General features: G+C 39.5%; 14 protein-coding genes across 20 annotated transcripts; 8 read left to right on the plus strand and 6 right to left on the minus strand.

The window, feature by feature from the left end:
- The first annotated feature begins 12,953 nt into the window (after nucleotides 1–12,953).
- LOC102705211 (auxin response factor 1) lies at nucleotides 12,954–17,282 on the plus strand. Of its 2 annotated transcripts, XM_040523955.1 has the most exons (15): nucleotides 12,955–13,184; nucleotides 13,287–13,402; nucleotides 13,507–13,605; nucleotides 13,715–13,771; nucleotides 14,090–14,245; nucleotides 14,324–14,408; nucleotides 14,549–14,639; nucleotides 14,755–14,919; nucleotides 15,002–15,121; nucleotides 15,232–15,304; nucleotides 15,377–15,542; nucleotides 15,626–15,789; nucleotides 15,877–16,275; nucleotides 16,502–16,680; nucleotides 16,765–17,273. In XM_040523955.1, exons 1-15 carry the CDS (start codon nucleotides 13,175–13,177, stop codon nucleotides 16,886–16,888), a joined length of 2,004 nt encoding a protein of 667 aa, XP_040379889.1. In that variant the 5' UTR covers nucleotides 12,955–13,174; the 3' UTR covers nucleotides 16,889–17,273. The 2 variants fall into 2 exon arrangements, with proteins under 2 accessions (XP_006645691.1, XP_040379889.1); XM_006645628.3 differs by having other exon boundaries at nucleotides 12,954–13,184; nucleotides 15,626–16,275; nucleotides 16,765–17,282.
- Nucleotides 17,283–21,898: 4,616 nt separating this feature from the next.
- Nucleotides 21,899–25,428, plus strand: LOC102708840 (probable protein ABIL3). The gene is made up of 9 exons (XM_006643905.3): nucleotides 21,899–22,401; nucleotides 23,217–23,299; nucleotides 23,396–23,546; nucleotides 23,710–23,809; nucleotides 23,892–23,987; nucleotides 24,071–24,104; nucleotides 24,226–24,347; nucleotides 24,477–24,568; nucleotides 24,747–25,428. Exons 1-9 carry the CDS (start codon nucleotides 22,282–22,284, stop codon nucleotides 24,897–24,899), a joined length of 951 nt encoding a protein of 316 aa, XP_006643968.1. The 5' UTR covers nucleotides 21,899–22,281; the 3' UTR covers nucleotides 24,900–25,428.
- A 12,369-nt stretch (nucleotides 25,429–37,797) lies between these two features.
- On the plus strand, nucleotides 37,798–43,793 carry LOC102709117 (protein NLP3). The gene is made up of 5 exons (XM_006643906.3): nucleotides 37,798–38,195; nucleotides 39,329–39,885; nucleotides 40,070–40,117; nucleotides 40,207–41,161; nucleotides 42,613–43,793. The coding sequence occupies exons 1-5, from the start codon at nucleotides 37,877–37,879 to the stop codon at nucleotides 43,578–43,580; spliced, it is 2,847 nt and encodes a 948-aa protein (XP_006643969.3). The 5' UTR covers nucleotides 37,798–37,876; the 3' UTR covers nucleotides 43,581–43,793.
- Nucleotides 43,794–44,447: 654 nt separating this feature from the next.
- LOC102705488 (beta-amylase 3, chloroplastic-like) lies at nucleotides 44,448–48,679 on the minus strand. Its single transcript, XM_015843114.2, has 4 exons — nucleotides 48,039–48,679; nucleotides 46,072–46,282; nucleotides 45,867–45,983; nucleotides 44,448–45,356 (listed from the first exon to the last, which is right to left on the minus strand). The coding sequence occupies exons 1-4, from the start codon at nucleotides 48,590–48,592 to the stop codon at nucleotides 44,565–44,567; spliced, it is 1,674 nt and encodes a 557-aa protein (XP_015698600.2). The 5' UTR covers nucleotides 48,593–48,679; the 3' UTR covers nucleotides 44,448–44,564.
- Nucleotides 48,680–54,776: 6,097 nt separating this feature from the next.
- LOC102709406 (CASP-like protein 1C1-1) lies at nucleotides 54,777–55,664 on the plus strand. The gene is made up of 3 exons (XM_040520082.1): nucleotides 54,777–54,937; nucleotides 55,082–55,190; nucleotides 55,278–55,664. The coding sequence occupies exons 1-3, from the start codon at nucleotides 54,777–54,779 to the stop codon at nucleotides 55,494–55,496; spliced, it is 489 nt and encodes a 162-aa protein (XP_040376016.1). The 3' UTR covers nucleotides 55,497–55,664.
- Nucleotides 55,665–57,240: 1,576 nt separating this feature from the next.
- Nucleotides 57,241–60,331, minus strand: LOC102709685 (probable 2-carboxy-D-arabinitol-1-phosphatase). Its single transcript, XM_006643908.3, has 7 exons — nucleotides 60,104–60,331; nucleotides 59,315–59,526; nucleotides 58,600–58,719; nucleotides 58,411–58,510; nucleotides 58,184–58,323; nucleotides 58,020–58,099; nucleotides 57,241–57,873 (listed from the first exon to the last, which is right to left on the minus strand). The coding sequence occupies exons 1-7, from the start codon at nucleotides 60,222–60,224 to the stop codon at nucleotides 57,747–57,749; spliced, it is 900 nt and encodes a 299-aa protein (XP_006643971.1). The 5' UTR covers nucleotides 60,225–60,331; the 3' UTR covers nucleotides 57,241–57,746.
- A 4,270-nt stretch (nucleotides 60,332–64,601) lies between these two features.
- Nucleotides 64,602–68,626, minus strand: LOC102705773 (isoflavone reductase homolog IRL-like). Its single transcript, XM_040519877.1, has 5 exons — nucleotides 68,405–68,626; nucleotides 68,164–68,307; nucleotides 65,549–65,792; nucleotides 65,264–65,467; nucleotides 64,602–65,112 (listed from the first exon to the last, which is right to left on the minus strand). Exons 1-5 carry the CDS (start codon nucleotides 68,624–68,626, stop codon nucleotides 64,943–64,945), a joined length of 984 nt encoding a protein of 327 aa, XP_040375811.1. The 3' UTR covers nucleotides 64,602–64,942.
- Nucleotides 68,627–77,646: 9,020 nt separating this feature from the next.
- On the minus strand, nucleotides 77,647–80,625 carry LOC121053308. 4 transcript variants are annotated; one of them, XR_005810995.1, is made up of 3 exons: nucleotides 79,979–80,625; nucleotides 78,129–78,375; nucleotides 77,647–78,039 (listed from the first exon to the last, which is right to left on the minus strand). XR_005810995.1 is itself a non-coding variant. In XM_040520093.1 (2 exons), exon 1 carries the CDS (start codon nucleotides 80,384–80,386, stop codon nucleotides 80,015–80,017), a length of 372 nt encoding a protein of 123 aa, XP_040376027.1. In that variant the 5' UTR covers nucleotides 80,387–80,618; the 3' UTR covers nucleotides 77,647–78,039; nucleotides 79,979–80,014. The 4 variants fall into 4 exon arrangements, 1 of the variants encoding a protein (XP_040376027.1); XR_005810996.1 differs by lacking the exon at nucleotides 78,129–78,375 and having other exon boundaries at nucleotides 77,647–77,850; nucleotides 77,982–78,039; nucleotides 79,979–80,619; XR_005810994.1 differs by lacking the exon at nucleotides 78,129–78,375 and having other exon boundaries at nucleotides 77,647–77,887; nucleotides 77,982–78,039; nucleotides 79,979–80,619.
- A 5,285-nt stretch (nucleotides 80,626–85,910) lies between these two features.
- Nucleotides 85,911–88,835, plus strand: LOC102710443 (D-amino-acid transaminase, chloroplastic-like). 2 transcript variants are annotated; one of them, XM_040520143.1, is made up of 5 exons: nucleotides 85,911–86,254; nucleotides 86,424–86,461; nucleotides 86,683–86,742; nucleotides 87,664–88,513; nucleotides 88,644–88,835. In XM_040520143.1, exons 1-5 carry the CDS (start codon nucleotides 86,236–86,238, stop codon nucleotides 88,733–88,735), a joined length of 1,059 nt encoding a protein of 352 aa, XP_040376077.1. In that variant the 5' UTR covers nucleotides 85,911–86,235; the 3' UTR covers nucleotides 88,736–88,835. The 2 variants fall into 2 exon arrangements, with proteins under 2 accessions (XP_040376077.1, XP_006643973.2); XM_006643910.3 differs by lacking the exon at nucleotides 86,683–86,742 and having other exon boundaries at nucleotides 85,913–86,254.
- Nucleotides 88,836–90,682: 1,847 nt separating this feature from the next.
- LOC102710736 (uncharacterized protein At4g28440-like) lies at nucleotides 90,683–93,316 on the plus strand. The gene is made up of 2 exons (XM_006643911.2): nucleotides 90,683–91,047; nucleotides 92,868–93,316. The coding sequence occupies exons 1-2, from the start codon at nucleotides 90,813–90,815 to the stop codon at nucleotides 93,053–93,055; spliced, it is 423 nt and encodes a 140-aa protein (XP_006643974.2). The 5' UTR covers nucleotides 90,683–90,812; the 3' UTR covers nucleotides 93,056–93,316.
- Nucleotides 93,317–93,408: 92 nt separating this feature from the next.
- Nucleotides 93,409–97,551, plus strand: LOC102706060 (probable metal-nicotianamine transporter YSL1). The gene is made up of 5 exons (XM_040526013.1): nucleotides 93,409–94,013; nucleotides 95,056–95,219; nucleotides 95,330–95,427; nucleotides 95,940–96,261; nucleotides 96,337–97,551. The coding sequence occupies exons 1-5, from the start codon at nucleotides 93,668–93,670 to the stop codon at nucleotides 97,477–97,479; spliced, it is 2,073 nt and encodes a 690-aa protein (XP_040381947.1). The 5' UTR covers nucleotides 93,409–93,667; the 3' UTR covers nucleotides 97,480–97,551.
- A 923-nt stretch (nucleotides 97,552–98,474) lies between these two features.
- Nucleotides 98,475–111,160, minus strand: LOC102706342 (probable transcription factor GLK2). 2 transcript variants are annotated; one of them, XM_040523395.1, is made up of 6 exons: nucleotides 110,092–111,160; nucleotides 109,031–109,171; nucleotides 100,631–101,071; nucleotides 100,350–100,430; nucleotides 99,878–99,997; nucleotides 98,475–99,139 (listed from the first exon to the last, which is right to left on the minus strand). In XM_040523395.1, exons 1-6 carry the CDS (start codon nucleotides 110,683–110,685, stop codon nucleotides 98,972–98,974), a joined length of 1,545 nt encoding a protein of 514 aa, XP_040379329.1. In that variant the 5' UTR covers nucleotides 110,686–111,160; the 3' UTR covers nucleotides 98,475–98,971. The 2 variants fall into 2 exon arrangements, with proteins under 2 accessions (XP_040379329.1, XP_040379328.1); XM_040523394.1 differs by having other exon boundaries at nucleotides 110,086–111,157.
- Nucleotides 111,161–130,347: 19,187 nt separating this feature from the next.
- Nucleotides 130,348–137,195, plus strand: LOC102711021 (dnaJ homolog subfamily B member 1-like). The gene is made up of 4 exons (XM_006643912.3): nucleotides 130,348–130,805; nucleotides 131,632–132,056; nucleotides 134,330–135,042; nucleotides 136,701–137,195. The coding sequence occupies exons 1-3, from the start codon at nucleotides 130,641–130,643 to the stop codon at nucleotides 134,766–134,768; spliced, it is 1,029 nt and encodes a 342-aa protein (XP_006643975.1). The 5' UTR covers nucleotides 130,348–130,640; the 3' UTR covers nucleotides 134,769–135,042; nucleotides 136,701–137,195.
- LOC102711472 (triose phosphate/phosphate translocator TPT, chloroplastic) lies at nucleotides 136,089–140,271 on the minus strand. Its single transcript, XM_006643913.3, has 12 exons — nucleotides 139,906–140,271; nucleotides 139,409–139,477; nucleotides 139,220–139,285; nucleotides 139,004–139,082; nucleotides 138,523–138,643; nucleotides 138,340–138,435; nucleotides 138,000–138,112; nucleotides 137,805–137,882; nucleotides 137,597–137,713; nucleotides 137,291–137,390; nucleotides 137,094–137,194; nucleotides 136,089–136,441 (listed from the first exon to the last, which is right to left on the minus strand). The coding sequence occupies exons 1-12, from the start codon at nucleotides 140,196–140,198 to the stop codon at nucleotides 136,427–136,429; spliced, it is 1,248 nt and encodes a 415-aa protein (XP_006643976.3). The 5' UTR covers nucleotides 140,199–140,271; the 3' UTR covers nucleotides 136,089–136,426.
- Nucleotides 140,272–140,531: the final 260 nt, after the last annotated feature.

The raw sequence follows: 140,531 nt of genomic DNA on the forward strand, positions 1-140,531 counted from the left end.
AGATCGGTCCTTATGCAAAAAGTATTTAAAAACTAGACTATAAAAAAACATTAACTAAAAATAAGTCGTACACTCAACGCCAAAGCTTTTGGCACTGAAATGCTGCTGAGACTAGGCATAATAGCGCTAGTGTCATTGGCACTGACGGGCTGCCAACGTGGCAACCACGCCAGCCAAACCAACCGACGTGGCAAAGCTTAGTGCTATTTTGGTTGGAGCTGAGGTTGGTATCCTCGGCTCCATTTCTGCACCAAAGACACTAGTGCTAGTGCTGAGTGTGCGACCTATTTTTAGTTAAAGTTTTTTATACGGTCTAACTTTTAAATATTTTTTTGCAAAAGGACCACTTTGTAAAAAATAGAAGTCTCTAAGTAAATTATTGATATAAGGCTATTTTTATTTATGTAGTAATTAATGATGATAAAATTGAAATGCCAACCATGCTAATTAAGAAGGCACGAAACAAAAATGATGATTTTTGTACCACGACAGAAACGAGAATGTACATATTAATTTATAGCCACAAAAATAGAATGTTTCTTTCTTTCTTTCTTTTTTGCAAATGCATTTATTCCAAACTTTTAGAGTCATATGTAATAACAGAATAGTACTGGAATTGGCAACGATTTCCATAAGTAAACTAATAGTGAAAAGTACAGTATCAAATTACTGCGGCGCCGCAGCCGTAAGATTGCCGGCAGCAGCTAGAAAAGTTCAGATTGAGTTTAGCAGACATTATTAGTGGGAGTCCAAACGAGAGATTAGCCTATGATTGCCTCTATCCATGTGCCTTGTCATTCTTTATTAACCCAGATGCGCCTAGCCTTTTTTGCATGAATTTGCTGTATGATCCAGCATGCGTGTTACCTTTTACAGGTTCCCTCTCATTATGTAAGGCGTTTTTGTTTTGTAGAAAAATCAAATTTATTTGGATTAATTTGACTTAAAGTTATAGGTGTTTACATTTTCAATAAATATATTTAAATTAGAAGAAGTTTGATTTTAGATAAAACCAGTAGACATTATGTATATAGTACAACCAGTCATGGGTAGGGCCTAGAGTTCAACCAACACTTGGACAAGCCTAATAGAGACTAGTAGATGCACATTCACCTAGTAATTTATACTTGATCCATGCAATATATAAACTGGTTTTGCACCATCAAATCCATAAATAAACACTTTTTTATCAAAGCAATCTATATAAAATTTTTGCCATATCCCATAATTTGTAATGTGTGTTTGAGACCATGCATTCCACCGTACATAGCTTTTGGTTCCCACATGGAGGTATGTGCTTGAGTAGCATACCCGTTTGTGTGAGAGAGATATCTATAGAGGGGGGCCACAATAAAAAGGGTGGTGAAAAAGTTGCATATGCACAACCCTAGCACTACACATCTACTGCTACGACTCTGTTATTTAAACGGGTTAACCAATTTAGATTTGCTCGTTTTTCGTGTGCATGCTTTTTAAACTGTTAAACGGTATGTATTTTGTAAAATTTTATATAAAAAAGTTAATTTCAAAAATCATATAAATCTATTTTTTATTTTTTATAACTAATAATTAATTAATCATATACTTAATATGTTACTGTGTTTTTCTTTCCAGTTATATAACCCACGGAAGAATAGGGCCTACTAGTCTGCTTAACCCATGCATGCAGAGAAAGCTATACCTATATATCTGATTTTAATTAGTAATCTGCAAGATTGATCATTGATTCCATAATATTAAACTAATCACACCTTCGAATTTCGTATCTAGGCATCCTTTTACAGGCTTGCATGCATGATGAGTGTATATATGTATGCTTAATGGGCTCTCACTAGAGTCACTACGAATATTCCCCACCCAGCAACAATCAGTGAATAGTATTTTTATTTTTATGTATGATACTGTTGACTTTTAGGATTATGTTTGACCATTCGTCTTATTCAAAATTTATATCTAAATATATAAAATTATAATGCATACTTAAAATTCCTATAATAATAAATCATATTATAACAAAATAATTAATAATTATATAATTTTTTTGAATAAAACGAATGGTCAAACGTGGACATAAGAGTCAACGGCGTCATATAAAAAAAATATAGAGAAAGTACGTAACAAAGCAAGAGAGATCACTAATGACAGGTAAAGAGAAAAAAAGACTATTATTGGATATTTATTAAGTAATTAAAGTACGAGGTGGCTGCAGATGATTGATCGCTCTTGCTGCAGTAGTAGAGGGCAGCTGGCATTGCAATATATATATATATATATATTTTGTTTTATTTTTTTTGTATGTCGAGATGAGAATGAATGTCGTGTCCTGGTAGATAATATTATATGGATTTCTCTCAAGTATTATATTGACGATCGTGCATGGTATTTGTTCAATTGGTGTACTGCATCCATTATCCAAAATGGTATTTAATTTATTTCTTGAAATATAATGCTACGTGACAAAGGCGAGCAAATTTAGTTGGTGACAGCATTCAATTAATATTGGTAAGCCAAGGGCAATCCCCAGGTCTTTTGGAGTAATTATTATATTTGTCGAATTTTTGTAATCTCAAATTGCTCAATTGGAATTCGACACATACACACTTTGGACCATCCTGGAAGTAACCTGCTATAAAATTTGTGTTATTTTAATAATAATATAGCTCTTTTTATAGCTAGGTGTAAAGATGTCCTGTAAATGGTGGGAGTTAGAACCAATAGCTTACAGGTTGGGATAAAGTGGAGAATTTGCAATGCATGGTTGGTTATTGGCACTCACATTCTCACCCTCAATATTTTGGATTTAATAGAAGGTTGATTTTCTATATGCTCACTCCGTTTCAAAAATAAAGTATGCTTTCTACACAGTAACGTTATACTTTGGCTGTTAAATTTCTTTTGTAATATATTATCAACGGCTATAAAATTGGCATCATATGGAAATATTTTCAAACATGGATCTAATGATTAGTTAAAATTTTCAAATGTTGTTTTGCATAAAACAATATCGCTTTATATTGGATTCAATATATGTCGTTTTAGACAGGTAAAAAAAACTAAGAAAACAATAAACGACTTAGTTGCCCTTCAGTGTATTGCAATGAAAAGTATGAATCGCTTTCTTTAAGACATGCTCCCTCCGTGTTTGACTTTTTTGGTTGCAACGTTTGACCATTCGTTTTATTCAAAAATTTAGTACAAATATAAAAAATAACAAGTCGTGCTTAAAGTACTTTTGATAATAAAGTAAGTCACAAGCAAAATATTTCTATAATTTTCTAAATAAGACAAATGATAAAATATTAAAAGCAAAAAATCAAACATCGGAGGGAGTATCATTTATTTACGAGGGGGCAAATAACAGGAATAGTTGAAAAATTGCATAGAAGCCCCAAAAGGAGTTATATATAGTAAAAGGTTAAAAAGCCGCCTAAAATGATTTATATTTAGGATCATATATGGAGTATTTTAGAATGGAGAGGCATATATACAAGTTTAATAATCAATTATTTTTAATTGCTAGTAAACAGTATGAATAAGCATAAACATAAGCCAAATGATTGGGGGTAATTAGTTCTTTTTAATTGTATTTTTCCAAAAATAAATTATTATGTTACGGCAAATCGATCTTGAAAAAACTCATACCACTAGAGATCATCTACATAGACGCGATAATTGCTAGAAAAATGTGCTGAGATAACTTTAGCCAATACTCTCATCTTTGTTGGACTACTTTTCTCATTATTGATCATGAATTATGCTGGACATACCTTTTAAGCTCCAAAACGGTGTGTTTTGTGTTAAAAGAATTACATATAAAAGTTCTTTATGTCATTTATAAAGTAATTTTTAAACATTTTTTAGTTAATTAAGGTATTTACCCTCAAATAGCTATCACTAAATTACATAACCTATACAGCATTACAAATCTCATGAGAAAAGAACACTATCCATATATCTCGGTAAATGTTAGATTAAGGAATTCACCCAGGATCTCAAGTACCAATTAATTGGTGACACCTTCAAGACGGGAAACACAGCTAAGACCAATACTACCTCCATCCCGAAATAATGTCATTTTTCAGTTCTTAGATACAATGTTTTGACTCTTCATCTTATTTGAAATTTTTTTGCGATTAATATTTTTATTATTATCAGATGATAAAATATAAATAGTACTTTATGCGTGACTAATTGTTTTAAAGTTTTTTTACAAATTTTTAAATAAGATGAATGATCAAATTATTAAAAAAATCAAAAAATAAAGTTATCATGAAACGGACGTGCAGTCACTTTCTTGAGGCAAAAATATTAATATACTTCCGCCCTTTTCTTACTGTGAGCGCATGCAACTAGCAGCTAGCTAGCGAAGCTGACACATGGAGATTCCAGATAAAACTTTGCACTTGAGCTCCTTTAATTTGGAATCTTCTCTTAAAAAACCCCCGCATTTTTCTTACATCCATCAGAAGAAGATCGCCAGTTGTTTATGTGATGTCCGGCTCTTAATTTTTTTTGCTTTTTCAAAAGTTAAAACTGCACACATGTGTATGTTAGAAGTATGCATATTAGACGGTAGAAACAAGCTTATGACTCCATCAGAATTTAAATTCTAATGTCCACAAATATACGATTTTATGTACCTTTGTTTCCTGCAAATGCCAGTATTATAATTTCGTTGCCCAACAAAAAACAATAGAGTTGTCTTTTCAAACTCTAGGAAATGACCATGAATCTGAGCAACACTACGTCTAGATTTATTGTACTAGAAGATATCACATCCCTTTATCTATTTGGATTTTATGAGATGGATGGAGTAAGTAGGACGTGTCCCAAAATTTTTATATTTTTTTCAATCTAATGCAACATACATATATATAACACATCAAGTTAGGGAATGCACTCCAAATATGCAAATATTATGTCTTACTGCTGCTCAATGTCGAGTATAGTCGACCCAAATAAATGTCGACGAATTAACTGCTAACGAATTAATGATCGTTCACTATTGGTTAATTATGTGATTAACCGCGCTCATCCACATTATTACAGTATTATTACTATTAGCTCCAGCATTCGATCATTTTTGCATGGTGTTTTAATTAATTAGTAACACTGTAACAGAAGTTTCAAGTGCAAATAATAATAAAAAATCAGTAACTGAACTACTGAAGTTTTCAAGACTTATTGTAAAAAAAAAGAGAGATCGAGAGGTTAATTGCTTTTGCATGGAGAAGTACCTCTACGTACGTTTGCCCTAATACTGGCGTACACATACGGATATATATATATATATATATATATATATATATATATATATATATATATATATATATATATATATATATATATATATATATATATATATATATATGAAAATTAGATCCTATTACTAGGTGTGTAGCTACTCTCTGCACGTCCATAATGAAAAATATTTTTATAACTGTTTCTGCTCCCACCCAACATAAAGTATAGACACTATTAAATCTCAAGTGAAATATAGAGGTGTTTCTGCACCTTAGACGTAAAGGGAGTAGCTACACCTGGTAATAGGATAAAGGCTTATATATATATATATATGTATATATGCATGTGTATGTATGTATATATATATATATATATATATATATATATATATATATATATATATATATATATATATATATATATATATATGTGTGTGTGTGTGTGTATATATGCATGTATATATACACACGGCTGAAGAGATAACACCTGGTGTACAGATATACGTATTCCTGTACACACACAACACAAGACTCGCATGTATATGTTTTTGTGTATAGGAGTTGAGTGCACGAACACGCGGTCGGAGCACAAAAATGTCGTGAGTGCAATGGTCTTCTTCTAAGGAAAAAATAAAATAAAGGGTCCAAATCCTGGAAAAAAGGGAAACCGATTTCCAAAAAGAAAAAAGAAAAAAACTTTAACCGTTGTTGAACTGACCTGTCAATGGGATAAAAAAATAATTATAATAACAGAAATAACCGGAACTCGATTTCCGTCTAAAAGGTGGAGTAAAAAAGGCGAAGTACGTTTCTGTCAGAAAAAAACAGGGTGCAGTTTTACGTATTCACCCACCATGTTTTATCTTTTCATGGATAAGTCAATTTTTGTTTGTCCCAAAATCACCTGCTACTTTACCATAATTCATTTTAATCTCTGGAGCTATGTTGTATGGAGCATTGGCATGGCCGATGCAAATCTTTCCAATCATGAGATAAAATTATACTACCTCTGTCCCTAAATGTTTGACGTCGTTGACTTTTTTATGCAAGTTTGACTATTCGTCTTATTAAAAAAATTTCAAAATTATTAATTATTTTTATATCATTTTATTTATTGTTAAGTATAATTTTATGCGTATATATAGCTTTACATATTTTTTTTAAAAAAAATAAATAAGACGAATGATAAAACATATATAAAAAAGTTAACGGCGTCAAACATTTATGGATGGAGGGAGTATGTAGCACGTGATTACGTTGGATCATCACATCTCTCTGGTTTGCTGGTTTATTCCTCTCCAGGCATTGCAGAAGGACTACCTCAACATTCACAGGATAGGCGAGCACCATCATCCATATTTACAGAGTTAAGATACCTAGACCTACATGTCTATCTGCAATATGTAGATGATCCCATTTGTATTCACATTGTTGTCTACACTAGCACTACATACACCGAAGGTTGATGGGGGTCGTGTGCTCCGATTTCCCCCCAATGATACCCATTGTGGCCCTATCAAATCAACATCTGGATTTTAACGGCATACATTAGCAAATATATATGGTGCTATCTCTCTAGGATGCATGGTAAACTACTATCATAATTTACATTTTAATCTGACTAGGAAAATACACGTCCATTGTGACACGAAAGCGAAAGCTACTCTAAGCTAAAATCAAATTATTTATTTCTCAATATAATTTATATTTAATTTGGCATGTCTCTGTAGCTTGTAAAAGACTCCCAAAATGAGCTTGGTGTGGCCTCTCTTGGTGGCTTTGGACCTAAACTGCGGACATTTTTACGATACCTTCTTATAGTAAAATTTAAATCTATCTATAAGCATTTTAAATATTATTTAAAACTTTGATAAGATATATTTTTTCGATAAGATATATTTTGTAGTTCATATATTTTAATATAATATATTACACATAAATTTATCATAATGTTATATATTTTAGTTTTAATTGAATCAATGTAACTAACGGCTCAGTGAAGGGGTACATTAAAAAAATCCCAAACAGCGGAAACAGTGACGATGATGCAGCTTCTTGTGATCGGTTGCATGCCGGATTATACATTTACCCACCAAGAATTATCTTATATTTCACAATAAAATATGTATCACACACATTTTAAAAATAATAACAATAACATATGGAAAACCTTAAATTCTACACAAATTAGTTTAAGCTACCAAATGTGTATACCGCACATTATTCCTTTCTCCTTTTTATATGGTGTTCGCACTGCACATTTTTCACCACGAAAATATTTAAGGCTGACATCAGACAGTGTGTATGCTGCACAATACACCTGCATAGAAACCACACACATTTCCAAATATCACACAAGCTACATATACACCCCTATCTTTTCACTATCTTTTCACTTCCGTTTATGCTTATAAACCAAAATTTAAGTTTTTAATCTTAAATTTGAAATTTGAAGTCGATTTTGGGTTTTTTTCACCAGAGTTATTTTTCAGACTTAGCTTTTAGATTACAAAGAGTACGTTCATGGAAATTTTATTCATAATTTTTTTTAAATATGTTGTTTGGTGAAAAAGTTAAACATCACTCTGATACTCTACAGGGCATTATTGGGTTCAGATTGGGTAGCTGATTGGTGGGCCATAACTTAGCTACTAGCATCCAGTAGTGTTGGTTTGACCGGCCTAGATGGCCATGGGAAGCAGCAGATCGAGAGATCGCACGGCCCCCACGGGTATCATCTGCACGTGTAGCATGTAATCCTTTGTGTCCTTTTCACCATGCATCTTAGCTTCAATCCCTCGTGCATGCGTGTCAGTGTGGCATGGCAAGCTATGGGAGTTGCTGTTTGGATCAGAGATTTTTTTAGTATCTTGTCACATCGGATGTTTAGATGTTAATTAGAAGTATTAAATATAGACTGATAATAAAAATAATTGTATAAATAAATGCTATTTTATTAGATAAATTATTAAAGCCTAATTAAGCTATAATTAGCAAATGTTTACTGTAACATTACATCCGCTAATTATGGACTAATTAGGCTCAATAGATTCGTCTCACGAAATAGTCCAGAGTATGAGGTGGGTTTTATTAATAGTCTATATTTAATACTTTTAATTAGTGTCTAAACATTTGATGTGACAGGGACTTTAAAAAAAAGCTGAGAGGAACCAAACACCCCCTTAGCTGCTGTTCATGTGATTGATTTGTGAGTGACATGATCAAAGTTTCTTGGAGGAGTTTTAGAAGAAAAAGGTACTACGCAGCTTGGAGGGGAAAAAAATGTCATGGCTGCCTGGTCGCTGGCCTGGGTTTATGTTTAGGGCAGGGAGAAGAAACTGTGTTTTTCTCTCTGTGGATCTAATTTCATTTCGTTTTCATATACGTGTGATTACTTTATAAAGATTTCTTTTGTGTTAATGTGAATTTTGGAGATGAAGATATTTTAGTGTTTTTCATCAAAAGTTCATCGTTAAAATCTCCCCTAGTTTTCTTTGACGAAAACAATTGTCATCGACAACCATCATCTTCTCTAGGAATTTGATCAACCATCCATATTTCGAAATGCAACATGCTACCACTATCTAAATATTGTGTGTGTTATGGCCCTATCAGAGCATCTCCATCTCTACTGCAACCGTTTCACCATAGAATTGAAGGAAGTTTGGAACACTTGTAATTAATTTTCTGTTTTTTTTATAATAATTCAACTTTTACAAATGAACTTACTGCCAATTATTTTGTGCGGTTGAGTATTACACTGACCAAAGGTGATGCAACAAATATGACATAACAATTAAATTTTAAAGAACTAGCTATTTATTATGCGGCCACCTAAAATTCGTCACTATGACTAGTTGGGTCAAAGACTTGACCACTCTATCATCAAAGGTTTGATCAGCCATATGTAGCAATAAATTCTCGCTTACGATATTGGTGAAATGATTATTTCATAAATAGGTTAGACCTCCACTCGATCTTCTCATGTAATCAACTCACCAATAGCCGTATCTCTCTATCCGAGGACATGGCCCAACCAGAGCAATCTATATACGAGGATGGTTTCTAATATGGAAAAATAGGGGCTCAACTGTGCTGGAAGGATCAAGAACACCAACATATGATGTCTAATCATGATAGGGATGATTAATTGATGTTTTTAGAATGGAAGATGAACTCACTTTGATTAGAGAACTTGAACACTAGTCATAACATCCATTATTTTGCAAGTTGAGGATTGCACCAACCTTTAACAACAAATATATAAACGGTAATTAGTTTTAAAGATAAAGCTATTTGGGTGATTGCCACAAAAAATGTCATTGATAACACAAATAAGGTCAATAGTTTCACTAAAATGCTAAAATTTCCCTACTATAGAGAAAAAGCAAAGTCACTTATGACAATATTGAAATCATCATCTATATATGATTTTGATTAAACATGACAACTTTCACATGATGATCTTAGAAAGAGATTATAAGACTATGCTAGCTAGCCCTATCTCGATAATGGATCGTACCGCTACCAAAGCATTCTTATCTCTACCACAACCATTTCTACATGGAAGAAAGGGAACCTGGAACACAAGTTAACCCTTTTAACTTTATTGGAGGAAAAGTGTGTTTTGTTGTTGGGACAATGATTCATTTTTTTATCAGAGAACTTGCACAAATGCTATACTATGCATTATTTTGCAGCTGGATGATTGCATCGACCAAAGCCGTAGCAACAAATACGATGCATGATAATTGAATGTTAAGTATAGAGCTATTTCATATGTGGCCACCTAAAGTATGTCACAATAATAAGTGGGGTCAAAGATTTAATTACCATATCTCCAATAATAAATTATGACTTATAACACTGGTGAAATCATCGTCTATTAGTTATACTGGTGAAATCATCTCTAGTAAGGGAATAGAAAGTGTAACAACATAAGGATGGTTACTAAACTTTGCTATTATGATAGTTTGGTTTGTACGAAAGAACTTGCACAAATGCTATAATATCTACTATTTCACGGGTGGAATTTCATTGACCAAATCATAGAAACAAATATGGCATAATAATTACATTTTAAAGTTGGAGCTATTTAGTCTGCATCTACCTAAATACGTCATGATAACATGTCCAGTAAAAAAAATTGATCACTCACATCTCTAAACAATAAATTCTCGCTTACAACATTGGTGAAATCATCATCCCATTAGTTGGACTTTTATCGGGTAGGTCAACCTCCACACGGTGTCCTCACATAGGCATGCTATCACTAGCCTGCCCCTATCTCTCTAAGGCAAGAATCAGCCCTACCGAAGTGCCCCATCTCTAAACAACCATTTATCTAGCGAGAGAAGAGATAAGTGTAGCAACACTAGGGATAACTTCTAATTTTTTTCTTGGGATGATGGTTTTGCTTTTACCAAAAGAAAAACTTAGATAAATCACTGACCAAAGTGATAGCCACAAATATAGCTAATAATAAATATATCTTAGAGAGATGGAGCTATTTAATATTAAGCTTTCAAAAATACATCATGATAACAGGTTGAGTGAAAGATCTTATCACTCCATCTCCTGCACTAAATTCTGACTTATAGCACCGGTGGAATCATAATCTCATTAGTTGGATTTCGATCGAATAGGTCAACCACTACACAATGTTCTTACGTAGGCATGCTATCACTAAGCTACCCCTATCTCTAAGGTAGGAAATGGCTCTATAGGAGCATCTCATGTCACAACCATTTCTCTAGAGAGGGAAAAGAAAGTGTATCAATTCCCACAACTATTTCTCAGGCAAGGAATGAGAAAAGTGTAGCAACATCAAGGATGGCTTCTACTTTTTTGTTGGGACAAAGGTTGGGTTTTTACTAAAATACGCGACAAATGCTACACTATCTGATTACTGCACAATCCCTAAACTTGTTCGTTTGTGTCATCTAGTTACTCATACTCGCAAAATGCAAATCTAGATCACATAAGTTGTTAAAGTGTCTTTTTAGTTCCTATTGCCATGAACCATTCGGGATCATAGCGCTGACGTGTCATCATCACTAAATCTACACTGAGGCTGCATTCTTTATCCCATCTTACCAACTTATATTGTCTCATTTTCTGCGTGCACACTTTTGAATCTGCATAATAAAATTATATAGTAAAGTTGGCTTAAAAATTATATCAATCCATTTTCAAGTTTTTTTATAGTTAATTAATTAATTAATCATATATTAATTTGTTGCTTTGTTTTTTTTGCATTGGTTCCCTATCCAATTGTCGAACGTGACCTGATTGGCAATTGAGGTACACTTAGGAAATTTCGCTTTTCCTTTTTTTTTCTTCATTTCTTTCTTAGTTCTCCTATCATATTTGCCATTTCTTTTCTTTTTTTTCTCTTATTCCACGGTAGCTACCACTATTGAGGTCTCCATGGGTGTCACCGTACACTCACACACATGAGGTGAGAGGAAGGGGATGATGATGAGTGACTTCTCTGCTTCGTTGTTGCCTCCACGAGAGGGGAACCATGCTCGATGTTGTCGATAGCCTCAGGAGGTTCCGTTGGTGTGGAGGAGAATGTCATGCGATATCTGGTCCTAAAAACACCGTGGTGCAGATGGCAAAGGCCATAGGGTGTGGTGATCACTGCCACACGTTCCTACTCCATTTTTCCTCCTCTTCCCATGCTCCATAGTGCAACGCTCCCTTGTGTTCCTCCTTCGCCCCCCATGCCACAGCTACCCTTGTGTTTCCCTTGCTCAATGATGTTCCCTAGATTTGGATGGAGGAGCTTGAGGCGGAGGTTGGAGCATCGGTGGTGGTGCATTGGAGCGCCTCTTTACCGAGCTTGTCCTTGATCACCCATACTGAGATCACCCCTGCCTACGGATCCTTAGGCTCTAGCCTCTAGCCCTTAATCATTATTGTCAAATTAGCATCTGGTAGCCACCACTAAGCTCATATCCAGTCATTGTCGTTGAGCTATCTAACAACCATGGATCCTCAAGTGCTCACACCGGTTGCCATTGACCCCCCTCAGCAACAGGTTATGAGATATAGATATGCATTTTAAGAGTATAGAGGCATAAATGATACATTCGAACAAGTTTACGGACTGACCATGTACTTTAATCCGTCTACTATTTTGTTGATAGGCAATTACGCTAACCAAATCCATAGCAGAGATGGCTATTGTCTACCTAAAATGTGTCATGATAACATGTTGGTCAAATGTTTGGTGACTCTATTGGGCGGTGGAAGTTTTGATCACTCCATCTCTAGCAATAAATGTGCATTTACGCCATTGGTGAAATCCTTATCTCATTACATTGCATTTTATTCGAATAAGTTATCCGCCACACGATATTCTCATGCGGGTGTGCTCGGAACATCCCATCTCTCTACACAGCCACCATTTCTCTCGCTACAGAGACACCCACAAACAGCTCTCACAGGTATGGTTTTCTAATTCATAAAAGGTACAGGGACTCTATCGTGAACAAAGACGCAAGAGAAGAGGAGGAGAAAAGTGTGAGGAGGGGGAGAGAAATAGAAAGAAAGCCAAGGGGGTGAGGGGGCAAGAGTGTTAAAGCCATAAAGCGCAGCACCCCCTGTAACGGCGGCGTTATGCGTCCATCCTTCCTCGTCTTCTGCCTCGTCGCCTCCCCTCCCCGCCTCGCCACCACCGCGGCTTTCTTTAATGGGGTGAGCCTAACAAACACCCCTGACACGGGAGAGCACCACCCGGTGACCAGACCTGCGACCAGACCAGCCAAGACCACCTCCTCCGCCTCCACCTCCACCTCTCTCCTCACTCTCCTCCTCCTCTTCCTCTCTCTCTCTCTCTCTCTGTGTGTGTGTCTGTCTGTCTCTCTTCACTTCGCTCGCTCGCTGCTTGCGCGCCGGCCGCCGGCAACGACCTCGTCGTCGCCATGTCGCAAGGTGAGGCGAGGCGGGTGTTCTTGTTTTCCGTGGGGTGGTGATGGGGAGGAGTAGAGCGGGGCGTTTTTTATTTCTCAAGTTTTTGTTGCGCGCGGCATGCAGGAGAAGGGGACTCGGACCTGTCCGCGGAGCTGTGGCGCGCCTGCGCGGGGCCGCTCGTGGAGGTGCCGCAGCGGGACGAGAGGGTGTTCTACTTCCTCCAGGGCCACCTCGAGCAGGTGCGTCTGCCTCTCCGGCCGCCGAATTCTCTTGCCGTTTTCCATTCGCGGGTTGATGATGACCTCCTTCCTTCCTCGCCGGCTGGCTGGCTGTGTGCGTGCAGCTGCAAGAGCCGACGGACCCGGCGCTGCTGGCGGAGCAAATCAAGATGTTCCAGGTGCCCTACAAGATCCTCTGCAAGGTCGTCAACGTCGAGCTCAAGGTACGTGATTCTCTGGCGGGCAAAGAAGAAGAAGAAGAGGAGAAAGGTTTCGCCTTTGGTGCTTTGGCCCGTAATTCTCTTGCGTTTCCTTGTTGGTTTATGGCTGCAGGCCGAGACGGAAACGGACGAGGTGTTCGCGCAGATTACCCTGCTGCCGGACCCGGATGTGAGTGGTGACCACCACCGTTTTGTTTTCTTGTCGCCTTATCAGTCTCCTCGGATGGTTTTGGAATGTACTTTGTGCGCTCCGTTCTGCAATCGTGGGCATCCTTTTGGGTTCCCCCTGAATTTTGATTCTGCCTTTTCAAGTCCTCAAATTTTTCACATCTTTTCAACTGTGTCTTTTTTACTGAAAGTAGTTTACCCTGACGCATACTTGCAACACATTTGGGTAGTGTTGCTATGTTGAATTGGCCCGAAGAAAGGTTGCGATTTTGTGTTTAGTGTGCAAAAGGGAGTGATTTGGGGCTCTGTTGTTTTTCAGCAAGAGAATCTGCCAACATTACCTGACCCGCCGCTGACGGCGCACCGGAGGCCTGTGGTGCACTCCTTCTGCAAGATCCTGACTCCGTCCGACACCAGCACCCATGGTGGATTCTCCGTGCTCCGACGGCATGCCAACGAGTGCCTCCCGCCACTGGTATGCGCAATTCTCATGGTTTTGGTAAATAGTATGTTCTGGTTATGTAAAAATCTTATCTTGTTCGTTGTTAATCAGGATATGTCCATGGCGACACCGACTCAGGAGCTCATCACGAAGGACCTTCATCGATCTGAGTGGAGGTTTAAGCACATCTATAGGGGTATGCAGTGTTTAGTTGTTAATTCTCTTAGTTATCTTCTCTCAGCTGTTCTCTGATCATTTGACCACTGTACTATGAGTAAAATTGTACTGGCTTTATGTGCATGCTGGCGCTTATTCATGCAATTCTTGGCTGTCTAGGCCAACCCCGTAGGCATCTTCTGACAACCGGATGGAGCACATTTGTGACATCAAAGAAGCTGATTTCTGGTGATGCGTTTGTCTACTTAAGGTTAGATCTCCACTTATCTACAGTGCTTATGTTACGCTTCAGTCACGGACAAGTTTATGCAGATGCTCATAAAATGCATGTATTAGAAGGAATCATGTATATTTTGTTTCTGTAGGAGTGAGACAGGAGAGCAGCATGTTGGAGTGAGGCGTCTTGTACAGAAACAAAGCACGATGCCGGCATCTGTTATATCAAGCCAAAGCATGCATCTTGGTGTGCTTGCGAGTGCATCACATGCTATCAAGACTAATTCCATTTTCCTAGTATACTACAGACCAAGGTTGGGCCATTTCTACCATCATTTTTTATGATACAACTGTAATTATTCTAGGCTAATTACCTTGCTGGTTGTTTATTTTAAGGTTAAGCCAAAGCCAATATATTGTCAGTGTGAATAAGTACCTTGCAGCTAGTAAGATTGGATTTAATGTGGGCATGAGGTTTAAGATGAGTTTTGAAGGGGAAGACGTCCCAGTTAAAAAGTAATGGTTTAGCCTCTGGTCTTATTTGTTTCTCTTTCAATTTCTTCTTGATATGTTGCATCATGGCGTATTCAAATGGTTGTTGTAACTTTATCTTAAAAAACCTGTAGGTTTTCTGGAACTATAGTTGGTGAAGGTGATCTTTCCCCGCAGTGGTCAGGTTCCGAGTGGAAGTCCTTGAAGGTAAGATCAATTCATTCTCTGTAGTTTGTTTTCTTTTCTTAAAAAATGCTGATTACCATGTTCTCGGTGTAGGTCCAATGGGACGAAGTTACAAATGTTAATGGCCCTGAGAGGGTTTCCCCTTGGGAAATTGAAATATGTGATGCCACTGCACCTGCCATCAATGTACCCCTTCAATCGTCAACGAAAAACAAGCGGCTTAGGGAGCCAAGTGAAACTGTTGATCTTCAATCACTGGGTACAACATTCAATTTTTTTACATAACTCAACTTACCAATAGATGAATTATGTGCCTCTTAATTCTTTTGTCTTCGGTTGCAGAACCAGCTCAAGAATTTTGGCTGTCTGGAATGCCACAACAGCATGAGAAGACAGGTATTGGTTCCAGTGAACCTAATTGTATCTCTGGACATCAAGTTGTTTGGCCAGGCGAGCATCCAGGATATGGTGCTGTGAGTAGTAGTTCAGTTTGTCAGAATCCGCTGGTACTTGAAAGTTGGTTGAAGGATTTCAATTCTTCAAGCAAGGGTGTTTCCCCTACCTTGTCAGAGATTTCTCAGAAACTTTTTCAGGTTACCAGCAATGAAGCAAGAGTTGCTACTTGGCCTACCCGTTCTGCTCATCAAGCTGAGGAGCCTACTTCAAAGTTGTCTCTGAACACTGCTGTCTGTGGTTACCGAACTGAAGAAGTTGCTCCAAATGCATCCAAAGTTGTCGAAGGGAAAAAGGAACCTAGCATGTTTCGTCTGTTTGGTGTAGATTTGATGAAATGTACCAGCGTATCTACTACTACTGACAGTGACAAGTCAAGTGTGGGGGCAGGAGAAACTTCAACGAAAGGTACTGGTTCTCACGAAGACTCTGGTCAGCTGTCAGCATTCTCAAAGGTGACAAAAGATCATATTGCTGTCGATGAAAGCCCCCGAGAGATCCAAAGCCACCAGAATTACACTGGAAGAACTCGTATAAAGGTATAGATTGTATATCTTGTCTTATCTTTTGCTTCTTAAACTGTAGAGCAATTTTACGGTCCAACAAAAAGTACCTCGAGGTATTGGTACCTCGCGGTACCATATCGTTTCTGATCGTTGGATCTAACAACGCACATCCTACTCAGCTAGATCCAATGGTGAGAAATGATTTGGTTGTTGGACCGGAGCAAATCTCTAAACTGTAACTGACTTGATTTTGTACTAGGTTCAAATGCATGGAAATGCTGTGGGTAGAGCTGTGGATCTAGCTAATCTAGATGGATATGGACAACTGATGAACGAGCTGGAGGAACTGTTCAATATAAAGGACCTCAAACAAAAATGGAAGGTGGCTTTCACTGATGATGAGGGCGACACAATGGAAGTTGGAGACGATCCTTGGCTGTAAGCTTCTGCGTTTTCATGAAAGCGTGATGGATTGTTCATCTGACAAAAATTTATGACTGAATGTATTTGTGATTCCTGCAGCGAATTTTGCCAGATGGTCAGAAAGATTGTGCTCTATCCCATTGAAGATGAGAAGAAGATCGAGCCTCAGCCGAAGTTACTCCCCGCTGCTAATCAAGAGCAGGATCACAAGACTGCACTTTAGAAAGGGGGGCTAGGGCTGAAAGGTGGATTTTTTAGCCTTTCACCGTTGAAGCGTTGGTGCCTGTCATTTTGCCATCGGAGATGGTCGTAGCTGAAAAATGGTGGCTACTGGCTAGTTCGTCTTATTGATGCAACAGATTTGTTGCTGGTCTCAGCTGTTTCTTCACAAACATTTTGAAGAAGAATTGATGTAACATAGGTTTCCAAGGAAAAAAAAAAGCCTTGACAATGTCTCTTTAGTAGTTTGCTCAAGTTTAGTCAAAACCTTAATGGTGCTTAAGGAATAACGTGAAGTTTATAAAAACTGGTGTGTAAGTTCTGTAAATATTATAAGGGAGATTATAATTTTATGACATTAGCTTGCACCCTTTAATTTAGTGGTATATTAACATGTATATTTCATTGTTCTTGATCAGTTTGGCTGGCTGACCTTGCTATTATCAGATGTTAGCGAGCTCTCGAGATTTTCAACATTTTGGAGCTAAAAACATTCTAAAATTTCGAGGTGAAAGTGGTTTACATCGCTCCTGGTGTGCTTCTTTTGGTTTGTTCGTTTTCTGAACATCGTTGTCAATAGAGAAAGTTCCTGTAAAAAAGGTTTCAATTTTCAATATAGAGGAGAGTATGGTCCTTGAAGAAGAGTTTGGTCAATAGAACGTTAAGACGATCTTCAGTATGCTGAATTGTTCTCTCTTGGTCTATGAAACACATAAATATCACAATATTTTCTTGTGTTCAATTCCTACGAAATTCCTCAGGCCTAAAAATGAATTCGGAGACTATAATTCGTAGACTATAATTATTTCTGAACAGTGGTTTGCGAAAAGCTTTGGCTGCCACCAATAGATTTTGTGCTGTTTTACAATGGTCTGTGGATAGTATAACCACTTATATTTTTTCTTCTAATCCATAGACTATAATTCCATTTAGTAGCACTAAATATTTTTCCACGGTAGTAAGCTCATAAATCAACGTTTAAGATAATCCTACTAACTCCATCTATACTACTTAAAAGTTCGTTTCTCTTATCACACAAAAAGCATTGTTTCCAACAAAATAGAAAAAAATCTATACTATTTAAAAGTGGAGTCGTCGTTTCTCTATCACATTCACGAAAAATATTCCCATCCAACATTATGCAAAACCACCACTTCCAAAATAAAACAGAGAAAAAAGCGGTTTTCTTTAATAAAAAACTGTCATGTGCAATTATATAAATATGTTGCAATACAGTAATACGTTACTAATATCTATAATGAAAAAACACCACAAAAACACATGTATAATTTAAACTAGCCTAGAAAACTACCGTTGATCTCCATCAGTTTGAGCGTGCGCCGAGCAACGCTACGCACCGGCGTGCAATGCAGGGGACGCACGGCCGGCAGGACGACGGCATGATGAGGATGAGGCCGGCGCGAGGTGGCTCGACAGCGCTAGCGCCGGCGGTTGCTCCGTGCCGCCGTGCGTGCGTGCGCGCGCGCGCTCGCTGGGGGGTGGGGCCGTCCCGTGCTGGCCTTGCCGTCTTGTCGCCTGCCTTGTCGGAACCATTCCCGGCAACCCGCGAAAACTCCACCACGGAACTCCGCGCGACGCCAGCCTCTCGCTCTCATCGTTCCCGCAGTTATAACGGGTTAGGGCATGTTAAAGGGTTGTTTAGTTTGTAAAATTTTTTAAAAAAACATCACATTAAAACTTTAAATATACATTTAAAGTATTAAACTTAGTTTAATTACAAAACAAATTTCATATTCCGTCTGGAAACCGCGAGATGAATCTTTTGAGTCTAATTAATTCATCATTAGCACATGTTTGTTACTGTAGTACTTATGGCTAATCACGTCCTAATTATATTTAAAAGGTCCGTCTCACTATTTCCTCAATAACTCTGTAATTAGTTTTAATGTTTATATATATTTAATACTTTATTTAGATGTCCAAAGATTCGATGTGATGTTTTTGGGAAAAAATTTAGGAACTAAACAGCCCCTAAAAGATAAAGCATAATGTAGGCTCTTAGAGCATCCCCAACAGCTTATCTAAATTTGTTTATTTATATCTTTTTTTGGATAATCATCTAAAACATTTTCATCATCTATATCTCTTTGTACTCCAGTAGATCATCCATACATGGCATCCTCCATATTTGTTTGGAGGATGAAGAGAGACTATTTTCTCTCTTCAAATATGAATGACATCTAAAATAGAGGATTTTCTACTGGACCTTAATTTTTACCTTTCATTATTTATTTTTACGATAGAAGATGAGATAGATGAACTGTTAAGAATGCTCTTAGGTGTTGTTTGGTTCTTTAGTCCTATAACTAAAAATTAGTCCTTGGACTAAAATTTTTAGTCCCTACTGTTTAATTAGAGGGACTAAAAGAGATTAAAAATATATCATGTATAGAAATTTTGATTAAGGGACATGTGTGAAAGGAAATTTTATTCCTAATAAATACCTCTAGAAGGGATTAATAGACTAATACAATTTTAGTCCCTCATGTTTGGGTTTTAGGGACTAAAAAAACTAAAGTGGAGGGACTAATAGATTAGTCACCTGAACCAAACATGACCTTATTTGATCCACGTTAATAACATATTTTTTTATTAATGTTAGATATGGTTTCTTTATTAATGTAATAAAAATATTTTTTATTATTGTACTTTCCTTTTTATTTATACTCGTGCAGCAAAGTTTCTTTTAATAAATATTAAGAGTTCACTCTTTTTTCTCCATGTCATCAAATTCACTTACGTGAAGATGAAGAGAGTTAACTAATAAATTTGTATGTGCTCTTATAAATTTAAATTTTATTTTTTTTGAGTTTTTACATCAGTTTTTTATTTTCTTTATCTTTAAATTGCTATATATATATATATATATACACACACACTATGATTTATCCGTACATTGTTTTTCGTAAATTATTTTTTGTGCGAGAGTGAAACAAAAACACCATTGGGCGGTTGGGCCTCGCGAAGCACAAGCAGCCGGGCCACGGTTCAGCCCATCGGCAAAAGCAAAACCACGCCGCCGGCGGTGCGTGCAGAAAGCCCAAACCACTTTACTGCTATGCTGCATTTTCATTGTCTCATTGATGGCGAGACGGCCGGCCGGCCGGCACGGTGTCCGCGTGCGGTGCACCGGCGGCCGGCGCCCACCCAAGCAAGGCAAGGCAAGGCAACAACCACGGCGTGGTCCCCCGGTTGATCGAAGTGGTGCAGTAACTGGAACCGTGTTTTCCTCAAAAGGTTGGTCAGCCCGTTCAATGTTCGTGGGTGGTTGGCAGGTTCGCCGATCAACGGTAACGGATCGGTCATCAGCTCTAACTGGGGCCCTGTTTTTTGTGGGTCAGTAATCGGGCGAAAACGTAGCAACTGGTTAGTATATGATTCATTAATTATTAGTTATATAGGATTTTGAAATCAATATTCCTATGTAAATTTTCGCAAAAAAAACATGTTGTTAACGGTTCGAGAAGTGTGCGTGAAAAATAAATGAATCTGGGTTAGTTAACTCGAAGAAAGAATATGATTTGGTTTCGATTGGGGGAACCTTTCTAAGCTATCACCCTTAGATAAATCATGATCTTAAAAAGGTTTTTTTTATGAAAAATCAAATGCAATAGACTTTCTTTTCTAAGCCTAATAGTTGGAAATCTGAAACTCTATTTTATTTGTGTTTACTTGTAGGGCCGCATGTTCTACTCCCCATCCACAAAAAGAGAAAGATCGTAATAGAGGTATGTGTATGAGAGATCGCGCACAAGGTATGCCGTTGGAGACTTTGTGTTGGTAGTTTATGATATGACCCACAATTAGTTATAGGGAATTTTCGATTTAGTAAATCTCTCGGAGGCAGAGTATTTTTATATTCCTAACACGGTATTGAGAATCCAAAAAACTAATTAGAGTGGACTAGATTTTGTAGATCTACTGAGCATGCTCTAAGCTTTGATCTTTTTCTCTTTATTGATTACTTCCACTGTTTTATATCAAAAGACATTCTGGCTATATTTATATTCATCTATTAATGTACATTATTTGTATATATGTCTAGATTCATTATCATTTATATGAATATAGGTAATACTCGAAATTCTTACGTTATGAATTGAGGTAGTATGAATTATCATTTACATGCTTCTGATGCTTTTAAACATTATGTTTTGCATGAAACTTCTCTTTATGAAAGTTCCTCACCTTACTTTATAAGGCATTTTTCAATCTTTTAACAATTTGTTATCAACCAAGCAATCAAAAAACAAGACCGATTATAAATTTAGCTATTGTAGCAAAATTTGTTCCTTTTAATATGTTTCCAAGTGAAATATTGCAGTTAGAAACATAGTTTAGTCGACAAATAGTTTAATAAACACGGATAGTTGGAAGCATAAAGACGGCGTGGTTAGGGCCTAGTAGGTGAAGCATGCCAACTTTGCCTTGTCTTTGGTGCTTCTATATTTCAGGCTTCTTACCAATACTTAATAAGTAAGAGAAAAATACACCACTACATGCGTATTGCATACTTAAGTACTCGAGATAAAATGTCAAAAAGTAAATTTCACTCAAGCAAAATTTAATCCAAGAGCACCTATTCTTTACATTCTCACACACATTGATAAATAGGAATCACGTGAATCACATAGCAGTAGCAATTAAAATTCTCAAAACCACACTTCCCTTGTGCCCTTGTAACCATCTGATCTCCCACCGGTCCACCCCACAATCTCACTGTACAAATCCTACACAAATCCATGCTGTCCTTCACCTACATGCACGGTTGCAGGGCCCCATGTCCTACCTCCCGGGGCCCACACGACAGCCACACACTGCGGGGTACACCTAGCAGCAACAGCACATTTACTGGCACCAGCAGCAGCAGCAGCGTCACTTGTGTGAATGATGGCCGCTGCAAGCTCGCTCGCTCACACCATTCACCAGCATTTGCAGGTAAAGGAGCCATTTTTTTTCTTCTTCACTCCTATATATCCAACCCCTTCACACTTCAGTACTGTGGTTCAGTACTTCACTTCATCATCTCCTCTTCTCTCCCATTTCCGTTTTGCTCCGGCTAGTGCTCTGGGTCTGGGCCCTCGCCTTGCTTCTCGTGTCACCGCCGGCCGGCTGGTGTTGCGCTCTGAGCCAACCAGGCCCCGAATCAGATCTTGGCTTAGGTTTCTTCTTCTTCTTCTTCTTCTTCTTCTTCCAAAGGCGCTTCCTTTTCGTGGCTTTCGCCGAGGAGAGGGGGTGGGTCGGGGAGGAGGGTTTTGGTGTTCTTGGTAGGGAGGAATCTTGGCATTTGGCAAGGGAGAATCCTTGTTTTGTTTCCATATCTGTTTCTTGCTTGGTGGGTCGGTGGGTGGCGCGGCGGGCGGCGCAGCTCCGGCCATGGAGGCAATCACGCTGTCTCCATCCTCCGTCTCCTCCCACCACCTTGACGTTGATGCTGCCTCCACCAGCGAGGGCATGTCCCTGCAAGAAGGCCTCCTCTTCTCGGACAGCCTCAAGGTATGCGAGCCGTCGGGATGCAATCTTTGCCTCTCCCTCTCCTTTTGTTGTCATGGATCTGTAGGTGGATGGATGCGTTGCAGAAATCAGGCTGCATTCTCTTGATTTCTTGGGCACGGTTTTAAGAAAAGTAAAACCTGATGATGGGTCTTATTCTGGTGGTCACACTCAGTTTGTGTGCCGTTTTGTTCATGTCAATCACAAGATTTTGTCCCTAGTTTGGTAGCAAACAGGATAGGCTCTCTAGTTCCCCACTTTCCAAAGCCTCACTGTAGTTGTAATGTTTGAAAAATGTTTTTTTTTAAATAGGAATATTTGAAAAAGGTTATTACTATGCCTTCTACTTTTACCATGCGGTTATAAATTTCTAATCGTGTAGTATTATTACTCTCTCTAAAAGGATCATTTATTGGTTGTACAATTGGCCTAGTGGCTCAAGCTTTTTAATTGCTTTCCCCCTAATTGAGCAAAAGTAAGTACAGAAACCAAATTTAGGGTCTTTTACTACAGAACAGGGATGTAAGCAGCACTGCAGCAACATTACTTGCAAATTCATGGGTTCTTTGTCTTTGAATTTTGAACGGCTTAATTTCCTTTAGCAAGTTGATCAGTCTGTTGGTGTCAACCAATGGCGTGCAGTTGCAGTCTTTTGTCAAAATTTTCGCTGCTCAGGATAAAGAAGTTAGAATCCTTGCCCACAACGAAACCCCACATGCCTTGGCATTAGTTAATTAGTAATGTTTATCCCATATGTAGCTGAGCTGGCATTTGTTATAGTATCTCCTGTGCCGAGCTTAAATTATATTTCTTTGTAGGACCTGAGGAATCTGCGTTCACAGCTATACTCAGCGGCGGAATATTTTGAAGTATTTTACAGAAACAATTCTCAGAAATCTACGTAAGATCTTTTGTTTTATTTGGATCTTTGTTTCATTGTTTACCTTGCTGCATTAAATAAAGGGTTAAACAAATCTATACTGATCTACTGCTGTAGGGTGATGACAAGTTTGAAAGATTACACAGTTGAGGCCCTTGTTAGCACTGTAGACCATCTGGGCTTTGTGTCATACAAGGTGGATAATCTTGTCAAAGAAAGATCCGATGAGGTTAACGAAACAGAATTTCGAGTATCCTCAGTTGAGCAGGTATAATAATTGTGTGTGCTGAGATGAAAGGTCATTTTTGTATAGTCTGTTAACTATCTTGTGTAATTTTCCTAGTATGGAGTGAATATTACATTGTTTCCTACTTGAGTAGGTCTCATTCATCACAGCATATTGGGTTAATGTCTGTTTAACGTGATTGCAGAGAGTAAGGATATGCCAACAGTCGATTGACCAGGAGGGAAGGTCTCAACAATCTCTTCTCATTAGAACACCAAAATACCACAGGCGTTACATATTACCAGGCAAATTCATACTCAATTTAGTATGCTTTTTATATGAGAGCTTTCTTGTGAAGTGACTCATCATGGTGGTTATGTTGTATAGGCGCTGATATAGTAGAACCAGCCATTCATCCAGTTTCAGAACCTCCACGGTATAGCAGGCAACATATGAGCCGTAAAATGCACAAGTCACAGTCTAGTAAGTTTACTGCATTTCTAATTTCTGGATTTTTAGAGAAAAAAAAACTGTCATGATTTTGAAACTGCTTTATCTTCCTGCAGTCTCTACGCCAACCGGCAGGCAATCTGCAAGGAGGTAAATAGAACTTTGAACCCTGGTTTATAGTTGCTCCTCAGTCAAACTGTCCATGAGCTTATCCACTGATTCTTTCAAAAGATATACTGCTGGATTAATTTTAGTACATCTTCCATTGCAGGAGTGTGCGTTCGCCATCTCCTTCTGCTCGTGGCACACATCATCGATCACGGTCCTTGTCCCCTTCTCGAAAAACACGAGCTAAATCCCCATCTCCCCAAATCATCCCCACACATACAAAAGGCACGTTATATTCACTAGATGGTTTATACTTATTTCTGAGTCAGCAAATTCCATGTTTTCGAATGTGAAGCTTGCATAAAAGAATGAACTAATGAAGTGTAAACGGTTTCAATTCCTTTTGCTGTGCAGAAACAAGAGCAGGTTCACCAATACCAAATTCCAATCCCCTTGCACGATCTGCTACAGTTGCAAGAAGGCCACCTATTAATCCAAAGCATTTTGTATGTCTACTATAGTACCAAACTATATATTTACTTTACGGATATAACATTTTGTCTGTTAAATATAAGCTATATATTCTACTAGATCCTTAGAGAAACCTACATCGTTGTTTTTCTTGGTTCAATCATATTCAGGAGACACTTCTATTTCTAGCTTCTGATGTAATATTTCTTGCAGAGACAAACTTCAATGCAGTTACACTCTGAATGGAGCAACCACAGAGAGCAGGAGAAAAGCTCAAGCAAAGGCAGGGGGTTCCTCAAATCATTGCTCACAAGGCGTCGGTGGAGGAACGATGAGTCATTGTACAGCTACTTGGACGAGTACTGATTACTTAGATGTTACTGTTAACCCATTCTCACCTGTTCACTTATCTGATATTTGAGATTTTAGCTTTGTCCAGATGGGAGGCATTATTGCCTTCCATCATATTTTGCTATCATTTTCATGCGTGTATACAATGTTGGGCCTATCATCATCAGTGTTGCTCTTGGCATTGCGCAAGTGTATCCATCAGCAACTAATAAGCTGTTCACTGTTCAGATAAGCTTCCCCAATTCCATATTCAGCACTCATATGTTCTCCATTTCTCCTGATACAAAAGATGCAATCACAAGCAGAATAGTGACAATCTCGCAAGAGATCAATCGTAAACCATTGTATGCCCTCTCTTGTCTCATACAGTGGTCCACTGATGTTTTTTCTTCCCTTGTGACTGTTGTCAATCTTGTCATACATGGAGCTGCTTGGCGGTTTCTGTTGAGGGGCCCTTGAGAGCTGTGGTTGCAATTGCTAGGAGCTAGTGCTGGGAAATGGGAGAAGACAAATATGACCGTGGATTTTCGTCATAATGTGTTTGTAAATAAAGTGGATTAAATTTTCAAAGCAGAGAATTGGATTTACATATATCCAGTGTGGTAAACACCATAGGTGTGCATCTGGACCCGTAATTACATGACTTTAGATTTCAAATCCTGATACATGGTTGGTCCTTAAATTTAAGAGCGGATATCATCTAGTCCCATAAACTTAAAAATTGCATATATAGATCCTTAAAACTTAAGAACGGATATTATTTAGGTCCACTTTTAAATTGCACATCTAGATTCACCATATTGGTTTAATGAATCATATCCGATCTAAACCTCGTTTAACTAAAGTTGACTGTAACGTGCGGGGCAAAAACTATACTTTATTTATCAAAAAAAAACTCCTATTTGACCAATGGGGCACATCATTATGCATTTGCCATGATTGAGGTCACACATGATAGGATAAACCTTAGTGGTTAAGTGTTTAACATAAGCAAGTCCAAGAGCAGCATTGCTAGAATAGTGCCAACATGGCTAGTTTGATAGGATGTTGTGAACATCCCGGGTGGAGCCAACTCGTTTCCAAATCCAATAAAGTAATGAAAGATGACACTTTTTTAGTCCACTAACCCTTTTCTCTTGAGTGATTAGAGCTCACGCATGGCAATGTCTTGTTTTAAGGAACCATGTCGTTTGGCTGTCAGGAAACTCTCGGAAGCATGGCAATCCAGAGTTCCAAGTACTTGATCTATTACATTATTATATGATATATCACATGCTGCTATACAATTTTCAATGAACTTGGGCATGTACCCATAATAATATGTCAACAGACAAAAGTACAAATATTTCAGGACGGATCCAGACGAAAATTGACAGGTGCCTTACGTATATCTAATATTTTCTTCGTTCCATATTATAAGACTTTCTGGCATTGATAAGATTTATTTGTGTGCTAATGAATCTAGAAACATATACATAACTATACGGATGAATTTAGATAAACCTAGAGAGTCTTATAACCTGAAACGGAGGGAGTTGATACTATACTACACACCGTTTAAACAATGAAGAAAACTAAGACAAATCAAGTTTCTAAACAATTCTAGCTTCAAATGGAAATGATATTGGGTTTATTGAGCCACAATTGGCCCTTAGCCCAAAATGTATCCGAACACAAAACATGGAAAGAAAAAAATGTACACTGACTTCCTCAACTATAGGCTAAGTTTAATTACTATCCTCAACCATACAGCCAGGTATAAGGCTCCCTAAACTATCAATACTAGATCAACTTAAATCTCTCAGTAGTTACGGTTTAGATGGTGGGGTTTCATCCTACGTAACACTTACATGGCACTATAGTTAGCAAAAGATAGTGACATAGACAATGTAGGGGAATTTTTTTTATTAAATAAACCTTTTTAACAACTAATTTTATTACTAAATCACCGGGCAAATTTTTTTCAAAACTGAATCTTTTGGCCACGCCAGTGTTGGTGGTGTAGTAAGACAACGTTACCACGCAGCCTGGTCGGCATGCCATGGCGTGGCAGTCTTGTCACGCCAATATCAGTGGCATGGCAAAACAATGCTGCCACACCACCGACAATGACATAGCAAGCTGTTTCACCACGGCAATGTTGATGGCGTGGCCAAAAGGTTCATACGGTGAAAATATTTTTCCCAAAAATTTAGTAATAAAATTATTAATTAAAAAGGTTTAAAAAATAAAAAAAATTTCCAATGTAGCTGGCGGTGAATGATGTAGAAGTGGATAGCATGACGGTAGATGGACATGGAATCCAACACATCACCACCACCTCCACCATCACCATGCTCTGCCATATAACCCAATTTGCCTCGTGCCGTCTAGGGGTGTGTTTGGTTGGTTGGACTTCCCTGGATGGAAGATGGCCGCCTAGTTTTTTGATTTGTTTGGTTCATGGGCAAAGCTGAATAGGATGGCCCATGAGAGGAATATTTCATGTAGATGCTGGATGAGTGTATCCGGCCAAATTAGCTGGATGAGCTCATCCATCTTCACTAACGAGGTTCTTTAGTGATTGTTTAGTGATAATTAGCATATTTTGTTATTAATTAGTAATCAATAAGTTTAAATTAGTGTTAATTAGTGATGATAGATATATTTCATTGTTAATTTGTACTAATTAGGATAATTTTTATGTTGATTAATTAACATTATTATTTATTAGTAATTAAATATGTTCATCCCATCGATTCTCATCCATTTAACCAAACAAAACATTGGATCATCTTATCTATCCAACCAAATATAAATCTGGATCACCATATCTGGATCCTGCTTATCTGGTTTTATAGTTAAGAGTTATAAATCGAACTCGGCCTATAGTTGTTGAAGTCAAATATGATCTTTTCCACGGAGAATTGGGTCATCTAAAAGATAGGGTTGGTGTCAAGAGCCCTCTAACATCTGGCCCCACAAGCTGCCATGGCTGTTACAGGCCTAGTCTGAGCCTGGTTCAATTGGGCCTGGGCCTTCAGAAGAGATGCATCACAAGAATTAGCCTCCTTTTTTATTTTGTTTTTATTTATTTTCCCGCAATGATTCGTGCAGCCGTACTGTCCTAGATGTACACGGACTAAACGACATCCACTTGAAAAAATACTATACGACAGTTCTCAAGAGAAATATCTACAAATTTAAAAATCATAGCAACAAAACTTTTCAAGCCAATTGGTTGGGGGCCAATCAGCTGCTTCCCTCGGTTTCACCTACTGGACACCATTTCTTTATTTAAATGTCTCAATTTAATTGTTATTTTTCGTGGAGCATATACATTGATGTGTGCCTTTTGTTTTATTTATTTCAGTTGGAATCATCTGTTTGATGACATGTTGTGAGAACAAAAAAAATATAATAAAGAGAAAAAAATACAAGCATTCTGTCATCTTCACAATTCTTTGACCCCCTCAGCTATTGGAAATCCAAAAGGGACAAAAAAATATTTTTCGTTGTACTACTTCTTGTGACAATCTGGCCAAGTATGCACACAGACAATTTTTTAAAAAAGCTAGCCAAACAAATTAATGATTTATATATCAGAAACTCTGGGAACTTAGCCCAAGTAGGGGATCTAGCCCCTCAAATACCCAATCTGAAATTCATGCTCCTTTCCCAGGACCTTGGATGATACTCAGGTCACTACTAGGCTATATGTCCTTTCACTTAATGATTTATATATACGTAGTGTCACGATAAGATTCGAGATTGTATATGCTGCTCTAGTCCTATCTTCACACACGGTACATCTGCATCTTGTAGTGAAATTTTACAAGGCAGAAGAGGTAAACGAGAACATTGTATCTAACTGCTAAGTTTAACCCCTCTTGACAACGACCATTTGTGCTTAAGTAGTAGGGTAGATGTGGGAACCAACATTATGAAATTAGAGATGGTATTTTCTCTCGAATAAATCAAAAAAAAATGATGCATTGTTTAATTAAGGTGTTTGGTTTGGTTTTAATAGTTGTTTTCTAGCTTCTATTTAATTATCTATGATGTTTTTGCCATTATGCAGATCCTTTGTAATAGAAAACACATGGTGAAGATCGTAGGTATTGTTTGATTTCATATAAAAAATATTCTATGTGAGTGTATTGTTATACTTGTATTCCCTCCGCTTTCAAATAGATAACGTCATAAAATACGTGCAATCAAACCTCAAAATCTTGTTCAATGTATGTAAGAAAAAGTTTTGATATGTGAAAATGTTATTAATATGTAATTTTCACGAACCACTTTTGTACTGTTTTATGTAGTTTTTATGAACATATATTTAGAAAAAATATTGAGAAAACATATATTGTTAAAGATAATGTCCAAAACTTCCATTAAAAGAGAAATACTACGTCCGCTTCAAAATATTTATATAGTCCTAATTCCTTATATTATGAAAATCAAGTTATTTGACATGAGAATAGTGTAATAGCATCTAGCCATATCTCATATCTTTAGAATTAATTAACTATGTATACTTGCATAATAAAAAAAATGTCAGGCAGGGCCTGTCGACTATCCATGGTGCAGCCGCAGTTTGGTGTTCCAAATCAATGGATGGACTTAATTAACAATCAGGATGGCATGACAGTGTTCATAGGCTAACCTTGCTGTCCCTCTCCCTTGAACATAGGTTTTCTTAATCTTAAAAAAAAAACTTTGATGTCCATCTCTCCCTGGAAGCAAACCACTAGCTACCATTTCTTGACACAAAATTAAGCATCTGCAACTCTCTGATCATCGCTCCATCATTCATGAGCTACTCCAATCAATGATGGGCTACCATTACTATTAAGTACTATATTTACCAATTGATAATGCTTTATTAGTGCTAGTGATTAGAAGTAGTAGACCTCTTGGTCAAAACAAATAAATAAAAATAAAATAAAAGGCAGAAGATGTCCATGTACATGTCCATAGTGCTCTCGCTTGTGGATGCGATTCTTTTGTCTGAGAGGTGCTGTAGTCGTTTCAAATTCCCATCGACCATTTGGTTGGTGTTTTTCTGTGGGCAAGTTGCATTTGGTTGGGAAAGCGATTGAAGATGCTCATGATTCCACCCAAAAAGGAACAAATATCGGATATGCAACAACATATATTAAGTCACGTTTGGCACTGCAAAACCACTAGTGAAGCAAGAAAGAAAGAAAGGAAAACTGTGTGTGAGAGATTTTCAACCATCATCTTAATTTGAGGATGCTTTTTTTCTTTTGCTATTCTTTGAAACAAGTGAATTATATAGGATTTTTTATTAGAGTTGGCTCAATTTGTATAATATACAAAATTAAGTAAATCATGACAAAAACTATAATTAACACTCCAAGTAATGGTATTTACTTATCAATTCTAATTTTCTATATTATGATAGTAGCAAATGCTAATTAAATTGGGACCGGTGCATGAGCTATGAGTACAAATTAATACTTGTTAATTTTGATTTTTGAATTTCTAAATTAATAAAATAGAAAATAACATGGATAAATTTGATTGGATTTTATGTATATTATTTTAATTATTAATTTTGATTTTTGGAACTATAAATAAAATAAATTGTTTTGTTTTCATAAGTTGAGCATCTATAGAGCATATACATCAGCTTTCACAAATTGTAGTTGAAACCATTCAGATTCATATTCTCATAGCATAATCTCATATCGATATGGTTTTGCCACTCTTTGAATTAATTCCCATTCCACCCACTCTACGGTTATTTTTTTGCCGAGTCGGTGGGGGCCAAATTCCAGGTTTAAGGAAAATAGGAAAACAACAATATAAATATCAATGGACAAGGTTGTTGAGGGTACATGAGAAAATACTTGGAGCCCTCCGTTGAAAATTATAAGGTGTCTTTCAGTCATATCTTTTCACTTTTTCTTTATAAGCTAAAATTTAAATGGTCGACCTTAATTTCAAAGTTGATTAGTTGATTTTGGCATTGCTTCATCATAGTTTTTTTAATTTTTTTAGATTAGTAAGAACATATATATATATTTATTATTTATAAATTAATTTTAAAATATGTCGCTTCATTTTGCCTCTAAAAGTGAAATGGTGACCCCTTTGTTTTTGGAAAATCATTAGACAAGTTATAATAATTAAACTATAAATATGTGTGTTTAGTGTGTATCAATAGATTTATATTTCAAAACATTTTACATGATGTTTAATTCAATAGTTATTGATACTATATTAGAAATTAAATCATTAGACAAGTTATATTACTCCCTCCATATTTAAATGTACGACGATTGAGCTTGTGAACAATGAAGTTAGACTATTTATCTTATTTTGGTATGACTTGTTTTATCCCTATAAGTACTTTAAAAGCAACATAGATTTTTTTAATATTTGCACTAATTTTTTGAATAACGTATAATCAAACATCGAGGCTAAAAATCAAAATTTAATGAAGATTAAAATTCATGTAATCTTTTAGATGGATAAGAAAAACCTGTTTTTTTTAGCATGGTCCACTCTTGGTTCTTGTGGAGGCTCCACCACTAGACCAGTAAAACTCACATATCCACCGATTGGGCTGGATTTTAAATTTGCTCCCTGTCGATTATCACCTGTTGATTATCAAGGGTATATATAGATGAGAACGAACACACAGTACATTTCGTCGTCGTTTTCGTGCACAATTCCGTGGTCGGCATGCAATGCAACCAACGAGCGATCATCCATTTATATCTGCTACTAATTAACTTGCAATTGCAGCTCGACAGATCGATGAGGTCGATCGACGTGGACTCGTCTAGCTGCATATGCTTTGTTTTGACCGCAGACAAAACCGACACAGAAACCAAATTTTATCCGTGCGGCCGTCGATAGCACGACTTCCCTGTGGAAGTACCTGTCGCAGAGATCTCGGCCCATGGATCGTGATTTATATCATATGCAAACATACAAGCTAGCAGCCACTCACGCCCTTCTCTTTTCGCTTCCACTTATATTTACTAATCATAATTTAATTTTTAAAATTTTAAATTTAGATTTAGTTTCAGAATATTTATTATAGTTTATTTTTTAATCCTGACTTTTAATTACTAAAATCTCCACACGCATATATGTGTATTTATATATTATCATTTGTTAGGCATTCAACCTCCGGCTCATTTCGTTTTCTTCTGTGGCTTTGTCTTGTACTACCAGGCTACCAGCCACTATTATTATTATTGAAAAAAAAATGGAGTGTCAAGTCGCAGCAGTAGCAGTAGAAGATTCGGGCAAGCGACAAGCCCAAGCAGCAGGTAGTGTTCGACCCACCTCGTCGCAAGGGAGCAGCAGAGAGCCTCCCCTCCCCACCCCTCCTGCTGCTGCAGCTGATCGGATGGGAGGCTGCAAGAGCCGTCCCGGTTCCGTACGCACCTTGTCAGCTACTACTACAGGCCAAGTTGATCCATCCATCATGTTGCCATTTGCTAAAATCTAAAGATGATAGTGTCATCGATCGATCGAGCAGTGTTTGCGTGATCGTCGCCACGTGGGCAGCCAGCCAACCAGAGACGCCGTGGATCAGTGGACAATCATCGCACGCGGCCATAGGAATGGCGTATTATCATGTCTATTATCACCGTGTTTTCGCTCATACTTATGCTTATATTTTAAATTTAAATTTAAATTTCGTGTTTTAATTATATTTTATTTTCAATATTGGCTTTGGATAGTTTAGAGCACATATATAAAAATTTTATTTATAAATTATTTTTTATGTAAATATTGTGTTTCGCTCGGTACTAATCCCCTAAGCAAAAGAGATAGCCGCCTACGACATATCCTATCTAATTTTATATTTATTTATTTTAGAACAGAAGGAGTATGACAGATGCTAAGGAGCTGAACGCATCACACGTACATATATGGGCATAATGCATTTCGGATTAAATCTCTGATATTGAAAGAATTTTCGTGTTCAGACATAATTGGGATGACAAATGACGGTTTGTTTGGAACTTACATCTAGGCTTGCTAATGGGTTGGATGGAAATGAGTTGAATGGGTTGATTTTAATTTGGATTGTGTTTGGTTGGGTGCAAATGGATTGTAACTTCAAATGAGTCTGGATTGGATTGGGTTATAGAGACAAATGGATTGGTATGGACTGGATTTGGTTAGGTTATTTTAGGTTCTAAATGGATTTAACCCGTGGAGGGTAAATAGATCATTTAATTGGATAGCTAATGGATAAGATAACAGACATACGTGAGGCTCACATGTAGAAATCGATCAAAATTTGCACAAAGTTGCTTTTATACATAACAGATCATCCCACTAAATTTCAGTTAAATTTGATAAACTTTTATAGTGTAAACGCGAGTTTTAAAATTTTAGGTCCGAGTTTATACATATCAAATGGTGCATTCATTTTATAAGAGTGGGTTTGAATCCATTTTAACCAAATGGGTCGGTACGGGTTGGGCTAAAATCAAAGTTGGATTGGTTTAGATTGGATCCCAATAAAGAATAATTGGTACGGATTGGTTTGGTAGACTAATTAGCAAAGAAATAGATTAGAACGAATTTGGATTGGATTACAAGCAGGCTTACTTACATCCGCCAAATATGAACAGTGGAAAGAAGCATCCGCCGAGTTATCGCTCCGAGAGTAACATGGCCATCAATCAACTGGCGTAGCTGGCTAAGAAGAAAGAAGGTGCGTGGGGAACCCGGATGGTTCTACTAGCTTGCTGCCTGCAGGGATGACAATATTTCATCTGCGGAGTCGGGTACGTGTGCATGTCTCAAATTTGATCTGCGGATAATCGAGGCCAGGGCCCTGCATTTTGGGCAAGTGAGAGGATTGGTGTAGATTCCGACCTACGGGTCCAAGGGAGGTGTATTATGAATGATGAATTGATGGATTATACATGTAATATTTGTGTGATTGTGTTTTTGCGAACATTTTAGGATGCTATTCAGTTATTCATGTTTTTTATGATGTGCCAATTATATTCAATTTTTGTTCTTGCTGGATTCATTATTGTCTTATATTTGTTGTGTTGATTGAAACGAGACGTTACTCGGTACGGGTGAAAGTGTTCCTGGTCAAATTGTGGGTCCTCGGTCGGGTCGGATACGGAGATTAATTTGGATCCTCTTCTCTACTCTGGCAGGATACGGGTGTAGAAGTCGTCTGGTCCGGGTCTATTCCTACCAACCTCATCCCTAGCTGCCTCGCATCCGATCAGCAGGTGCAGGCGATAGGCGTGGTCAGTGATACTGTGGCAAACAAAGGTGATCGTCAAATTATATATTTATAAATAAAAACTAATTATAAATAATATTTTTAAATACATTCAAGGAGGTATTAACGTATATATGAGTGACGTATGATCTCATCCTGCCGAGGCGCCGACCTCCAGGCACAGGCAGGCAGCCCCGGTGTTGTCCCTGCCGCCGAGGCGCCGATGCCTTCGCTTGCCCCACGCGTCCATGCATGTGCCCGCGCGATCGACCCAACTCTTCGCAAATCACAAGCTATAGCCGAGTTTTTTTTTCCAGTATTTTAGTCTTTGAGCATCTCCAACGCTTGGGTGCTTAAATAGGTGCTAAAAAGCTAATTAAGTTAAGCACCATATTGTAGAGTCTAATGATTCAATAGAATAAAATAAAATGGGTGCTTAAAATATTGAAGGTTTGTTTATAGCGCCCATAAAAACACCAGAACGTTCCAACCCATCTGCAGTCAAGCACCAGACAACTGCTCACTACTATGCCAGTTAAAGAAAAATAAAATATCAAGCAACAGAGCTACTATGCGGTTGACTTGTTTGCTGCGGCAGGCGTCGATGCTAGCGCATGCTTTCAATTTTTTTTAAGCTTGCTTTCAAAATTTGTTGGTGGCAAGTTTAGCGCCTACTGAGGCATCGACGCCGCAAGGAGCAGCGACTCTACTTGAGAAGCGCCCTATCAATCAGAGTTAGCGAAAAAAAACCGGGTTTTGTTTACCGAAGCATCCCCTAAGCGTCTGCGTTGGAGGTGGCCTAAAGGGTGCTTATGGACTTATGGTTAGCTAGATATACACGTGACCATTTAATTTTTGATATGTTTGGTTCGAAATAAAACTAGATAAAGAAACAAGGAGAAGAATATTTATAAAGATGTTTTATGAGTATATCAAGACAATTTGATCGGATAAGCCCACCACCTTCACTAACCGTTATCATCAGTGATTATTTAGTGATAAATATTCTATTTTTTCATTAATTAGTTGCTACCAAGTTTAATTAGTAATTATAGATATATTTTGTTGTTGATTTACGATGGCATCTATCTGGATTAATTTATATTATTATTTGTGAGTATTTTAGTATGCTCGTCTCATCCATTCGTATACATTCGACAAAAAAAAAGATTATCTTATTAATCCATCCAAACATAAAACTAAATAATCATATCTTCAAAATATGCATTTTTCAAACCGCTAAATAGTATTAGTGTATATACATATATGTTGTTATTTTAAGAATAATAAATAAATCCATTTGGTTGGTTTTTGTGGTGCTGGGGTTTGCTTGCCCTTGGACTTGTGGAGGATTGCTCGTTTGGTTGGTGGTGGTCTTCCGGGAGATCGAGGGCAGTGGCGATCAATTAATCGCCCCGCTGGAAACAGATCGAGACGCAGTGCGGACCGGGGCTGGGGCGGTTATTTCTGCCCACACTATTATTATTTTCGGTGTGTGTGGGGGGTGGTCGCATCTGGTGAGGGCTACCTGGGTTGGGTGTGGTTGAATACTCTACTTGATGGTGGTGTGCGCAGTCGAGTTTTGTGGAGCTGAGACAATTGAATCTTTTTCAGTCTACTTTCCAGGGGTAACTGTCCGGTGTAAACCCCAAATAATATTTTTATATTTTATTAATTACTTGATTAGTAGTATTTTATAAGTTTATTTTTTTAATAAAGATTATAGTAAAAAGGACGATATTATCCCTTTAAATTTCTACTGCACCTAATATTGTTGGTGGTATAATTTAATCAGAGTTGTCCGGTAAAAATATATCAACGGTATATATTAAGGTTGTGTTCGGCAGTCCGGATAAGTTATCTTATCCCTCTCGTTTTTCGTGCGCACGCTTCCCAAACTGCTAAACGGTGTATTTTTTGCAAAAAAATTATATATAAAAGTTGCTTTAAAAATCATATTAGTCTATTTCATATTTTTAATAATTAATAATTAATTAATCATATACTAATCTATCACTATGTTTTTCGTGCCGGGTAAGTTAACTTACCCCTCTACTAATGAACACGGCCTAAATTATACTACAGTAAAATACATGGGAGTGCACCCAACTTTCCAGTGCTGTGATTCAGGTAGTGCTCGCGGTTTCAGAAGCATCGTCATTCTACTTAAGTGTGATTATATTATGCGCACTTGTGCTTATTAAAGGCCTCACACTATACTACCGCTTAGCTAATTTTTATACAGTCTACAGATGGGGGCACTGGCAACTTGCGTGTTTTCTAGTTAAAAGCAGTGTGCATGTATCATGTATGGTTAATTAAAAAACTGGGGTAGATCAGCTGTAGCACTTGCATTTACAGACTATTTGCGCCACCCTCCCACAAAAATGGAACCTTGACATCATCAAAGTTGTAGAAGGGAAAAAAAGAATGTAAAGCACCTTTCGTCCAGTAGTATATGTTTAATAAAAGTCTTGCTATGGATGAATGCACAGATTCAACTTTGTTACTGGTAGTTGAATGGTTCTTGGTACATAAATAATAACATGGTATATTATCTAAATAATAATAATAAAATGGTATGCATCTTTTTGAGTTTATAAAACCGTCCAGTCACTAAATACCACTCCAGAGATTTTGTCGTTAGCTGTGATTTCCATTTTGGTTATTGACAAAAAAGAGTTGAATTTTGGATATTTCTTTTTTCAAAATGTAAATTTTGTTTTAAAATTTTAAACTTGCCGGTATTAAATTGGCTATAGATGAATTGGAGCTAGTAATTGGCTATGCTATTGAACTTGCTCTTATAGATGATCTCTTGTGGTGTAAAATAATATGGATGGTCACCTAAGAGCATCCCCAACTCATCTAAATTTGATAATCCATATCTTCATTTGGATGATCATCTAAATCAATTTCATTTTTCATATCCCTATTTAATTCACTAGATCATCCATATATGACATCCTCTATATCTCTTTGGAGGATGGAGAGGATAGAGAGAGATCATCCAAATATGAAGGTTCTCTCTTCTGATATGAATGACATCTAAAAATAGATGATAGAATTGCCGTTCTGTTGGAGCTCTCAGTTTATAGTCTTCATCCTCTATTTCCAGGATAGAGGATGAGATAAATGAGCTGTTGAGGATGCTGTAAATAGCATATACTACTCCGTAAAAAAACAGATTCCTGAGTTTTGTCTATGGAGCGTTTGACCATCTGTCTTATTTAAAAATTTTATTAAAAAATTGAAAAAAATTAAGTACTATTTATATTTTATCATGTAATAACAATAAAAATATTAATCATAAAAAATTTTCAAATAAAACGAAGAGTTAAAAGTTCGATACAAAACTCAAAAAATCTTTCATTTTGAGACGAATTTTGTAGATGATCACGTTGCATGAGCTTATGAGTTTGATCTACAAACTCTCTCGCTCATGCGTCAGCACTCAGCAGTAATACACACGATTTCTCCTCCAATTCTATCCAACCAAGCAGGGAGGGAGGGGTGGGGCCCACCGGGCAGCGACGCGGAGCGGATCTCGGCCACCTGCCCACGCCATCGTCATTATCTTATTCTGGTCCACTCCACTACCCGCCACACCACCACCAGCCACATTCGATCTCCCCCCCCCCCCCCCCCCCCCCCCCTCCGCCATCATTATGGCCCAGCTCCCCTCCCCGTCTCCACTGCCGCTCCTCTCCCGCCGTCGCCGCCGCCTCCGCCGCCGCAGCGGAGCCTGTTGAGTGGAGGAATCACGGGTATGGAGGTCGACCCGTCGTCGTCGTCTCCTCCTGCCGGTGCGGGCGGGGAAGGCGTGGGCGTGGCCGTGGGCGCCGCGGACATGTGGCCGTTCGACTCGCTGACCACGTCGCTGCTGTTCTCGTCCGTGTCGTCGTCGCCGCCGCCGCCGTTCCCGGCCACGTCCTCGTCGTGGCTCACGCCGCCTTCGCCGCTGTGGCTGTTCGACGAGCGGCAGCTGCTGCCGCTCGACATGGTCCCCGCGCCGCCCGCCGTCGCCGTGGCCGCCACGCCCGAGGCCGCCGTCGCCGTGGTCGACGAAGTGCATCGGGCCCGCTCCGGTGAGCGCTCTTCTTCCGTCGCCTTGATTGGGCTCGATCCTTGCTTCGTTTTTCTTTTCGGCGTTTTGTTTCTTGCCTTGTTTGGTTGGTTGATGCATCGTACAATTTGGAACGAATCGAGGAGAAAAAAAGAGAGGATCGAAACATAACTTCACCCAGATTTTGTTCTCATCTTTGCCCTGGATTGTTGATTTGTTCTTTGGAATCTTTCCGCCCCAAAGCTGAAACAGAAGTGCAGATGGAATCTTGCAGTTATTCTTGTCGCTGGGACGCTAACCTTACCTTCACTGCATGATCCATGGAGTTTCGGAGCTTTGTGTTTGACTTTCTTGCCTTCTTTTTGGCTTATTTCTTGGTTGTACACGATTTTCCTTATTGGTTCATGGAGAAGACAGAATGGATAAAATGTTGTAAAATTAGTGGTTTGTGTTTGTTGCAATGTTATGCTTTTTTTGTTTAATTTGTGTGCCTCTTTTTCTGTCTGACTTCGTGGTGGTAATGCGTGGTTTTTTATAATGCAAATGATTGCCAAGATCGGTTGATGGTTAATTGGATTCCACTATAGGAGGTAGGGGGAGTATTTGGTACTAAATTAACCGTGCATACAAAAAAAAAAAAAGGAGGATCCTTTTGAAGTGCTATTGTTGCATGACTCATTTTACTTTATACCAATGCATGGGCACTGCTTTCCTGTGCCCCTAATGGTGAGGTGCCTCCAAAGCGTAGATTAAGTGGTGGATTATGACGCCACGGACAGTACTAGATTGTAGTATAGTTGAAGCAGTTGGATAACGCTTTGCTTGTCTCATTATATTATACTAGTATTTAGAACCGGGACAATTTGATGAACTTTATTGATGTGCTGAATAAACTAGGACTACTCCATTTCATTGATTGATGGTTTTGGATTGACGATGGGATTTGCAGCATTCTTAATTTGATTCGCTTCATTGAAAAAGCTATCAAACTTGATTAGAGATTCGGTATGTCCTAATTGAAACGCGCTAGGTTTGGAACGAATGATCAGGCATAGTAAAACCTATTGTCCATTCGATTAGCAATAGTATTCCTTTCTTCTTTTATATACTCAGCCGCTGTTTACTTACAGTGTTGAGTTGTCTTCTGTTATTTAGGGAATTCGGACACAACTAGTAAGAGAGTTGAGCAGATTAATAGCAAATGGCAGTTTCACCTATCTCTGGATGATCACACGGACGGCTCTTCCTTGTTCAAGGAGAGGCTTACACAGGCTCTTAGATACTTCAAGGAGTCCACAGATCAACATCTGTTGGTTCAGGTTTGGGCACCAGTTAAGAATGGGGATCGCTATGTGCTTACTACGTCAGGACAGCCCTTCGTACTTGACCAGCAGAGTATTGGGTTACTTCAGTACAGGGCTGTATCCATGATGTACATGTTCTCGGTGGATGGAGAAAATGCTGGAGAGCTGGGGTTACCTGGGCGTGTGTACAAGCAAAAAGTTCCTGAGTGGACACCAAATGTGCAGTATTATAGCAGCACCGAGTACCCACGCCTTAACCATGCAATCAGTTACAATGTTCATGGTACTGTAGCCTTGCCTGTTTTTGATCCTTCCATTCAATCTTGTATTGCGGTTGTTGAACTTATAATGACATCAAAGAAGATAAACTATGCTTGTGAGGTCGATAAAGTCTGCAAAGCTCTTGAGGTTAGTTTTTCTTTGCCTGTTATATTCTTTTGTTTGGATACCACATTAACATGCTGGTGGTACTGCTTGTCTGGTTGGATATGTGGACAGTATATGCTTAACTACCAGCTATATTAACCAGATGTAGCATAAGTTTTGTTTACTCTAGTTTTACATTTTGGTAACATTCTTGTGCTATCTGCAGGCTGTAAACCTCAAAAGCACAGAGATATTGGACCATCCGAATGTCCAGGTGTGCATTTAATCAATCCGGACAAACAAGTTTTCTGTTTTCTTTTATGAGATGGCCTATGCTCATTTCTAATGTTATTTCTTGCTCAGATATGCAATGAAGGCCGCCAATCTGCACTGGTGGAGATACTGGAGATCTTGACGGTTGTATGTGAAGATCACAAGCTTCCTTTGGCTCAGACCTGGGTTCCTTGCAAGTATCGAAGTGTACTGGCACATGGTGGTGGTGTTAAGAAGAGTTGTTTGAGCTTTGATGGAAGTTGCATGGGGGAAGTTTGCATGTCGACCAGTGATGTGGCATTTCATGTAATTGATGCTCATATGTGGGGATTTAGAGATGCCTGTGTAGAACATCACCTACAGAAGGGACAAGGAGTTGCTGGGAAGGCATTTATCTACCATCGACCTTGCTTTTCTAAAGATATCAGTCAGTTCTGCAAGTTGGAGTATCCCCTTGTACACTATGCTAAAATGTTTGGACTAGCGGGCTGCTTTGCAATATGTTTGCAAAGCTTGTATACTGGAGATGATGATTATATATTAGAGTTCTTCCTACCACCAAATTGCAGAAACAAAGATGATCAAAATGCCTTGTTGGAGTCTATATTAGCTCGAATGAAGAAGTGTCTTCGTAGTCTAAAGGTTGTTGGCAACGGAGACTCCAATGAAGTTTGTCTTCAAATAAGTAATGTGCTAATAATTGAGAATGAAGATTTGAAAACAAATGTGCACTTTGAGAATTCTGAAGGTTGCTTTCGCGAATTGCCTGAAGGTAATGCAAGCCACAGAGTCCATGAGGTTGATAATGGTGACAACAAAGTTTCAACCATGTCAGAGAGACATTTGCAAGCTGATGACAACTCCCAAAACAACGGGGCATCTGCTGGCAGGCCAAATGGAAGTGGTGCTTCTGATTCTTCATTGCTTCACAAAAGTAACAAACCACCTGAAAGGAGAAGAGGAAAAGCTGAAAAAACAATCAGCTTAGATGTTCTTCAGCAATATTTCTCAGGAAGCCTGAAAAATGCAGCAAAAAGCCTTGGTGGTATGACTCTAGTATTTAAGCCCTTTTTTCTCTTCCTTTTATGTTCCATGTATCTGACATATTGCCGCTCTAGTATGACCACATTGAACACATGAATTGATTTTGCTTCCAATTCATGAAACTTTAGTCCTGTCTAGGATTGGATAATACTACAGAACTTGGTTTGACTTGGTCAAGGAACGGGCTTGTAGCACACCACTATTTCCTCAAAAATTTTGTAGGAATGCTGCATGACATGTTGAAAATAGTACAGGGTTGCACAAAAAAATGTACATGGATCAATGAATCTGTTTATGTGGTATGCATGGAGTTGTATAATTGTATGATTGTATCTAGTGAACCTGTGAACTATCCACATGGTGGCATCCCTTTTTATATTTTGCTATCTGATTATAGTCACAAAGTTTCCAGGTCGATGGGGGTCGAGAAACGGGTTACACTATTTGTGAGAAATTTTTACAAGGCGGGGACAAAAGTGTCCCTGCTTTCCGGGATGGGTATGATGTTACTGGGTTGAGGAACTGCCTTCGACCCCATTTCCTGTGACTACCTGTGTTTATTCAGTTTAGGCCTAAATCCAGGTTGCAGATATGAGCTTCTATTGCATGCATCTGCTTTTCTATCCTATTTATAGTGGAAATATGTTTTTTGATGTAGTTGATGTTCAGGATTTTAGTTTCATGTTCATTTTGTTGATAACCATGACAACATTACTATGCGCGTCTCATCAAGTATTAATGGTACTTGTTCATGGTGAAATCTAGAGCCACTACATTTAATGAAGAGCTATTTCAATTTAGATTTGAAGAGATGGTTAGGATACTTTTTTGATTTCCTATTCAACATTACCTCTGTAACGGAGGAAACTTTGTTTTTGACAACATATAAGCTTTTTCACATGAAGTGCATTGTTTGGTTAATTCTCCAAAGACGCCAGTTCTCTTGTTTTTAAAGTGAAACAATACACCAGTGCTCTTCTCAGTTTGAAGTTTTGTTGTAGTTTAATATCTTTAAGATTGACACTGGATCTATGGTTGTATGCTCACTGAGACTTGCAAACTTGAAACACAGTTTCTGAATTCTCATTTCACTTAGACGAAGGGTGGTCTTGATCTTCCACCATACTTCTGCTTCTCCCGTGCAACTGAAGAATTAGGTTGTTATACATGTAAAAACGAAGCAAGTTGTTTGTTGTTTGTGCGTGTGCATGGGCTGTGATTAATCATGATGGTTTAGTTTTGTGCACTGGTTTCATTTATTTCTTTGTGCAATGTATGCGCCTGAACCTTTTTATGATCAACTTTCTTTCACTTGTCCTTTTTTTAATCTATCAGAGGGAATATATGTGTAGAACATTGATCTCTTGAGTACTTCAGCGATGACAATATTATAGGTAGTTTGATCATTGGATACAGCTGGCACTAACTGATTCTATTTTTCTATTTTGGCAGTGTGTCCGACAACCATGAAACGCATATGCAGGCAACATGGGATTTCTCGTTGGCCATCTCGAAAAATTAACAAGGTCAACCGGTCTCTCTCAAAATTAAAGCAGGTAATTGAGTCTGTTCAAGGGTCAGATGCGGCATTTAATCTCACATCTATCACAGGTCCTCTCCCTATACCTGTTGGCCCTTCATCAGATTCTCAGAATATAGAGAAAGCAAGCCCAAATAAAGTTGCCGAACTTTCAAATCTGGCTGTTGAGGGGGACAGAGATTCATCCTTCCAGAAACCACAAGAAAATGATGGCAACTTAGCTATATTGATGTCACAGCAAGGATTTATAGACGCTAACAATAATTTGCAACTTGAAGCAGACAAAGCTTCTCAGTCTAGAAGCTCATCTGGAGAAGGCAGTATAAACTCACGTACTTCAGAGGCCTCATGCCAGGGAAGTCCTGCAAACCAGACATTTGTTTGCAAATCAATTGCGTCGACGTTTACTGAACCGCAATTAATTCCAGAGGGGTTTACAAAAGAGCCTTTTCAAGAACCAGCGCTACCGCTTTCCAAGATGCTCATAGAGGATTCTGGAAGTTCCAAAGATCTGAAGAATCTCTTCACCTCAGCAGTTGACCAGCCAATCTTATCGCGTTCGAGCAATTTGGCACAGATGCAAAATTCAGGGACGGTGACGATAAAGGCGAGCTTCAAGGAAGACATCGTCAGGTTCCGCTTCCCGTGTTCCGGTAGCGTTACTGCATTGAAGGATGAAGTAGCCAAGAGGCTAAGGATGGATGTTGGCATGTTCGATATCAAGTATCTCGATGATGATCATGAGTGGGTGAAGTTGGCGTGCAACGCAGACCTGGAAGAATGCATGGAGATCTCACGGAATTCTGGTAGCCATGTAATCAGGCTATTGGTTAGTGATGTCGCGGCACACCTTGGTAGTTCCTGTGGAAGCTCTGGTTGATATTCAGGTCAGCAATTTTTCTTTTTGGTGCGTACATGTTGTTCCACGAGGTCAGTATCAACTGTTGGTAATCTAGTTCTTCTGCTAGATAGCAGTAGCTGCTTCATTTGTGTTTGATCACCGTATCAATTTTTTTTGTACGAAATGCATGTAACTGTGCTAAATGGCACCTGTAGTCAATACTGTACATATTAAGCACTTTGTGCTGGAAAAGAAAATTCTATTGTTCATGTTACCTTCAAGTTTAAGATTTTGGAGACTCCATGTCTAGTTTTTGTTGGTTAATGCTCCGTGTGGACATATTTATTCAGTCTATTAGCACAAGCCATTCTCCATAAAAGCTGAAGGCATTATATCGAGTTTTAGACTGTTTGTCACAGATGACAGAACATTTTGCCCATAATTTAATTACCAGATATGTTTCTTGTCAATGCAGTCACAATTGTACATTATCCAATAACTGTTCATATATTAGTCATTTTCAAGCATACCGACAAACGATTTCCAGTAGAATCCTGGGGAAAAAAAAAGGAATTTTCAAGTGAGTTCTGTTCATATGCGGCAGCGGAACCATCAAAGGAGTCCTCAATCCCGTTCCACGCATCTGCGGCAAGGAGGTTTCAATCCCGTTCTGGCCCAATACGTAGCCTAGAATATACGGGCCATACGTAGCCTAGAATTCCGTTCCTAGGCCGGAATCCCCTTCCAGCCCAGCATTGGCACTTTGAACAGTCAAGCCAACAGATCACATCACAGGCAGAAAGCAGTTCTCTTCCAATCCTGTGGAATCATTCATGAATGATTCAAGTTACGGGGATCTTGAACTAAGAAATAGACCTAGCAGCTAAAAGAGGGTATCCTGAGCAATTGCAAGAATGGGGTTCATTGATATTCCTAGTATAGTAGATGCTATCACACATACAGTCATACTCAATTCGATGGAATTGTTTGTGTCTAGCAGTCACTTGGGGGGCAAATTCTGATTCATGTATATGCACAGGCCCGGCTGACCACCCAGACAACAGACATCGAGGAGAGGTACTGCTGCCCTCTCCTGAACTCTAGCCTGGCAAGAAATGTCCTGGCATCTGACATCTGCCTAACAAACTTGGTGAATCGGTTCCAGTTGTGAAACTCAAACAGGCTTTTGTTCATCCTCACATAGTTGAAGGAGAAAGATGTTGCTGAGGTACCACCTGAGTAGAGCCTTGAGCTTCTGACGACTTGATTCAGAGATGTATCGTCAAGCCTTGTCATGGAGTTTTCGCCGTTTAGAGGAAGATTGCACATCTTGGCAGCAACCATAAGTTGCCGGAGAGTACCTTCTGGACTGCTCTTGGAGTTGTTTCTCTCCTCATCCCTCAGGTCAAAATAACTGCAGCACAAGGCAGCCTTGTATCTAGCAAACATTTGGGTGATAGGAAGATAACCGTTCCTCAGCAATGTGTTGTAGTAACCAGCAGTCAGTTCTGATGGGTGTGAACATGTATAATAGTGCCAGTGTATGCCAGAAACTTTGCCAGCAATGGTCACGCCGGTACCGGAGAAGACAGCATCAGCAACCATGCATAACCTCTCCCCGTGGAGAAGTAGCATCCCTGAATACCACTCAAGGAAAAACCGACCATAAGGACTATTCCAGCATCCACCATCAGCACGGAAAAAACTAGTCTCTTCAGGGTTCTGTCGTGAGCCATCTGTGCCAGCTGGACCACCGTTTCCCCAATCTTGCATGCCAATAAGCTGTGCACGAGCACTCAGAGATGCTTGCATGAACTGTCCAGATGAAACAGAATGTGATCACCACAAGTCTATCTTTTGATGCTAGATGGCAAACTAAAGAGCCCTTCAGAAAAGCCATACAATAGCTCTATGAGCATTGGTATTTCAGAATAGAAAGTACTTGATTTACCGAGGTTTGACTTAAGAAAAAGGGCATGGGTCTTTTCTTATAATTCAGTATAGCTTCCTCAAAAGAAAAGGGTATATGGCAGGATTTACAGTTGACCACTTTAGGGCTTAGAAGCTGAAACAAGGGCCAAATGGCTGTCTTTTCATTTCCTTGTTCAATAAAGGTAAGTAACATAATTTACACAGAAGTTCGACATAAGCTGGAGCAGGAACCAAGTGACTTGATTTTGGATTGAAAGTAACGTAAATGCTGACTTGCTACATAAATCTAGTTGAATGCGAAACCTATGGGATCAATCATTAGATGCCCAAAAAAGAATACTTTTTAGTATGCAATTATTTCTATACTCAAGTAAGATCTTTGATGTTCTGTACCTTGTCATAACATTGAAATTCCCCGAGTTCAGATGAGATGCCTGGCTGATTTAGTTTCTCAGTTGGGCATGATGGGTACCTAAGCTCACCTCCTGGGCCCATTCCAATTTGAACTTCCTGAAAGAAAATTATTATATGAGGCTAACAACCTATTGGTGCTGTAAATTTAACATGATGTGCTTAAATACCAAGAAAGAGCACAAACTGTCACTATGGCCCCAAGGTACTCTCTAAAAGCATCTCGAAAGCTCCTCATGAAGTCTGAATAAGCCTGCATTGGTGATCTTCCCTTCAGAATCGGAAGAAGATCACACCCAAGTGAGATGTATTCTTTATTTCTTCGTTGGTATCTATCTGTATATGACAAGTCTGGCAATTTATCCATCTCCTCAAGTACCCATTGGGGTAGAGGGATCCTGAAAGCAGGTTAAGAAACTCAACAATGAGCAACAGAAATGAATGCAATAGCCATCATACCCTCACTTGTAGTATATAACTATCTGGCAACAACGAATAATGAGTAGCTTGGCTGAATATAGCAAGTGTAAAACACTAACTGGGAAAGCAAGATCTGAAAACAACCATGATCGCAGTGGCTTTGTAGTCTATATATAATAACTATTATTTTAGTATATAGAATACTAGTCCAAGTCCAATATGACTACCAAGTGTGTGAACTTTTGGGAGAGCGAATATATTGCCACATCTAGCATCCAAAACTAATGTTGATCTAGATTCTTGTCAAAATGCCATATGTTTCAGCTAACTTTCGTTTTCAGACTTGCATCAATTGATATACTGCAGTGATGTATTCATAGGTTAAGAAAATCAGGCATGGAACAGATCGACTCACAATGGCCTGGGCCAGACAGTATAAAGACTTAATTTGGTTGACAAAAGATCAAAGATGTTAAAGCAGTGACATCAATAACCCAATACGAATGTCATGTGTAGCACAACATGAACGGATGTGTCTGGACTCATGCACCACCATGACAATATTTGCCTTGACCATGCTCATAGATTTTGAACTTGATTACAAAAAACTCACAATTTTCTAACCAACTCGGCTAGATTACTTATTTGTTTATCTTGTATACAGCCTTGATGTGCAGATTGTAGAACTTTTACTAAGGGGCAAGATCATCACCAGCAAATTGGTGCCATTGTGGCAGGATGAGTAGCAGTGGTAGGAACAGACAAACAAATTCACAGAACAGGAAGACCAGCAACTAGAGGGGGATTTGAAAAGACAATTAGGAAGGAAATTATTATTTATTGCTTAATCCTGAAAAGTTACATGCCGACATACTCAAAATAGGAACATCGAAGAACATGCATCTCTACTCTTTCCTATTCTCCATGTGCTCTTTCCTAATCTTATCCTGTTGCATGGCTATAAGGCTATATCATATAAGTTGCCTATTTTCTGCTAAGTTCTTTACTAATCCTACTTATTCCTACTGGACTCTCATGCGCCATCTATAAGCTCCTGCTTCGTCCTTTCTTACCTATGCTGATATTAGGGTTCTTGCATTAGAACATTGCTCGCTGGTAGGTATATGTTAATAATACACATAATTCCAGATATTTGCTTTTAAGAGCTCTTTTCTCTTCAACCGTTCCTTTTTTTCTCGATCTAGTCAAAAACATAAATGTCACTGCTATTCACATGTGTGCACATCTGAGCAGCTCCAATAGGGGCAAACTACCTATATTAGAAACAAACTCCACTTCTATTCACATTCATTTAATCTGAAGGTACTTTGAACATATCTCTCCAAGAAGTATGTAAATCCCACAGTAGATTCTAGATATACACAAGCGTACTCGCTGGATCAACGGATCATGGTCAGGGACATAGCTGCACAAATTTGATGCAGGGGGCATATGGTATTCACATTCATACTTGTAAAATACAACTACATTCAACGCTGTTCAGAAAGGTAACATGTGGTGTAAACCTGCAGCATTTTTTGTACAATTGAACCGACAGATTGAACAGCATCTAATTCAAGAGGGTTGTGGCATTCGGGAATTTGACATGTTGCAGCACAATGTTTATTCCACAAGCAGATATTACAGCAAAATGCGTTTCGCACAAGCCTAAAACCTAACAATAGAGCAACAAAACAAGCGGGAGTGAGCCTATAGGACAAAGGCGAGACGCACCACAGCGGGTCGTGCGGGCCGGCGCCGGACTGGTGGAAGGCGAGGATGGCGCGCACGCGGAGGCCGTACCGCCGCGCCATGGCGGCGAGCTCGAGGTACCCCGCCCAGTCGTACACCCCTGGCCCCTGGCGCTCCACGACGCCCCACCACAGCTCCACCGCCACGCCCGCCACCCCGGCCCCCGCCAGCGCGGCGAGCGACGCCGCCATGGCGCGGCGCCGCGCCACCCTGCCCCCCGGCCCCACGGCGTCGGCGGGGAGCGTCACGTACACGGGCGCCCCCGCGGGCGGGGGCGGGGGCGGCGGCGGCGAGACGTAGTGGATCTCGCCCCCGCCTCCCCCGCCGCCCCCATAATAGGAGGGTGGGGACCAGGACGAGGACGAGGACGAGGACGAGGACGATGAGGAGGAGGAGGAGAAGCGGCGGCGGAAGCGGGAGCGGGAGGAGGAGGAGGAGGCGGCGAGGCGGAGGAGAGGCACGCGGTGGTGGTGGTGGTGGCGGCGGGTGGACGCGGGTGGATGGGGCTGCGGCGGGGGCGCGGTGATCGCGGCCATTGGTAGGGGAGGAGGCGGCGGCGGCGGCTTGTGCCTCCGACCAAATGGGGGGAGGGAGCGAAGAGCTTTTGCTCGCTCTCCTTCCTGTTCTGCCGTCGCCTACTTTCTGTGTTTTCTCTTGCTTTCTTTTTTACGGTGTTTGCTTTTGAGATTCTAACTAAATTCATTTACGATTAATATATAAGTATATATATTCAGATTTAATAGTGTAGGTATGAATCTAATCCACGTTTTTCATAAAGGTATTTTTTGTCCTAAATAACTCAATCTAAAATTCGTTTATATGAAGATTTAAACTCTCCTATGAAGATTTCAATTCAAAATTTTAGTGCTACTTATGTCAATCATATCACTACTATATGCTCTTTCAGGAAGAGTTACACCATTTTAATGAAATAAGATTATTTTCTAAAGGCATGTCCATAGATTTTGGTTGGCTAGTCCTACGCCATAAGTTGACATTGCATATAAATTTTTTTATCTGTATAAATCATAAATAGAGTATAATCTTACTTAAAAGATAATAGATATGTAAAATAATATTTAATAATATTACTTTGATAAAATAGGAGTAGTTATAGGTCTACTTGAACTATCCCTAGTTACACCTGTGATTTTTGCTTTATCTTGTTTGCTTCAAATGAAAGTAGAAAATAAATATATTAAGATTGGATAAAGTGAAAGATAATTGTATTGAGATGTAATAAATTAGTGAGTTTTCTAGATTTTTTTTGTTTTTAAGTATGTGTAGCATGATAAAATATAAAAATTATTTTAAGATGGATGGAGTATAATAGAACACGTTTCTCCAAACTCTCTCAGCCGTCCAATGCATCAGTATCACTGTCCGCAGAACAGCTTTGTTTCCCCAGCTCGGTTGGATGCTACTCAAAAGTACTAGATGCACAACAGCACGAAGCCCATTTCGCCGTGACTTCACACCCAAAAAAGTGCGATTTTCTAGAACGAACAGAGGCAAGATGGTTTACGCATAATGTAAAAGGCTAAATGATACGTATGTAAATAAAAAAATAATTTAGAAATAAAACTTTTATATACGTATTTTTTGATTAACAGTCAAGCCCGAGAAATAAACTATGATAAAAAAATTAAAATCAACTCTAAATTTAAGATCTAAAATTTAAATATTTGACTTATAAGTTACGAGTACAAAAGAAAATATGATGTATATTTTTGGCTTGAGGTTAATGTCATTGGTGCACAACAATCGTGCGCTGATTTTGGAGATTCCACATTCGGATTTGATAAGAACTTGTAATAACTTATAGACCTCTGCTTAAACATACCCCGGTCTCAGAGTAATTTTATTTTCCACTCATTCCACATATACCAATAAAAAAGACTAAAATATCCATAATAATTAAATCTCAATATAATTGTTCAGTTCTAATGCTTTTGTTTCATAACTTCTTCAATATAATGACTGCAACTTATTTGAAACAAACAAGAGAAGACATAAATAATCAGAACTATAGCTCCTATGATACTATTCACTGACATATAAGTCAAAAAAAGTGAGGTCTACAGTAGATGTCCCACGAGGAAGCATATCAAAATAATCTTATTTTATGACGGAAGGAGTAATAGTTATATGAATCTTAAAAAATCATTGATGAGTTTTAGCAAAATGGGACATTTTTAGTGGTGTTGTATCTGTCTTAAGATTGGTGCGCCTATTAGTTTTGCCAGAACAAAATTTTCACTATATACAAAAGACATTACTAAAGCCACATAAATAACAATGCCAGGGATAAACATACGATGAAAACCTAACCTAAGTGAAAACTCGTGTAAATAGCTACCAAAAAATCATCTAAAGTTACACAAAAATGGCATGTAAAAAATCTTGTAATGTAGATAATATGATGATAAAAAGGCATGTAAAAAATCTTATCTAAATTCAACTTCATTTGTGAGATACTATCTCCTTTCCAAAATATAAAAATTTATAAATTGATTAAAAAAGACTAAAGTGAGGTCAAAATATTCCTTTTTAGTCACTTTAATAGTTAATTTTTAACTGATTAGATTATCTTTTTAAGTATTTTATTGACTCTAAAATCGTTAAAATGATTTGAATTATGTAAATCATTGAAAACATGTTTATATTATGACACAAAATTTAAATTCTAGAAACTCTTTTATTTTAGAATGTAGGAAGTAAAAAAATTGTAATTTTAACTTAAAAAGGTGGTCCTATCGATTTGGTAAAAAATTATCATTTTTTATCTCACAAGTGACATTAAATTTGGATAATTTTTTTTACACAGATTATCTTATCAATACGTTAGGTTTTTATGTGTATTTAGACAACTTCTGATCGCAGTTTACATGAGTTTTTTTAAATCCAAATTGGTGTTTGCATATTTTTGCACGGTAACACGTATGGGCTAATCTACCGTCACGCCACACAACACAACGGCGAGGCGCGTTCCGTTTTTTCACCCTTTGCCGAGTTGCCATTGCCATATTTTTAACAGCGACCACTGTATTTTGGTTGCTTCCTAGCTTAGCATAATCACATCATGCGTTCCATATATGTTTTGTTTTTACTGTATGATCAAACGTGCTTTTCTTGTCTTTCTATTAAATAAACTAAATGTATGTCTCGTGCAAAAAGACAAGAAGTTAGCTCCTACCCGTCAAACTGATGGCGGTGATGCCCTTGGTTAAAAGGGAAAATTGTTTTTCAGTCCTTGTACTAATTAACTAATTCCTCCTTTTTACAATATAAGGTGTATTTTATTTTGTTAGGATAAGAAATTGAGTAAAGGTTATTCTATTAGCATATATTCTATGACACATAATTAATACTATTACATTTATATTCGTAAGTTATTATTTATGATTATACATGTGTGTCACACAAGTAATATATTAATAGAGTAATATTATTTAGACGAACTCCACAGTACATCAGTAAATCGCCAAAAAAAATGCCACGGAAAATATCAACATAATCATAATGTAATTATCCACATACCGAAGGAATAAGGAGGAAAAATGGACGGTGTGAATGGATTGAAGTGAATTAGTTTATCTATCTTTTCGTTTGTTTTGAAGTGTAAAGGCAGATGATCATTGTAAGACGAAAGTAGAGTTGACATTTCAAATTTAAATTTTACTATCTCTTAAATTTAAATCATACATGCTGGCCGACATTCCAAACCTCGTGCTCACTTGATGTTTACCGGTTGCATGCCGCGTAGAACACGACACCAAATTTTTGTAACGAACAATGGTTCTAAAATGTTTTTCCATCACACATAGTCACATCGCTCTCATGTCATGTCTCTTGGTTTACGAGGCTAAATACGTGTTTTGTTCTCCTTATCCGAATCGATGACGTTCTCCTCTCTTTCTATTAACTAAATAACTGGACTTCCTCTCCTATTTTAAAATGAATGGCGCCATTTCTGCCCAGCTAAACGACAAGATGGCATTTTATTCCCTAACCTAATCATCCCATATTTTCATCCCATATTTTCGTTTATACTTATGCTCAAAATTTGAATTTTTAATAATAAATTTGGAGTTGATTTTGGTGTTATTTATCAAAGTTTTTCAGTCTCGACTTTTAGATCGCTAAGAATATATATATATATATATATATATATATATTTATATATTATTTTTTATTTGTAAAATGTCATTTGGCTTTTTTTCCAAACAATCATCTCATGTATAGGTAACTAAATATTATACCATATAAGCTACTGAATTACTCCCTTCGTATTTTAATAGAAGTTGTCATTGTTTTTTATCACACATTTTATCATTGTCAAAAAATTTGTGCAAATGTAAAAAAATATAAACTATAATTAAAATATATTCAGTAACAAATCTAATTAAACAAAATAAATGATAATTACATAAGTTTTTTTAATAAGATGACTGGTTAAATGTATTAGAAAAAAATCAACAACATCATATATTAAAATACAAATGAAATAAGGGAATATATACTCTTATAGGAGTACTATACATAAAAAAAAAAACACTCCTAGAGATCGACTCGGTTCGTACAATAATGCAGTCATGACTTACGGGTATCGCACCCCCATTTCCCTTCCCCAATTCAGTTTTCTCTTGAAGAAAAAAAAAAATCTACGACAATAGTTTTCACTTCAATCAAGACTGGATTTTCTTAATTTTTTTCACTTCATTTTTTATGTTGATTCTGGGTTACTTGTATCAACCTATATATCTCCGACAATAGTTTTCACTTTGCAGCCAATCCAAAGGGTAAAAAACTTGAGGCCTTGGCCCTTTTTAGGTGCAGCTGATTCTCAAAACTGTTAAAACAAAAAAGTAAGAAGAGGAATAACAACCTGTGTACCAGCTTCAGATAAACTCATTCCCCTAAAAATTTTATGGTCGTAATTAGCTGATGGCCACTTAAGGAAAGAAAACATGGGCTGATGCCACGTCACACGGCTTAATTCATGTAAACAAAAAAAAATGCCATGGAGCAGTTAAGACAGCATCATCGTGTCCTAAAACTTCTCGAGGAAGCTGGAAGACCAGCTGATTTGACAATTAATTAATCTCATCTTCTAAATTAACTGCATCGACTTGATCATGCAAGCAATATTATTCATCATAATTATTAAGAAGCTAAGCCAAACCCTCCCAGTTGCATTTCTTTAATTTTGTTTGTAATAATTGTAGTATAAGAGCTAGCCCTTGAGGGTTCAGAAGGAGCAGCTAGTTTGAGTTGTTCCAAACACATGCATATCAACCTGTGGTAAATAGTACTAAATAGAAGTTTAGTTACGTTAAGTTTGTGTTCTATATATGCAAAGATTCAAGCAATCAACAATGGTGCCGATACTTTGTGCTCCACGACGGGCATTTCTTTGGGTGGAAGTAAGTAAGAATTTATTAAATGCACGGTAGTTTTTTTTTACCTGGAACAAGATTATAATTAAAACCCGGCCATTTAGAGCATTCGAGCAAACGAATTTCAGTTGAACTTAATCGAAACTTTATGACCCAAATGATCGTGGGAAAAAAAAATCACCTCAAGTCTATCCTGACAGTGGCAAAACCACGGTCGGAAATCGGAATGCCGATTTGGCCGAATGACCGTTCCAGTTACATTTTTTTTATTTATTTTTTTGAAACCAAGTTCCAGTTACATATTTTTTATTTATTTTTTTGAAACCAAGTTCCAGTTACATATTGCCGCCTTAACATTATCTTTGTTCCCAAATACATATTGCCGCCTTCACACTCCTCGTTGCGTACGTGGTCATCTTGTACTGTAAGTTGCAAACACAACCCCACACACACCAACATATTAACACCACAAAAATGTTCTCGGAACAAGGCTCGATCGATCGGTGGATCGTCGCCGGCCGTCGTGCACTCAGGGCGGCGGCCGCCGGCGCTGCACGGCGCTCATGGCCATGTATATCTGAATTTTGGATTAAAAATAACATATGGAAAAAAAGAGTTTATGAAAAATAAAATCTGAAACATTTTAAATATGAATTAAAAAGAAAAATATTAAGAGAAAGTGTTGAAGTAGATATACAATTTAGAAATATATTAAATCTATGTTTATATAAATAAATTTCTCACGTCACAAAAATAAATAATACTCTCTTCGTATTTTAATATATTATGGCATTAACTTTTGTTACATGTTTGACCATTCATCTTATTAAAAAAAACTCATACAATTATCAATTATTTTATTATTAATTGGATTTTTTCCTAAATATGGTGGAAGTATATGGTTGGATCATTTTGTTTCTACTTCTAATACAATAAAAAATTTCAATATATGGATATGAACGTGTGCCGAATAGAGCCTTCCTAATAATGCAAACTAAAGCATGGACAATGGAATTGAATAATTCAAATCTAATAATAAACTTCATGCATGTTGTACAATTTTTAAGCCAGTCCCATCGACTTCTTTTAAAAAAAAAATTAAACCAGACATGCATGCATGATATATAAACTAAGGTGCCCATGTGAGTTTACTTCGATCATTCATTACATCTCCAATTCAACCACTACATGTACTCTTAGCATTATCATATCCTCAAGCATTTCTTATAGTTTCAAATACATATTTGCCGCGCGCGCGCGTGTCATCGATCGCCCGCCTCGTCAAAATTTGTAAACACAACCACTCGATCGATCCACGAAAATGTTCTCGGACAAGGCGCGGTGGATAGTCGCCGTCGTGCTCAGGGTGGCGGCCGCCGGCGCCGCGGCCGTCGCGGCGGTGCTCATGGCGATGAGCCACGAAACGGTCACCATCTTCAACATGGAGGTGCAGGCCAAGTTCGGCTACACGCCGTCGCTCGTGTAAGCTAGCGCGGTGGCTGCGCCGGCGATGATCACCGGCCATACATTTCGTTTAATTTGCAGAATATATCGCAGCTGCTGTTGAGATCATGACGTACAGAATTTGATTAAGCACTGCGTGCGCGATCGATCGATGCCATGCAGGTTCTTCGTCGCCGCCAACGCCGCCGCGAGCGCCTGCAGCGTCGTCGTCCTCCTCGTGCCGACGGCGGCGAGCAAGCTCGCCGCCAGGCTGCTGCTCATGGCTGACGTGGTAGGTGAAGCTCGCTTCGATCATGGCATACGTAACTCCGATGAAAACTGATCGATCCACTGTATGTGAGAGCTGCATCTCATGCAGGTGCTGGGCATGGTGCTCACCGGCGCCGTGGCGGCGGCGGGCGCCATAGCGGAGCTGGGGAAGCACGGGAACAGCCACGCCGGCTGGATGGCGATCTGCGAGCAGGTGCCGGTCTTCTGCGACCGCGTCAGGTCGGCCCTCGTCGCTGGCTCCGTTGCCATCGTCCTCTACTACCTCTTGCTCATGTACTCCATCTACACGCTCCCTATGTTTCCATGAAGCATGCAGCAGCCACCGCTAGCTTTTTAGAGTAGAGCTCTCATCCCGGCCGGTTTGCAGTAAGATTAATTACTCTCTCCGGTTTCTAATCTCTGACGCCGCTAACTTTTTAGCATGTTCTGACAGTCCGTCTTAATTAAAAAATTGTGTAAAAGTACAAGAAAAAATATAAGTTATGCTTAAAGTACATATTGTAAAAAAAATCATAATAAAATAATTAGTAATTATATATTTTTTAATAAGTCGAATGTTCACACATGTGTTTAAATGTAATAGTGTTAAATATTTAAAACCAGAGAGAGTACTTGTAAGTGGGATTTGCAACTTTTTTAAAGAGGTTTTCTTCTATCATTGGAGAGGTAGGTATATAGCCGAAGGGTGAACATGCCATGACGGCGAATAAGATTATAAGAAGAAATTTGTTTCGGTCTAACAAAAAGTATCTCGAGGTACCAAATCATTTCTCTTCATTGGATCTAGCTAAATAGGATGTTCATTGTTAGATCTAACGATCAGAAACGATTTGGTATCACGATGCACCGGTACCTTAAGGTACTTTTTGTTGGACTGTAGAATTGCTCTTGTAAGAATCATAGGTAGAAAATATGTACATACCTCTTCGAGGACGGGAGGAAAAAAAATTCTCCTTTTCTGGTTTCTTTGCGTAAATCTTGTATAGGCTTTTTTTATAATAGTGATGATCAACTGTGTGAAAGCACATAGTTTGTGTATACAGCCAGCTAGCGACCTTGGTATGTATGATCGCAACAGTTGCTATTATGTAAAGTGAACAATTGCTGTAAGTTTGTGTCATAGCTTCTTAATTAATCTAGTATGTCATGCAAAGTATAAAATTCTATAGGACGTACGTTTGACACCACCAGTTGTTTATGTTATCGACAATTTTGATTAAGGTCCAAATTTCCTTCGACCAGTTATTAAGATGACATGGTCACACGTGACAATCTCAGTCGGTTAAGGATGGCGTATATTGTTAGTAAATAAATCTCTTGTCAACTCTGGGAGAGGGGATACAGACAAAACCCCTCTTGTCCTCTCTTGGTTTAATAAATGACAGCCATTTAGAAGCTCTGCTTCTCCCAGATGGCTGGTCATTTAACAATTTCTGTTCATCTTTTTTAAATTAAGGGTGAATTTGGTTGTAATCATGGTCATTCAGCATTGTTCTTCCTTTCACTTAAGGGTGCAATTGGTTGTCATATTCATTCTCAGGTCATGGGGTAAAATCCAGAAAATATGCACCTACGTAAAATGAAGATGTGATTAGGGATGAAAATGGCATGGGAACGGATGGAAAACACATGTCATTTCCGTATACATATCTTTTTTGGAATTGGAATCGAAATAAAAAAAAACCACAAATACAAAAATGAAATTGAATATATCGAATACGAAAACGGGTTGAATTCAAATCAGAGTGAATATGGTAATGAAAATTTATCGCATTATAAAAACCCTAAAACTGAGGTACATTTTTTTTTTCCTAAAACAATAGATCAAAAATTCCAAATTTTAGCAACAATACCACTTTATATCATAAATATTACAACTAAGTTCATTGATCGCTTTGTCAATGACTATCTCAATACCAAGTAAAGTTCACATTTCATATATTAATACAAATTAAAGTCCATGTGTCATAGATCATTACAAAGTTCACATATCATATTACAAAGTAAAGTGTACATCATATAAGTTCAAAGTAAAGTGTTTGTATATATATCTTGACTAGTTAAGGACTTAAGTTAACTTGCTGAAATGGGCTGGGCTATTTGGACTGCTATTGTTGATTTACAATATATGGCCTGCCAAAATTCTAAGAAAATTTTCAGAAAGTTACTAACTGATTCCGATTCCCGATGGATAATGTAATTACCGTATCCGTTTCCGAGAAAAATATCTAATCCGTTTCTGTTTTCAAAATTTCTGAGAAAAATCTGACCAACGATTTCCATTTCCAAAAACATGTATGGAATCTGGAAATGAGTCTCTTTTTATACTTGAGCAAGCATGTTATATGATAATCATAGCTTGCTTAGACTGGTTAAAAATTTTCTGTTTTCAGTGCATCACTTTGGTTAATCCTTAGAAAACTCAGTTTATACGCACATCCACATCTATATCTGAGAGGGTCATTTTGTGTAACCTATCCATGCTATTTCAAAAATGAAGTTTGTGTGCTAATATACAGTCTAGAAATGCAGACACACCCCCCAAAAGGAGAGAGAACTAAAATTGATAGGTATGGTCACTGTACATGTGTGCTGTCATGTTAAGGGCTTGAAGCATAGCCTCTCCTCGCTTGTTCACAGTGAAGACGCACATGCCACCGTTGTTTACATCAATAGAACGAAACCTGCATGGTTCGATTGCTATGTCAGCAAAAGAAAATGAAAATGAAATGTTTGCAATTTTGGAAGTTGGTAGTATTATGAAGCAAGTTGTTGTCATGCTTGAATGAATTTTGTTAAGTCCATGTGTGCATAAGACTGTCCATCTTGCCTTTCGGGAGGAAGACCTAGCGCGGTGCAGAGGAGTGCCCGCAGAATAGATTTGTGAGTAACAACCAGCATGTTTTCTCCCTGCCACAGAAAATGTGGAGAACAGAATGAATAAACATCCAAGATACCCAAAAGAAAGAATTTGAAAGATCAAAAGGCTCATACTGGAGTAAGCAAGATTTCCTTCCAAGCTTCTCTTGCTGTTCCCCATAGCTTCCGAACTGGGTATATGCCATTGACTTTGAAATTTGAAGGATCCTCCCTCCATCTGGTGTACAGCTCTGGATATTCCTTCTTAGCATCCGCTGCCTCCAGGTATTTACCAGGTCACTTTGCGTAAATGGACAGTGAGAGTGAAGAGACAAGAAAGGTTTGCACAAGCAACGACATACCATTGGTCATGCCCTCTAAAAAGAATAGGTGAGCCTCTTTTAAGGAATCAAGAAAAACAAGAGGCTCCTCCTTCCCTTTCCATATAATTTCTGCGGTTGACTGCATAGGATGAACATCGTAGTCAAGCATTTATGTCTTATATTTTAGGCACAGAACATCGATCCATATAAGAATTATTGAATTAGAACCTTTGCCCGTGAGATAGGACTAGAGAAACAAACGTCAAATTTCATATTCGCAAGGGCATCACGACATTTCTCCGCCTGCTTGGCGCCAGTTTCTGTTAACACAGACAGATTTGAGCTTCCCTGCACAAAAGAAACTGGTTCATTAACACATCAACAACTGCATCGTGATTATTGAGGAAATTTCATGAATTAAATATAAAAGTAGCAAATATTATTTCTCTTTGTTGCGGCAATTTTATGTTCTTTTTGAAACATTGTGCAGTCCCTCTATGCAGTTGCACAACTATGGGCCTGTTCGGCTGCCATTTTTATCGGCTGCTGAAGCTACTAGCCTCAGCAGCAGAGCCACCATAAAAATGGCAGCCAAGCAGGGCCAGGGCCTATAAACATCTCAATTTTTTTTCTTCAGTCACTAGATGTTAGCATATCCTATGTATTGTGAGTTGGGAAAAATAGCAGAATTAGGCAGATTAACAACATAAAGACCTGAAGTCCTTAACCCTCTTATTAGCACACCAACAGGTATCTAAAACAGATAGTTAAAACGATTAATCGTTCATGCAGTCTAACGAAGAACACCATGACTTTAAACAAAGGAATCACATATAAAAATAGTGTACTGTGTGCACTTCAGTACTTCACCAAAACATTAATCACCGGAAAGCAATGAGCAGAAGTTACAGTGAATCCTCTGATTGAAAGGTAAAATACCAACCTGAACACGGCTTTCTGCATTCCAAGTGCTCAAACCATGCCTCACAAGAGTAATCTTCTTCGATGAAGTTAAGATCTCATTCGTAAGTGATGTTGTTGCTCCTCTGAAGCCGTAAGCAGCACCGGTCACGGATGCTTCACTGTCAGGAAGGGTTTCTACGGATACATTGTTCACGCCACTTTGGGCTGCTTTGATGGTAACCCTGAGTTTTCCTACAGCAGTATAAACATTCAGAGCAACACCTATCAGCACAAAACAGACGGTTCAAATTCAGAATGTTATCAAGTATATGTACAGTGGCTTCATCCTACTGTTTAAACAAAAATAAAAATGACTACAATCCATGAAAAAACTACTCCTGTTTTATTGAAACCTGAGAAAAAACCCTACTCAAAATGTCTAGGAATGCTCGGTTTCCGTTGAGACACTTCAGGGAAATGTTCATGACACAGAATGCTGGTCCATTTCAGAGGCTTCAGCCTACCACACAAAATGACTAAAAGCCATGGAAAAACTACTCCTTTTGACAAGAAATTCCTAGAGCTATCTGCTGCTATTCAGAGGCTTCAGGGAAATGCTCATGATACAGAATGTTGGACCATGTAAATTCAGAGGCTTCAGATCCCTTGCTAACCATGATTTTAATTCCAAGGTTTCTACTTTATCAAAGGAAAACGAGTCAATTTTCACTGCAACGAATTATCCCACACATACGTGAATTGGAAACGATAAATTATAAAAAATAACGAACACACAAGAACAAGGCAAACGGAAGGACCAATGGGATACCGGTGCGGTTGCGAGAGTCGCGTGGAGCCGAGCAGAGGCGGAGACGGCGGCGGCCGCGGGCGGGCAGGGACGAGAGGAGCGCCGCCGGCGAAGGCTGCGTCGCCAGTGAAGCGGAGCCCATTTCTTGGCTTCCTCGTGTGTGAGCTCGTCTGCTCTAGACACGGCTAAGTTGGTTCCTCGGGGCAGCACACAAATATCCAGCGATTTCTTTTTTGGATAAGTTTGAATTTACCTTTTTAACAAAATGATCAGGAGAATAATGCAAAAATCTGCAGATTTCCTCCTAAACTCGTTTCGAAATCTTAGCTCAAAATGGACACCCCGGTCCTTCTTGATCTAGGGCTATCCTTTGGTTTAAAACCCATACGTCGATGCTAAAATTTAATTTTAAGAACATTTCTCTCATTCTTAGACGCAGCACTACTATTTTCTATATAAGTCAATACTATTAAATACTAGAATGTATTAAATTTTACCTATAAAATAGTAATACCTCATGTCACCTGCTCAAAGATGAGAAAAATGCTCTAATTTTAAAGGTATTTTTATCATTTTTAAGCAATTAAAAAGTAAATATAAGAATTTGATCATAAATCAATTTTTCCGCTAATACGTTATTTGGTATATTTTTCATATTTGATCAACCGATGAGTCCCTGATGAAAATACTATATTTTTGCGTACAAAACTTGTTTGAAACTTCAGCGTAAATCTGAAATCGCTTGACATAAATGTGAATCCTTCATTTTATCTGACATTTTTGTGAAGGATGTGAGGCCGAACTTGGTCCCTCGAGGACTTCACAATTACGTGGGAGCGCGTGATTTGTGAACATGTTGCACTTCTTCCATTGCAGCCACAAACTAAACGAAGATATTTCTGCTGCCTAGGAATTTCGCAGTAGCATATACTATCAGAACAGAAAAACCAAAAAATGTCTTCACGGAATTTGAGCACAAGCCACAGGTGTATGATATCCAAGAAGAGAGCAGGTATAATAGCAGGCTATAAGCCAACTATAAACATATTTTAAATAGATAAGAGGAGAGAGAATGGAGGTGACCAGCTGCATACGGACTACAAGACAAAATGTGTGTATGACATATGAGACCATGCATTAATGTTTTATAGATAACTATTGTATGTATGAGTTGACTATTAGATTGACTATAGATAAATTAGAGCCAGTAGTTGACTATACTATTGAACTTGCTCTAAAGAATTTGCCTTTGTTTTCTACTATTTTTTTTTCTCCCTATGCAGTTCCCCATGAATTACAGGAGCTTTATGTTCTGACAACAACGCCAGAAAAGTTCGAGCTTTATTAACTGAACTCTACAGAATGTCCCACAAATAAATTCGATGACGGAGAGAAAAAAGAAAGGGCAATGAGAGGAAAAAATCATTATTATGCATGACAATGGATTAGAATCGATTTATAGTATTTATTAAAAAATCTTGTTGCATAAGGATGGACACAAAGAAAATAGTGTAATAAAAATATTTTATTTATTAATGAAGAAATCATACTTGTCTATACTTTTACACATATCGTTATAAAACAAAGTTTTTGTTACTGACGTAAATTAGATAAGATCGTTATAAAACAAAGTTTTTGTTACTGACGTAAATTAGATAAAAGTTCATAGCTCTATTTTTAAACATGCCATAATAAGTTAATGACTGGGCTAGCAGGGCCCACGTGCTGATGTAATGGCCGAGGAGGCTACGGGGTTTGCCGTGTTGCCACAGACCGAATGTAGCATGTGGGCTAGCGAAGCCCATTAGCACGTTTTGTTCATAAAATTTAAAAAATGAAGGTAGAAAAAGCATTAAAATTACAATAATGTGTGAAACAATATAAAACAATAAGAAATATAGAAGAAACATATAAGAAAATGAGAAAAATATATTGTAATACGGTAACACAATAAATTCACAGTGTCGTATTATAATAGGATAAATTAGAAAACCAGTTGATTATAATAACCAACACCAGTTTACTAAAAACCGTCGTGTTAAGCGTTTTTTTTACCGGTTTGATTGCAGATATGGTCTTTTAAGCACAACCAAGCCATTAAGGTCTCTGGCAACCGTTGGTCCGCTTTTTTTTCCTAACGCAAATGCCACGCACAACACAAACATGCTACTTCCCCAACTGAACAAAAATCCTTGTGATTGCCCATATATGCACATTTCCGCTGATTTGCTCAGATAATAGTAACAGAAGGGGAGAATAGATGGGGAACGAGGAGTGGACCAACTAGCCATAGATAGGGACGAGAATGAACGAAAGGCCTATGGGTTATTTCATAGCCATATTTAATTCTTAAAGATTTTGGCTCAAAACTCTATACAATTCGAGATTGAAAGAGATTGGTAGATGGACAGGGTTCGGTGCTTCACCACGTCGGGGAAGGAAGGAAGGAGACCATGACGCCGGAGATGGGCTGGAGGCTCGAAGTGGGCCGTTCGAGTCACATGGGCTGCGTCCGAGATAAGAGGCGGCTTGGGCTGGCCATCCGAAAGGAGAAGGCTCTCATGGGCCTCCATTAGTACTGGCCGTTTATCCCTCCCCATCTCCACTATTCGAACCACACAGCGACAAAATGGACGTCAGGTTCAGCCGTCAATGCGATTCGTTGCTTGCACCGTCAAATGCCGCACAAACGGAATAAAAGAGACCCGATTAGTCAGAGCACAAAGCAACGCATCTGCCCTCGCTAATCTGCACGACGATCATCATCAACCCCCCCCCCCTTAATAAACGGCGGTCGGTTAGGCCACACATAATTTAGGATTGACTCTAGCTTAAAAAAATATATACTCCCTTCATCCTTAAATGTTTAACACCGTTAACTTTTTTATACGCGTTTGATCATTTGTCTTATTTATTTTTTTAAAAATATATAAAGTTATATATATGCGTAAAAGTATACTTAATAATAAATAAAATAATAAAAATAATTAGTAATTATGTAAATTTTTTGAATAAGACGAATGATCAAACATGTATTAAAAAAATCAACGGCGTCAAATATTTAGAAGACGGATGTAGTAGTTATGTGTAGGCCGATCTATGTCTATCCCTGCTCTTCTCAAACCATATCTCCTCTAACTTTTTCTAACATTTAAATAACTTTATTAAAGGTGTAGAAAATAAGAAATCATTGGTACAAGTTACCTCAAGCTGCATGATACGTATACCTTATAATATAAGTACTAATAGGTATATACACACACTTCTTTTTCATTGAAGTCATTGCCTGTATGTATGATTTTGTCTGATAATTTCTATTACTAGGTGAGTACCTGTCCCTGTCTTCTCGACGTGTACAAAGTTGGTTTGGCTACACTAAAACAGATATAGACTAAATACTTTATTATAGTACAAAGTTTTTGAAGAATTATTATTCTTAATAAGATGTCTTTCCAAAATAAATTTCTCTAGCCATGAAAACAAGCATTGCCACCGAGAGAAATGTCCAAAATAAAAACTAATTATGCAGTCAGAGGGAAAATCGTGAAACGAATCTTTTGAGCATAATTAGTACATGCTTAACCATTAGTACTATAGTAACCCACATGTGCTAATGATAGATTAATTAGGCTCAAAAAATTCGTCTCATGGTTTCCAGGCGAGCTATAAAATTCATTTTTTCATTCGTGTCCAAAACCTCTTTTCGACATCCAATCAAATGTCCGACGTGACATCTAAAAATTTTCTTTTCCTCAACTAAACGGGGCCTACACGTTCCTGTCTGTTCGATATGTACTGATGTACAAAGTTGGTATTGCAACACTAGTTAAAACAGATATAGACTAAATACTTTGTTATAGTACAAAGTTTTTGAAGAATTATTCTTAGTAAAATATCTTTCCAAAATAAATTTATCTAGCCATGACAACAAGCATTGCCACATGAGAGAAACATCTTGTTGCAGCCAGTACTGTACTACCGGCCGTGACATTGATCAGTCGTTGTCCTAATGTATGTGTGGGACCGATCGACGTGATGTCACCCGGATCGACCTCAGTTTGTATGGGCAATGACCAACCACACGGGACACAATCCACGACACCACAGGAGATTCGGCTGTATCAATCCTCAATCATCCAAGCAAAAAGAGCATAAGCGAAAAATACTACTTCTGCCCTACAAACAGTCCCTTCGTTCCTCTCTCTCTCTTTTTTATTTCGCATATGTTGTGCGTATTGGTGTCCTCGGATTCATACGAAAAAATATAATAAAGATAACAGTATCACATAAAAAAATTAAAGATAGTAAAATATGAAAAAATATAATAAAGATAACAGTATCACATAAAAAAATTAAAGGTAGTAAAATATGGTAGGTATATATAAAGTTATTTATTAGCTAACTCTCCCTATCTTATGGGTCTGAAATGATAATGATGGATTAATAGGACCCATATAGAAAACATTTTTATTTTCCACGCCTACTTAAAGGATGACGAACATAAAAGCAAATATGGGAGCAAATATTTTGTCTCTTTGGGGACAAACCTCTGTATATCATCATCCAAATATGAAAGTGATGATTGAAACTGTAGACACATTCCGATAATAAAACAGTAACGGATTACATTACACTGATCGAAGTCGATCGTGTGCTATAAATTGTTTCCCGTGTGCTAGCTCATGTTTGGTCCATGCATGGCAAATTAACAGCAGTCCGTGAGGCTTACTGGCTTAATTAATTAAATGACGTGGACGCACGAAAGAAATTAAGTACATATATATGTACTACGACACGCGTGTATATAGAAGTGGGCCTGCATGAACGAAGGATGGATCATGGATGGATGGATGGATCGATCTAGATTGAGAGGAGGCCGTCGAGGTAGTCGTCGACGGTGAGGAAGTCCATGTCCGGGTAGAGCTCCGTCGCCTCCGCCCCGACGGCCGGGTTGATGGCCTGCTCGCACACGCCGGCCACCAGCGTCGAGTGCACCATCGCCAGCTGGAAGTTCACCGGGAACGGAGACTCTGCGATCGACGACGACACAAACGCCACACGATCGATCGATGCACGCAATATATATCAGCAGCTTGGCCATGGCCGGCCGGCTGGCTAGATGATGATGATGATGAAAAGCTAGCTAGCATATTAATTAGGTTAGTTATACAGTTTAATCACCTTGCACTTTCTTGGCCAGCTGCTGGTCGGAGACGTAGAGTTTCTCGAGGGTGCTGCCGGACTTCTTCTCCCAGAGGCGGACGAGCTGGCCCAGCGACAGCTTGTTCGCCGCCGGCCGCACGTACAGGATCTTGTTCAGCGCCCGCTCGTCGTCCACGGCCCTTATCGCCACCGCGCTCATGTCCTTCTCGTCCACGAAAATGGCTGCAAAATCGAAAACTGGTTTGTTAATTAATTAAATTTGAGATCGAGGATTACGAAAATGGCACGTAATGGGTTAGTTGCCTCGCTGGGTGTCGTCGCCGTAGACGACGGCGGCGGTGGCCGGAGGGCGGTCGACGAGGGGGTCGCCGAGGCGGGGGAGCATGAAGCCGTGGGCCCAGTAGCTGCAGATGAAGGTGTGGGGGATGGCGGCGGCCCTGACGGCCTCGCGGACGCGGACCTTGGCGGCGATGATGCTCCTCGCCGGCTCCAGGGTCGCCGCCTCCGCCTGCTCCACGTCGCACCCGTACTCCGACGGCACGAATCTCTGCATGCATGTGTTTGTATGCGTACTCTCCATTAAATTTTTTGTTCCTTCTATTTTTTTGTAATTACTATTTAATACGGTGATCTTAGATTAATTAATTGGTACCTACCTCATGCTACGTGTTGATGGTATCTACTCCATCTTGAAATATACTCTACCTCTGGGTTTTTTATTGTCGTCGTTAACTTTTTTACGTATGTTTAACTATTTTTCTTGTTTAAAAATTTATATGATTATCATTTCTATTGTTGCGGTTAGATTTACCGTCAAATTTATTATTTTTATAATATTTTTTTACATATTTGCATATGTTTTTAATAAGACGAATGGTCAAACATATTAAAAAAAGTTAATGGTGTTGTCTGTTAAAATACATATGCATGCAGTAGTTTTTATAATATGAATATGAAAGAACCATATTCATAGAGCATTTTGGGATAGAGGCGTAAAGGTTTATATGTTCTATTTATCGTGTGTTCTAATATAGTCCCTCATTCTTTAAATAAATAAACTAACCAACATTATTTTTTTAAAAAAAAGCAAATTTACAAAACTACTGTTTTAAAGATATGTATTATAAAACGATATAATTAGCATAAAATTTATCATAAAATTATAAATTTAAGATTTTACATAAAAACTATATATAGATATACCGTTGAACTTATTAGAAGAGTTTACATACATAGCATTATTGTTTCTTAAGATAACGAAGTTTTAATTAGTCATGTGATCAACTTGATGTTGAATATATATGATGTCTTTAAGTATATAGTTTTGTAAAAAAAGTTGGTGTTAAATCTGTAATTTTCTGATACACATGCATTTTTAAATTTGTGTTTTACAATAGTTTGATTAAAGAATATATAGTTATGTGGAATCTACTCTGAAAGAAAACAAGGTTTGGGTAGTAATTAACCGTCAAACACGCTTTTCGACGACGGGGAGAGAGAAGTAATTCAGCCATGTGACAGATTAAAATTCAAGCGGACCGCAATATATGTTGCGGTAATTCAAGGCGGTGAATTGAAAGGGTCAAATTCTTGAAAAACCCATTCTATCTGGAGTTATTAAATTAGTAGCAAGCAACCCATTAATTGGGGATGCTAAGATGGCGTATATATTCAAACCGTTCACATCAAAATACAGTACAATTCGATCTCAACAACGACGTCGACTCTGGTTAATTAATTTGTCGTATGACCTGGCCGATCTATTCCCATTAATTAATTGATGGATATCCTCGTACGTACTTTTCGTGTAATCGGCTAATCGCGATATATTGCTTATATAATATTGTTTCCGTTTCATATTATAAGACTTTTCAGTCTTGTCTAAATTCATCAATTAATAAATGTATATAATTTATATATATATATATATATGTCTAGATTTATTAGCATTCATATGAATCTAGACAAAAAGAGCTAGCTAGAAAGTATTACTCGCTACCTTAGTCTCAAAATAAATGATTATTTTGGTCAAAAATATCGACCCAAATAACTGACTATTGATGCCTAGAAGAATAGAAAGCCGGTTATATATATATATATATATATATATATATATATATATATATATATATATATATATATATATATATATATATATATATATATTGGTATGCACAAATATATTGCATATATCTTTATAGCCGATTATATAGTGGTATGCACAAATTATTGCATGTAACACACCGCCACACTTAAATATACATGAATATGTTCACTAACGCATTTTAGAAAAACTGATACCGTACCTCTTTTCGATTATATCACATACTAAATCTCTCCCTTCTTACTGAAATGAAGTACCCATATGCTTGTGCATAATATTTGTAGGCACGGTACTTCTCCGATTTCCTTAAGAAAATACTTCATCCATCATATACAATTAAATGTTTTGATCATATTTATATTTATTAGTGAATCTATATGTACTCTTATAATAAAAAAACAGAGGCAGTAGTTCTCTAGTTCGTGTAAAGAACAAGTAATTATCCAGATTTGTAGCTCCACTTTTCGGTTTATCTTATACTAATAAGTCAAAATTTTAAAATTTTTAATATTAAATTTAGAGCAGATTCTTGGATATTTTTATCGCAGTTTATTTTTTAGTCTTGGTTTTCTATCGCTAAGAGCATAAATATAAAAGTTCTATTCGAAATTTTTTTATTTATAAATATATTATTTGGTTTTTTCGCTCGATGTGCCAAACGATCACGGATATGCCTACTTAAGACGCCAAGCACCCAAGTGGGAATGGTGTTTTGAACTTTTGATATTCCGCACGAGTCCAAAGCACTGAGATCGATAATATGTCGATCATATTGTCATCGTTAGAATTTATTAATTTATATACGTATATATACCTTAATATTTCCGGCTTCCTTTATGGCGTCGACGACCTTAAGCTGGCCGTCGAGCTCCACCGTCCCACGGTGGCCGACGGCGGAGATCACGACGTCCGCCCGCTTGATCGCCGCCACCAAGCTCTCGTGGTCGTTCATGTCGCCCTGCTCGCAGGCACGCACGCATGCATATATACAAATTAATCAAATGATGCCTCCATCATTAACATCTACGAAATTATATATGCATCGTTCGTATTACGTAGACAAGGGTGGCTCCGCTGGCCTCGAGAGACGCCAGGAGCTTGGCCTTGTCGGGGTCGACGCCGGCGGCGGCGGCGGCGGGCGCCGGCGAGCGGCGCACGAGCACGAGCGTCGGGTGGCCGGCCTCGAGGCTCGCCGCGACGATGTGCCGCCCGATGGTCCCCGTGCCGCCGATCACCAGGATTTTACTGCCGCCGCTCGTCGTCTTCGTCATCGTCATCGTCGTAGACGTCGTCGACGTCGGATAGGCAGTGTGTCGAGGTGGTCTTAGTTCGCTAGAACACAGCGTGCGCATGGTGTGAGTGGATGCGCCTCCTTTGTGGCCTATATATAGCTGAGCTAGTAGCAGCTAGGTGATGCCACTGCGATGAAAGGGTTTATATCTTTTTTTTCTCTCCAGTCTGCCTTCGTGGGGTCTCCATAAAATTATCGCGGTGTTTCGTAGATTTGTCATTAGGACCACATTTTATTTTCATAGACACAGATGGACTGACATGTCATACACTCCGAGTGTCAAATTTAAAAACACCACATGTTTGGAGGCCCATTTTTGCAAATCTCTAGCGTTTGGTTCGTGGATGAGGTGGGTTGGGTTGGCTTCATCCCTGGATTGTAGGATGGGTTGGTTTTATTTTTCTATTTGGTTGGATGAATAGGTTAGACTCTGTTTTCTGTTTGGCGGAAGGGATGAGATGGGATGGGTTGAAACTATTTTTTGTTTGGTTGAAGGGATGAGATGGGATAAAGGTTACCTCTCATATCCAAAATAAAATATTAAATATTATGATTAATATATAAATAACCTAAAGCAATTGAATGTATATTTATACCAGTAATATATTTTAAATAAATTTAATAAATAAAATGAACACCCCTCTGTGTGTCGTGGTCGTCCTGGGACGGATCCGTATCACCGTTTTGATGGGATGGGTTGGACCTGGATCTGGGAGAAATATTTCTCTCCTGGGTCCAACCCATCCCACCCATCCCATCCCTAGAACCAAACACATCCTTAAGGGTTTATATCTTTTTCTAAAAGAATTAAGCTAGTAGCAAAAATACAGGTTATGTTATAAAATGTAATAGTTAGTAGTACAAAGGTTGGTAAAGTAGGGGATAAACTAAGTATTACATAAGGCAGTAAGTAGAGAATAAAATAGTATAAAAGTTGATGGATAGGGAATAAAATGTTTGTCTTGTATTATGGGATGAAGAGAGGAGAGCTCTTATTATTTTGCATTTGCAACTACTTTTAAGCCAAAATTTAAATTTTTGGAGCTTAATTTTAGAGTTTATTTTCATGCTTGTCAAACACTATAGTCCTGTATACAAAAGTTTTACCGATAAATTATCGTTTATTCGCAAATAAGTCCTATTCATTTTTTTCTTCCAAAAAACAAAACTATGGGAGCCTAGTTAATTTGTGTATGTGAAATGAGAATTAATGTGAGATAAGACCTTATTACGTTTCATTTATACTCAGCTGAAAATTTAGATGAGTGCATTTATTTTATAATAGTGATAATGTTTATTTACCAATAGAAAAAACTAACGTTTTTACAATTAATATTCTATATGTATAAGCAATTTGTTACTGTCTTTTTTTTCTAATTTAATGGATCATATACTACCGTACATATTGGTAGTAGCATAATTTTCTCTACAAAATAGAATCCTTAAATCAGCAGTTAACATTATTTTTCAATTAATAGTTAAGACACTTTTACCGATGAAAAAATTGTAATTAGTAGAATACTTTCGACATTTCGGTAGAGAGCGGTACTCAAAATTAGTTGTAAGTAGTGAAGCTGTACTGGATGTGATTTTTTTTTTCTGTGCGTTGTCGTAGAATAGCTCGAAGCTGGCACATCCAAACATGAAAAACGCGAACATAGTACTATATTAACATTTACTGGGTCACTGGATTCCGGTCTTATATATACACACACCAACTAATAACTCATCAACTGATAATAATGTTATATAGTTTAATATAAAGACATATATTATATGATGCTCTTGTTGTTAGGTTCTGCGAGATGAACCAAATAAAACATGCATTCTAGAACACCATATAGGATGTTACTGGAAGTCCACAAGACCATGCCATTGGGTCCACACAGTTAATTAGATTCCGTACGTCTTATACAAGAATATATGCATATATATCACATCGAAATATCCGTACATATAGTACATTCACCGTGTAATTAATTAATATGGTCGTCGACAAATTAACACATCTGTAGTTCTGTACAGTACGTAGCTGGGCAAATTAAGCGTCCTGCACGCATGCGTTAGATAGCTAGCTAGATCGAGCTATATATATGTAACAGCAACCCCTACACATGCAAGACCAAATAAGATGTACACTCTTATCTTTATAAAAGACGACTCGCACATAATAACAAATGACATAAAAATCCAATATATTGTGGATGTCAATTACTAAACGTTTTGCGGTCTGAATTTCTTTAATTTCACACGTAGATAGTTGATTTAAATGTGCGTGTGGAGATATATGACTATTGTCGTATAAAGATCCGGTTACAATATTTGAGGGCGTAGAGATTTCAATTGATGGTAGGTATATATGAGACGTTAGCAATGAGAAGATCGATCTTATAATGACCTTTAGACTGGTTTGAATCCTTTAACGATGGGTAATAATCGTACTCCTATAGGTAGAAACCCAATATTGTATTTATATCTATCTTACATCAGTAAGGAAGAAATCTAGCCTAGTCTATAACTATATTGTCATAGTTGTCACTAGTCAGTGGCTAGCTAGCATTGACATGCCTCTCTAATATCAACTCGATCGGATTATCTTGTTTGACTTCTAACTACCCCTCTGGCTCTATTGGCCTCTTAAGGCTGGTTGGTTTTTCATGTCCTCCCATGTCTTGTATTTACATGTATAGATTTTCTATTGTTCAAGTAAAACTAGAGAATTTGCACATGCGAAATGAGAACTAATGTTAGATGGAACCTTATTACGTTTCATTTATCCTTAGCTGGAAAAGTAGATGAGCGCATTTATTTTATTATATTGATATCATTACTTTTTAATTAATAGTTAAGATCACTTTTACATATGAAAATGTTGTAAGTAATAGAATACTTAGAATCCTTCCTATATTTCGGTGCGTAGAGAGTGGTACTCAGAATTATTTGCAACTTGCAAGTAGCTAGTGAAGCTGTACTAAATGTGATTTTTTTTCTGTACGGTCGTAGAATAGCTCGAAGCTGGCAGATCCAAAAACATGGAAAATGCGAACACAGTATACTGTATTAGCATGTACTGGATTCCGGTCTTACATATACACACCCAATTAATAACACATCAACTGACGACGTTATATAATTTAATATATATAGAGACATATATATAAAGCTCTTGATGGTTTCTGCGAGATGAAAGAAACAAAACATGCATGCATTCTAGAACACCATAGGATTTTAACTGAAAGACCACAGGATCGACCATGCATGCCAGCCATTGGGTCAACACGGTTAATTAGATTCCGTCTTATGCAAGAATATATGTATAATCCGTACGTACATATAGTCCATTTATATTCACCATGTAATTAAATTAAGACGCATGGCCGTCTGCAAACGCAGCTAGCTGGGCAACGTACATGTGCCAGGAAATTACTACTCCAACGACGTTTCGACGAACGAGCTAATTGCTGCCGATCGAGTTCCAAATTAATCGCTCCTTGCTGCCTCTAGCACATGCACGCAAAGTCTTGGGAGAAAAATCCACAGCTAATATGATATACTACCTCTATCACTAAATGTTCGACGCCGTTAACTTTTTTATACACGTTTGATTATTCGTCTTATTTAAAAAAATTTAAAATTACTAATTTCTTTTATCATTTTATTTATTGTTAAGTATACTTTTATTATATATATAGCTTTACATATTTAAAAAAATTAAATAAGACGAATGGTCAAACATGTATAAAAAAATCAACGGCGTCAAACGTTTAGGAACGGAGGGATTAGTATTTAGCCATCTCTCGTACCTAGCAGCTTATGACTTATATTATATTCCATATTACTTATTAGTAATTAGCTAGGTAGTACGTGTGCATGATTTCAAAGAAAAAAGGGGGAGGGGGGTACGTGTGCATGCATTCGTCCGGTCCGGTCTCTATATATCTCGATCTAGAGAGCACATGCCACCGCCTCCGTCATAAAATAAATCAGTTTTTTTAATAGAATGTTTAACTATCCGTCTTGTTTAAAAATATATATATATATAATTAATATTTCTATTGCTATTGCATGATAAAACATAAATACTATTTTACGTTTGACTAATTTAAAAAAAATTATAATAAATTTTTAAATAGAACGGACGTTCAAATGCTCAAACTCAGAAATTAAATTTTTGTTGGGAAAGGAGTAGCATGCAATAATGCGGCAGATGAAAACAAGGGATGCGTACGTCAAATTGCATAAGCATGCATGGTCGATGGTCATAGAGATCAGCGGCCTGCCCGTCCGTCGTGTCTACAAAACGGTCTACGCCCGGAAACGACCGGAGGCGCCTGCTGCTGCTGCTGCTGCCGTTTCGTCGCGCATGCATGTCACCCAACTTGACCGGACGGCCGGTAGTTTAATTAATTATTAGTCGCCTTTCATATTAGAATAATTAACTTTTTTTTTCAACTCTTATATTTGGTCATAATAAATTTTTCATTAGACATATATGTGAGATCCCACGTGTCATACACAGATGGTGGTAAATCTGTTATCGTCTATTTTTTAAGAGTGGCAAAGTTAAATGCCCCTGTGTGTCGCTATCCTCATCGTTTTTGTTCATGCTTATAAGCCAAAATTTAAATTTTTAACCTTAAACTTAGAGTTGATTTTTGGGTTTTACATGCATCGAGGTTTATTTTCTAGACCTGTCTTTCAGATCCCAAGAATATGTATACAGAAGGTTTATCCTAAATTATTTTTCTGTTTATAATTATGCCGTTCGGCTCAATCACCCGAAGTGCCTAGTTTATATCATTCTAGTGGTTTTTTATTGTAATTTTCTTGTAAAATCATACGAATGTGAATGCAGTATGTATAAACTATAGTGATTAAAGTTTAACTAGCACGTAAGTTACAAATGCAACTTATATATGATTAGTTAATGTTATATACTTATATAATTATATAAAAAACATCATAAGATAGATTTCTGGCAAAACTGTTTATTTAGTTTCTTCCATTTCTAGATAGTTGTACGGTGAAAATAACACTGTATCCAGCTTCAAGTCTCTCTGAGTTCTGACCCATGATACTACATCTATCCTAAAATAAAATTATTTTAGTCATTCTATTTTATACCAAAATAAGTTCAATTTTAGAGTAATCATTGTATTTAACTTTGTAAAAGAAATAAATAAATACATTAGAAATAGATAAAATAAGGGATAATTATATTGGAATTTTATAAAGTGGATGATAATTTAGTTTTTTAACTTTGTATTATTAGGTGTGATGAGTGAAAAATAAAGTTATTTTTAAATGAAGGGAGTACGTGTGTGTATTTATTTATAGTTGCATTGGGGCATATAGTCAATCTATATGGTATATTTTTTTAGATAATGGATAAAAGAATCCAGCCTTGACTTCAAAGAAGCTACAGCCACCTATTACAAAGTTTATGGATTCCTAACACGCATAATTTTGGTCCATACATAAAGCTAAAAGTCCATCAAGCAAGAGAGAAACAACGAGGATCACTAGAGTAAAGCATTACTCAATTCTATTGCTAAATCTCCAGCCAAAGTATCCAAACACTTGCATAGCCAAAATCTCCACCTTCTAACACGCAATAGAGATAATTTCTTTGTTCTCTTCATGCTTTTGTAGGATTGCCCACCACCGCAGTAAATACGTCACTCTGAAAAGAACCTGCAAATAGAGATAATTTTGGAGTGTCCAAACACTTGCATAGCCAAAATCTCCACCTTCTAACACGCAATAGAGATAATTTCTTTGTTCTCTTCATGCTTTTATAGGATTGCCCACCACCGCAGTAAATACGTCACTCTGAAAAGAACCTGCAAATATGCTTTTGGAAGGGATTTGTCAAAAACCACCTCATTCCTGCTTAGCTAAAGAGTCCAGCAAATTACAGATGCTTCCATTAACATCAAATTTTTAATCTCCACGCTCTTTCCACTCAGCCAGTTCCCTCCTAAATCGTCAAAACTAAATGGTGCTTTTAACCCTAATGATATAAAAACACATCCTCATATAAATTTGGCATAATGACAATCAAAGAACAAATGTTAGATAGTTTCATTGTGCATAAAAAACAACACTTCAAACCACCATCTCAGTTTCTCGATCGAGTTTCACAAACATGTGTAGTGTACCGGTAATTCGACACGAAAGTCTTGAGGTTTCTATGACTAATTAAAGGCAAGACTGGAGAAATGTTGTTAAGATATTTTCATTTACCTCAAAAACATTGGTTCTAGTGTTTTAGTTTCACATGCTAGCTCCTGTTAATTAACCTATCTAGAAGGTTATAATTAAGTTGTTGAGGGAAAAGTAGTATAGTAGTAAGCACTATAATTCAACAACACCCTCTCGTGTTTACGCGATAAATACGTACGTCGTCGACCCTTTTTCTAAGGCCAGATATTATGTATAGCGATGTATAATTAAATAACAATATTTTTAATATTGTCGTTGTACTAATGGCATTGACGGATTTTCTTTCTCCTAAGTATGTCAACACATAATCCAGAGATCATATATAGATGAGCTGATAAGACACTGAAATGTGGAGTTGTTGAGCGTTATTTTCTCCGTGCTAAAATAAATATTTCTTTTGTTCCTATACTTTTACTTTGGCAGTTTACATCGCCAACCACCGCTCTTGCTGACTAACACAATTATATTATTACCTTCTTAGTGGTCACTTAGATAGAATTATTAGTCTCTTGAATTCTAGAATATTACGTGTCTTCTCTGTTTTCAACAGCCCCTGCAATTAAGTAGTATATATCTAGGACGATGAATCCATGGTGACACATCAAAAATGAGCAAAATAATTTGAGCAGACCAAACAATGCACGACCGAGATGCCTTCCTCTGCGTGTAGAATTTACTCACTCTTGGCATTATTCTCATTCTAGCTTAGAACTAGGAAAATAAGGACATTATTATCCTCTGCCCTACACAGTCCTGTTGTATTTGCTAGCCGACGTTTTTTTTTTCTTTCTTTTCAAGAAGGAAAGATATTTTGTACTATCTCTGTCCCACCGTTAACTTTTTTATACGTGTTTGATTACTCGTCTTATTCAATTTTTTTGTTAAATATGTAAAACTATATATGCATAAAAATATTTTTATAATACATAAAATGATATAAAAATAATTAATAATTATGTAAATTTTTTGAATAGGACAAATGGTTAAACGTGTATAAAAGGTCAACGGCGTTAAATATTTAGAGACGTATGGAGTATTATGCATTCACTAATGACTACGACAGAGTGTTGCCATCAGTCTCGGTTTTCCAACTGGAACTATAGTTCTGGCAGCGACGAGAAAGGCTCGTCAGTGCAGGTTGTTACCCTGCACTGATATCTGCCACAAGCAAAAAAACAGCTGGTTTGCCAATAGCTTGAAAATTTTTAATCTATTAATTGGTTTTTTCTTTTAGATTTGCTTCAAGATACGTGCTTGTATTTGTTGACCACATGCTAATTTGTTTGGTTTTCTTTGTTACCTATTAATTTCAATCCAATGTCCCACAAAATCGATTGAAGAATTCAGTTTTTTTCAAATGATTGATTCGTGGGTGGCCAGAAAAACATAGGCAGACTTGAGGCATGGGTTCAAGACGATCCTTGCAAATCCTTGCAGCAACCCCCGAGATTCACATCCACACATCATTGCACTAACCCTCATCCAAGCCCCCACGTAATAAGACTGAGAACAACATTCACATCCACATATCAGCAACATTTCAAAGATCAAGAACGAGCTAGTCACGTTGATTCCAACTAAACTCATCTAGAGTGTTGATGTCCTAGCTGATTTGAGTGTAGTGATCTATACTGTTGATTGCTAATTACTATCTCCGTTCTATAATGACTTTATTTTTCGATTTCTATGTCCAATGTTTCGATCATTCTTATTATTTCACAAATTTATGTAAAAACTTAAAAAAATTAGTCACACATAAAGTACTATTCATATCTTTACCATCTAGTAACAATAAAAATATTAATCGCAAAAATATTTCAAATAAGACTAAGAGTCAAAATATTGTATCTAAAAACTAAAAAATAAACTTAATATGAGATGGGAGTAGTTAATAATTTAATATGGGATGGAGGCAGTAGTAAATACTTCCTCTCTTCCAGAATATAGCACCATGTAGCTTTTTCGAAGGATTAAAGATTAGGATGCAAGATCAAAAATACCCACATTATACTATTATAGTGTGTGGGTTGTAGGGCCCATTGCAATTATTGGGGTTATGTGCATAACAACGGTAATATGGGTAGTTATGTGCCACAACTAACCTTTTACATCTCCTATGTAAATAAATTCAAATTATAAAAATATCGTTATTTTGGGACATGGAGAATAGAAGTCGCCATGCCTCTTTTTTTTAATGACATGCCCTCCCTTCGTCAAAACCTGAAAATACAAAGAGAAAAGCATATACAATCCCTAGAGAATAATCTAATTACGAAGGAGAAATAAATGATTTTTTTTTAAAAAAAAGTATCTACTAGATTTCATACGTCTAAAATATTGTTACTTTTTAGTCTCCTAAAGTTACAAACAGCTAACCCTAGATTGCAGTGCTATGCAGTGTGCAATTATAGCTAACCCTAGAGGCTTTACACCCGAAGGAACCGGATAAATTAGTAGTATTACGTTTTGTCGTGCTATTATTTCAGGTTGCTGCATTTCAAAATGGATGGTCTAAAGAAAGGCTATCAAAAACTCCCCCCTCCGTTTCATAATGTACGATAAGAAAGGCTATCAAATACTCCCTTCGTTTCATAATGTATGATATTTAACTTTTTTTTACAATGTTTGATCATTTGTCTGATTTAAAAAATTATAGAAATATCATTTATTTTGCTTGTGACTTAGAACTTTAAGCACAACTTATTATTTTTTATAGTTGTAGTAAATTTTTGAATAAAATAAATGATCAAAAATTGCAACAAAAAAATCAAACATCTCATATCATGAAATGGAGGTAGTATAAGATAAAACAAAGTCATCGAACTTCCCATGTCGAAACACAATTCTTTTCATTACATGATTGCCGCAGTAGTGTGTAGGAAGAAATCTGGCTATATGAACATCACGAAATTTCTTCCGACTCTAGCACCTGGGCAACTAATTTCACATCGGAGGCGCTCCCAAACAATCTCTGTGGTCATGCAACTACAAAATACAAACTTTAAATAGGTGGAAAGGTGGCCTGCATCACAGATTAAACCAACGCCAACTTTACAAAACCACGCAAGAAGATGAACGTTTTGTTATTACATTGCCAAGGTATGAACAAAGAGCACCTGTTTTGGCCCTCGATTAGCAGCAGCAACGGAGGGGAGCGACAAACGTCTCCATAGCCTGAAATATGCAGCAATTCATTAATCTACACTTGATGCTATTTACCTGAAAATCAACAGCATCGAAATGATATACAAACGGGAGTTCACCACAGTTTGACTTTTGAAGAAGCCCAGCCCCAACTGCTGAAAACTTGACCTTTGCAATACATTTGGCCGACCGTACCCAAGATTTCTTTGTGATAGAAGAAAAGTCTAGCACATGGAAGTTTAACAGCTGCAGCTTGTGCAGATCTAATGTTTTAATAATAGTCTTCCGATGGTTTTACAATTGTATCTGGAAATAAAAGCTACAGCTTGCGATAGCTGAAAACAAAATGGAACAGCAACAACAGTCCTGCAACATGATAGGTAGATAATTTGCAAATTTTGGTTAAAAGGTATACTAACTAGTAACTTTTCTCAGCAAAATAATAGTATGTCCATGTACTAACATTAATAAGAGTTGCGCAAGAATTTGCTAGAAACCATAACCTTGTACTAGTTAGATAAAATGAAATGCATGGTACCAGTATGTAGTTTGCTGAAATTACAGTTCTGCACAGCATATTTGATAAATCAGTTACACCAATGCCATGGTGAAACTTATACATGAAAATAGTATTTTGCCCATTGCTTCTGTAATAGGAGCATTAGGATTTATGAGTGGGCAGCAAAAATATTTTTTTGGCAAAATAAATTACCAATTGATTCTGGAGAAGATCCTGATGTTGACCAAAGATAGAAGAAATATGGGTGAAACATTATGGTTTCAGAAAATTTCAGTGCTAGGAGCATTAGGAGTGGGCTGCGAAGTTTCAACTATTAAAGATAAATGATTGACATAGAGACATACACTTAGAAATAAGAAAATGCTATCTCCGTCTCAAAATATTACTGCCTCTGTGGTTCAAATTTAGACTACAAAGATAATACTATTTTGAGACTAGTATATTCAACTTTCTCATTGATTATATTGGTCAGAGAAACTTTTGGTGTTGAATCTTTTGAAAAAAAAAAGACCTCAAAAAAGAAAATGGAAATAGGAAATATCTTGAACAGTTTAAACTCCTGCTTGGAACTTTCGTAGTTCACTACTATCCAACTTCCTATTAACCCCTATCTATAAATAAAAGCTCAGATTGTTGACCAACGAAATTGACAAATAGGCCACCCTACTCTTGAACGGCTTACTGTGCACAAGAGTACAAGAACCGTTCCCTTCTCTATCCTCTCATCTTTTCTCTTATACTTATGCTTATAAACCAAAATTTAAATTTTAAAACTTAAATTTGAAGTTGACTTTGGAGTTTTTTTATTACAATTTATTTTTCAACTTTTGCTTTTATATCGCTAAAAACACGTACATAAGTTTTATTCACAAATTATTTTCCAATAGTTAATAAGCAGTCTCTCTTAAGCTTATAATATGCAAAAAGATGGGGCTTGACTCTACCACGGTGCTAAACTGCAAACGCCTTTCACTTTCCCTGTGCAAGAAATTAGTACCAGTTGCTGATGAAGTGCACACGACTCCTTTCTTCACGCCAGCTCCATGTACTGACCACCAAAGCATATCAATCTTTCATCCTATTTCTACACGCTTAGAAAATTCAAGGTTTTAATCCTTTCTCTCGTGTTGAATTGACGTTCCCCTGTCCCACGCCGTGACTTTAGCACCACCGATTTAGCCCGTTGCTAATCGCTACTGGTTTTGATTATGACACGCCCAATCAGAAATCCATTTTCTGTATCCAGAAAGCTACAACCACCCACAGTTCCCGTTCCAATTCCCCAAAAATAATTTGCAGAAGAATTTTTTCCGATCAAGTCAAAGGTAAGCTCAATCTAGATCTAGTTAGGTCAAGTCAAAGAGTCTTCGCTCCAAACAGACAAGTCAATCAACAATTCAACATAAGCAAAATAGAGATGCGGAGCTAGGGTTTGCCTCGCAAGCGTACCAAACAAGCTGAGGTCACCGCCACCATCATCAATCATCAGGGGGCCTCGCGGTGGACGAAGAAGGCGTAGAAGCCCGCGGCGATGGTGCCGATCCCCATCCCCCACACGGCCACGGCGCCCCAGATCGGCATGATGGCGGCGACCTTGAGGGAGAACATGAGCGTGAGGAGCGTGGAGAGCCCCCACACCGCCACCTTCAGCGGCCGGCGCCGCCGGCCGGCCTGCGCGGGGGCCTGCTCCAGCAGGTGGAGGCAGAGGAAGAGGGCGACGAGCGCGAGGTAGGCGACGGCGATGAAGGCCACCGAGGAAGGGTCGCCGCCGGAGCGGTAGATCGCCATGCCGCAGTTGAAGCTGAGGAACGCGAACCCCAGCGACGGTAGCCAGCCCGGCCGGCCGTCGCGGTCCATCGCCGCCGGCGCGCCGCCCGATCGATCGGACCTCGCGGGCGGAAAATTAAACCTGGCTCTGAACGCAAAAGGTCCCAAACGATTGGTCGCCGATGACGACGCGTAGCGATTCCGCACTTCACTGCGTCAAAAGAAGGAAATTTGCTAGAGTTACTAAAACTTTGCTCGCGGCAGCAAACCATGAAAAACGGCGAATATTTGGGTCTTCTTATGCTCAAATTCGAAATTCGAATTCAAAACAGGCTCGTGTTACAACGGCTAGCAGAAAAATTCGTCTCTAACGGCTAGTAGAAAATTTTCATTTTCTTTATAACGGGTCGCGGGAAAAAGGCGAGTTTAAGTTTGCACCATGAAAATGTGTTAAAACGGTCAAATACCATTCTGGCTTTTGTGGGCCCCACACAAAGGCAGGACCCACGTGGTCACCCAACACGCGTGTGAGGACCCACCTGCACGAGACCACCAACCGCCAGTAAGTTCTGTGTACAAATTGAGGGCGCCGGGTAGCATTTCTATAGTAGAAAAATGGGCCTGCTAGTGGGCTAATGGGGTGGGCTGAAATGGATTTTAGTGGGTTGGGTTTAATCTTGGGCTGAGTTTTGGTTGGGTGCAAATAGGCCCAGGGAAGGGAAGGAGGTCCAAATGGTTTGGATTTGATAGGCTTTTGGTGCAAATTCTTGGGAGCCCAAAATGGTTCAAGTCCATGGATCCTTACTGGATGACACGGTTGGTTTAGCCCAACTAGGCAGTGCTGAGTGCTAATCCATTCTTCTCCTCCATCATAGTCCTTATATGGCTTCATCTCTGGTTTACATACTATTCGTTTTATTTTAAAAAATTACATAATTATTAATTTTTTTATATTATTTTATTTATTATTAAATATACTTTTATGCATGTATATAGACTTACATATTTTATAAAAAAAGTTGAATAAGATGAATGGTCAAACGTGTAAAAAAAATCTATGGCGTTAAACATTTAGGGACAGAGGTAGTGCATGTTATTTTTTGTTGGTTAGAATAAAGTTTGGCTAAAGTTTACTATTTTAAAATAAAAAATAAAATTCATATTATTAGATGCATAGTCAAAAGTACTTTCGTATGATTATATTTTTTATCGCATTAATGATATAGTAAAAGATTAATATTCCCGACTTTTGCCAACGTAGTGCTCGTACGTCAAGTCCTGGCAACGTCGTTAGCGTGTTGTAACCATAAAATTTGAAATATGATGTGGGGATAAAAGAAAATTGCAGAAAAAGAGGAGGAAAGGAAAACTAAGAAAAATATGGACGAAATAGGAAAAATAAAAAAAAAGAGATAAAAAAACGTGTGGGAAATTGGAGGATTGGGGAAATAGCGGTAGATAGCAGAACTAAAAAATTAAAATAGGGTAGAAAAAAGAAATATTATGGGAAAACTAGGTAGATCATACCAACCCATGGTCTAAGGCACTAGCCTAAGCACGGACGTCCAAAAGGACCGGTGCGCCTGAGGCCTTGTTTATTTTAAAAAGAATTTGCAAAAACATCACATCAAAACTTTAAACACACATTTAAAGTATTAAACGTAGTCTAATTACAAAACAAATTTTAGATCCGTCTGAAAATCGCGAGACGAATCTTTTGAGCCTAATTAATCCGTCATTAGCGCATGTTGGTTACTGTAGCACTTATGGCTAATCACGTACTAATTATGCTCAAAAGATTCGTCTCACAATTTCTCACATAACTTTGCAATTAGTTTTTCGTTTTGTCTACGTTTAATACTCTATTTAGGGGTCCAAATATTCGATGCGATGTTTTTGGGTGAAATTTTTTGGAACTAAACAGCCCCTCATAAATTGTACTAGCACGCGGAGGCTCGATCCATTTGGCAATCTATTTGTCTACTCCCTCCGTCCCAAAATAAATAAATCAATCTTTTAATTTTAATCTATAACTTTTGACTCTTTGCCTTATTTAAACTTTTTTACGATTAATATTTTTATTTTTATTGGATGATAAATTATGAATAGTACTTTACGTGTTACTAATTTTTTTAAAAAATTTAAAAAATTTTAAATAAAACGAATGGTCAAACGCTGGACACGGGAACCGAAAAGTTGTCTTATTCTGGAATAGAGGGAGTAATGCATTTATTCACATTATATATTTGCATAGCATGGTGAGCTATAGTTTTGTACTTTCATAGTTATCAGCTTCGTTCCTTCTCAAGATTTCTCTCTTCCTCGACCATGTTTTTGATGATATATGAGAATCTGCTCTCGTGGGCTCGTGGCTCTCTATTATTCCAAAATATTGTGGAAGTGATGTCAAATACTTAGTGCCTATTTGGAGTGCCTATTTGGATCCAAGGACTTTTTTAGTCTCTCATTACATCGAATGTTTGGACGTTAATTAGGAGTATTAAATATATACTGATAATAAAACTAATTGCACAAATAAAGACTATTTCATTAGATAAATTTTTTAAGCCTAATTAATCTATGATTAGCAAATGTTTACTCTAGGATCACATTCCCTAATCATGGACTAATTAGGCACAATAGATTCGTCTCGTAAAATAGTCCAGAGTATGGGGTGAATTTTATTAATAGTCTATATTTAATACTTCTAATTAGTGTTCAAACATTCAATGTGATAGGGAAGTTTGGAGTATCCAACTAGGCCCTAGATGTGTCTATTGTGCGAGCATTTATGGTGACGACCTAGCTGCGAATGCTCCCAAGTCCCAACAGCCTAGCCTATCTACTCCCGTTCTCTCTGTTCACCTTATTTCTTTTCTTCTCCGTGTTATCTCTTTTTCTTCGTTTTCATCCATCGCGATGACTCTGACGGTCTCCATCCGATGAACATCATCTTGCTCCATCTAGTGAGCTTCCTCCAACAGAGAAGAGGAGACATAGATTAGTGGCCTCTCTCCGGCAATGGTAAAGGCAAAGGCCTCTCTCAGGTGTGCCCCCCCCCTCCTTGTCCCTTCGGCGAGCTTCCTCCTAAGAGAATACACATATGGGTGGCCTTCCTTCGGTGACAACAATGCCAAAGGTCCTTCGGTGACAACAATAGGTGGGCCCATCTAGACCACCCATAGATCCGACCGGCTAATATATATAGAGATAGAGTATTGTTTATTTGTTTGTATATTTAATTGTGTATATGACAGATATGCATGTGTTTTGTTGTGTGTGCGTGCGCGCGAGCGCACAATTCTTCTTGGTCCTAGAAAAAGAAGTTTTGTTTTCTTTGGAAAAAAATGTGTTTGCGCTTTCCTCATTTTTTTCCGAGATGGTGCCTTAGTGTTGATAGCATGAGGGAGCTAGCTCTTACATTATAACCGCATAAACACCTGTCCATATGCATTAACATCCTTATATAATTTGAAACCTCAACATAGAGGCATATGCATTATTTTGACAACAAATTATATATGATTCTTTTTTTAATTTAACACTTCGGAGTCAAGGAACCTAAATCTTTTTTTGACCGGAACTAAAAGAAACCAACCTTCATGTGTACTTAAAACTATAAAAAAATATTTTGAAAAAAAAACGTGGTTCTCTGGCTACTGTCCCTAGAGCAATGCTAAGTAATGTAGTTTTTACAAGAAATTGAAAACCACTTATTGAAGAGAAAAGACGGTCATAATCTATATCTACCAGGAAAATTTTGTTTTTAGACGTGAGGTAGCAAGTGCATGCTGAACATGAAATCAAGAGAACTTTTTATATACTATGAGAATATGCCAAGTATATTTAATTACATCATATCCTCATCAACCTCACACCTCAAAAGATCTATAAACCTGAGGATGTGGTTTGAAGCCTATCCAACTCGTATCTACAAACCGCTATCCGTCTACCACTGCTAGCTCCATCCATATATGTGTGCTCCATGCTAACATGCACAGCTACAACCACATGTGATTTCACATCGATCGTAGTCATACTCGAATTCGATATGCCGCGATCATATCTGAAGTTGATGGTGAAAACATTATGGATTGTTTCAAAAGGAATCTTGGCATGGATGTAGCCAACTTCTCAGGCCAAATTAATTATATATATGCTCCCATGTTTCACGTTCTGGATTTATCTGAGGCCAAATATTTCTATATATGTTCGATCATCCATTCCATAAATTCATGTATTTCAACCCCATGCAGATTATATGTTACAAAAGCATTTATCACGATAAATCAAAAAACATCTACAAAATGATGGTTGAAAATATAAATATTTGACTTAGGACAAAACTAGAACAATAAATTTGAAATAAACATCCCATCTTCTCGCTTTTCATATTCTTATATACCAAAATTTGAATTTTCAACCTTAAATTTAGAGTTGATTTTAGGGAATTTTCACCAAAAATTATTTCCAACACTTGGCTTTTAAATCGCTAAGAATATATAAATATATATAAGTTTTATTCACAAATTATTTTCGTTAGCAAATATGTCATTTGATTACCTTCTATTTTAAGGATAGTGAAATGCCACGAAAATCATGTGCTCCCAACTATTGGTGAACATACATCACTCGATCTGGAAAGTGCAGACAAATGATAAAATGGACTAGTTGCTTTTGTCACCAATATATTCCATTCTATTATTAAGAGATTGAAAAGAAAGCATCACGTTCTGTTCAGAAACTCTATAAAGTATCATATCACTGTAATGAAAATTTATTTACGTTAGATTATTGTCCAAATAGGCAAATAGGCAGGGGGCAGAGCTACGGTGATCATGGGGGCTTCCAGGCACCCGGTCCAGAAGTTTTTAGTTAGAGTTAATATATTTTTACCACATATGCATCCTCTAAATCCAATATATTAAAAAAAAACCCTCCATGTATGTCCCTTTCATTATTTGAACAATTACTTTTGAAAAAAGATGACCATGTAGATTGCAGTGTTGCGTACCATCCTTTGAATTTTTGCAAGCTTAAATCTAAACTGTACATTCAGAAAAAAAAAATAAGTAAAGCTAAGAAAAATGAAAAGAAAAACACCCTAATTGTCACTCTAAGTTTGAGATTCTCTGTGTAAGAGGACTTGTTTCAAATTCCCCATTCTAATTCGCCTTGGTTTGATTTGATCACATTTCCACACGTGCTATATGGTTCCGGCATTTTACTTGATCGGTGTGGTCCCGAAAATCTCGCTAGTCTGATCCAATGACATGGTCATGGTATCCCTATTCATAAATATCCAACATGCCATTAGACAACTATAGTCATATTTGTTTCCTCTCTCGTGCATCAGAGTTACGAGCAGTTGTGTCGTCGTTGCTAAATGAAGATGAAAGAGTTTCTGATTTTTATGATATCTATTTAATGATATAAACGATAAAATTAACCATGGAAATCAGAAACCGTAATAATCTAAACTAAAAAGTAAAAAGTAAGCAAGTTGCACATCTCTCCATTTCATTCTGAACCAACACGTACCGGGTTTGCGCGCTCCAGTCCGGAACAAAAGGCAAAGGGTACAGGACGCGGCCGGAGAGGATAGAACGGGTGCGCGCGGGTGGCGGCCGGCCGGCCGGCGCGGGGCGGGGCGGGGCCGGCTAAATTTGTCGCGCTAGCTCCCTCTCGCTTTCCACCACCACATCATCCTCCATGTCGCCGTCTACTCCACCCCCAACTAACCCCACCCCCACCACCGCGCGTCGATCGATCGACCGATCGCCCTAGCTAGCTAGCTAGCTCGGCCGGCCGCGCGCTTATAACCCACGGCGCCTAAGCACCGGAGAGCCCGCGTGCGTACGTCCCCGCTTATCCTCCGCCGCACGCACGCACGCACGTTCCGCGTACTCCGATCCGATCTCCTCGTCGCGCCGGCCGCCATGGGCTCGTATGTTCAAGGTGAGGGGAGATCTATATAGCTCGGGTGTACGTCGCCGTGTGGATGAGTTTCTTGCTTCTCTCTGCTTTTTCAGGCGATCGTTGTCGAATTAACTGCCAGTGATGATCCAGAGCGATCGAACTCACCTGTTTGATCTTGCTTCTCTCTTCTTCTCCTCCTTTTTTTCAGGCGAGGACGAGGTTCCGGTGTACGAATCGGGAGTGGAGGTGAGTCGATCCTTCTCCGTCCATTTCTTCTTCCTCCTCCTCTTCCTCCGTTTGCAATCTTCTTCTGCTCTGAAGAATTAGCGATATACTGTTACTTTTAGTGAGGTAGTACTCGGTGAGAAGATTAGATGTGAGCGCATATTTTTCAGAGCAAAGAATTCGATGCATGCATTGCTGGCCTGGATCTTGATCTGGGCAACCTTTTGGTCCCTGTTCGTCAGGAGGATCGAGACGATGAGCAGATACTGACAACGGGACACCGCCGGCCGGCCGGCCGGCCGGTTAGTGGAGATGCCTGACACGCAATTATAATTTGATGAACAAAGGACGAAATGGCACTAAACTGAGCGTCTTTTAGTGGCAAATGACGTGTAATTTGTTTGGAACGATTGGTTGCTTCTTCCTTCACTGTGTTTGCGGGATGAGTAGACAAACACTATCGTACAATTTCTGATGCAGAAAAATTACTAGTAGCAGCACCAGTATTCAGTAGCACTATGGAAGTTATTAAAAGTGTGCCTTACTTAATTTTTTATATTTTCTTAAAATTTGGACTTTGGAATTAAGAAGATATTCCGTACAATATAGGTTTATCTGTACATGAATGGTATAATTATATTTGGGAAAAAATGCTAATGCAATAACGAAAATAAAATCACCTAATGAGTTCTCAGGAAGAAAATCTTAGCAGGCCCTTCAGTAGAGCGGCCTATATTGGTAAACGATTGCTCCAGATCGGCCCAATAAAGTGAGGCCCTGATTTTTCGTTAACACGTTTTCTGAGTGCAGTTCTTTTACAAAGAAAAATGTTAATTCAATTGTTTATACCCTTAAATTGCCATCATAAAATTAAGATTTGCTCCGGTCTAACAAAGAGTATCTTATGGTACCGGTATCTCGAGGTACCAAATCATTTCTCATCATTGAATCGAACTAAGTAGTATGTGCGCTGTTATCTCGAGTTACTTTTTTGTCACTCTTTATTGGACTGTAAAATTGCTCCATAAAATTATATGATTCAAAATCGTCGTGACTTTCAAACCGGGTCTGACTACAGTGACTTGTGAATTTAGCTGGGCAGCTTCAATTGCAGCGGCCGAACATTTTTCATTCCCCAGATCGTTCTAGTAGAAATTTAATTTTGTATTGTAGTATGGATTTTAGAACAACTTTAAATTTAATCTGTTTCATCATGGGTGCAGATCGTCCAGAAGCTGCAGGAGAAATGGAAATCGGCGGCGGCGCCGCCGTACCCGGCGATGTACTCGAGCGTGGTGGGCGGCATCATCCTGGACCCGGCCATGATGGTCGTCCCCATCGACGACCACATGGTGCACCGCGGGCACGGCGTGTTCGACACCGCCATGATCCTCGACGGCAACCTCTACGAGCTCGACCCGCACCTCGACCGCTTCCTCCGCTCCGCCGCCAAGGCGCGGATCGGGACGCCGTTCCCGCGCGACACGCTGCGCGGCATCCTCGTCCAGATGACGGCGGCGTCCAACTGCCGGCGGGGCTCCATCCGCTACTGGCTCAGCTCCGGGCCGGGCGACTTCCTGCTGTCGTCGCGCGGCTGCCCGGCGCCGGCGTTCTACGCCGTCGTCATCCCGACCGACTACGCCCAGTGCCGCCACGGCGTGCGCGCGGTGACCACGTCGGTGCCCATGAAGCCGCCGCTGTTCGCCACCATGAAGAACGTCAACTACCTCCCCAACGTGCTGTCCATCATGGACGCCGAGGACCGCGGCGCGTTCGCTTCGGTGTGGGTGGACGACGAGGGCTACGTGGCGGAGGGCCCCATGGTGAACGTGGCGTTCGTGACGGCCGCCGGCGAGCTGGTGCTCCCGGCGTTCGACAAGATCCTCACCGGGTGCACCGCCAAGAGGCTGCTGGCGCTGGCCCCCAGGCTGGTGGAGTCCGGCGTGCTCAGGGGCGTCAGCACCCGCCACATCGCCGCCGCCGACGCCAGGCGCTCCGCCGAGATGGCGTTCGTCGGCAGCGGCCTCCCGTTGCTGCCCATCGTCGAGTGGGACGGCCAGCCCATCGGCGACGGTAACACACCACGATATTAATTATATATATCCAGAGCATGGACGGCCAGCTGTAATGCGGTTGCCCCGCCCCCGATGATTCTTTGATGCCATTGACGTGATCGGTGTGCTTGGTGTGTGTGGGGATGCAGGGGAGGTGGGGAAGACGATGCTGGCGCTGTCGGATCTGCTGTGGGAGGACATGAAGTCGGGGCCGGACAGGATCGCGGTTCCGTACAAGTGATGGAGGCAGCAGCAGCAGCAGCAGCAGCTAGTACTGTGCATGTGTCGTGTACAACAACAGTACAAGAGGGAAGCATGGGCGACATGATTTTCTTGTGACGTGGATCCCGTCGTAGAGTAAATAGTACCGTCGGAGGAGCTATGTCCAGCTCAGCTAAAGTGAAGTGGCGTTTCTCCCTTATATTTGTGTGAGGTTTGTTTAACCTGTATACGTACTAGTTGTCGACCTGAGTCTTTTGTGCAGTGTGTTGCGTGTATTGAATTGGATGGCTTATCGGTAAGTAAGCGAATGAATAATGTCTTTTCCCGTACTCTCCCCATTTTAATATTCTATTATTCATTAAATCCGTATGTATGCTCGTTTTTGGACACCTATATAAAATATATTCATTGACATATAAAACTTACGTTAGACTAAAACATCTTATTATAAAAGAACAACGATCGTCTGCCGTACATCTCTCCCCTTTAGAAAAAAGATTCATAACGGATCGATCAACTTGTTGATGTATCTTAGCATCGAGATGCTGAGATTTTCTCCTCATCAACCCTATTGTTGTTGCTCACTGCAACCAAACCTTCTTCTGTATTAATAAATCTTGGCCGGCTTCTCTTTGCCGCCGAAATATAATGGATCTCCACTCAGCACCGGAAACATTGTACATGCCACCACTTGTTGATGTATCTTAGCATCGAGATGCTGAGATTTTCTCCTCATCAACCCTGTTGTTGTTGCTCACTGCAACCAAACCTTCGTCTGTATTAATAAATCTTGGCTGGCTTCTCTTTGCCGCCGAAATATAATGGATCTCCACTCAGCACCGAAAACATTGTACATGCCACCACTTGTTGATGTATCTTAGCATCGAGATGCTGAGATTTTCTCCTCATCAACCCTGTTGTTGTTGCTCACTGCAACCAAACCTTCGTCTGTATTAATAAATCTTGGCCGGCTTCTCTTTGCCGCCAAAATATAATGGATCTCCACTCAGCACCGGAAACATTGTACATGCCACCCGTTCCATTATCAATACCACTGAGGCCGCGTTTCACGGTCACTTTTACTTACACATATTTTACCTTTTAACTGCTAAACGATATGTTTTGAAGAAAATGTTTTGAAGAAAATTTTCTATAGAAAAATTACTTTAAAATATCAAATTAATATATATTTAATTTTTTATAATTAATTAATCATGTTAAAATCTATTATTACATTTTTCGTGTTGGATAAGTTATCCTAAAATGAACGCGGCCTAAGAAAGAGTGAAAGACTATTCTTTTGCGGGTGATTGGAGAGACTACGGGTATATCATAAATAGCTCGTATCAATAAATCAAATATTTTGAAGCTAAGGATAGCTTAGAAAATATTATATAAAAGCAATGATATAATGTCTCTGTTTTTTTACGCCGTTGATTTCGGGATCAACATTTGACTATACATCTTATTCAAATATATATATATATATATATATAATTATTAATTATTTTTAGTGATTTAATTTGTTATTGAAAGAATTTTAAGGATGACTTATAATTTTGCATATTTATAAATTTAAATAAGATGAACGATCAAATATAGATCCAAAAATCAACAATATCAAATAAAAAAAATTATAAAGTATTTAGATAAATCATGTTTTTTTCTTTAACGAACTAAAGAAACCATGCTTTGAGTTGTCCAGCAAAGAACATATCCAAGACTCGAGATGATTTTTGAGCATAACGAAAGAACGTGAAAAATAACTAGTTTGGGCTTCAGTTGGGCCTACTATCTCCTCAAGGGTGTGATGGGCCTAGTATACTTACATGGGCCAGCTGAGAAGGCACTGAAAAGGGCCTTATTTACCTTCCAGGAACCCAGACCCAGACCCGGCCCGGCCCGGCCCAAAACCCCAACCCTACTACACAGCCTAGATGAACCCACCCACCCACCCACCGCCCCCTCGTCTTCTCCACCCCCACGCCACCGCCACCAACGCGCTCGCCCCCGCGAAACCGCAGCGCTAGGGTTTCCCGGAAAACCCCAACCCTCCTCGATCCCATCCCCTCCCCTCCCTCCCGCGCCCGGCGCCGATGTCGACCCCGGCGGGCGAGAGGCCGGCGCTGAGGAAGCCGGTGTTCACCAAGGTGGACCAGCTCAAGCCGGTCACCAGCGGCCACACCCTCACCGTCCGGGTCGTCAGCGCCACCCCGGTCCCGGGCCGCGCGCGGCCGGGCGTCGCCGCCCCGTCCCGCCCGCCGCGCATCGCCGAGTGCCTCGTCGGCGACGAGACCGGTGCCATCGTCTTCACCGCCCGCAACGAGCAAGGTGACTGTGACTCGGCTGGCTGATGGCTCCTCTGGTCTCTCTAGGGTGTGTCGGTGCGGTTTTTTGGGCGCCGGATTCGTGACGCCCGCGATCTGGTTGTGCCGATCTGTTCGGATCGGTAGATGATCGGCAAATCGTTGGGGATTCCTTTTGTTGCGGATGGGAAAGATTGCGGAAAGATAAGAAAAGTTAGTTGAATGATATGACTTTCTTTAACGGGGAATCTTAAAGGGTGTTCACAGCTAGATGTCAATGTCTTGTATAGGCAACTCACTCCGTTTCAAACTATAAGCATTTCTAGGTTGTTTAGCAGAGATATTAGTTAAGTAGAATTTTCGCTTTAGCACTGTTGTTCGCAATGATAATTTTTTTATTGATAGAGGCAATTTTTCTCTCTGTTTATTGTACCAAAACTTTAGGATGGCCATGGGCGATGGTGCATTGTGTTTAGATGGTGATCCAAAGTAATCTGTTTATTCCGAGTAAATGGGAAAGTACCCATTCTACGGGCCTGTTTGGGTTATTTTTGACATCTAATTTTGTGATGTGTGGTGTATCGCACTTTTTCATGGCACGCAAATACCAGAGATCAATGTGGCAAAAATTCAAATGGAAACAGGTGTCTGATTGGTATATCCCAGATGAGCTACATTGTTGTCCCGAGTAATCAGCCACTTGCTAGTGAAGAGTTGAGTGTCTCAGAACCAATTTCACTACCACTACTTCATTCTTTTTTGTTTTTTTGATTCTCTGACCATTGGCAATTTAGCACAATAGTTCAGTCTTATATTGTATTGTCATATTACTCCTTCAGTCCAAATGAAGTTATTCTATTTTTAGCCGCATAATTCCAGGCTACCTAATATTGGATGAATGAAATCATGTGCTTCTGCAGTTTTTCTTCTATGTCTTTTTTTGTGTGTCATTGTTCCAGTGAGATTGTTTTTATTCTACCTTCATGAAATACTATGGTCATCTTATCTGATCAAAATGATCCTACTACATCTCTTTCTTTTGTTTGGACAGCCCAACATTCAACAATAATAATTTTGTTCTTCCGTTGTTCAATGCCATTACTTGTCTGTTTTTTTACACCGGAAAGTTTTTTTTAATATACTTAGATTTCATGTTTTATGAATGTGAAAGTTATCGAACTGTTGAAATGGAGACAATTCACATTGCTGTTGCATTCTTTTACTGTCCTATTTTCTTATTGTCATTATTGGTATTTGATACACAAATAGCATGACAAGATTTCAAGGTTTAGGAACATAACAAAGTGAGGATTGTTGTAACTTCAGTCTATTATTATGTATTTATGTTGTTAAGTAATCACTTGTTACGCACTGCACCACTATCGTTCGTAGCTAGCAATTCATAGTCCTGCTGTTTTCAGCTATTTTTGTATGGTCTTTTGGGGTTGCTTTGCATAGTCTAGTACAGTATCATGGTTTATGTAATCTATAACAATGTGTGGACTAATGAATACTCTCCTATACATGTCATCATTTCTGCTCCTCGTTTCACAATGCAGGACTTTCTAGCCTACCTAGACTATATTGATGTTAATGCATCTAGACGTATATACAAACCATATACATTAATCAATTGATGAATCTATGCCATACTAAAAAGTCTTATAACATGAAACGGAGGGAATAGTTGACAATTCACGTATGTTAGGAATCTGTTAGTTATGCTATTTGTCAGTTGTACAGTTCTTAGGTGTTACCTATGATCACGAGTTATATCTTAGACATTCTTATGACTCATGCCTATGCTGATTTTTGTGCCATGCACTGATTTACTCTTCTGTGCAGTTGACTTGTTGAAGCCTGGTGCCACAGTGATCTTGCGCAATGCTAAAATTGACATGTTTAAAGGCTCGATGAGGCTTGCGGTGGACAAGTGGGGGCGTATAGAAGCTACAGAACCAGCCAGCTTTACTGTTAAGGAGGACAACAACTTGTCACTAGTAGAGTATGAGTTGGTTAACGTGGCTGAGTAATTGTCGTTGCTTCGCCCCTTTTCCTGCCATAAAAAGGAAGCACGATGACTGAGAATATTATGAACCCTTCGCTAAGCATGTTTATTTGGTATGGTGGATCCAAGATTGAACCGAGTTTATCCATGGTATGCGTCTACTAAGTGGTGATTCCCTCTTGTTACTACCTGCTGCTGCCTGTATTGCTGTGGTGGAACAAGCTCAGCAGGGTGAGATGCTGCTAAGAGTGCCAGTAATCAATGAAACTAATCGTTGCAAATCCTACACTGGTGAATATTGTTGTTGTTGGTTTGCCTTTTGTGGTCGCTGTAATATTTGTCTCTTGTCTCCGGAATGTCAGGCATGAGCTATCCTATCCCAGATGCTAACACAAGTTTTAACCATTCCTGACACGTTGAAGTGATAGAATTAGCGTTTCTCACTCATGGTTTGCTTGCTTGTTCTCCCACCAAGAAAAAGGAAAAGGGGAAAAAAGAAACTCTGGTTGTTAATGACACGCCTATAAAAAGCAATGCTTACGTCGATTAACCGAGTTTAGCCAAACTAATTGATCGACGAGGGTGGGAGGTAATCTAAGCTTGGGCTTTGTGGCCGTCGTCGGAGAGGAATTACAGAATGGGAGACCATGCCGGCGGCGAGCCGCCGGAGCAGGAGCCGCCGTCGGTGGAGGCGGCGTTCGCGTGGCAGCCGACCCCGCCGTGGTGGCGGCCGGTGACGGCGCGGTCGGTGGCGGCGAGCGCCGTGCTGGGCACCGTGTTCAGCTTCATGGCGATGCGGACCGGGCTGACCGCCGGCGTGGTGCCGTCGTTCAACATGTCGGCGAGCCTGCTGAGCTTCTTCGCCATCAAGTCGTGGACGCGGCTGATGGCGCGCTGCGGCGTCGCCTCCCCGGCCTTCACCAGGCAGGAGAACGTCGTCGTCCAGACCTGCATCATCTCCTGCTCCACGCTCGCCATCTACGGTGCGTCCATACTATACGTGCCCCTCCCGCCGTCGTTCCTGCGTCCTTTACCAAAAAATCACATTTTTTTTCCACGAGTTATATATATCGCGTTTAATGGTCAGAAGCGACCGTTGGATGATGCGATTTTATTTATAAGCTGTTTAACGTCTCATGTTTATACATCCTCCAGTAAAAACCAGGCTTTCTTATCACAAATTGCAACAGACACCTATCATAAAATTGACGAGGAACTACACAGACCCATAAAAAAATACTACCTCACTCCCATAATACAGAGGATTCTAACTATTCACTTATAACTTTTGATCATTCGTTTTATTTAAAAATTTAGTGTAAATATAAAAATTTATAAGTAACACTTAAACTACTTTTAATAATAAAGAAAATAATAAACAAAATAAATAATATTTTTAAATTTTTTTAATAAGACGAGTAGTAAAAGAATACAAACAGAAAGTCAAAATTACGGAGGGAGTATTGTTCTTAGAAAACTATTAGATTTTTTTTCTGTTTTTAAGCGATAATTTTTAGGTGATGTAAGACGAGGTCTGACGACTCCGCTATTAATTACTCAGATATATAGGCTCTAACGACCAACGGACGATATGATTTTATATGTTATTTTTCACTACAGATGTTTCTGTGTCCTCTAACACAAAAAAACATTTTTCTCATCATCAGATGGACCGTTCAAAGATGTGGTTTTATAAGATGTTTTTGCCAAGAGATTTTTATGTTTCTCTAGCAAAAACCACGTCCCTCTTATAACATGCAATCGTTAGAACGACCCTTGAACGATTTTTTAAACCGATTTTTTTCGCTTCTATTTATGCTTATAAGCTAAAATTTAAATTTTTAGCCTTAAATTTATTGTTTATTTTTGGAATTTTTTTCATCGGAGTTTATTTTCCAACCATCACTTTTAGATCTATACGAACATGGATATAAATTTTAATTCACAAATATGTTATTTGATTTTTTCTAAATAAGCCAAACAATTACCAATTTAAGCTGTTTTTGACCAGAGATGTTTGTGCAGGTGGTTTCACGAGCTACCTGCTGGCGATGAACCGGACGGTGGCCAAGTCGGCCGGCGGAGTAACCGACGGCCAGAACGTGTACACGTTGCACTTCGGGAAGATCGTGGCCTTCCTCTTCCTCGTCGGCTTCTCCAGCTTGCTCTGCACTCTCCCGCTGAGGAAGGTACGTACGACGAGACACCACCATTCACGAACTCACCGTAGAACTAAACTACTTAAGCCATCGATTCGATTAATTAACTACTTTTCCTACGTCATTAATTTCTTGGCCAGATCATGATAGTGGACTACAAGCTGACGTACCCGTCTGGCTCGGCCATTGCTGGCATCGTCAACAGCTTCCACACACCTAAGGGTGCAGCAACAGCAAAGTGATTCTTCCTTTTTATTTTTAATTAATGAAACATGAGTAATTAATAACTAGGGTGTTTGGTTGGTTTTTTCATTAAAAAATCAAACGAAAAAATAATTTATAAATAAATTTTTATATATGTATTTTTAGCGACCTGCAATATCCGTCCTAAAATAAATTATTTTTTTAGTTTCTAGATATGACGTTGGCCTCTTTATCTTATTTAAATTTTTTATGATTAATATTTTTAAATATGAATATTACTTTATGTGTGACTAATTTATATTATTTTAAAAAGAATCAAATAAGACATATGGTCGAACGTCCGACGCAAAAATCAATAAATGTTTTTTTGGACGAAATAGTAAAAGCTAGTGCTGGAAAATAAGTTTTGCTGAAAAAAACCCCTCAAATTTAAGATTAAAAATTTAAATTTTGCTTTAAAAGCAAAAACAAAATGACAGAGGCGAACATCTCTCATGCCAGTTCATGGAAGATTTTCCAAAAGATTAATCCGTCGTCCTCATTCAGATTGCAGGTGAATGCTCTGTTCAAGTCCATGGCCGGGAGCTTCATGTGGGCGTTCTTCCAGTGGTTCTACACGGGAGGAGACGGGTGCGGGTTCCAGGCTTTCCCCCTGTTTGGGCTCGACGCGTACAAGGAGAAGTTCTTCTTCGACTTCTCGGCGAGCCTCGTCGGCGTCGGCATGATCTGCCCTCACCTCATAAACTTCTCCATGCTTCTTGGGTCCGTCTCCTCCTGCCTGCTCATCTGGCCGGCGATACAGACCAAGCAAGGGGAATGGTACACCGATCCCTCTCCGACCAGCTTCAAGGGAATCAATGGATACAAGGTTAGAAATCATACGCCGGAAAACACAATTCTTTCAATGTTTCGGGGGTGATCTTGCAATGTTTTCGATCAACAGGTGCCCATGGGGATTGCCATGGTGCTCGGGGATTGCTTGTTCCAGCTGGGCGCGATCAGCATCAGGGCGGCGCAGCACTACCGCAAGGGGTGGCAGGGGCAGGGGCAGAGGCTCGCCGTGGGTGGCGCGGCGGACGGCGGCGACGGCGAGGAGCAGCAGTGGCAGGCCAAGTATGACGAGCGGCGGAGGAACCACGTCTTCCTGAACGACGGGATCCCCGACCACTTCGCGGTGGCCGGGTACGTCGCCCTGGCGGCGCTCTCGATGGCACTGGTGCCGCGGATCTTCCCGCAGATACGGTACCAGCACGTCGCCGTCGTCTACGCGGTGGCGCCGCTCCTGGCGTTCTGCAACTCGTACGCCACGGGGCTGATGGACTGGTCGCTGGCGACGGTGTACGGGAAGCTCGCCCTCTTCTTCGTCGGCGCGTGGGTCGGGGCGGCGGCGGGCGGCGTGATCGCCGGGCTCGCCGCGTGCGGCATCATGCTGCTGATCATCGGCAACGCCGCCGAGCTGATGCACGACTTCAAGACGGGCTACCTGACGCTGACCTCGCCGGTGTCCATGTTCGCGAGCCAGGCCATCGGCACGGCGCTCGGCTGCGTCATCAACCCTGGCGTGTTCCTCACGTTCCAGCGGCTCGTCGGCGCGGACCACCTGGGCGAGGCCGGCGCGCTGTTCTCGGCGCCCATGGCCATGGTCTACCGGGGCCTCGCCGTGCTCAGCGTGGACGGCCTCGACACGCTGCCGAAGCACGCCGCGGCGCTCTGCGGCGCCTGCTTCGCCGTGGGGGTGTGCCTGGACGCGGCGGCGGCGGCGGCGAGGGCGAGGCGGTGGAGGGCGGGCGGGTGGGTGCCGAACCCGATGGCCATGGCGATCCCCTTCTTCATCGGGCCGACGTTCGCGGTGGACATGTGCGTGGGCAGCCTGGTGCTGATGGCGTGGAGGAGGGCGGACAGGCAGGGCGCGAGCACCCTGGCGGTGGTGGTGGCGTCGGGGCTCATCTGCGGCGACGGCCTCTGGGCGCTGCCGTCGTCGGTGCTCGCCATGCTCAAGGTACAGCCGCCCATCTGCATGAAGTTCCTGTCCAGCTACCAGAGCCAGCAGATGCGGGACCACTTCGTCGCCGCCACCTCGCGATGACGCCGAAAACGGAAGAAGTTTTTTTAGAAGACGGGTGTATATACACTTTCATACTTCCATGTCATCTAAATAGTTATAAAAAATATAAAAAAAATTAGTAAGATATTTAATATGAGTTATATCACTTCACCAACCTGCAAGTTTAAATTTAACTTCTACAAATTTTAGCAAAAATAACAAAAATAATTATGAATATGCATATACTTAGTTTCAGTTTTGTTTGTTTTTTTTTGCTACAACTTATAGAAGTTGAATTTAAACATACATGTTTGTTAAGTGATATAACTCATATTAATCTATCTTGTTAAATTTTTTTATATTTTTTATGACTATTCAGATGATATACAAGCACACACGGGTGTACATACACCCGTGTGCTAAAAACTGTTTCCGTGTTCCATAGAATTTGGTTTTGTGTCAGCGCGATGAATGTTGTGGCTCCCCTGTGTTTGGATCTTATTGTTGTGAAAGGTCACTATTACTGTACTGTAATACTGTATTTAGCAAATATAATAGATAGGGCAACTCTCCGATGCATCTTACCGGTAGTATTATAATACCAGTAGAACTAATCTTAGCCATTGATTAAAAATGATATTTTTTACTTTGTAAATTAATTGATTAGCATTATTTTGTAATCTTGTTTTTTGGCAATAAATATCATAGTAAAAAGGACAATATTAGCCCTTCAAATTTCTACTACACATAATATTATTGGTAGCATAATTTAATCATAGTCGTCCAGTAAAAATAGATCAATGGCGTGGATTAAATTCTACTACCAGTAAAATACACCGTAGTCAATCCCAAATAGATAATGTCAATAACGTCATTGACTTTGGCACACGTATTTACTCATTTGTCTTATTTAATTAATTTATTCAAGTCATAATTGAAAAAATTAATAATAAATCCAACCATTAAAACATAAAATACATATTTTTAAATAAAATATGATTAAATATATGTTAAAAAGTTAACAAAGTTATCCACCGTGCTGTATCCAATCGTTCCATGGTTATTATTAATTCACCAGCTGTCCAAAATATATCACTCCGTACGTTCCATCTCAAGACACATATAATTTTACACGCAACTCTCAGGTAGGCATACATGGCGCCCTGCATCAATCGCATGCACACATATACATACTCCATGAGAGCAAAAATAAAAAAGAAAAAAGAAAAAAAAAGAGATGATGTCGATCAATGCACGGATGCATGGCACGCTAGCTAGCTAGCTACAATCACCAGTGCTACAACGACACTACTAGTTTACACAGATCGAGCTCGAGCTCTCTCTCACTCTCGCCTGCATATATGCATATGCAGGAATCAATCACACTGACGAATCAAGAAGCTACGTACAAGTCGACGAGTTTAATTGCCTTCTGATCACCGTGGAGATCATGTGCGTACGTACTACGTGGTGATTCGCCGCGGCGGCGCCGGCGGCGGAAGAGACGAGCTAGTACGTGTGGTCGTCGGATGTGTCACGGGGCGCCGGCGCCGCCGCTCGACGCCGGTGGCACCTTGGGGATGCCCTGCTTGTGGAGCTCCGACATGACACTGTCCAGCGACGGCGGCTTGAGGCCCAGGGGAAGCGGCAGCCATGGCTTCACTAAAACATCTCCGATGGCTGCGTCTATGCTCTCCTTGGACTGCATGCAACCACACAAACAAGAAGAATTACAAAAACGGATAAATAAAAACTCATCAGATCGTACCATTCCTTTTTGGCAATATCAGTTCGATTTAAGCCCACATTCTTACTACCTATGATACTAATATGTATATCCTAACGCTATGGTGTCTTAATATATTTAATAATATATTTATAAAATAACAATGTTTAAAGTATCATTTTCAAATATAAAATCACACGCTAGACAACTATAAAAATGTGTTATTATAGTTTAGCAAGAGTAACTCGCAGAGTGATATATTATTAGTAGAAGTAGTACACAGAGTGATCTAGATACGATAATGAAAAAAAATATGATAGTAATTGTCTATTCGCTCTACATAACGAAATATCCAAGAAAAGTGCCAGAAGCAGGTATGCAATTGCACCATGTATGGTATTACTTACGATGAACATTACCGGTAATTCTCATCATGCCTGCACGTACGTAACTCAATGATACTAACAATACCATGATAACATTCAAATATTAATTTTTCTGTATTATCCGTCTCTTTTAAGCGTGTGTTAAAAAGAAACATTCATCCTCTACATAGGTGAAAAAAAATACATCCATATATATATATATATATATATATATATATATATATATATATATATATATATATATATATATATATATATATATATATATATATATATATATATATATATATATATATATATATATATATATATATATATATATACATACCGGATGGGCGTCAAGCTGAAGCTGCAAGGCGGCGAGTTTGTTCCCCTGCGGCGGCGGGATTGGTCTATAGATAGGGTGCGGCACCATCCCCGGCACCGGCGGCGCAGGAAACCTCTGCAACTGCACATACACATACACATACACATCACACCACCAGAAAGATCAGAAATACTTTTAAAGCATCTCAATCCTTTGTTTCTGAAAATAACTTATAAATTACTGCAAATCCTTTTCACTTATTTCACCAAAATCTATTTTCCAGCCTTGGCTTTTATATTGAAATTTTAACTTTAAATTTATAGTTGATTTTTGAGATTTTTCACCAAAATCTATTTTCCAACATTGGCTTTTATATTGCTAAAAACATGTACATAAAAATTTTATTTATACCGTTTGTCTTTTTTTTTTTATAAAAAGACCAACCTCGCACTATAAGTAGATCACCGTAGAGGCAGTAGCAGCTCAAACTTACCATGGCGGCCGCGGGAGGCAACAGTGGCGGCAGACAGGCCGTCCCCGGTGTCACTGCCTGCGGGCCCCACTTCCTCGCGGCCTGCATGCATGCACGAGAAACGCCAGGGCCAGGCGTCAGCTCGGATTAAAATAATAAAGCTCACATGCATACTAACACGCAGACAAAAAAAAGCAAAAGCAAAGCAAGCATCGCTGGAAAAGCAAAGCTAGCAACAGAGGATGCGGTTCACGTGCACACGATAGCGCAGCACAAATACGTGACGCTTTAATCATACGCACGTTGTACTGCTGCTGCCAGTACACCGACGGGTCCACCGCCGCCGCCGCCGGCGGCTGGTGGTGGTGGTGGTGCGCCCACGCCGCCGGCAGCGGCGGCGGCGCCAGGTGCCGCGGCCAGACGGGCAGCAACGTCGGCGGCTGCGGCGAGGGTGGCGGCACCGCGGCGCCGGCGGGCTCGAGGCCGGCGGTCGGGTGGCCCCACACGTGCAGCGGCGCCCGGCAGAACGGGGGAGGCGGGGGCGGCACCATCGCCGCCGCCGGCGGGGGGAACCCGATGGTCGGCACGACCCACGGGGCTACCGCCACCGCCGCTGACGCGTCCTTCCTTGGCCCGCCGGCGGCCGCCGCCGCCGCCGCGGCGGTGTACATCTGCCGCTTCTGCGTCCACGTCGCCGCCTCCGCCTCCCTCGCCATTAGGTGCTTCCTGTGCGACCGGTACTTCTGCATGCGTGCCGTACAAACAGATTGTAAATAAGTTAGTAGTATTATTTAACTCATTCTGCCAAACTTAATGCACCGGCTGCTGCCACAACAATTCTTAATTAAACAAAAGGGTTGTAATTAATATTCTATCAATATTTTATAGTTAGGACGTGGCAAGTCGTAATTTGCGCGTGCTTACAAATTATATCGACCATAGGTTTGACGAGTTAGAGTTTTTTTTAAAAAAAAGATACCTACGGCAAGTACGGACACAAAACCAAAACATATGACGTGATAAACATACGTGCCATATCAAAGTTGTGGGATAATGTCAATACCATCCAAACACCCCCAAAATACATATGTTAAAAAAAAATACTGACGCATGTCGTAAACGATGTTACCCATTAAAATATGTGTCATTTACATTTAAATCCCAATTTTTGGCTTGAGTTTTTCGTGGACATATTTACCGGGCATCGAAACGATGCGTTTCATACATAATTTTCTATATAAAAAACTATAGCTTGATTATCCGAGAGCAAATTTTCACTTTGCGGTAGCTATTACTCAATCACTCGCTTGTTTCTTAAATACTAGTACGTACCTATTACCACCGAAAAAGCCCAAATAATGCAAAAAAAAATCTTCGGAAAATAAAACCAAACAATCCAAAATCTCAAGGGGCCTATAATGTCCAATCATTGGATCAACTAAAAATACAGGTAACCTAGCTTATGTGTGTGTGCATGCGCAAAAGCAGAATTATTTAAACCCCCAGTACGTGTCGATGAGTACCACACCAATGGTGGGTGATTTCTCAGAACAAATAATATAATCAACGACCTAGTCTAATAGTCTTTTCTTAGCCCACATATAAAATAGTTAGTTGTTCATCATTAATGTAAGACCCCCATATCACTCTAATAGAGTTTCTGCCCGAGCTGGCTACGAGCTTACAGCTCGCTTACACTCTCTCTCATCCACTGTCTCTTCCACATAAGCATTTAGTTAGCTTAGAGCAAGTTCAATAGTATAACCAACTGCTAGCTCCAATTTATCTATAGCTAATCTAATAGCCAACTTATACAATAGCTATCTACAAAACATATACAACTATGTCTCACATGTCATACACACATTGTGTATTGGAGTCCGTGCTATAGCTGTCTATAAATTAATAGCCCACTCCTCTTCTCTCTCATCTCTTATATCCTTAAAATATATTCATACCTGACTTATATAGCGTGCTATTATATCTATTCTTATAGCCTGCTATTATACTCACTCTAACCGGTGGTAATTACGAGCAGTAATAATTAGGAGGCAGGGTAGCGTTGCAGCTTGCGAGCGCTCGCCCTAATTTTGGCGCGTCCCCGTTGCATGGTGCGAGCCAGTGGGAATATTGGAGTATTAAGGGCATCGTAATGTACAATACACATGGATATGATCTCCAAGCCCACAGGTAAGAGCTTTTGTTATTTTAATTTACATATTGTATAAACATAAGATAGATGTAAGACTATGGAGTGATCTACATGTTTTTTGATGAACAAATTGGTGGTTTGCGAGGTAAATGTTTTTGTGAAAATTAACCAGACGGTCAGACCGCAGGTATATGGGCGGTCAGACCTTTCAGATAACTACGGTTAGACCGTAGGTGTCTAGGCGGTCAGACGGTAGGTCAGCCCCAAAAGTTTCCGCTTTCGGTTTTCTTTTCGGTTTTGGATTTGTTCTTCGTGAATTCGATTTCTAGTTGGTTTCTATACGTATGGGTCCTATTGTTTTGCTAATCATGAGTCAAGTTGGAGATAGCTTGGTCTCAGAATATGGTTTCTTCGTTTGATTCACGTGTAGGTGACTTGATGCCTCGGGAGAGTGTTGCCGGTGATGGATCGGGAGTCAACTTGGAGATAAGTTGACGCCCGGCGGTCGAGATATCATGCGGGATACTTAGGCTAGAGTTCAATGCACGTGGTGGTGAAGATTCTATATGGCATACGATGGAGATATTGTGTGCGTATGGGATATGGAAGTTGAGTTCGGATAGAGTCCGGATTTGAGAAGATTTGTTGTATTAGAGATAGAGATATGAATAGTTACGGATAAGGATTGGTTTCCCACGAGATTGGGAGTCCTAATTCGTGCTAGATACGTGGGCCTTGCATACCCACGTCGAGGTTACTTTTGATGAAGCTAGTCCAGGTACTCGACTAGAAATCACAGGTACACTGTCACAAATTCAGGGGGAGGATGGTCCTACTTTTGAAGACGAGAGCGACGACGACGACGAGGTCGGCTCGGCCGGTCAAACCGGGTGCCAAGCCGGTCAGACCACCAACCCACCTCCGGTCAGACCGATACAGGAAGTGCGGTCAAACCGGCCAGGGTCGTCGGGTGCTGGTTCTGTTGGTGCTAATCATAACGGCCCTCCAGAGGCTTCAACCTCGACCAATGAGAGTACAGAACGCGAAATAACTTTTGAAGTCACTGCTCCTTTGCACATTCAACGACGACATCCGCCAGAACAAATCATTGGTAATTTAGGTGAGCGGACTACAAGGTCTAAGGTAACAACCCATGATGTTCGTGCAAATTTTGCATTTGTTGCTTCTTTTGAACCCAAAGATGTTACTCATACATTAACTGATGAATCGTGGATTAACGCCATTCATGAAGAACTTGAAAATTTTGAAAGAAACAAAGTTTGGATTTTGGTTGAACCAACTTCTGGTCATAATATTATTGGAACCAAATGAGTTTTCAAAAATAAACAAAATGAGGATGGTTTGATTGTGATAAACAAAGCTAGACTTGTTGCTCAAGGTTTTACCGAGGTGGAGGGTTTGGATTTTGATGAAACTTTTGCTCCTGTTGCTAGAATTGAAGCAATTAGACTTTTGTTAGCTTTTGCTGCTTCTAGAGGTTTTAAACTTTATCAAATGAATGTGGAAAGTGCTTTTCTAAATGGTTTTATATAGGAGAAAGTTTATGTCAAACAACCACCAGGTTTTGAAAATCCTGATTTTCCCAACCATGTTTTTAATTGTCTAAAGCTTTGTATGGCTTGAAACAAGCACCTAGAGCATGGTATGATAGGCTTAAGAACTTTTTGCTTGCGAAAGATTTTCGAATGGGAAAAGTTGACAAAACGCTTTTTGTTCTTAAGCATGGTGATAATCTACTTTTCGTTCAGATTTATGTTGATGATATCATGTTTGGTTTTTCATCTCACGCTTTGGTTGTGGAGTTTGCTGAGACTATGCGCAGGGAATTTGAGATGAGCATAATGGGTGAGTTATCGTACTTTTAAGGTTGCAAATTAAACAAACACCTCAAGGTACTTTTGTGCATCAAACGAAGTATACTAAGGATCTTTTGAGACGATTCAAGATGGAGAATTGCAAGCCAATTTCAATACTAATTGGTACTACAACTGTGCTGGATCCTAATGAAGATGGAGAAGCAGTTGATCAAAAGGAGTACAGAAGCATGATTGGATCTTTGTTGTATCTAACTGCTTATAGGCCAGACATACAATTTACTGTGTGTTTGTGTGCACGCTTTCAAGCTTCTTCTCGTGCTTCACATCGTCAAGCAGTCAAACGAATAATGAGGTATTTGCAACATACACTTGAGTTTGGAATTTGGTATTCTACATCATCTTCTATATGCTTGAGTGGATATTCCGATGCTGATTTTGTTGGGTGTAGAATTGATAGAAAACGTAATAGTGGAACATGTCATTTTCTTGGTACTTCATTGATTGCATGGACTTCTAGGAAACAATCTAGCGTTGCTCAATCTACTGCTGAATCAGAATATGTTGCTGCTGCTAGTTGTTGTTCACAGATCCTTTGGCTTTTATCAACTTTGAAAGATTATGGTCTTACTTTTGAGAAAGTACCTCTCTTTTGTGATAATACTAGTGCTATCAATATTGCTAATAATCCTGTACAACACTCACGCATGAAACAAATTGATATTCGTTTTCACTTTCCGAGGGATCATGTTGAGAAGGAAGATGTTGAATTGACATTTTTGATACAAAATTGCAACTTGCTAATATTTTCACTAAACCATTCGATTCTTCTCGCTTTGTCTTTCTTCGTGGAGAATTAGGAATAATTCATCCTTTTAGCATGGTTTAAGGGAGAGTTTTGCACCTCGTGGTTTTATCAAGCAAGAAATAACAATAAGAAAATTGACAAAGAGAGATTTGTTTTATACATATGGTATATTATTGTGAATGCTAGTAATAGTCTGAAAGTTTATTTGTCTCTAGCATAGTTAGTGTGTATTCTAGTCTTTTTATGAAACTTAGATATTGCTTTTAAGGGATATGATGCATGACACTTAAATTCTATACTTAAATTAAGAAAGTATGAAATATTGATGCTAGCATGTGGTTTCATTTATAAATGCTTGTATATATGCTTTATTGATTTGTTATTTGTCAAATAGCTTTTAAATTGCTCATTGTGCAAGAGAACAAAAATATGAGAGAAAAAATGAATACTGACGACAAGGATGTATTCGATGTGTGAGGAAAAAAATGGGTGCCGAATCCTTGAAAACAGTCTTGACGACAAGGACGTACCCGGAACAGTTGAGAGAAAAAATATGAGAAAAAGGCTCAAACAAAAAAATGTTAAAAATTCTCTTGGTAATTTTGTGCTAAGGCTAATTTGAGAAAGAGTGATAAATACAATAGGTATATATGTCTAGTCTTTATTCTTCAAACTATGTGCATATAACAGTGTTGCATTATCATTTGAAATCATGAATTTTGATTGTTGAGTTGAACTTAATTGCACAATCTTTGGTTCATGATTATACTTTAATACATGCTTGCTATTTTATAGATGAGTTCATCTTCTTTTTATTGCAACACATGACTTGATATGCTATGTGTATGCTAAGCTCTTAAACATTAATGGACATAATTTCTGTGCTTGATGAAATCATTGTCAAAAGGGGTAGAAGAATTTTGGAAGAGAGAGCATGTTTTTGGAAAAATTTGGAAATTTCTTTCTTTTCAAAAGTGAAAGATGTTTCTTTTAAATGCTTTTTGGAGTTACTTTAAAAAAACAACAAACGATTTTGAAGTGTTTGCCAATGTGTTCATCAAGAGGAAGATTATAAGATCATGGAGTGATCTACATGTTTTTGTGATGAACAAATTGGTGGTTTGCGTGTTAAATGTTTTTGTGAAAATTGACCAGGCGGTCCGACCGCAGGTATATGGGCGGTCAGACCTTTTAGATAACTACGGTCAGATCGCAGGTGTCTAGGCGGTCGGACCGGCAGGTCAGCCCCAAAAGTTTCAGCTTTCGGTTTTCTTTTCGGTTTCGGATTTGTTCTTCGTGAATTCGACTTCTAGTTGGTTTCTATACGTATGGGTACTACTGTTTTGCTAATCATGAGTCAAGTTGGAGATAGCTTGGTCTCGAAATATGGTTTCTTTGTTTGATTCATGTGTAGGTGACTTGATGCCTCGGGAGAGTGTTGCCGATGATGGATCGGGAGTCAACTTGGAGATAAGTTGACGTCCGGCGGTCGAGATATTATGCGGGATACTTAGGCTAGAGTTCAATGTACGTGTTGGTGAAGATTCCATGTGCATACGACGGAGATATTGTATGCGTATGGGATATGGAAGTTGAGTTCGGATAGAGTTCGGATTTGAGAAGATTTGTTGTATTAGAGATAGAGATATGGATAGTTACGGATAAGGATTGGTTTCTCACCAGATTGGGAGTCCTAGATCGTGCTAGATACGTGGGCCTTGCATACCCACGTCGAGGTTATAAATAGGTACCGAGGGGTATGCCCCCGCAGAGCTTTTTTTGCCATTTGAGAGAAAAAGTTAGGTTTTCGACTCTATTATGATTTTAGATCGAAAGTTTTGGTTAGGAGTGCTTTCTATGCACTTTGTAAACACTGGTTGATCAATAAAAGTCGAGAGATTTAATCTACATCTTGAAGCTTTGTCGATCGGCGTTTTTTCAGGATCCCGACGGTCTAACCGTAGGTAGGCTGGCGGTTTGACCGGCCGCTCAACGTCGGTCGGACCGAGGATATGCGAGCGGTCTGACCGGCCACATAACGGCGGTCTGACCGGTGGTACATTCGTAGTGTGACCGAAGGCTTCGGTAAGGCTTTTTTAAGGTAATCTTTTGTTTCCGCGAAAAGATTTGGTTTTCGATCTAGCTACCATTCACCCCCTTCTGATAGTTATTTTACTCTGTTACGATACTACAATAGAGCCTATAAATTACATTCAAATAGTCGTAAGAGAAAAGTGAAAAAAGAGATAATATGTTTTAATTTATATGCGTAGTCTGTATAACTAAAAGTACTCGATAAAATAGCCTACGTAGAGTTATAAGTATTATTTTTGGCTACTATGGTTATCGATCCAACTCTGGTAGTGTAGTAGGTGAGCTTACATGCAGAGCTGCCGCAGTCTACTTGCTCATCGCAGTCTCAGGCCCAGCCTCAGCTATAGCTGCAGAAACGCATGCCTGCATGCATCCATTGTGCCCGTCTTTTGCTAGCATCTGTTGGACGCAACTACAGTATGCTACATTGATCTTAGAAAAATCTTTATCTTTTAACCTCTCCTGTTTATCCTAGGAAAGAATTTATTTATTTGAGTAATTATTGGAGTCGGGTTAAATAGAGGACAAACGTTTTGATAATTTAGAAACATAAGAGAGAAATTCATGCATTGTAGTTTGAAAAAAAAATGAAGGATGTTCTGATACTTTTAACTTTGCATAGATATATGTAAGATAGATAAAATATTTTACGAGCGGAGAGAGAGTAGCTAGCTGGACCCTGGTAAAAAGAACTTTCACGTCCCGGACTAGCTAGGTGCTTCGTCATCACTATACTTTAGGAATGTAACAGTAGAAAGTTGCATGTGTAAATGTTTGAGATCTCCTCCCACAGTTATAAAATATTAATCTTTATTGAATTTAAATTTTATATTCACAGTATAAATACTCTACCCTTTGCATTGATTTTTAATTTCAATAGTTATATAGTCAATCAAGTGTTTAAAAAGGAACCTAACTATGTCAAAATTTGGCCATTGGGGATTGAAAACTATTTTGATTAAATCTTAAGATTTGCTAAATACTAACTCCGTTTCATATCGTAAGATTTTCTAGCCTGGTCTAAATTGATCAATTGATAAATGTATTATATATATATATATATATATATATATATATATATATTCATTAGCATAAAGTCTTTATTGTGAAACGGAATGAGTACGCTATAAATATTTATATTTTAGAATGAAGATAAGGTATGCTGAATTGCTGAGTTGGTATTCTGTGCAGACTGTTCACACTAATATGTGGATTCAAGTGTGGATTCAATAGGGAGGCCACGTGTTAGTGAGCAGCAGCTTGTTTTGACTCGAGTCTTATGATTGAGTTGATATGTACATACCAGTACCACCCTCGAAGATGCAGATTAATTGTTACTCTAAATAATTTGTTTGATCAAAACTTAAGTTAATTAACTATATGCGCATTAATAATTGTAGCTATATATGTTGCATGCCATGAACTCTTGGTTGACTCGAGAGAGTAAATAACTCACGATGTGGTGGTGTACCTAGTACTACTCGATACTAAGTTACGTACGTACATCAGTGTACTGGTAGTACCAGGTTTGGACCATGTCCCCCCAGATCTAACCTCTGACAAGTCACGCGCGAAACATATATAGATAGTGGATGTATTATATAGTACTCTGTATATACAAGCAGCATACTAGCTAGTAGTGTATAAATTGATTGAACTGTCATTTTTTTTTCCCTTTCGCGAGATCACTAACCAAACAATTGTGTTTCTAGCTTGTTGCCGTCTGACAAAAATCAACACGTACTAGTATATGTACGTATACGTATGGAGAGACAAAATTAGCACGTAGTGTTTTGTTTGGTAAGTTAGTTACCTGGAGATGGCTGGCGATGTTGTGGCGAGTGAGGCACTCGATCCCCATGAGCTCCAGGATCCTCGACGGCACGGCCTTGTCGATCCCCAGCTGCTCCACCGCCTGCACGAACCGCCGGTGCAACTCCGGCGTCCAGTCCACCTGCAACACATATCCATTAACGAATTCCGGTCACAGATCGATCGTCCACAGCTAGCTCCTCTAGTTTCAATTCACAGCCCATTTTGGCCATTGCAGACGAGAGAGACCGATCGATCGACAGGAACAATCAAGCATCCTGCAGGCTGCATATATGCAGCGGCTGTATGCTCCAAAGCAGCAGCAGCCACACGTACTCGATAAGATCTATCATCTATGTATGACTCCCGTGACATCAACCGGCCGGACATGGCAGTCTCTCTCTCTCTCTCTCTTTCTCTCTCTCTCTCGTTCCAAAGATCTAATCTTCCTGCGAGCTGCATGCGAATCCACCCGTCGCCTGTGTCGGCGTCGGCTCCATCCATCCCATCTATCCATCCGTAAAAAAAGGCTCGCCACACGGGGATTTCCGCGCCCTATTCATTGCCCGCGCGCGCGGCTGGCTTGGCTTGGCTTGTCTGACAAGCCATGTGTGCGGCCGGCCGGGCCGGGTGAGCCGTCGTTGCCTCCGAGCTCGTGACGCGTCGTGCATGGCGTTTTGCAGCAGCTAGTAGCTGTGCCCTTCCCAGTGGTGACTTGGATCTACAGCTGCAGCAGCTGCTGCTGCTGCTGCTGGTGCTGGATGCCGCTTTCGTTTGTTGCCTTCTGCTTCTGCCGTAGCTCCCCGTCGTCTGCACCTCACTCAGATCTGCTAGCAGATCGATGCATGTGTCGTCGGAAGTTTCTTTCTTAATTAATTTCTTCTCTTTTTTTTTGGCTACGATAGGATTTGTCTTGGGTCAGCAACTGTTAATTGCATAAGTGTAGAATTAATTCTGTCATGTCGATTTTTTCCCCTCTTATGCTAGAGCTGTGTGTAGTTTGTGTACATGCATGATAAATGGTAGTTAGTTAATTAGGGCTGAAGTGTTTGCTACCTTCACCTTGCGCTTGCCGTGGGAGTTCTTGGCCGATGACGACGACGACGACGGCTTCCTCTTGCTGTGGCCCTCTGCCGACGGCGACGACGACTTGGCGTCGCACCCGGCGGCGACGGCGGCGGCCGAGCAATCGTCCGTGGTCACCGCGCTCAGGACCTCATCGCCGCCGATCTTGGCGTCTTTCTCTTCATGCGACGACGACCCTCCTAGCTCGTCGTCCTCCTTCTTCCCCCGCGGTGGCGACGGCTCGTCGCCGGAGGCTGCTCCATCTTCCTTCACGTCTTCATTGGCTCCTGCAGCTTGCCCGCCGGCGGCGGGGCTCGCCGTAGGCTGCGGCTCGTCGGGGGAGCTGGCGAACTCGGCGAGGAGCTCCGTCGGGTCGACCTCGAGGTCCGGGAGGATGTCCCCGTCTTCGGCGTGGAAGAACGGGACGTCGCAGCAGCTGAAGTCGATGTACTCCAGCAGGCTGTCGTCGACGATGAAGGCATCTTCATCGACGTCGGCCGACGGCGCCGCGAAGCCGACATGGCCGCCGCCGATGCCAACGCCCGCCCGCTGATCCGCCTTAGGGCTTCGCAGCGTGGACACCTCAAGCATCCCAATAATCTCCCTTTTCGCTGGCAAGATCGGTGAAACAAACAAGAACAAGGGATACCCTAGCTCCACGAAATCTCCAGCTCTAAGTCCCAGCGATATATATCGATCTAGATTTCAATCCAACAACTATATATATGGTCGTGTACCTACTGCTCGATTACAGCAAAGCAGGAACAGAGAGAGCAAGATGCATGGATGGTGTCACTGCATGGGCAAGAAGCTAGCTAGTTCTTCTCCAATGGAGATCTCTCTAGCTAGCTAGCTAATGGATAGGAAGGAGAAGAATATGAGAGAGAGAGAGAGAGAGAGAGGAGGAAGAGAAGAAAGAGAGAGAGAGCAATGGGACTAGATTAGTTTGGTGGTGGTTTTGGAGTATTAGAGGGAGAGGAGGACGCATGTCGACCACAACCTCCTCGAGATTAATTTCTCTCTCTACAACCTGCTTTTTTAGGGTTCTTTCTTTCTGTCAAAATTGACCCCTCTCTCTCTCTCTCTCTCTCTCTACACCGACTGCTAATGCTAGCATATTTGCATATGACACGCTAGCTAGGGCACCGCAGCGTTTATCTGGCATAGATACGACGATATCTCAGTGACCCCTGCTGCCGACTGAATTTGACCGATGCAACTTGCCAAACAATAATTCTGGTGAGCATGTGTACGCCTGTCTCGCCGGGCATTTTGTGCGCATACATACATATTCTAGTATACCTTATTGATATTATATTATATTACTACTAATTAATCATTGTTATGTACGGCATAGGGTATTGTTAACGGGTATAATCCCTCCGGTCACAAAAAGTACTTGATGTTTTAGACGAGATCTCGTAAAAAAAATTAAAACTTTGACGTACTATTGGTGACTTTACAAATAGGTGATGATGTGAAATCATGCGTATATTTGTTTTCATAAATATTTTCATTATCTCATAAATAGGTACGTACTTATCATATACTCATTGTTGGCTTATCAATCGTAGACAAAATTTGAAACTTGACTTTTAAAGTTGATATTTGGAGGGGGATTTATTGTACCATATTTTCCTGCCTGACTTTAGAACCGCAAACAATACATATCAACTTGCATGTTAATTTTCATATTTTTACAATTACCATTCATAGCTCAAACATTTTTAGAGGATTTGAGAATTTTATAAACTTATTTTTGTATAGAGTTGTGGTCAATTTTCCTCCTCAGACACTGTCGTCATATCTGAAGTGTTTTTGATTGGATGGCGAGCTTGAATGTAGATTTTGGCAAAAATTAAATGGTTCAATTTCATGTCTTTTTGGTTTTCATTATTTTTACAACACCTCAAGAATTCACCTAGCTTCCAACTATTCTCCAGCCAAAATCAGGAAAGTTTTAAGGCGGTTTTCATTGGGCTGCGGGTATTTCAATCAGTCACTTCCGAGAGATTGTGATCTCCAAATTATGTCTTTGGATGACGTGGCGTTATGTTGAAGATAGCTGCTGGCTCAGCACTTTTGAACATGATTTTATTTAGACCTCCTTTAAAATGGAGGATTTTAATTAAGAGAATTTCAAGGGAATCAGATTAATTGATGTGAAAATACTACAAAATTGTAGCTTCAAAGGAGCTAGCTAGACCCTGGACAGAGATGGGCACCAATCAGCTCACGGGTAATCCCTAATTAGCTCTAGTTCAACCAAATAAATTAACGTTTATTTTTAACTTAGTTATAGTTTAACTAGATCAACCAAAAGATTATCCGTGAACCGACAAGTGCCCATCCCGATCCTTCAATTGAGTCTATATGTGAGGACAGGATTATTGGGCGTTTGGGGTTCGAGTACATCCATATTATCGTCATTTCAAATTTTGGGAGTATAATAAACAACTTCATTAATTCTCAGCATGCGTGCGCATCGATTTAATTTGCATATTCCAGAGTCACGTGATAGAACCATACAATTAGAATATACCCATGTATTTTAATATGTCCATATAATTCATGATGACTGCACAAGTATCCTCACAAAACCATAGAGAAAAGAAATGATTTTTTAAAAAGAACACTTTAGCTTTTTTCGAAAGTGGTGTTTTTTAGGTAACATGGGGCGAGAAGGAAACAATGTTTTTTTTTGCGTGACGTGTGGTTGGAAAGAGGACGAACGATATGCTTTAATTTAGCAGATATTTGCATGCATGATATGACTTAACATTGTATAAATGTGTATATGTTCACTGTTAACAATCAATGTTCTATTGAGATGCATGGTTTCTTTCATGTTTATGCTTTGTTTTATACTTTTATGCTTAGTTAAGCTTTCTATTAAGATTAATTACCTTTTGTCTTTTATATAATTTGTAAGCTTGCCACAAGTTCAAAGGTCGAGTAATTAGTATAATCCAAAAAAGCAGATATATTTGCATCTAGCTTTGATTAGTTCTAACCTAACAAAAAAGGGTGTTTGTTTGTTTCTTTTAGCACAGGTCCGTTTGAAAGCGTTGATGGATGATGGATAATACATAAAAGTGAATTTACAACAATTATTTAAGGGCAAAATGAATTATTTGAAAATGTTTTCTAAGAAACGCCACTGAACATAATTTTTCCGAAAAAAATAATTATACTATTTAGGAGGTTGAACGCATATCGATCTGTGATGTTCTAGTAGCTATAATCAGAAAAGAACAGACCGATCAGACATCGACCGGCCAACAAGCCCAAACAATTAATAGTAGCCTAGGTTGTATTTTGTCACATGTCAGACGAATTGTCTAGTCCATCGGTTTCTTAATACTTACTACTATCGTCTTGAACAACAATATATATAGTCTTAAAAATAACTTTAACCGCTATTTTCTATTACACGTTCGTCTATACTGCAAGAATGTTGTATTGTCAAGATACATGTATCTAGGCATACATATATATTATATATATTATATTATCAATAATAAATTTAGACATGGCTAAAAGTCCAAATAGAGTGAGTAATTAATATATATATATATATATATATATATATATATTATTTCCTCCGTTTCACAATGTAAAACTTTGTAACCTTGTCTAAATTCATATAGATGCTAATAAATCTAAATATATATACAAATTATATACATTCATCAATGGATGAATATAGACAAGATTAGAAAGTCTTACGATATGAAACAGAGGTAGTATATATATGTATATGTATATGTATGTACGTATACATGTATATATACATATATATATATGTGTGTGTATATATGCATATTTATATAATTTTATTGATGTAATTTGAATATTAATTTATATATTTAGTCTCTATAAGATTTTAATATAAAGAATTTATTGTCATATATATCAAAATTTAGAGTTGGTTTGATATGTTTTTGGATCGTGACTCACGGAGCAACCCGACCATGAGTCATAACTCACCGTAGAAAAATTCATGTGTGTGTTTGTTTTGTATCGGCAATAATATATAAGATAGGACATGAGACTAAAAGTACAATGGTGCCTAAGAGATAATGGACTACCGAGGTTCAGGATCTCAAAGATGAGATAATACCCTGCTACTCCTTAGTTGCTATATGATTGGTCAAAACCCTACAAAAGGCTCCACAACGAGTACGATGTGTGACCGTTATATACCTCGGGATGTGTTAGAGGAGATAGAGATCTAATAAGATACAACCAGGTATAAACGGAAAATTTAACTTTTTGTCACTCTTATGAGTGGTCAAAACAAATTTGCCACTCATTATCTATGACACGTGGGCCCTCATAAGTCTATGATATGTGGGTCTAGTGACAAATCTGTTATGAACATTTGTAAGAGTGGTAAAAAGTTAAATGCCTCGGCATAAAACGTCTTGTACCCGACCGGTTATGGAAACATGAACACATAGATCATATAATTAATTAGTTGGTTATAGACTAGTATTTATCTTTAGAACTTCTTATTATAATTCAAAGCGTAATTTCTATACAAATACGTACAACACACGGCATACCTCTTATCCGAGAGTATCACATAAGATATATTAAATATATTGCTCTATCAACTAGCATATACAGTGGAATAATATAACACTGCATATACACACACATGGGTTGCATATTGATGCATCACTCAAGCTGCAGTGTGTATGGTTTCGTGCTGTGGAGAGTGTGGACGGAGCTAGCGCAGGGGCCCACATGGCATTGGGTCATACAGCCAGCCCGACACGTACAGTAGTAGTACGTACCAAGTAGTAGTACAGTACTAGCTAGTGACGCGCGCACGGTGTCAGCTGGGTACACCCGCGCGCGGGCGCGTACGTGAAACCGACGACGTTGCCCCAGCCGCAGCAGCAGTAGTACTGGGCCGCGCCCGGCATACCACGTTGTGCAAGTATCCTAGTGCATTTTTGATTAAAAAGGTTTTTATATTAAATCTCATTATCTCATTTTTTATATCATATTCTAAAATTTATAGTAAGTCAATTTCATCATTTATACTATTAAATAATTCTAAAAATTAGATAATCTTTCATCATTTATGTTTCATCTGCAAAAATACAACCTTAGGACGCGTTTGGCAATGCATTTTCCTAAGAGCAAGTATAATAGCAGACTATAAGCCGGCTAAATGATGAGATGGAGTAGAGAGAGGATAAGTGGACTATAAGCTTAATGATAAAGAGACAAGTGGATCATATATTAATGATACAAAGATAATTACTTTATCTGCAATTTTCACATTTTGGCCCTTTTGAAAAACTTATTTTATAAATAGATCCATGAAAAAACTTATTGCACAAATAGACCTTTTTGATTGTGCCAACGTCATTGGCGCCGTGACGGCACAAATTTTAGGACCCGTTTAGAGGACACAAATTTTCGGTAGAAGTATCACGTTGGGATTTGACCGGATGTTAGGAGGGGCTTTCGGACACGAATGAAAAAACGAATTTCACGGCTAGCCTAGAAACCGCAAGACGAATGTTTTGAGCCTAATTAATCTGTCATTAGCACATATGGGTTACTGTAGCAGTTATGGCTAATCATGGACTAATTAAACTCTAACGATTCGTCTTAAGATTTCTTCCTTAACTGTGTAATTGGTTTTTTGTTTCAAAGATTTGATCTGATGTTTTTAGAAATTTTTTGGGAACTAAACAGGACAGAGAACATAAAAGGGGTTAGGGTGGACATTTCGCTCGCCCTTTCGGTGCATGATACATCCGTGCGTGCGAGAAGAGCAACTAGTCTAAGGCGCGCGGGTGAGAGGGACTCGTGAACAGCCAGCCAGCCAATGCAAAAAAGGAAGAGACGGGGCTGGGACTTGGAAGAGAGCGTGGCCGGGACAGCGACCGCGTGCATATCAGCTGGAGTAGTAGTGAAAAAAGCAGCTTGTAGCTTCGTAATCAGCATCATATCAACGACCAATCGAGAGCGGGGGAGCGCGCCGTTTAGCGCTTGTCTTTTCCTCCTCCGGTCCACAATGCAGCAGCAGCAGCAGCAGCAGCAAAACTACATTGCACAACCACACGTCGTTTTCATCTTGTTCTTGAGCTTTTGGTTTGTTTGCAAAAAAAAGTTAAACGGTATATTTGTATAATTTATAAATAAAACTTTTATATACGAATTCTTAGTTAGACTTGAAAACAAATTTTTATTAAAAAAATCTAAAAATACACTCTTAAATTAATATAAAAATTTTAAATTTTGACATATAAGTATAAGCGAAATCGACGAGAGAAGAGGTGCTTGTCAGCCTGTGTGTGATGCCCCGTATTTTGCGTGGCGGGCGTCGCTCCGTGCGTCTCTTTTCTGTTACTCTCGCGCTCGCAGTACGTACCGTTGTCGCTCTTTCTGGCGCGCGACAGGTGCTGAGCTAGCTGCGTATCTCCCGCTGGATTTTGGCGACGAGACGACCGTGGACGGCCGGCCGAATTCAAGCGTTCGATCACCCCGGCCAGAGAGAGGCAGGGACAATCCCCGATCGACCGAGCACCATTTCCGTAAAAAAAATGGTGTCATTTTTAATTCGTGTATTGATTTTGATTTTTCTAATTTCGTTCAGGCTGGTGCCATGGAAATTACTAACCGACCGAGTAAAAACGTACGTTTTAGAAATTTTGGACCGTTTCTCATGGCGTGGGAGGGAGCGTAGTGTACCAGCGTGACTCGTCATTCCGGGCGGCCGGCCATGATTTGGCGCGGAGAATTCGAACGGCCGGCGAGGTGATGATGGATCGCGTACAGTCACGTGTCCCAGCTCTGTTGGTGTGACTCGGCGACTGACAACTGACATGCGTCGTACGGCGATCTGTTGCCGGCTAGGCTTGGGGTGCTGCCAACCTACGATCCAAGAGAGCTCCTGCAAGAGTGCGAGCGCGAGATAATTAAGGCAAACATTACTTACAATCTTTGAACACCTAAATAGAATATTAAAAATAGATAAATTAAAAAACTAATTACATAGTTACGTAAGAAATCATGAGACGTATTTTTCGAGCCTAATTAGTATATGATTAGTCATAAGTGCTACAATAACCCACTTGCACTAATGACAAACTAATTAGGCTCAAAAGATTCGTCTCACGGTTTCCATACCAGCCGCGAAATTCGTTTTTTCATTCTTGGCCGAAAACCTCTTCCGACATTCGATCAAACATCTGATGTGATACGCAAAAATTTTCATTTCGCCAACTAAACACCCCCTAAGGTTATGCCAGTAAAGAACCGGAGTACGATCTATTTACGTTAACGTGTAGGAGAGAGTGGAAAGGGAAGAGAAGAAAAACAGACTATAGATTTACAGCCAGGTATAACACAAACTCCAAAACACATAGTGTGTATAAGATATAGATTATGCATTAATGATATAGTATATATTTATGTGTAACTATTACATAAGTTGGGTCTTAATGATATCAAAAGGTTTTAGAACCAGTAGCCATTGTTCTAATGTGAAGCTTTCTAGTATTGATTAATTAGATTTATATGAATACTATTACATATAAATCAATACTAGAAAGCTAGAATCATGTATATTTATCAATAGATGATTGTATGTAAAACTAAAAAATAGAATATGAAGTGGAAGGAATACTAGTTATCACTGGCCAGCTCTAGAGATTTCTTTTTACCGTTACGATATATACGGTGTCGACAAACTAGCAACCTCACTATTTTGTTCAAATTATGCATAACTGAAACAATTTATTAACGACTAAAAATAATTTATAGATAAAACATTTATATACATGTTCAATTAAACTATAATTTAGAACCAAATTCATAAGCGAAAAGATAGGGAAGAGGCTTCATTTTTTGAAGATTGCAAAAGCAAAACACAAACGCATTGGTGGGACGGAAAAAAATATTAAGTCATTTCGGGGCAAAAGTAGTGTTGCAATAAACTACTCCCTCCGTCCAAAATAAAATCATTTTTCTCTCCTATTGCTGGTCTTAAAATAAATTTATTTTTAGTAATTATTGCATTCAAGTTTTTGAAAGTATTAAACAATACATTGGAACTAGATAAAGTATAGACCAATTACATTGAAATTTGATAAAGCTAAGGGTATTATACTCCTGTAGGTTTTGTATTCATGTGCCTGGTATAGGTGAAAATGAAGTTATTTTTTAAATGGAAATAGTAAAACTCGGTCAAAAAACGTGGAGATATTTTCTAACTAACTTGACCGAAGTCAGCAACCCAAATTTCTACCTATATTATGCGTTGGAGTGATATTTAGAGCATCCCCGGTAGTACATTTATCTCATCCTACATTTAGAAAATAGAGGATAGAAGGTAAAAATTGAGCCCTAAACATCCATCACATTCTCTATTTTTAGATATCATCTATATTAGAACAGAGAAACTTCATATTTAGATATTCTCTCTATTCTCTATTCTTCAAAGAGATACGGAGGATGTCATGTATGGATAATCTGCTGGAGTACAAAGATATATAAAAGATAAAACTGTTTTAGATGATTATCCAAATAAATATATGGATGACAGCGGCTGGGATGCTCTTAGGACTGGGACAGTAGTTTGTATTAATAATTTAAGTCAACCGTAAATCGTGCATTTGTCTTTTTGCGTGAGTAATGTCATCGTAAAATAAATGCTGTTTTTTGAGTAAAAGGAATATGCACATTTAGCACAACAAACTCACACTAAAGATAAGGCATACAGTAAAGATACACACGTCGTAAGGACCCCCACTGTCCTAAATAAAAACAGCTTATATATAGGGATGAATTTAGAAGTCCATTGTATTATCTACATTCATCTTCAAAGTAGCATTTAGTAACAGTGGACAAATAAATCGTATAAATCAAATCAAATAAAATACAACAATGTGATTTTACTTCCGGGCAAGTTAGGTCCTATTTAGTTTCTAATTTTTTTCCAAAAACATTACATCGAATTTTTAGACATCTAAATAGAATATTAAATATACATGAATAATAAAACTAATTATACAGTTATATAAAAAATCGTGAGACGGATCTATTAAGCCTAATTAGTACATGATTAACCATAAGTGCAACACTAACCCACATGTGTAATGACGAATTAATTAGGCTCAAAAGATTCGTCTCGCTGTTTCTTGCCGGAATCTGTAATTTGTTTTGTAATTAGACTACGCTAATACTTTGCAAAAAAAATTTGCAATCTGGACGAAGCCTTAGCCCAGAAAAGCCCCAGATGCTACCCCAGAGCAAACTGGGCACACCCAAACAAACCAGTCCCAGAATCCAAAGTAGCAGAAAATGTCAGCCATTACAGAATAGCTCTGCTTGGACACTGCATCTCCCCGGGCACAGCCTGCGTACGAACATGTTGTTAGAGTTTGTGTTTATCTATCATGTAAGTCACGTGTGTTAGAGATAAGGTGGTCAGTAGTTAGTTGAGTTAATTAATATCTCATGCATGTAATCAGGGCCCGGCTAACTATATCTCTAATGCATATATATATGTACTGCCTGCTCGCCGTTTTGTGTGATTGTTATTAACACGGATCTCCTCACCGAAGGAGTTGCTTCCACATGGTATCAGAGCATCCGCTAGATTAGATTAGTTCAGCCTGCACAAGATCAATGGCGAGCTCTTCTTCAGCGGCGACGATCTCCAATTCTTTGCTTGGCCTCCAAATCTCGGAGAAGCTTACCAAGCAAAATCATTCCCTTTGGTTTGCGCAGATTCTGACCACTCTGCGTGGTGCGGAACTAAATGGACATCTCACCGGCACGACCGTAGCCCCGCGGCCGAGATTGAGCAAGAAGAAGGTGACAAGAAGATCAAGATCACCATCCCCAACCCAGCGTACAAGACATAGTTTACTCAAGATCAGCAAGTGCTCGGCTTCATCTTTTCTTCTCTCACGAGGGAGATAATGCAGCAAGTCGCCGGTGCAACAACGGCAGCTCAGGCATGGACCATGATCGGCGACATGTTCTCCACCAAATCCAAGGCAGGTGCAATCAACGTACTTCTTGCTTTGACGACGACTCAGAAGGGCCCCATGACCATCAGTGAGTACATCGCAAAGATGCGATCTCTTGGCGACGAGATGGCGGCTGCAGGCAAGCCGCTAGATGATGAAGAACTGGTGGCGTATATCATCAACGGACTTGACTCCGACTTTGATCCTATTGTTGAAGGAATAATGGCCACGGCAAGAATAGCTCCTCTCTCTCTATCTCATGTTTACTCACAGTTGTTAAGCTATGAAAACAGGATTAAAATTCGCCAAGCTTATCTCACCATGTCGGCAAACGCGGCAAATCGTGGTGGTCGCGGTGGACGCAGCAGCGACGGAAACCGTGGAGGTGGCCGCGGTGGTTTCCATCGCGACGGCCGCACTGGTGGCCACGGCAATCCTGGCGGCAACAACCCAGGGTGCGGGCGTGGCAGTGATAGCCGCCCTGTATGCCAAGTCTACCACAAGCGCGGGCATGTTGCTAGCGACTATTGGCATCGCTACGACGAATCCTACGTCCCCGATGAAAAGCTTGGAGGAGCTGCAAATTACGCCTATGGCTTCGACACAAATTGGTACGTTGACACAGGAGCAACGGACCACATCACTGGTCAGCTAGATAAGCTGACAACCAAGGAGAGATACAAAGGAGCAGATCAGATCCACACTGCAAGTGGTGAAGGTCATGCTATTGTTCCTACCTCTAGTCATCCCTTGCATCTCAAAAATATATTCCATGTTCCTCAAGCGTCAAAGAATCTAGTATCTGTTCATAGACTTGTTGCAGACAACTATGCTTTTCTTGAAATTCATGGGAAATATTTTTTGATTAAGGACAAGGCTACGAAGAGGACAATTCTTGAAGGTCCATGCCGGCGAGGTCTCTATCCTCTTCCTGTCGGCACATCTCTGAAACAAGCCTTTGCTGTGGCGCCATTGTTTGAACGGTGGCATGGTCGTCTCGGTCATCCCTCTAAACCAGTTGTGCTTAGAGTCCTTAGTCAAAATAAATTACCATGTCTTAGCAAGTCTATTAATGAGTCTGTGTGTGATGCCTGTCAGCAGGCAAAATGCCACCAATTACCTTTTCCTAGATCATCTAGTGTTTCAAATAAACCTCTAGAGCTTATTCATTCAGATGTATGGGGACCTGCTTCTACTTCAGTAGGAGCAAAGAATTATTATGTTAACTTTATCGATGATTATAGCAAGTTTGTTTGGATATATTTCCTTAAACACAAATCTGAAGTGTTTTAAAAATTCCATGAGTTTCAGACACTTGTCGAAAGACAATTTGATCGAAAAATTGTTGCTACGCAAACTGATTGGGGAGGAGAATATATTAAGCTGCACACCTTCTTTAATGGGATAGGAATCTCTCATCACGTGTCTTGCCCTCACACACATCAACAAAATGGCGCCGTTGAGCGCAAGCATCGACATATAGTAGAAGTTGGTCTAGCTCTTCTAGCTCATGCCTCCATGCCCTTAAAATTTTGGGATGAAGCCTTTTTAGCAGCTACCTACCTCATCAATCACCTTCCTAGTAAGGTCGTTCAGTTTGACACACCTCTTGAACGCTTGTTTCAGCAGAAACCGGACTATAACTCTCTTCGAACTTTTGGTTGTGCGTGCTGGCCAAATCTCCGTCCCTATAATTCCCACAAACTTCAATTCCGGTCTAAACAATGCGTCTTTCTTGGTTTTAGCAACCTTCACAAGGGGTTTAAATGCCTAGATGTATCTACCGGGCGTGTTTATGTTTCTCGGAATGTCACCTTTGATGAACAAGTGTTCCCTTTTGCTGCTCTTCACCCTAACGCTGGTGCTCGTCTTCGCTCTGAGATATCCTTGTTACCTCCTGCTCTTCTCAATGGCGCTCCATCTGATCAAGGGGGAGAGGAACATCATGATCATATGTTTAATATGCCAATTGCCACTAACATATCATGTGCTGGAACACCTGAAAATATTCGTGCAGAATCCCCGAGTGCACTTGATCGGGTACCTGGAGCGCAACGGGACACGACCTCCTCAGGATCGCTGAGCCAAGGGGAGCAGGAGCACTCGCCCGTGCACGCACTCACGCACGCTCAGTCGGGTCTGCCGACTACTACCTCGGGATCGCCGAGTCAGGGGGAGCAAGAGTGCTCGCCCACGCGCGTCTCGGCGCACGACCAACCGTTGCACCAGCCAATGGGTGACACGCCAACGGATGGAACAATGTCCGGATCCTCTGCGCAGACAAGACTAGCACAACAGCATGCTCCAACTGAGGTAATGCGACCTAAAACCAGATTACAGAGTGGAATTAGGAAAGAAAAAATTTACACCAATAGAAATGTTAGATATAGTTGCTTTACATCTTCTGGAGAACCACAATCTCTGTATGAGGCTTTAGGTGATAAAAACTGGAAACAAGCAATGGACAATGAATATCATGCTCTCATGAAAAATAACACTTGGCATCTAGTTCCCCCCAAGAAGGGGTTAAATGTAATAGATTGTAAGTGGGTCTATAAAATTAAAAGGAAGGCTGATGGAAGTTTAGATAGATATAAAGCTAGACTTGTGGCAAAGGGATTTAAACAAAGGTATGGTATAGATTATGAAGACACCTTCAGTCCAGTAGTCAAGGCTGCTACTATCAGAACCATACTGTCTATAGCTGTCTCTAGAGGATGGTCTTTGCATCAGCTAGATGTTCATAATGCTTTTCTGCATGGGGTTTTAGAAGAAGATGTTTATATGAAACAACCACTAGGGTATGAACAAAAGGATGGCTATGTGTGCAAGCTAGATAAGGCTCTGTATGGATTAAAGCAAGCTCCTAGAGCATGATACTCTAGGTTGAGTGCCAAACTGTATGAGTTGGGGTTTAAGTCCTCTAAGTCAGACACATCTTTGTTCTTTTATACTAAGGGAGCTGTTACAATGTTTATGCTGGTTTATGTGGATGACATTATAGTAGCCAGTTCGTCTCATGATGCTACAAATATTTTGCTTAAAAGCCTTAACCAGGAGTTTGCACTAAAGGACCTAGGTGAACTACATTATTTTCTAGGGATAGAAGTCAAGAAGGTAAATGATGGCATAATCCTAACACAGGAAAAATATGCTAAAGATGTTTTGAAGAGAGCAAATATGATTGACTGCAAGGCAGTTAATACTCCCTTGTCTATCTCAGAAAAATTAAGCACCCATGGAGGTACACCTCTTGGACCGGATGACAGTACTAAGTATAGAAGTATGGTTGGAGCACTGCAATATCTGACATTGACTAGACCAGATATGTCTTTTGTAGTAAATAAAGTTGCCAATATTTACATGCTTCAACTACAGAGCATTGGACAACAACCAAGAGGATCCTGAGATATTTGAAACATACCGTTAAGCTTGGGCTAAAGATTAGCAAGTCTAATTCTCTGCTTGTTAGTGCTTTTTCTGATGCAGATTGGACAGGATGCTTGGATGATTGACATTCTACTGGAGGTTTTGCTGTCTTTATAGGGCCTAATCTTGTGTGATGAGTGCACGTAAACAACCTACCGTATCTCGCTCTAGTACAGAGGCAGAATATAAATCTTTGGCTAATGCTACTGCTGAAATTATGTGGATACAAACATTACTTCATGAACTTGGAGTTCAGGCACCTAAAGCTGCTAAGGTATGGTGTGATAATATTGGTGCAAAATATTTAACGGCTAATCCTGTATTTCATGCTCGCACCAAACATATCGAAGTGGATTATCACTTTGTTCGGGAGCGGGTTACACGGAAGCTACTACAGGTAGAATATGTATCTACTAAAGATCAAGTTGCTGATGGTTTTACCAAGGCATTGGCTGTCAGGTAGTTAGAGATGTTCAGAAACAATCTAAATCTTATAGTTATAGATTGAGGGGGAGTGTTAGAGTTTGTGCTTATCTGTCATGTAAATCATGTGTGTTAGAGATAAGGTGGCCGGTAGTTAGTTGAGTTAATTAATATCTCATGCATGTAATCAGGGCCCGACTAACTATATCTCTAATGCATATATATATATATATATGTATATGTATATGTATATGTATATATATGTATATGTATATGTACTGCCTGCTCGCCGTTTTGTGTGATTGTTATTAATACGGATCTCCTCACCGAAGGAGTTGCTTCCACACATGTACCCTGCACATCCATATACTTCCCGGATCATGTGGCATTTTTCACATTATTGTCTACTGGACCGACAAGCTCTCCAGTAGAAGAGCAGTTGCCCTGCAGCATCACAAGCCTGTAGATGATGAATTTGCAACACCGTCCAATGCATGCATGTGTAATGGATGCTAGCTCTCTGAGCCAAGACACATGTGGGTGTTCCTGAACAAGTCAGAGAGGGTTAATAGTAATTTTGCAGCAGATCTCAGTGTCCCCACGTTGGGCAATTCAGCTATATGCTGCCAATTAGATATGCATATTAATGCACAGCTGTCCTTTTTTTTACCCCTTGGTGAATTCATAATGTCATAGTCGTTGTGCCTCTATATACAGGCTACACGCTATGTAGCTTGTGTTCTTTTATGGCTGAAGTTGAAAGATTAAAGATAATTTAATCATATTATATATATATATATATATTAGTGTAAAACGGTATTACAAAGATGAAAAGGTATTTTACAAATATGAGGTAATTAACTTCTGTGTATAACTTTTTAGAAAAATATATTGTTTAGAAGAACACATGCTCCTACCTAGCTCGTTCTCTCCAACATTTTTGACACTTGGTAGGCAATAATCTATTTTCGCATCTGCCTTTTTGGATTTTGGCGCGGCGCAGTTTTCTAGCCCCTATACCTTCTTTTTCTTCCTGCAAACAACAAGAACACGTCACAATTCTTAATGATTACTCCTTGTTAATTTCCGTGTCAACGGTTCATTTTATGGCAGCTAAAATAGCATGATATAAGCCAGTTATAAGCATAATTTAAAAAGATAAAAGGGGATAGAGAAGAGATGTGGGCTACTAATTTGTAGTCTGCACACGGACTCTAAGACAGAGTGTGTATATGACATGTGGGACCATGTACTAATGTTTTAGAGCATGTACAATAGGAGGCTATAAGCCAACTATAAGTATATTTTAAAGAGATAAGAGTAGAGAGAAGAGAGGTGGACTACTAATTTATAGCCAGCCGCACACGGACTCCAAAACAAAAGGTGTGTATGACATGTGAGATCAGATATTAATGTTTTGTAGGTAACTATTGTATAAATTAGCTATTAGATTGACTATAGATGAATTAGAGCTAGTAATTGGCTATACCATTGAACTTGCTCTTAGAGGTACCTATTGTATGAATTGGCTATTAGATTGGCTATAGAAGAATTAGAGTTAGTAGTTGGCTTACATAGGGATGAGGAGAACCTTCCAGATTGTCCCGTTATTAGAGCAGGTATCATAGCAGGCTACAAATCAACTATAAGCATATTTTAAGGAGTTAAAGAGTAAAGAAAGAAGAGCTACACGGACTTCAAGACACAATGTGTATGACATGTGAGACATGATAGTATATGTTTTGTAGATAGCTTCATAGCTATTGTATGAATTGGCTATTAGATTTACTATAAATAAATTGGAGCTAAATTAGCTATACTATCTTATCTGAAACACGCAAAGCTAATCAGGTAACTCAGGTATCACTACACTCCACACGTAGTACAGGTGATTGGCTTTTGTCGAAACTTAATTGATGATACTCACATGCATATATACATGCATGCAAGCACGACGTATGGATGCTTGCGAGACGGACGACAATCCCAGCACGGCAAAGTAACAGCGCCGCCGCCTTAATGGCCTTATCCACTAACAAGAACTAATTAATCGAAAGTAAGAAGCCCCTTGTGACGAAAACATGTGTGGCCACCAAGCTTTCCCTAATTAATGAAGCAGCCGCGCCGCGGCATCATCAGCAGCCGCAGCGGCAGGTAGCTTCGTCGTCGTCGTCACAGGAGGAGACGACAGGGATGGAGAGAAAAAAGGAGTGGGATTTGGACGTGGTGGTGGTGGAAACCGTCGTGCCGGCCCGCTCGGCGCCATCGGCGACGCCGACGTTTTTAGCGGCGCCCGCCGATGGATGGATGGACCTACGCGCGCGCGGGGAGGCGACGGGATTTTTCCGCGGGTTTTTGCTGTTTTTCGGAGCGTCGTCGCGGCCCGGCGCCCGCGTGGGGGCGCGTGGCGGGTTGCGGTTGTTTCGTTTTCGGGAGGGGGAGCTCTCCCGGTGTGGGAATCTTTTCCGGTTTGTGCCGGATCGGAGGCCCGGCCGTCTGGTGTGGGGGCCATTTGTGCTAGCATGTTTCGTTCTTATTATTTTTTCGGTTCTGTTTACAAGTCTAAAATTTAAATTCGAAATTTGAAGTTTTTTATTTTAATTTATTTTTCAATTTTACTTTTAGATCGTTCATTTTTTTTCCATGGAATGTCGAACAATGACTCCCTTTGTCTGCGTTTCACCGGAGAAATGGGAAATACGTGTGGTTGTATTCGAGCCGTTCACTTCAGAATGCGAGAATTTTGGAATTTTTTTCCTCCTTTTTGTGAGTTTGGGAGTATCGATACGAAACATGCGAGGATCGTTCTCAAGCTGGATGCCACGGGTGGAGCTGTCGCCGTGCGAATGGTGCGTGCGACAGTGCTTGAGTCAGCCGCATGTGACGGTCCATGGACCTGCGGAATCTCGCCGTTGCCTCGACTGCGTGGCGAAGGAACGGCCCAGTTATGGTTTAGTTTTTCTCGTGGGCCTAATGTTTCACTGGCTTGCACACGGAAATTAAGCCGCACGAGAAGCCCATAATTTTGGAGAGGCAAAGAGCTGTGGCCCATTTAGATCTAACAGTCCACCTTGAGTCGCATCCAAGGTTAGAATAAGTTCATTTGAGGTCCTTAGCTGGACAACGAGTTTCATCTTCATCCATGAACTACACAACTACATCAGGGGTTTGCATCACCGTGGTTACCGCCGCGGTAACCGCACCCTCCACGGAGGCACGGCTTCAGTAAGCCGCGGTAACCGAGTTTAAATTTAAGGAGAATTTAAAAAATTTAAGGAAATTTAATAAAAAATATATGATATATATGTTGATATATAATGTAGTTTTGTCAAAGAAATTCATGAAAAAAATATATTTTCGACGTAATTAAAAATCATAAACGAGAATTTTGAGAAATAAAATTAAAAATAGCCTATTCCAAATAATACTTGAAGATGGTTAAGAATATTTTATTGTTAAGTCATTATTAATTTACACTAGACACTAGGATACATAATGTTGAATTACAAATATACAACGATGGATATATAAAAAAATATGTATGGAGAAAAATTATACATAGTAGTAGGTATAGTTGTGACGCAACAATCAAAATGAAGTTGTTGTTATTTGTTATTGGTGTGAATTATTTACTGAAGGGTGATATGACGGTGTATGTTTGTATATTACAATATCAAGAATTTAGAAAAGGCCATGTGAATCCCTAAGACATGTTCTATTTTCCTATTTTTCCTATGTCACAACTCACAAATATAGTCACAAAATATTTTCCTATTTTTCATGTATTTTTTAAGATTTTTAATGTTTTTTTGCATTTGACATCACACTCGCGGTTTCGGCTGCAAAAACCGCGTGGGAAACCACGGTTTACGCCGTAGTACTTACCGCGGTTACTGCGCAAAATCGCGTGATAACCGTGCAAAACCGCTCGTTAACCGCGTTTACCGGGCGGTTTTGAATTCAAATTTTTTGTCTTCAAATTCATTGCAGTTTTTGCGGTTACCTTACGGGGTCCGTGGGAGCGCGGTATCGTGGTTTTCGCAGGAAGAATGGTAAGAGGAACCCTAAACTAGATACAATGCGTCTTGTTAAAACCGGTGCATGCAGATCACTCGATGATTTAAATGATGTGTTTTTGCTAACGTGATGCCTCAATGGTTGGTTTAATTTGGTACTCGTCCTACGTGGGCAGTGATGTGGTACTGAAAGCAAAATATAACAAAATAAAAAAATTTGGCCCTACATACAAGTTAGAAAAAAACAGTGGGACCGACTTAGGCTGCGCTCGGCATGGGTAAGTAAGTTAACTTATTCTTGGCATGAAAAACATAGTAATAGATTAGTATATAATTAATTAATTATTAATTATTAAAAATTATAAAATAGATCAATATGATTTTTTTAAAACAACTTTCCTATAGAAAATTTTTGTAAAAAAATATACCGTTTAGCAGTTTGAGAAGTGTGCGCGTGAAAAACGACGAGGCTTAGTTAACTTGTTGGTCGGTAGAACACGGCCTTATTAGTGGGTCGTGCACTTCTCTCTATCTCAAGTCAGCGTCTCCTCGCTCATAGCAATGGCTCATCCGCCAAAAACGTACTAATAGATTAGTACATGATTAATTAATTATTAAAAAATATAAATAGATTAATATGATTTTTTAAAACAACTTTTTTATATTTTTTTTCTAAAAATACACTGTTTAGCAGTTCGGGAAATGTGCACATGAAAAATGAGAGGGATAAGTTAACTTATAGGGGACAGTGAACACAACCCAAATAGGATTCACTCTAGTCTCCAGCGAATCCCCGTGGACAAAGAAGAGAAAAGATGAGTGGGTCCTACATACATGTGGATCCCACTATTTTTAAATTTTATTATTTGACTGACATTTAGGTCCATATTTTTTGTTTTATTTTTTAATTGTTAATTTTTGTTTCATGTGTTACATCAATACCGTCAGATGAAGCCCAGGTCAAATTAGCCACGTAGGCGTTATGTTAGCTGAAGCCATCATCTAAACCATCTTAAAACTTATTTTACATCGATTTTAATAGTTGATTGGTTTTTTGTATCTGGCTTTTCAACTGCAGGATGAAAATCGAATTTGTCGCCAAGTTAAGCGATCTTAGAAGAACTTATTTCTCCAAGGTTTTCCCACCCTCTATAATGGGCCCACTTAGCCCTTGTTCGGTTGGAGGGGATTTAGTGCGATTGGGCCACAATCCCCGTGGATTTTCCCCCACGGAATAAATCCCGGCCCATAGAAAAATCGTTGTTCGGTTAAGCCTAGTCGGGGTTCTAGCTCGATCCTTCCAGGGATTTTTTTATTGTCTTGGCCGAGGAATTAATCCTCTCTATCATGGAAAAAATTCCGTCATCTCATATGATAATATGTAAAATCCTAACATGCTACTTTCTGTAAATCCCTACCAAAATGAACGGATATTTTTATGAAAGAGATTATAAAAAAGTTAAAGATTCAAATCCCATAGAAATTAGGTGACATGAGAGTACTTCACCCGATCTCTCTCAGAACATATTTTTCTTAGGTAAGTACCCCGGCCTTTACCGCCCAGCCCGAAGTGGTGACATACGGAGCATCGCCGGCGACGACGGTGACAGCAGGACGAACGGAACGGACGGACGGACGGTGCAAGAACGGAGCAACGCCTTCACGGAATCTCAGTCTTTTCTCCCTTTTCCAATTTCTCCACTAGCCGACGATTGATCCTTTGAGTACAATCTTGAAATTTCGATAGAAAAATCACCACAAATTATCCTGTGCTCTAATCGTTTGTGGGCAAATAGGAGTACAATGGTTGCATCATTTTCCTGCGATTAAATAGCAGACACATACACACACCACTGCACGTGCAACATCGCATTTGCAATTGCCAAAATTAAATTTTAAAATTGTTTTCACACACACATATATAATTTAATCAAAATTATTATTCTTTCAACAATACTCCTTTCAGTTTTTTTATTTGACGCCATTGACTTTTGAATACTATTTGTTTTATTCAAAAATTTTATATAATTATTAATTTTATTATTAGTATTTGATTCATTATTAAAAGAACTTTAAAAATCACTTGCAAAAAAAATGAAAAAGGATGAACGATATAAAAATCAACATGTACACCGTTTGACGTATTTCCTGCGTTTTGCCGATCAATGACTCGGCAGCCCGCACGACAAAAAAACCGGCCCGGGCCTTTGTCGGGCATACATTACGCCAACCTCGTACAACACCGTCACAAGTCCTCCCGCAAGGCCGCAACTCACCTGACGGCCCACGCTGCAGAGCCCGCCCGGCCCGAACCCAACACCACCACCCACACCTTCTCGAACCTTCCATTTCCACGCTAGTAAGCCATAGCGCCCTAGCCACCTCACCCTTCTCCCTCCTCCCTAATCTTCCTCCTCGCGGCGCGAGAGCGGAGCCGGCGGCTGTATTCTCTCTTGCCTTCTTCCACCCACCGTCGCGGCGGCCGGCGGAGGAGCGAGAGAATAGGTGGGGGAGCTGGACCGGCGAGGGGCGTGGGGGGGAGGCAACCAAGGCAGGCAAGATTCGAGAGGGCGGCGGAGCCAAGCGGAGGGCGCCCGAGTCGTCGTCGTCCGCCGCGCGGCCCGGCCGCTCGCGGCGCAGGGAGGCGCCCCCTCCGCCGCCGCAGCAGAGGGAGATGGGGGTCGACTACTACAAGGTCCTCGGCGTCGACCGCGGCGCCGGCGATGACGATCTCAAGAAGGCGTACCGCAAGCTCGCCATGAAGTGGCACCCCGACAAGAACCCCACCAACAAGAAGGAGGCCGAGGCCAAGTTCAAGCAGATCTCCGAAGCATACGAGGTTGATCCCCCTCGTCCTGCAAAGATTAGTTTTTTTCTTCTCTCTTCCTGCTTCGTACATCAATGTGGCGGCTTGATCCGTTGCCCCCCAGTTTTTTGTGCCAACAAGAAGAAGAAGGAATCAACTTCGCATTGGAACCCTGTGTCATTGTTCTTACAAAGTTCATGTTTTGATTCCTCCATCCACCTAGGGTATTTATCAGATGTTATCATACCTCGTATAGTCGTATTGGTTCATTACTTTTGGTCCATATTTAGGGAAACCATTTCTTTGACATGTTGTTTATGCGTGAATCATTCTAGCAAGCTTTAATGGTTACTCTTTTGGCCCCTATTTGGCGCGCTTTTACAAAAGTTTGTGTGTAAATAGGCAGCGAACCGGCCTGATTTGATGCGCTTTTAAATTTTTAATGAGGAAAACAAAATATGGACATTGGTGAACCAACATTGCCAATAAATCCTTGGAATGGTTCGTCTATATCCGCTATACAATACTTTGATGATGCTACTGCAAACATCATAATTATGCTGTACATTGTGAACACTGCCTTATCCATGTTTTAAAGTTACTAATCATAGGTAGCACAGTTGTTTCAAGTTTAATAAAAACCTTTCTTCTGGTCCTGATGTAACCCAGCCCATTTGCAAGAATACACATTGTTGAGTTGTAATTTTCACTCCATGATTTTTTTTCTTGTGGAGCAATCTAATTGCTTCGCTTGTTTTTTAATTCAGTCCTTTTAGTGATTGAAATTTTGATTTTTTTTTCAGCCTGTTCTCAATAAATTTCCAACTGTATATTTATGATATTTTTTCTTACCATCTAGGTCCTTAGCGATCCCCAGAAACGCACGATCTATGACCAGCTAGGGGAAGAGGGGCTCAAGGGACAACCACCCCCAGGTGCGGGAGGTCCTGGAGCACCTTCCTTCTATCCTGGTGGGGCTCATTCGACCTCATTCCACTTCAACCCAAGGAGTGCAGATGACATTTTTGCTGAGTTCTTTGGATTCCGTGGCCCTTTCTCTAGCATTGGTGGCAGTGGCAGCATGAGAGGGGACCCAAGGTTCCCAGGGTTTATGTTTGGCAATGAAAACCTCTCGCGCTATGGTGGTGAGGGTTCCACCAGTATGCATCACACGCCACACAAGCCACCACCCATTGAGAATAAGCTTCCAGTTAGCCTTGCAGATCTGTACAAGGGTGTAACAAAAAAGATGAAGATCTCAAGAGAGATCATAGATGCCAGCGGGTAAGCCTCTATTATTTTTCAATGAGTTAAAAATCTTGTCTATAAAATCTTGTTCTGTATGGTGGAAGTTCCTGTAGGGGATTCTTCCAGAGTGGAGAGTGGACTAGTAGCACTAGAGATTTTGTGGGAGGAAGATGATTCGCTCACGTGAGCCAATTGCACATTCATTGGTGTTGCATTGATTGCTTTGTTGCTACTACCTCCGTCCCATAATAACTTCATTTTTCGATTTCTGTATCCATTTGTTTGACCATTCGTCTTATTTGAAAATTTTGTATAAAAATTGAAAAAGATTAGTTACGCATAAAGTTCTATTTATGTTTTATCATCTAGTAACAATAAAAATACTAATCACAAAAAAAGTTAAAATAAGACGAAGAGTCAAAACATTGTATCTAAAAACTGAAAAATGAACTTATTTCGAGACGGAGGTAGTATTGAGCTACTATAAATGGCTACATTAACTTTTCATAGATAATAATCACCTACTAATCAATATATCCCTGTTTTGGGAAAAATAAAAACTTATCATTCCTAGAAAATGGCCTGCTTCTATTGTGCACAGTGGTGTATTTTTCTTGGCTTAACACTTGATGTGACAATTGAGTCCTTCTTTAGACTTTGAAGCTTGAGACTGTTTGTTGATATATGGTAGTTTGTTTATGTATTGCAGCACTTGCATGATATCTGTTGTAACATGTGAAAGATTTGAAGCTTTATCAGTCATCCTTTCACATTGAACAGCTTGTTTCTCCCATTATGACCCTTTGCCATCATTTTACATTTTTTAAAAGTAAGAAGGCATTTACTAGGCAGTTCTCTGTTTGGAACATGATCTGCTTGCATGTCTGAGTTTCAACAAATATGTTTGATTGTACTAAAACTAGCATAAAGACTGTAAAAACTGCATAGTGATTTCCAGTAGACTGATATATGAGGCTTGGGATAGCACATTATGCCCTGGCTCGCTAAACGACCTTGATATTGTCCTCTCCCTTTCTTAATACTGCTTCTTGTATATTATCTGCTTTTGCCTAATATTGCTGGTTACTTGGGTGGTGTCACATGTGCAAGCTGGCTCGATTAGACGATCATGGGGGGTATCAAGAACCTGCAGCCTAAAATGGGGTTTCAAAGAGGGGTCTTGTATTCAATCGTGTCTAAGCTATTGTACTTTAGGTTTGAGATTTTGGAATCATCAAGGCTTGTTTGAGCATACACATGGAAGGGGGCAGATTTGGCCCATCAAAACAAGGTCTAAAGGGTCAGATTGTTGTGTGGAACATATAGGCATTCCTATGAAAGCGCTTAAGTCAACCATTCTTGTTTCCTTTTCTGCCACACCTTTTAAGAGGTCCACTTGTGTTCCTAATTTTTTTTGTCCAGTGTTCTGCGTCCTATTCAATTCATTGCTGTTGTATCATTGAAGCGGGGAACTATCCATGATAATTAAGTAATAAAAAAAAACCTGTTTCACCATGTGCTGTTTGTGCATAGACCTGTAAATAGCAAAAAAAACGTACCATTTCAGATTTGTGCTGCTGTGGGATGCTTAATTACACAGTTTGCCATTTTATATTCCCTTTATAGTACACCTTTGTCATCATTTCCTTAACACTTGTCCAATTAATCTGGTCTCTGCTAATAAGTAAATGTATTAAATGTTATTCACACAAGGCACCAAAGCCTATTGCTTGGTTTGTAGAAAGTTGTCCAACCTCTACGTTGATGCTAGTGCAATGGCTGTCCGCTGTCCTCTATTTCATGAAGAAATCTGTGTAATTCGTATATTATTGTTAAGCATTGTTACTGTGATGTTTAACTGGATACAAAGACATTATGAACAAGTCGGTTCCTCGAAGTGTTGCTTATTGTTAAGCAAGGAATTGTTGCTTGAGATTTATGGGCAACAATCTTTTTAGTTGTCTTCTTATGGCTGTGATGTGGCTTTGAAAAGGTGTCCCTGACATACTGGGTTTGCATCCTGTAATTAATTTGTAAATTTGTAGAATGTGGTAATTCCTTTTAGCTCTGCATTCCAAACATGGTGGTGCTGCAAAATTATAGTCTTTTTTTCAAAAAGAATCTCCTACATGTTTAGGATACACTGTTTCATCCTGTTGTGATGACATGTGTTCTCTATCTTTAGGGGTGGTATTCCTACTTTGCGTTTTATTATTCTCTGATTTTACATAAATTCTGTGACTTCCTTACAGGTATCTATGTTAACTCTTTTGTACTTGCCTGCATGCTAATTTTACTACTTGTAACAGGAGAGTCTCACAGCAGGAGGAAATTTTGACAATAGATGTAAAGCCAGGTTGGAAGAAGGGGACAAGGGTCACTTTTACTGAGAAGGGGAATCAAGCTCCAAACATGACACCTGCTGATATTGTTTTCATAATTGAGGAGAAGCCCCATGACATTTTTACCAGGGAGGGGAATGATCTTGTTATAACGGAGAAAATATCTTTGGTGGAAGCGCTTACTGGGTATACTGCCCGTATCATTACACTTGATGCGCGAAGTCTGTCGGTGCCCATTAATTCAGTAATCCATCCCAGCTATGAAGAGGTGGTCCCTGGAGAAGGCATGCCAATTCCAAAGGATCCTAGTAAGAAGGGAAATCTTAAGATTAAATTCAACATCAAGTTCCCTTCCAGGCTGACATCTGATCAGAAAACTGGGATCAAAAGGCTCTTGGGTTCTTAGGCCTGTCTGAATGAATTTCGTAAAAGTGATTGTGAATATTGCCAGTATGTGGCTAGGTAGATTTTTCATTGGTCTTGAGGGGGAAAGGCAAGAATTAGGAAAAAAAAACAAAGGTAATTCCATAACAAATCTGTAAAAGGTTGCTATCTGTTGTTTTTTACCTGGTTTATGACATGGGCTAACAGGTTATGGCTCTGCTGAATGCTTTTCGTCCGGTAGCTGTGAGCTGTGTGAGTTGTTACTGGGTACACGCAAGGCTCCGTTTTGGAACGTGGTAATTTTCCAAAATCCATTGTTTTCTTCTTTTTGAAAATACTTTATTTGTTTTATATTATAAGACTTTCTAAGTTTATTTAGATTTATTCATATATCAATGTATATGTTTGGTACACATGTCTAGATTTATTAACACATAAATGAATCTATATAAGATCATAAAGTCTTATAATACGAAAGGAAATTGCTGCAGGGCCACTCATTTACCCCTTTGTGTAATTAATGGTTACAATGTTTTAGTCGTACAATTGGATCGTATATATAGCAGGACTTTAGAACTTAAAACCACATGTGAGTCTACGACACATTATTTGCGGGAAGGCAAGTCCAAAAGCATTATACGGTGCGTTTGCTTACAAGAATGTTAGTAGATGAATTCTCGGTAGTCATTAATAGTTACAAGTGATTCCTGTGTACTGTGTTCAATAGGATCACGCAACATGGTGACAAGGCATATTGGATTCTGAAGTAGCAAATATTTTGATAATTTGTGTTCATTTAAAATCAGGTAGTTATCAATGTATTACTCGCGCTATGCAATGTAACAGAACCAAACGTTGTTTTCGATTGGAAGAGCCACGTTTCATTCACTGTTGCCTATTTCGCAGCGTTGCGTCCCATGCTATCAAGTGGCCATCGTTTCCTTCTTTTGGTGGAAAGCGAAACAACATATTTACTACATGCAAATGAAAAAAATTATGATTTTTTTTATATACATATTCTTTAAAATCTAAAATCAAATGCTGAAAAATAAGCTACAATAAAAGGGTCCCAAAATTAACTCTAAATTGAAATTTAAATTTTGGTCTAAAAGTATAAGCAAAAGCGAAAAGATGCTGCTGCAAATTATCGCTATCAGCTGTCTGGTAAATCAGAGGTTTAAGTGCTATCTTGCTAAAAATGCAAATCAACACTACACTCTTTAAAGGGAAGAAAGAGAGTATAAATAAAATTATAAAATTTCAACAATAATAACATTCTCGGTTAGTACGGCGAGGTATTGTCATTTGCATAGACTCACGCCACATTGGCACTTGCTGACGATTTCCATCTCCAAAAACACACCAGCGGCAGAACCAACAAAGAAAGGTCACTGATACATATAACATTCTCGGTTATTACATACAAAACGAAAAGCTTTTTGCAAGTATGAGCGTTTATTTCTACACAATTGAGCTCTCTTGACGATCAATTGACAGCAACCAATCTTACCACCGGAATGTGCCGTTCAACACCAGATTTACGAACAATGGACCAAATAACCCCGAAAACAAAATAAAATACAGCAGAAGAAGACGCCATGATCCTCGCCCCATGCTGTCTCTTAGGCAAGCAAACTAACACACCGCAGCCACTGGACCATATTCACAGCAATCACCTCATCATGCGCTCTTAGCCTGAACCATATCAAGAGAAGCAATTAAAATGGTTCTACCTTTTTCATGCTCTGTTACTTCACTTACTTTTTACTTCAATGAATTATTCAATTATAAAGCTATCAAAATCCATCTGTCATGTATTGTTGGACCCCCACGAGGTTAACAAGCCATGAACATATGGAATAGCACACATCTCAGCTTCATGTTTGTCTCTATAACCATGATGTATCGATGCTGTCAATCATGCAATAATCTTTTGACTTTCATTTCTAAACAGGGCATCCTGTTTTTCATGTGGTAACTGAGTAGTGTGTATCCAAGGCTGGTGGTAATATACTGTTTTACCAAAGTGAAGTACTCCCTCCGGTCACTATTATTTGTCGCTTCTGACAGCCAAAGACTGCTAGGTGCAAGTCATTTTCACTGTCCAAAATGCCAAATAATTCCAACCGGAGGTAGTAATAATTGGACTATTGGAGCGACCAACAAAGTATGGGTAATAATTGGACTACACAGCAGGCTTTCAAAATGTTCAGTTATTTTTAGAAATTCAGTGCCATCAAATATGTGCAAAATTGCAGCTATACGATTAAAAATACAGCATATCATTGCTGTTTGTACTCACATGTAAGAGAGATTATAATGAGCTAACAAGTATGGGAAAACTTACCCTTTTCTCCTCTTCGATCTTAGCCTTGATGTACGAGTAGATGGCAACACCAGCTATGGCAATGCAAGTACCAATTCCAGTCTGTGTTGTAATTCTGTTGCCTGTTCAACATATGATTTAGCAGGTGTTAATCTAGGCATAAACACATTAAATAGAAAATGCAAAGAACAGAGTTAAATCTGCAATTTTCTACTTACCAAAAACAATGATTGAGAATCCAATGACGAAAACCCTTTTCAACACATTGCCGACGGCATGTGTCAGAGGGGCCACTCGCTCCAGAGTGTTTGTAGCAACCTGCATGACATGATTGCATTAGTAATGTTCTAACTTATAACAGCTGAAAGGTAGTACATAAAAAAGGAGCATGTTTGTGTAATGAAACTTAGATACAGCTATCAGTAGCTCGTATAATAGCATGACCCAGAAGAAAGTTAAAATGATAGATTGAACATTTGCAATAAGAGCACATGTACAGTTTGCATGGCATGGAAACCAGTTACCTGGTTGTAGAGGTGGTAGAACAGACCCACAAAGAAGAGGTCAGAAACGAACTTTGTCAGGCCTACTTTTGTAATTGCATCGTTAAAACCATGCTGTAATAGTTGAGGTCCCTCAATCTGCAAATTGAACATGGAAAAAGAGGAACATCAACATTAAACATAATGCACAAATACTATTTATCTTCTTGGACCAAATTTTATCACTTACAATCACTGCAGGTGGAATGCACACAATGAGGGCAATTATTGAGATATAAGCATACACATTGGTGCTGTCCATATCAGTCTGCAACAATGAAGATAGTTTTTAACATCAGGAAGGTCGGAATCAGGAATCAACACACAAATCCATGAAGCAAAAACACATGATGAATCAACATATTAGCACAAAAGAGGCACGAACCATAGCTTTCTTGGAATAAATGCTCCGGTAAGTGAAGGAGATGTTAGAGATCATAGCATTGATGAAGCCGGTCCAGTTAAATGAAAGTTCAGTCAGCGATGCCATTGAAACACCTGGTAATCTTAATGCGGTTAAATAGGTTGGAAGAGAAAATGCAAAAATTGTGGCACTACAGAACAAAAAGGATCTTCAAATACTCAGTGGCACAAGTGCAATACAATGAAATAAATGAAAACATAACAAAGGGAGCATTATCAAATTAAATTTGTCAAGATATTCTTAATCCTTTTATTTTACTATTAACTCAGTGTAAATGTTTAATAAGAAATTAACGTCTTACCGAGCACAACAGGGGCAAGGGACAACCAAAGAGGCAAGGGAACTTGCTGTCCAAGGACAAACTGGGTAGCAGCTGCATTGAAGAAGGGCTCCAGAGCTGCATTATAATTGTGCAACACAAAACATTAGCATATAGAACAAAAGAGCGACATAATTTGATGAAATCTGCACAAGAAAAAGGCACCTTTGATGGTGTGGGCAAATGAGACTGCAACAGCAGCAAACGACACATTGCTAGTGACATGACCAAGAGCATGGCACAGCGCCACTGGAAAGAGCAGCTTCAAGAGTGTCGAATTGATAGGCTACAAAAGGAACATGTTTTTTTGGTCATATTTTTTTTTTTGCTAATTTTCACATGAGATGCATTTTCTTGGATGGGTAGAAACTGATGGTTCACGAGAAATTATTCTACTCCCTCCGTCTCACACTGTAACTATTTCTATAACTGGGGTAGATGAGAATGATTGAAGAAAGGTTGTGGTTCTGTTGGTTGAAATGACGAGGTAAGTGAAGAAATAGCTTTATTTTGGGAGAAATATGGGTGGTAGAAATAGATTCATTAGGGAATAGCATTTTATTTATGTAAGAAAGAGGGCGTGAAACTCAATCTTTAGTTTCAACTTTTATGTTGACTGCTGTGTGAGGTAGGTTGTACAAATTACCGCACGCTTTGGCAGACCGACGGTCCAGCTCAGGAGGCAGTACACCACACCAACAAGCAGATGGATCACCGAAACGAAGCTGCAGCAAGCATTACAATTGTTCATACAATGCCATAACCCAGCTACAAAATGGAATGCGAGAGCATGTAGCTTGCTGATGCACTCATTGTTTCAAATGAGGGGGGGGGGGGGGGGGGGGGAGAACAGTACACTTACTATGGATAGGGGAAGTAGTTGTAGATCTTCTTGTTGAGGATGTTGAATATAACGTTCAAGAAGTACCTACAAGATCAGTACACAGAATGGCAATCTTTAAACAACCGGATCATAGCAGCAAAAATCAATCCAGCACAACAAGCAATGCAGAGGCGAAGGCCAAGAGATCATTGTGGCAGAAGACCATACCACATGAAGAAGAAGAAACCGGTGACGACGGCAGGGTACTTCTCCAGGAACCCCGCTGGCTTCGTTTCCCTAACAAAATCAAATCAGAAAAAAGAAAAATCATGACAAGCACATTACACTCCAGTAGTCCGGTGACACTTGTACAGAGCGATCTATCGAGAGTGAGCCCCATCGATCAGCGAACGACGTGCGGCTGCAGGCGGGACCGGGCGCATTCCCGGGTTCCATTTGAAAACCGAAGCTTCTGCGCTTTTTTAAAAATAGGAAGCGAAATGCTGCAAGCAACTGCGAGCGCTACTGGCGCCGGAGCCGCACGAGCAGCGGCGCAAATGGGCCGTTGTATTTTTGTTCATCCGTCGCGTGGTGGGTGGGGTGGTGTGCGGGACCGCGCGGGCGACGAGATCGACGCATAAACAAACTGGAGGGAGGAGCACCGGGTTGTAGTTCTAGAAGGTTCCAGAGATTAGAGTTAGAGCGAGCTCGGCAGCGGCACTCACCCAGCGGAACCGGAGGCGGCGGCGGCGGGCGGGCGGAGCGGCTGCCTCCTGGGCGCCGCCGCCGCCGGGAGCAGCCCACCGGCGGGGAGGAGCAGCGCCGGGCGGAGCTGCCTGCCCCACACGAGCTGTCCTCCGTCGGGGACGACGGCCGCACTGGCGGCGGCGCACCTGGCGGCGGGGAAGGGCGCGGGCGCATGCGAAGTCGAGGTCGAGGGGGCAACCGGGGCGCGGCGGAGGCGGAGGAGGCCGGCCACGCCGGCTGCGCCGCCGGAGAGCGTCCCGAGCGCCGGCATTGGAGCAGCTGCAGCAGGGGAGGGTCGGGGAGGGGAGGGGGAGAGGTTTTGGAGGGTAGCAGCGCGAGAGGGGAGGGGGAGTTGCGGATAAGTTTATGGGTGGGAGGCGGGCGGCGGGGGAGGGATTTGGGTGGCGGAGGCGAGCTCGGGGCGGATAGAGTGGACCTCGCCCGCCCGCCCTCTCGCCGCGGAAAGGAGAGGAGAGGGGAGGGAGGGAGCACGTCGCCGTCAGGTTGGTGACGCAGCCGAAGCGGAGAGAAAAAGAGGGAGGGGGGGGGGGGTTTGGGGTGGAATATATGGTAAGTTGTCACGATATTTTTTTTTGATGGGGAA

Source organism: Oryza brachyantha, chromosome 1 (assembly GCF_000231095.2).
Source record: "Oryza brachyantha chromosome 1, ObraRS2, whole genome shotgun sequence".
NCBI lineage: Eukaryota > Viridiplantae > Streptophyta > Magnoliopsida > Poales > Poaceae > Oryza > Oryza brachyantha.

What these genes read in the sequence shown, in the direction of transcription:
- LOC102705488 (XM_015843114.2), bottom strand. Translation starts at nt 48,592, where the DNA reads ATGGCCGCGATCACCGCGCCCCCGCCGCAGCCCCATCCACCCGCGTCC. An exon ending in GGCCCGCACGACCCGCTGTG is followed by an intron (nt 46,283 to 48,038) that starts GTGCGTCTCGCC and finishes ACCTGCTTTCAG; the next exon opens with GATCCCTCTACCCCAATGGG. An exon ending in ACCTTGGGGCCATAGTGACA is followed by an intron (nt 45,984 to 46,071) that starts GTTTGTGCTCTT and finishes ATTTTCTTTCAG; the next exon opens with GAAGTTCAAATTGGAATGGG.
- LOC102705773 (XM_040519877.1), bottom strand. Translation starts at nt 68,626, where the DNA reads ATGACGATGACGAAGACGACGAGCGGCGGCAGTAAAATCCTGGTGATC. An exon ending in GCGGAGCCACCCTTGTCTAC is followed by an intron (nt 68,308 to 68,404) that starts GTAATACGAACG and finishes GCCTGCGAGCAG; the next exon opens with GGCGACATGAACGACCACGA. An exon ending in CGGCGACGACACCCAGCGAG is followed by an intron (nt 65,468 to 65,548) that starts GCAACTAACCCA and finishes TCGATTTTGCAG; the next exon opens with CCATTTTCGTGGACGAGAAG.
- LOC102710443 (XM_040520143.1), top strand. An exon ending in GCCGGCCGGCCGGCCGGCCG is followed by an intron (nt 86,743 to 87,663) that starts GTTAGTGGAGAT and finishes TCATGGGTGCAG; the next exon opens with ATCGTCCAGAAGCTGCAGGA. An exon ending in CGGCCAGCCCATCGGCGACG is followed by an intron (nt 88,514 to 88,643) that starts GTAACACACCAC and finishes GTGGGGATGCAG; the next exon opens with GGGAGGTGGGGAAGACGATG.
- LOC102709685 (XM_006643908.3), bottom strand. Translation starts at nt 60,224, where the DNA reads ATGGGCTCCGCTTCACTGGCGACGCAGCCTTCGCCGGCGGCGCTCCTC. An exon ending in ATGCAGAAAGCCGTGTTCAG is followed by an intron (nt 58,720 to 59,314) that starts GTTGGTATTTTA and finishes TCTTTTGTGCAG; the next exon opens with GGAAGCTCAAATCTGTCTGT. An exon ending in TTTAGAGGGCATGACCAATG is followed by an intron (nt 58,324 to 58,410) that starts GTATGTCGTTGC and finishes ACCTGGAGGCAG; the next exon opens with CGGATGCTAAGAAGGAATAT.
- LOC102708840 (XM_006643905.3), top strand. Translation starts at nt 22,282, where the DNA reads ATGGAGGCAATCACGCTGTCTCCATCCTCCGTCTCCTCCCACCACCTT. An exon ending in GGCAGGCAATCTGCAAGGAG is followed by an intron (nt 24,105 to 24,225) that starts GTAAATAGAACT and finishes CTTCCATTGCAG; the next exon opens with GAGTGTGCGTTCGCCATCTC. An exon ending in CTATTAATCCAAAGCATTTT is followed by an intron (nt 24,569 to 24,746) that starts GTATGTCTACTA and finishes TATTTCTTGCAG; the next exon opens with AGACAAACTTCAATGCAGTT.
- LOC102710736 (XM_006643911.2), top strand. Translation starts at nt 90,813, where the DNA reads ATGTCGACCCCGGCGGGCGAGAGGCCGGCGCTGAGGAAGCCGGTGTTC. An exon ending in CACCGCCCGCAACGAGCAAG is followed by an intron (nt 91,048 to 92,867) that starts GTGACTGTGACT and finishes TCTTCTGTGCAG; the next exon opens with TTGACTTGTTGAAGCCTGGT.
- LOC102705211 (XM_006645628.3), top strand. An exon ending in GAAGACGTCCCAGTTAAAAA is followed by an intron (nt 15,122 to 15,231) that starts GTAATGGTTTAG and finishes AAAAACCTGTAG; the next exon opens with GTTTTCTGGAACTATAGTTG. An exon ending in TGTTGATCTTCAATCACTGG is followed by an intron (nt 15,543 to 15,625) that starts GTACAACATTCA and finishes CTTCGGTTGCAG; the next exon opens with AACCAGCTCAAGAATTTTGG.
- LOC102711472 (XM_006643913.3), bottom strand. Translation starts at nt 140,198, where the DNA reads ATGCCGGCGCTCGGGACGCTCTCCGGCGGCGCAGCCGGCGTGGCCGGC. An exon ending in CCTTGCCCCTGTTGTGCTCG is followed by an intron (nt 138,113 to 138,339) that starts GTAAGACGTTAA and finishes TAAGATTACCAG; the next exon opens with GTGTTTCAATGGCATCGCTG. An exon ending in TTTATTCCAAGAAAGCTATG is followed by an intron (nt 137,883 to 137,999) that starts GTTCGTGCCTCT and finishes TCATTGTTGCAG; the next exon opens with ACTGATATGGACAGCACCAA.
- LOC102706342 (XM_040523394.1), bottom strand. Translation starts at nt 110,685, where the DNA reads ATGCTTGAGGTGTCCACGCTGCGAAGCCCTAAGGCGGATCAGCGGGCG. An exon ending in ACTGGCAGCAGCAGTACAAC is followed by an intron (nt 100,431 to 100,630) that starts GTGCGTATGATT and finishes GCATGCATGCAG; the next exon opens with GCCGCGAGGAAGTGGGGCCC. An exon ending in TGCCTCCCGCGGCCGCCATG is followed by an intron (nt 99,998 to 100,349) that starts GTAAGTTTGAGC and finishes GTGTATGTGCAG; the next exon opens with TTGCAGAGGTTTCCTGCGCC.
- LOC121053308 (XM_040520093.1), bottom strand. Translation starts at nt 80,386, where the DNA reads ATGGACCGCGACGGCCGGCCGGGCTGGCTACCGTCGCTGGGGTTCGCG.
- LOC102709117 (XM_006643906.3), top strand. Translation starts at nt 37,877, where the DNA reads ATGGAGGTCGACCCGTCGTCGTCGTCTCCTCCTGCCGGTGCGGGCGGG. An exon ending in AGTGCATCGGGCCCGCTCCG is followed by an intron (nt 38,196 to 39,328) that starts GTGAGCGCTCTT and finishes TCTGTTATTTAG; the next exon opens with GGAATTCGGACACAACTAGT. An exon ending in AAGTCTGCAAAGCTCTTGAG is followed by an intron (nt 39,886 to 40,069) that starts GTTAGTTTTTCT and finishes TGCTATCTGCAG; the next exon opens with GCTGTAAACCTCAAAAGCAC.
- LOC102709406 (XM_040520082.1), top strand. Translation starts at nt 54,777, where the DNA reads ATGTTCTCGGACAAGGCGCGGTGGATAGTCGCCGTCGTGCTCAGGGTG. An exon ending in GGCTACACGCCGTCGCTCGT is followed by an intron (nt 54,938 to 55,081) that starts GTAAGCTAGCGC and finishes GATGCCATGCAG; the next exon opens with GTTCTTCGTCGCCGCCAACG. An exon ending in TGCTGCTCATGGCTGACGTG is followed by an intron (nt 55,191 to 55,277) that starts GTAGGTGAAGCT and finishes CATCTCATGCAG; the next exon opens with GTGCTGGGCATGGTGCTCAC.
- LOC102706060 (XM_040526013.1), top strand. Translation starts at nt 93,668, where the DNA reads ATGGGAGACCATGCCGGCGGCGAGCCGCCGGAGCAGGAGCCGCCGTCG. An exon ending in CTCCACGCTCGCCATCTACG is followed by an intron (nt 94,014 to 95,055) that starts GTGCGTCCATAC and finishes ATGTTTGTGCAG; the next exon opens with GTGGTTTCACGAGCTACCTG. An exon ending in GCACTCTCCCGCTGAGGAAG is followed by an intron (nt 95,220 to 95,329) that starts GTACGTACGACG and finishes TTTCTTGGCCAG; the next exon opens with ATCATGATAGTGGACTACAA.
- LOC102711021 (XM_006643912.3), top strand. Translation starts at nt 130,641, where the DNA reads ATGGGGGTCGACTACTACAAGGTCCTCGGCGTCGACCGCGGCGCCGGC. An exon ending in AGATCTCCGAAGCATACGAG is followed by an intron (nt 130,806 to 131,631) that starts GTTGATCCCCCT and finishes CTTACCATCTAG; the next exon opens with GTCCTTAGCGATCCCCAGAA. An exon ending in GAGATCATAGATGCCAGCGG is followed by an intron (nt 132,057 to 134,329) that starts GTAAGCCTCTAT and finishes TACTTGTAACAG; the next exon opens with GAGAGTCTCACAGCAGGAGG.